At 40.1% G+C, this 144,179-nt stretch overlaps 1 protein-coding gene and 2 pseudogenes across 1 annotated transcript; 1 reads left to right on the forward strand and 2 right to left on the reverse strand.

Moving 5' to 3' along the window:
- The first annotated feature begins 32,042 nt into the window (after nt 1-32,042).
- LOC128572812 (zinc finger protein 493-like) lies at nt 32,043-90,132 on the forward strand. Its single transcript, XM_053572922.1, has 4 exons — nt 32,043-32,192; nt 53,393-53,519; nt 54,023-54,118; nt 73,870-90,132. Exons 1-4 carry the CDS (start codon nt 32,103-32,105, stop codon nt 76,254-76,256), a joined length of 2,700 nt encoding a protein of 899 aa, XP_053428897.1. The 5' UTR covers nt 32,043-32,102; the 3' UTR covers nt 76,257-90,132.
- LOC128572826 (small integral membrane protein 14-like) lies at nt 48,220-48,665 on the reverse strand (annotated as a pseudogene).
- Nucleotides 90,133-91,708: 1,576 nt separating the features above from the next.
- LOC128572819 (FMR1-interacting protein NUFIP2-like) lies at nt 91,709-94,375 on the reverse strand (annotated as a pseudogene).
- Between the last annotated feature and the right edge of the window lie 49,804 nt (nt 94,376-144,179).

Genomic DNA, 144,179 nt, shown 5'->3' on the forward strand with positions numbered 1-144,179 from the left:
ACCCTTGGTGAATGTGGCCAGCGCCCTAACCACCATGCTACAGGCATTGAGCCAAGGCTGGTGTTTTAAAGCACAAAGTTGGTGACTTTTTCTCTTTACTTTAGTGTCAAGAGAATAACTGATGACCTTGAGTAGTGATGACAGTTTAATAATCTTGATCTCAACACCCATAACTAAGCAGATGCAGCTTCAGGCAGGCAGAAGAAACTACAGAGCTAGTTTTTTTTATTTTAACCCTATAGTGGCAGATTGACATGGAATATTACAACAAATATACAAGTAATCTGTAGAAGCTTTAAGTAAAGTTTGGGGCAGTTCCTGTGGCTCAGGAGGTAGGGCGCTGGCCTCATATACCGAGGGTGGCAGGATCAAACCTGTCCTCTCTGCAACAAAATAATAGTCAAGCATTGTTTTGGGTGCCTGTAGTCCCAGCTACTCAGGAGGGTGAGGCAAGATAATCGCCTAAGCCCAGGAGCTGGAGTATCCTGTGAGCTGTGATGCCACAGCACTATCCAAGGGTGATAGAGATTCTTTCTCAAAAAAAAAAAAAAACAGTCTGATAACAAGAAGAAGACTTTGTTAATTACAGATTCCCTTTTCAGTAAGGCCAACTTGTTCACATGCAAAATGTTTATAAATTCACCTTTGCAAATATTATGCCTTACATGGACTACATTACACATACCGAAGCCCTACGTTTGTCCCAAATTCTTCTTAAACCATGACTTACTTTAGGACAAATATCGTTATATTAGGTTTTGTCCTACACAAAAGCATTCTCTCTCCTCTTAATGTTCCTCACCACTTGTGTTTTTCCATGTTCATTTTTTCTTCACTTCTCTCTCCTACATACTAGTTCCTTCTTGCCTTAATTTTTCTCTTTTGGCAGAAAATGTTATCCCACTTAATTCTTTCATTTCTAAAGGACTAAAACAGGAGGCCTATGGATTCAAAGAATTTAGGTCTCTAACCTAAAGTTAAGACTTCATCCAAACAATGGGGTAGGGCAGTTGGAAAGCACTAACAGGGATAAACAAACATCAGCCAGTGATGGACTTTAGAGCACACAGGGGGTTTTATTTTACGTTCTGTTCTTATGACAGACATAGGAGAGGGACACAGAGGCCCCAGAGAGAGCAGTAGTGGCTCTAATGTTATGAACATCACTTCATTTACTGTGACAGATGCAGACAGTTCCCCAACAATCAGCCACCCCAGAATCAGAAAGCAGACCTGTACTGAAGCTAGAGCATATCCATCAGACTGAAAGAGCTCCAGATGGTAAATGCTGGTTCAGGGATTTCACAGGGTCTGGAAGAAGAGTGTGATCCCCTGTCTCCAGGAGAGGGCAATGTCACTACCAGAGCATCTCTCTAGTAGTGAGGGCATGGTCCCAGCAGAGTCCCCTTCCTGAGCCATTTCATGCTCCAGGAACCCACATAGTGAGGGAGGGCTTAGGCCTGGTGTCTTCTCACCTGAGCCTCTAGAGAAACTCTGTCCCAGACAACCTTTTCCCCTGCTGCTGGCAACCATTTCAAAACGTCCTTGTGCTCTTGGAGCCTGCTCCTGGCCTGGCTTTCTCTCACTGACTCTTCCTCCCCATTCTGGTTAACAAGACCTTAAAAATATGGTTGAACATTCTGGTTGTGGAGCATGAGGCACCTTTTTTTTCTTTTCTGTAGAGACAGAGTTTTACTTTATTGCCCTATTGCCCTCGGTAGATGCCGTGGCGTCACACAGCTCACAGAAACCTCCAACGCCTGGGCTTAGGTGATTCTCTTGCCTCAGCCTCCCGAGTAGCTGGGACTACAGGCGCCTGCCACAACGCCCGGCTATTTTTTTGTTGTAATTTGCCGAGGCTGGGTTTGAACCCACCACCCTCGGTATATGGGGCCGGCGCCCTGCTCACTAAGCCACAGGTGCCGCCCAGGAGGCACCTTTTTATGCTTTTGAATATCAGGCCTAACAGATGGGATGAAGTGCATTGTGGAGATGAAGACAAAAAGAGATGAAGCAGGGGTAGGTAAGGAGCTATATTACCTGGAAAGCAAAGACAGTGTGAGACCTGTAGGTGTAATAAGTCATATGAGCAGGCAGAGTGAATTAACAATGTTTATTGTTTTATTAACTTATCTTGTCGAAGATGTCTATTTTCCTCTCAAATTTTGGCACCAAAATGTCACATAGGGGGACTGGATGTCAGGTATATGTACTCTGTTTTTTTTTGTTCTAGAGTCCAAAGAATGGTTACTGGTACCAAGACAGTGGAATAAATGAGCAGAATAAGGAGATATGTGTATGCAAAAGATCAAAGTTTATTAGAGAACAGTACACTCCACAGAACAAACACATCTTTCAAGTGGAGAAAACTGTGGGTTTAGTAAGATGCTTTGCCTTTACATAGATTTTTCAATTCTATGTTAAGTGATATGGGAGTAAATATTCATGATTTTTCCTAGAAGTAGGGAAAACTTCCAGAAAGGAGTGTCTTCCCATTTTCTATCCCTGTAAGGCAATTTCCAGAAGTTATCATTGTATTTGTGTAGTGTGATAGAACTGGTGCTAATTGTACTATGTTAATGAAAATAGATCACTTGAGCTTACAGTCACATTACTTGAACCCATGATCCAAACATCCCTTTTTGGGGCCTTGGCTGTATGTCCACATTGTGGCCTCTATACCTCTGAGACTCATTTTTGTAGAGCAAACATCAGTTCACTTTTTGGAAACCTTCATAAAATGCCAGCTTGTCTTTCGTGGAAGCCACCTCTGCTATTTTGTTCCTCTTATGATGGAAAAAGGATCTTCTAGTATCATCTGACTCTGTCTCTCCTCAGCCCTACCTAACAGGACAAACAGAACTTTAAGGCTTTGAGACATGATTGACATTTGCAGGGTATTTCATTCATATGAATTGTGATTAGAAAAGCATGAGAAACATTTAAAGACATTGTCACATTCTTCACATATATACACTTTCTTTATGAATTTTGCTATGTACTAAAATGTGTGAGTAGTGGTTATAGAATTCAAAACTTTCTTCACATTTGTAGGGGATTTCTCTGTTATAAAGTTTTCATTTATACAATGGCTTAAGCACAAGTTAAACATCTGTCAAGTTCTTCACATTTGTAGAGTTTCTCTTCCACATGAATTCTATTGTGTTCTGAAAACTTGAGTACTGGCATTAGGATTTGCCACGTCTTCATGTTGTTACATTTTTTCTCTGGGATGACTTCTTTTATGTCTAATAAGGGCTGAAGACCGACAGAAACCTTTGCCACATTATACACATCTGTAAGATTTCTCTACAGTATGAATTTTGTTATGTGCAGTAATGTTTGAATTCCAGTTAAGGGAATTGACACACTGTTCACAGTTGTGGGATTTCTCACCAGTGTGAATTCTTTAATGCCTAGCAAGTTTCAACACCAGGGAAAAGTACTACAACATCTTCATATTCTGAGGATTTCTCTCCTGTATGATTTATTTTATGTGCAGTGAGGTTTGAATGTGAGTTAAAGGGTTTGCCACACTGTTCATATTTATAAGGTTTCTCTCCAGAATGAATTATTTTATGTACAGAAAGGTTCATATACTGATTAAAGGCTTTGCCACACTGTTATTTATATGGTTTCTCTCAAGAATGAATATTTCATGTACAAGAAAGACCTGAGTATTGGTTAAAGGCTTTACCACATTCTTGGCATTTGTAGGGTTTGTCTCAAGAAAGAATTACTTAATGTACTGAAAGGTTTGAGTTCTAGTTAAAAGGTTTGCCACATTGTTGACATTTGTATGGTTTCTCTCCAGAATGAATTCTTTGATTTTCAGAAAGGCACAAGTGCTTAGGAAAGGATATGGCACATTCTTAATGTTTCTAGGGTTTCCCTCCAGAAGGAATTTTTTGATGTCTAGTAAGGGTTGAATTAACAAGAAAGGCTTTGCCTCATTGCTGACATACCTAGGGCTTCTCTCCACAATGAACTCGTTTATGTACAGAAAGGCCTCCGTACTGGTTAAAGACTTTGCCACATCATTGACACTGGGTTTCTCTCCAGAATGATTTATTTTATGTTTAGTAAGGGCTAAATTATCTTTAATGGCTTTGCCACATTGGTGACATTTGTAGGGTTTCTCTCCAGAATGAATTATTTTATGTCCAGAAAGGTGTGAATATAGCTTGGTAAGTTTGTCACAGTCTTCATAGTTGTAGGGTTTTCCTCCACCATTAATACTCTTTTTATTACAATATTTTGATCTGTGGCTAAGACATTTGCCCTAATTTTCACACTTGTACAGTTTCTCTCGAGTATGACATCTTTTAGGTTTAGATAGGCTTGAACAAGATCTGAAGACTTTGCTACCTTCTTTACATTTATACTGTTTTTCTCCAATATGAATTATCTCATGTTCAGTAACATGTGAGCATGGTTTAGAGGCTTTCCCATACTTTATACATGAAATATTTTCCCTCTGGTATATATCATCTTATATATTTTTGGATTTGACAATTGTATGAAGGCTTTCAAACATTTACTACATTGGAAGATTTTGGAAAGGGTAGCTGTTAAACAGTGGTCAGGTCCACTATCTCATACTTTCTGGTGCTTACACTCAGACACCCTTGCCCAGTCTTTTGTTAAGTTTAAATTTTCAGGTACACAGCTTTGATATCTCCTCAGGATTATCTTCAGAAATAAAATATTTGTGTTCAGATCTTGCAAATGGTCTTGCTCAGAATGGTTAGTTATGGCTGAAAGAAATTAAAACAATAGCAATTTCAGGCACTGACTTTTTTTCAGAATTGAGTAAATACACATTACATATTTTATTTGCAAAATCATGCCAAGAACATTAGGAACATGGCATAATACATTACACAGGCACAAATTATCAGAAAGGTAAATTAATATTGCATATAGTAACATGCAGCACAGCAGGTGAACAGAAGTTGTAGAGACACCACAGAGCCTGGGGGCATTGGCTCACGTTTGTAATCCTAGAACTCTGGGGGACTGAGGTGAGTGGATCAATAGAGCACAGGTTTTCAAGATCAAACTAAGCAAGAGTGGACCCCATTTCTCCCATAAATAGTAGTCAGGCATGGTGGCACATGCCTGTAATCCCAGCAATTCATGAGGCTGAGGCAAGAAGAACTCTTGAGCCCAGAATATTGAGGATGCTTTGAGTGATGACAACACAGCACTCCACCCAGGGTGACAGAAAGTCAGTTCCAAATAAATGAATAGACAGATAAATAAATTTGTGTGTGTGCACATATATAATATAAAATATAAAAAAGAAAAAATAGTAAATATTAATAATAACATAGCCGGGCATTGTGGTGGGCATCTGTACTCCCAGCTACTCAGGAGACTGAGGCAAGAGAATCACCTAAGCCTAGGAGTTGTGAGGTTGCTGTGAGCTGTAACACCATGGCAGTTTACTGAGGGGGAAAAAGTAAGACTCTGTCTCTAAAAAAATAATAAAAAATATATATAATAATATATGATATATTATATATATTATATTATTATGTTATATATTATAATATATGGTGTTATTATATATATAATATATATATATATATATAACAGCAAAAGAGACAAAGAGAATAGAAAGAAGTTTGTCATATTTACCCACAACAGATTTTATACCCCATTGTAACAGAGCATGGTGAAAATGGAAGTAAACTACCAAATCCCAGCTTTATCTTCAAAAGAAAAAGAGTGACACCAGTGTTAATCCTTCCTGTTTGCAACGCCTTTCCAGAGAAAAGTTGTCATCTCCCATGATCAAGGGTGCTGAAAGGAATGGTGCTATAGTCTATAAGAGTAACTGGAGGTAGTGAAACCAAAGGTAACATATTTTTAGAGCAGCAGAGAGACTCCAAGAAAACAGACAGATTTAGGTCTAGCAAGTGATCATAAGATCTTAAAAGGAAGTGTGGAAAAATGCTTCAACTGAACAATAACCAAACACTTCCAAAGGCAGAACACTGTCAGAATGTAATGGTCCTTGCTGTCTTAGTACAACGTGTGTCAGAATCTTGCAGGATAAAACCATATCACAAAGTTTGTGGAAGGTGGCTTTTCTCATCCTGAAAAATCAGTGAAAGACTATAACATGTACAAAATTTTAAGGTGATATAACTCAAGGAAACAAAAGAAATAATCTGGAATCAACCATAAAATATAAAGATGTCAAAATTACCTTAACATTATCTGAATAATGCTAAATGGGCCATATGGGAATGATACAGACAACCAAGTAACATCACAAAAATGAAGATATCGAAGGAAATAAAAGCATAAATAAAAAAAAATTCTGAAGATGAAGAACACAGTGAAAGTGACCGAGCAGTCTCAAATGTAAGAAGAAAGATATAAAATATCACGAAGCTCACCATACTCTAGCTAGGAGAAACAGAGAGAGTCCCCTCTGTGTGAAGATCAAGGATTGAAACTCACTCACCAGAAGAGAATCTTGAAAGAACCAAGAGAAAATTGATGTGTCATCTCTAAGCATGCTCCTGTGAGATTACTAGTTGAGTAATCAACACAAACCTTCCATGTCAAAAAGAAGTTGGGTGATACGGTCAAAGTACTGAAAGAACAAACACTTCAAAGCGCATATACAATATTCGGCAAAACTGCTATTCTAAACAAAGAAAAAATAAATATTTATCATGATAAACAGATGCTCAAAGCTGCCACATAAGAAATGTCAAAGGAAGGCCCTTTCATTGACAATGAAATGATGCTAGACAACAATACTAAATGATGTAAAAACAAATAACTCTGGGAAAGATAACGAAGTACACCTCCGTGAAATTCTGTATTGTTATAATGATGGCGCATGAAAGACTTTAATCATACCTGAGAGTCCAAAGACAAAAAGAGAAAGGTAGCACTAAAGCTCTGCTAATGGGTCTACATGTACAATATAACAAGATGTAATTGCAGAGGTCAATAAAATATTTCAGTACAGATGTAAAAAGAAACATTTAAAAATAAAAACTAGTAACTGTTGTTACCAGTTTAAAACATATTTTGAAAATGTATAATTGCCATGGTAAGTACAATAAAAATACCTACACACACTCAAATAATAAAAAAAGCAAATCGTGTTACTACACAAATCAATGACACACAAATGAAGACAAGGGGAAAAACAGATGCAAGAATCAAAGAAAACTGTTAATAAGTTGTCAACAGTAAAACCTCTCTTTCAAAAATTATGTAAATATTCATGGACTAAAAGTCACGATCAAATGGCAGACACTAAATAAAGATAGGGATTCAAAACATAGAAAAAAATCAAGATCCATCTATATAGTATCTAAATGATACTCATCTTAAACGTAATGATAAAAATGGAATAAAAAATTGTAGGACAGAGACTCAGAACCTGTAGCTTAGCGCCTAGGAAGACGGTCACATACACCAGGGCTGGTGCGCTCAAACCTGGCCCGGGGCATGCCAAACGACAATGACAACTACAACAAAAAAATAGCCCAGAGCTGTGGCAGGCTTCTGTAGTACCAACTAACTGGGAGGCTGAGGCAAGAGAATCGCTTAAGCCCAGGAGTTTGAGGTTGCTGTGAGTTGTGATGCCACGGTACTCTACAAAGGGCAACATAGTGAGACTCTGTTTCAAAAGGAAAAAATAATTGCAGCACGCAAAAATATTTAATTGAAATATTCATTAAAGAAAATAAAACAAAAAGAAATATTCATCAAATGAGAGCAAGGGAGATTATAATAATAAGATATGTATATGTATTTGTATATGTACATATGTGTGTGTGTCTCGTATGTGTATATACACACACGTGTGTTGAGACAGAGTCTCACTCTGTTGCACAGGCTACAGTGCCATGGCATCAGCCTAGCTCACACCAACCTGAAACTCCAGGGTTCAAGCAATCCTCCTGAATCAGCCTTCTGAGAAGCAGGGACTAATGGTGTCTGTAATGATAGTCAGCTAACTTTATCCCCTTCTATTTTTAGTAGAGATGGGGTTTTGCTCTTACTTAGGCTGGTCTCCAACTCCTGAGCTGAAAACATCCTCTCATCTCAGCCTCCCAGATTGCTGTCAGTATAGACATATGCTTCTGTGCCCAGCCAGGGCACAATATATTTTGAGACAAAACATGTCTTATTTCATAAAATATACTTTAAGTCAAAATTTCCAGGAAAGGTAAAGAATACAAAATAATAATATAAGGGCTTATTTGTTAGAAGCATATAATTCCTTTTTAATATTTTGCATATATATATATAATACATAATGAAACAAAATGTAGGACAGATTTACTACCCTCAGGTACACAGTCAAATGAAGAGCTATTTGCACACATTTATTGCAGCATTATTCACATAGTTCGTTAGGTGAAAGAAATCCACATCTGCCTCAAAATATAAATGGAAAAATATAATTTAGTATATATAAATAATAGAGTATTACTCAGCTTCTAACAATCAGGAAATCTTCTAACATCTCTAATAAAAATAAATCTTCACATTATGATAAATGAAATAATACAGGTTCTCTCACAAAACAGATACATTTGAATAAAATTTTATATAAAATAATGAAAGTAAAGCCAGGCTCAGTGGCCTATGCTTCTAATCCTACCACTCTACGAGAGTGAATCTGGTGGATTGTGTGAGCTCAGGAGTTCACGATCAGCCTAAGCAAGAGTGAGACCCTGCCTCTCAAAATAGCCAGGTGTTCTAATGGGCGCCTAGTTCCAGGTACTTGGGAGGCTGAGGAAGAGGATTGCTTGAGCCCAAGAAACTGAGATGCTGTGAGGTATGATGCCACAGCAAAATCCGAAGGGTGACAAAGTGAAATGCTGTCTCAAAAATAAAATAAAATAGGCCAGGCCTATGGCTCACTGAGTTGGGTGCCAGCCACATACACCCAGAGTGACAGGTTATAAAAACCAGTATAGAGTGCCCTTATTTAAAAACAAAAGAAAGAAACCCAGGATTCTCAGAAATCATTCCCAATTAATCTGAGCTTCCCTAATCATATCATACAGTGTGTTTTCCTCCTTGAACTTTGGACCTCCGACCACTGTTACCTGCTGCATTCACTCCAACCTACCTGGGGGCTTGACTACTGTCTAGTGTGTCTTCACCTTCCAGGGTTCTTTGCTTTGTCCAGACAGGTGATGAGGTTGGGATTAGACAGAGTAAGACCTGTTTTATCAGAAAAAAGGAACATGACTCTTGCTGAAATTCTTCAGTGGTCATCTATTACCTTGCTGAAGTAGAGAAAAGAACACTTTAGAACATCCTGAAAGAATAATCGCCAAATACACATTCCTTACAGAAATTTTAGAATCTTTAAAAAGTATTTAAAGTTGGAAGATTTTTAAATCCACCACCCAGTAGTACTGAAATAAAATTTGGTGCTAGAAATCAGACTTAAAGGTGTGGGTAACAATCTATGCCACTAAATTTCTGAAATTACCATTAATCTAATCAAGAATATAAATTGGCCAGAAAATGGGTGAGATTAATGTCACTATAACTCATCTTCAATATTTTCTTTTCTACACCATTGCATACCTGAATTTTTTTAAAAAAGAAGAAACTGGGCTCAGTGCCTGTTGCTCAAGAGGCTAAGGCGCCAGCCACATACACCTGACCTGGTGGTTTTGAATCCAGCCCAGGACCACCAAACAAAAATTATGGCTGCAACCAAAAAATATCCAGGCAATCTGGCGGTAGCCTGTAGTCCCAGCTCTTGGGAGGTGGAGGCAGGAGACTTATTTGACCCCAGGAGTAGGAGGTTGCTATGAGCTGTGATGCCAAGGCACTCTACCCAGGGCGACAGCTTGAGGTTCTGTCTCAAAAAAAAAAGAAAGAAAGAAAGAAAGAAACTGGGGTGGTGCCTATGGCTCAAAGAGTAGGACGCAAGCCCCATATACCAGGGGTGGCAGGTTCAAGCCTGGCCACGGCTTGGTAAATGGTCTGTAAAGCTAGTGAATGATGCCCCATGATCATATCAATGTACACAGCTATGATTTAAAAAAAAAAAAAAAGCCCGGCCACGGCCAAAAGTGCAAAAAAAACAAACTACATGAAACTGATACTCATGCAGCCAAAGAAGAAACTGAATAAAACCCTTATACTAAGAGAGAATATGAATTGTGTAGTGTAGACCAGGAACCATGTATTTCAGTTATTCTCACGTAGGAAGACCAGGTGTCTGTAGTTCTCCAACATGACGTCCCGATACAAAGTCTGCTGAGCAGTGTCCAGGCAGGCCCACTCATCCATAGAGAACTCTATAGACACGTCCTTGAATGTCAACAATTTCTGAAAAACAAACATATTTACCAAGAAGCCAGGGGGGAAACTGAATTTCACTTTTAGTTACATGAGTGAAGGGAACTTATTCTGACTTATCTGAAAGACTGGAATCACCTAATAAGGTAAGTATAGAAGAGACATATTCCCTCATGTGTTGTCTAACACGGAGGATTGGGGACGGCATAACACCTACCAAACCAGTGGACACACTACACTTTTTTGGTTGACACAATAGAAATGAAAAGCCACTAAAACTCCATGTATACTTTTGTGCATTATTTACCTCATTCAGTATAAGTTGTGTATGTTTTGTATATGAAAATGTCATGATTAGGTTTGGCACCTGTAGCTCAGAGGCTAGGGCACTGGCCACATACACAGGGGCTGGAGGGTTTAAACCTGGCCCAGGTATGCCAAACAATAATGACAACTACAAGAAAAATAGCCGGGACTTGACTGTAGCACAATGGTTACGTTGCCAGGTACATACACTGAGGCTGGTAGGTTTGAACCAGGCACAGGCCAGCTAAACAACCATGATAAATGCAACAAAATACAGCCAGGCATTGTGGTGGGTACCTGTAGTCTCACCTACTTGGAAGGCTGAGGCAAGAGAATCACTTGAGCCCAAGAGTTTCAGGTTGCTGTGAGCTGTGATGCCACAGCACCCTACTGGGGTACCATAGTGAGACTGTCTCAAAAAAAAAAAAAAAAGTCATGGTGAGTTAAATGATACCCCTAAAGTTTAAACGTGTGCAATAAAGAACTGGAGATCTTGAAGAAATGTAGAAATTTATTCAGAAGATGCGGGGTGAAGATTCAATTTCTAAATTTTCAGCAAGCTCAACAGGAATACCAATGATTCTGTCCCAGGGTAATATTTTGGCAAACATGCAATGAACTGTAGACACTGAATTTATTCTACTTGATTTCTGAATAAACAAGATGACACACATTCACAAGTGCCGACAATATCACTGCTGTGATAGGGCAGAAAAAGTAAATCATAATCTGATAAAATACTAGTTTAAAAAACAAAAAACTAGTTTTTGGCAAAGTTCCAGGTACAGATACCTGGCATATTTTCTAGTCTCCAATCATGTCTTTAAATATGTCCTTTTTAGCATTCTGGAAAGCCAGGCTTTTCTAATAATTCTGTGTCCAGAACATTGAGTTACTTCAGGCAGTTAATGCCGTCTTCTGTACAAGTGCATGTGCTTCATCTTATTCTATGTAGAACTGATGGAGCTTCCAGGTGGAAGCTAAACTGCACATTTTCCCCTTCTTTGCTAATATCCAATGACCCAACCTCATCCACAATGGGACTCTTGGGCATTCACATTTTCCCATTTTCAGCAGACAGAAAGGGAACATGTTCACCATTTCAGGATATAAATTTAAGGTAGAATTTTTTAGAGCATATGAGAAGCTTGGATGAGGAGAATAGAAAGAAGTTCCTGACATATATGTAGAGAAGAATTTTTGGAATCCCTTGACTATTATAAGAAATTAACTTGTATATGAAACGAACTCATTAGGCAGGAACATCACAAGAGACGTAAAAGTTTCCAAACTCTAAGAACAAGATACTATAGGAGAAAAAGTGGGCACAGCACTAGACCTTGGACACATTTACCCGAGGAGCAATCATTTCTTTCTCTTTCTCCTCCGTGCCTTGACGTCCTTCTCAGGGGAGATTATCTGGACATATTACTCCTGCATCTTGATAATATGCCTTTAAAGGCATCATCCTACCCCCTCCACTACTACCACCTACCATAGCCAAAGGCAGAGGGACTCTGAAGAAAGAATTTCACCCGTTTCTGTTCTTTATCACAGGAGTCAGGGAGAAGGAGCTTCCACATAAAGACCAAAGTATACGTTTCTTATTTCTTGGCCTCCAGTGCCCTCCCCTGCCAGCAATTTCTGCTATGGGAATGAAAATATGGGCCCTGTGACCTCTTTCTGGAATAAAATAAATAAACTCCACTCTCTTAAATGTATCTGGAAACCCTCATGCTTGATACTTGTGTAACCTTAGCAGCACATCCGGAAACTTAATGAAAACCATAGGATGACACAACCCAGACTCATAGAATCTGTGGGAAGGCAGAGTCATAGATGAGATGCTTCTTCTGGCCATGAAATCCTGACTGGAAGCCTGGGCTGAGGACCACTTAGTTAAGCATCACCTCTCAAGGTTTAATATGCATAAAAGTTATTTCCCATTATGCCCATCTGATTCTGCAACAGCAGCACCTACTCTATTTTCAAGCAAATAATCACTTTAACTTTATATACACAATTCCTATTTATGTCCTTGCTTACAAATTTCAGGAAGAAGGCAGGGCCCATGGCTCACACCTATAGCCCGACCTGCCTGAGCAAGAGTGAGACCCTGTCTTTAAAAATAAGCAGGTGTTTTGGTGGGCACCTCTATTATCAGATACTCATGAGGCTGAGGCAAGAAGCTGGCTTGAGCACAGGAGTTTGCTGTGAGCTGTGATGCCACACCATGCTACCGAGGGTAACAAAGTGAGACTCTGTCTAAAAAAATGAAAAAGTTCACCAATCATTTTGAGCCACTAACAAAATGAAGATTGTAGAATCCCTATAGAAATTTTATTTATTTATTTATTTATTTATTTATTTATTTATTTATTTATTGAGACAGTCTCACAATGTCACCCTTGGAAGAGTGCCGTGGCATCACAGGTCACAGTAACCTCTAATTCTTGGGCTTAAGCAATGCTCTTGCCTCAGCATCTCAAGTAGCTGGGACTAAAGGAGACTGCCACAATGCCCGGCTATTTTTTGTTGCAGTTGTGATTGTTGCTTAGCTGGCCCCGGCTGGATTCAAACCCACCAGGCTCAGTGAATGTGGCTGGTGCCATGATTACTGTGCTATAGGTGTCAAGCCCCCCACAGGAATTAAGAAAGGAAAATAGTGAACAGTTAACCTCTATTTCAGGTTTGGTCTAACTCAACCAGCAATACTGCCAGATGGCAAGAAACCATTTCTATGAGACATCTAGACCTACACATAGAAAGCTCCCACACACCGTTTCCCAAGCTCCTTTCTCCTTTCACCACCTTCTGCTCAGCTGAGGAACATCAGGTGGTCTTTCCAACATTATTCAGCCATCTGCCCATGTTGATGTTGAATAAACTGCTTTTCTTCCACCAACTCTTACATTGTGACTTTGACTTTTCAGGAAGAAATAGTCAATCTTGTGTTTAGTTAAAATTTTGCAGGTTTTGAGTGAGTCTATGAAGTGCCTTGTTTAACAATTCCTCCAGTGGCTGCTGTTACTCCTTTTAGACTGTAGCAGCACTCAGTCCCCTCTGCTCAACACTTTCTAACAACACAAATATCTCTGGTGCAAAGAAGACCACCAATCACAATCTTGATGCATGGCATAGTTTGCTGGCACTTTAAATTCTCCAAAGGTGAGAGAAGGCAGCCATGTCTAAGGACCTGGACTCAGAATTTGGACCTGCTGATTTGGGTCTGGCACATCCAGGGGTGCAGCCAGTGCCCTGTGTACATGTATGAGAATTACAGAAACAGAAAACCAGGAATGAGGACAGTCTCAGGTATACTCAATGCACATCTGTCACCCAGGCTGAGCTTCTGGCCTCACAGTCTCTTTGATAGTTTTAGGTTTAAAGTTATCAGGATAATTGAAAGACAGAGACAGAATGGCTGATTGCTGCCAAGTAAAAGTAGTTTCTAAAACTCTACAGGTTATCCCCAAAGTCACCATACACAGGAAAAATGGAAAACTGTAGCTAAATATACCTTTACTAAATGCTCGTTACAGACTTTTACAAAGAGATGGCAATGCATAGAGAATAGTTTGTAAATGTTTTATAAGATTTTGTTGTAGGTGGCACCTGTAGATCAGTTGGCAAGGGCTCCAGTCACAATACACCTAGGGTGGCAGTTTGAACTCAGCCCGGGATCTGCTGAGCAATGATGACAACTACAACCAAAAAATAACCGGGTATTGTGGTGGGCATCTGTAGTCCCAGATACTTTGAAAGCTGAGGCAAGAGAATCACTTTAGCCCAAGTGTTGAAGGTTGCTATGAGCTGTGATGTCGGGGCACTCTACCCAGGGTGACAGCTTGAGGCTCTGTCTCAATAATAATAATAATTATAATAAAAATTTTGTTATAAATAAAAGTACACAGAACTACAATTTCCCTTTTTCCCTGTGTATGGTGACTGTAGGGGCACCATGTACTATAACTCCTCATGAAGGGAGATTGGAAATTGGCAGAGACCATTGCAGCTTCATTATTTGGGACAGAATGCACTTTGTTGTGCCATTATGCTTTATGACTGGAAGGATGAGATGGAAAGCATTCTCTGGAGTCACACTCAGTGGGCATCATCTATCTATCTATCTATCTATTTATATATGTGTGTATATATATATACATTTTTTTTTTTGAGAGACAGTCTCACTTTGTCACCCTCAGTAGAGTGTTGTGGCCTCATAGCTCACAGCAACTTCAAACTCTTGGGCTCAAAGCAATTTTCTTGCCTCTGCCTCCCAAGTAGCTGGGACTACAGGTGCCTGCCACAACACCCAGCTATCTTTTATTTGTAGCTGTCATTGTTGTTTGGCAGGCCCAGGCTGGGTTCAAAGCCTGCAGCTCTGGTGTCTGTGGCTGGCATACCAGACACTGATCTACAGGCGCCGAGCCAAGGGTTGGAACTTTTTGACTGAACTTTTGAGACAGGGGTTCAGAGAGCAGTCTCGAGTGCTGAAGGTGTCAGGTTTTTAAGGCTTTGTCTGCATCCTGGTTGGCACACAAGATACCCATGTGCATCCAAGTAGGTTAGCAAGCATTGTACAGAGCAGAATTTTGCAGTTAGTCAGTCACACATCTTTGTTTCAGTACTTTCCCCAGCTGGTATTTCTTAAAGGTCAGTCCGGGGACAGTTGGTTCCTCCCGGTTCAACTGTCCTCCTGGAGATAAAAAGGGAAATACAAAACAAGTTGGAGTGCGGCCATTTAAATTCTTCTACGCTACAAGTGCCTTCAGCTGAAATAAAAGCCTTTTTCCTCTTAAACATAGTGTTTGGGTGCTCTTTCTCTCCATTGGGTCTCGTCTTCCTGCAACATTATCAATGGGGAATCTGAACGCAAAGACATTCTGTCAAGGAGTATGTCCCTAGGCAAGATAGAAGGAGCAAAGGCACAAAGATTTTGACCACAGAGTGTCCGGGGATTATTGTCTGCTTTGGTTTTATGAGACATGTTCAGAAAATTATACAAAACAAAAATTTAGAAAGCAATCACCCATTGTTATATAAAGAAACAACAAATAACAAAAATACTGCATCTTTTGAAAAGAGAAGTAAAGAAAAAGAAAACAACTGATAATGTAAGTTGGATGGAAAGTTGGCATTTGGAAAAAAGAGAAAGAAACCTTATGGGGGCAAGACATGATTGCAAGTGGAACTTTACCTAACAATTGCAATCAGTGTAACCTGGCTTATTGTACCCTCAATGAACCCCCAACAATAAAAAACATAAAAAAAGAGAAAGAAACCACAAATTTAGGATTTTACTGCAAGACCTTGTTGTGGCCAGGAGTTCCACAAAGACCACACTGCAAAGAAGCTGAATTCACAGCAGAGTGAAGAGCTGGCCTTCACTGAGAAGCATGAAGGCCACTGCCTTGAGCCCAACACAGGAGTTCAGAGAGCAGCCCTGAATGAGTAAGGGGTCGGGTTTTTAAGGCTTGGTCTGCATCCTGGTTAGCACACAATCTGCCCAGGTACATTCAGGTAGGTTAGCAAGCATTGTACGAAGCAGAATTTTGTGGTTAGTCATACTTCTTTGTTTCACTACTTTCCCCACCTGGTATTTCTTTTTCTTTCTTTCTTTTTTTTTTTTTTTTTTTGAGACAGAATCTCAAGCTTTCGTCCTAGGTAGAGTGCCGTGGTATGACAGCTCACAGCAACCTCCAACTCTTGGACTTAAGGGATTTTCTTGCCTCAGCTTCCCAAGTAGCTGCGACTATAGGTGTTTGCTACAATGTCTGGCTATTTTTTGGTTGTAGCTGTCATTGTTGTTTGGTGGGCCTGGGCTGTATTCAAACCTGCCAGCTAGCTCTGGTGTATGTGGCTGGTGCCCTAGCCACTTAAGCTACGGGCACTGAATCCCCACTGGTATTTCTTAAAGCTCAGTCTGGAGACAGTTGGTTCCTCTCGGTCCATTTCTCAGGAAGTTATTCAAGCAAGAAGTCACTGAGTACTTTCCCATCTATCTTGGGAGTTAACTAAACTTACTCCATTTTTTTGAGGGCTTGTGGTTCAGAAATTTTCCAGGAGTTAACTGGTATTTTTCCACCTTAGTCTAGGCCTAACAACCTAGAAAAAGTTAGGCTGAGGAAAGAAGAGTCATGCATTTAGATTCAGTGTGCCATACTTTTGGAAAATGTGGGGAAAATGAAAGTCTCCCTGTAGAGTGTTAAAAAATTCAGGAGGCAACTGGGCTAAAAGGTTTTAGAACTTTTAATTCCTAAGTTGGGAGACCAAAATCCAACTGAAATTTATTGTTATAAATTACAAATTGGAGCCTCGGTGCCTGTGGCTCAAGCAGCTAAGGAGCGAGTCACATACACCTGAGCTGGCGGGTTGGATCTATTCTGGGCCAGCCAAACAATGACGGTTGCAACCAAAAAATAGCTAGGTGTTTGGCAGGCACCTGTAGTCCCAGCTACTTGGAAAGTGGAGATAGGAGAATAACTTGAGCCCAGGAGTTGGAGGTTACTGTGAGCTGTGATGCCACGGCACCCTACCTAAGGGGACATAGTGAGACTGTGTCTCAACAACAAAAAAGCTATAATCATGAGGGCTACGTGGTCCGTAACTTACATCACTAACAATTTTAGCTAAAGGCATTTAGAATTACTATGGGGAGGGCAAACAAGGGGAACCAGTTTTGAAGGTAAAAGGGAGTAAATAGTTATTCTTTTTACATTTCATTATCATATGTGGATGGTATGAAGACCACCTTAACATAATCACAATGATTGTTGTCATAAGGGTAGTTAGTGACTTTCTACACCAGGGGTCCTCAAACTTTTAAAATAGGGGGCCAGTTCACTGTCTCTCAGACCATTGGAGGGGCAAACTATAGTTTTTAAAAAAAATGAGGAACAAATTCCTATGCACACTGCACGTATCTTATTTTGAAGTAAAAAACAAAACAGGAACAAATGCAATCACACTGTCCCATGTAGCCCATGGGACATAGTTTGAGGACCCCTATAATCTACACAATACTAATAATTCTAGCAGCTCTAACCAAAACTCATAATAAAATATCATGCAATGGGCAGGGAGGCAAGTGGAACTGGGTTTTTTTTTAAGGCAGTAAAATATAATAAAACAGAATGGAATCAGGCCTGCTTTCCCTGGCTATTTTTCTGTTTCGGTTGTCATTGTTGCTTAGCTGGCCTGGGCCAGATTCAAACCTGCCAGCCTCAGTGTATGTGGCTGGCACTTGGAACTACTGTGCTGTGGGTGCCAAACCGTGATTATAGTTTTTTATGATCAGCCCTTTTATAACCCTTACCTATAAGCATTTATCTTAGGACACTGTCGTTTGTATCTGTTTTGTAAGAAAGAAAAAAAAAATCACTAATCGCTCTCATGATCATAGTATTGTGTAAAATGACTAACCGTCTTATCCTTGTGATCCCCCCTACACCTTTAACTGCTGTTTTCACTTCTGTAATAACATTTACTTGCCCCCTGGAAAAGTTTTGCCCTATAAAAACCAAAGCCACAAGCAACTCAGGGCTACTCTTAGAAACTCCATGCTGGGACACTGAGGCAGTCGCTGGCCAGCTCTTCAATAAAAGGGACTCCTCTTTAAATTCGACTTGTCTGGTGGTGTGGTCTTTGAGAGGCTCATGGCAAAACACTACAAAGGGGAATTCACCACACAAACACAAACAATGTAAGATAATCATTTCTACCCTCATAGTAACCTGAAATTTACTGAAGTAACAAAAGTGGAGATGCAAAAATAAAACAACGATAAGTATTTTTATTGTTTAAATATACATTTTGAAGCCACTGTTCCACTCCATTAATGCAGAATAGAGTGCAGGAATGTCATAGATCACAGCAACCTCAAACTCCTGGGCTCAAGCAATCCTCATGCTTCAGCCTCCCAACTATAGGCCTCCTAGTACAGGCCTGCCCCAACACCACCACAATACCATGCTATCTTATCTATTCTCAGTAGAGACAGGATCTTGCTCTTACTCAGGCTGATCTCCAACTCCTGAGCACAAGCAATCCACCCACCTCAGCCTCCCAGAGAGCAGGGGCAGGGATGGTAGACATGAGCCTTGGCACTTGGCCTCTTTGAATATATATTATCATTTTCAATTCTCCACAAGTGTGTGTACATATATAGACATATATATGCATATAAATTCATAGTTTTTCGGTAAGGACTAAAATCTCTCAGCCTGTCTCCTTTATCTTGCCTCCATCTCCCTCACCTTGTTGCAGGAAGACAAGGCCCAATGGAGAGAAAGAACACCCAAACACCACGTTTATAAGAGGAAGGGCTTTATTCACCAGCTGGGATCTTACGGCATAGAAGAATTCCAAATGGCTGTGCTGTCTGATTGGCTTGGTCTTTCCCTTTTTATCGACAGTCAAAAAGTTCCACCCCACAGGTACCCTTCTCATTGGCCAGTTTGAATCAAGCGGGAGATGCTATTCCCGCCCCTACAGAACTACAGGATTTCACAGAACTTGGAAATTTTCAAGTTCTAGGATGCTAAGTTTACAAATTCCTAAGAGCTGAGTCACAGTGAAGAGGACCCTGCATGTGTATCCTTGTGGTCTCCTTGAGAAGACCTGTTCTTCTAGACCTCACTCTTTTTGGGTATCCTCTCTCATTCCCCCCTTTTGAGACTCCAATATATTTTAATTTGGGGTCTCAATATCAGCTTGTTTCTGCAGGTGCCAATATTATTAATTTTCAGCACTGAGGTTTTCGGGACTGTGACTCTTCTTGGGTTCTCTACTCAGGCCTTAATAGTACTATGGTGGTGGGCTAATATACATACGAGTTTTTACTTTTCCCTGTGACATTTCTCCCTTTTTCCCCAAAGTTCAAAGTCCAATTAAGACAAGTCCCTCCAGGAGTTTCCTCAGGCTTCAGCCGTGTGTTGACCAGCCAGCTCCCAGTGTGTGGCTGGAGCAGGACATGTTGATTGTTTTAAAAGTTACCTTTACTTTCAAGGGGTGGTGAAGCCCTTTTCAGCCAGCTGTGATGACTCCAGGTGAGGATTCTTTCTATCTTCACTGCTGCGTTTGGTCAGAATGATGATGTAAAGTCCTTTCTACCTTGGTTTCGGGGGACAAGGTTCTGATTCCAGACCTAGACTTGGTCCCCTTGATCTTCCAGAGAGAAAAGATGTATAGACACAAATGACGTAACAGAACACAGTTAATTACCCCAGTGGAGATTTTCCTTGTTACTCTTTCTAGGGTTTTTGTCTATTCAGTTCAGTCTGTCCCAGTTCTTTTAGGAGTTCCTGCTAAATTAAGGAGAATTGACAGAGGCCTCTTTGAATAACACCAGTGGCAAGGCCTACATCCAGTTAAGCTTTGCTTCCTGGCAGAGTTTACCAGTTTCTGCTCTTATGGTCCTGTTTATGCACTTTACCCTGTCTAAGCTTTGAGGCCTATAAATTATTCAAAGCTTTAGCTTATTATTTGCACTAGTTCTGTTATGAAGGCTAGTCCATTGTCAAATTTAAAACAGAGTGGCAACCTAAACCATGGACGCTTTCTCTTGGGAATATTTTTACTATTTTAGGAGTCCTTTTTTATCCCGGTGGGGAAGGCTTTTATCTATTTCAAGTCTGATAGACCATCACCAGCCAGTACTTGTTCCCTCTAAACCTGGACATTTTAGTAAAGTCTACCTGGAAGTCCTTGAAGGGCATTGGTCCATACGACTGGATTCCTGGGGGTACTGCTAGTTCTTGGCACGTGTTGAACTAGCTGCTGGTGACACACTGTAGACTGACAGTTTTGGCCAGGGCTCCCAGGTGGGAGATGTAGAAGTACTGGCCCAGCAACTTCATCAAATATTCCTGTCACCATGGTGGTTCCTAGAATCTGGTTCACTGCTACTTGTCCGTCTGGCATCTTTATTCATCCTCCCTCTGCTTCCTGGGTTCCTTCCACTGCCAACCATTCCTTCTCCTCCCAAGAGTAGATAGGGGTGAGATCTGGGACCCATGGGATGAGAGGAGCCACTTGTGACACCTGGTACAGCTGGGAGACAGCCCTCTTTGACTCAGTGTCAGCTCTGGTGTTCCCCTTAATAATGGTGGAAGCATCTCTTTGATATGCACGACAGTGCATAACTGCCACTTTTCAGGGTTTCCATACTGCCTCTAGTAAATGAAGTTATCTCCTGCTGATACTTAATGTCTTTTCCTCCAGAGTTTAAAAGTCCCTTTTCCTTGTAAAAGCCCCGTGCACTTGGAGAGTCAGAAAGGCATTTTTTCCTTGGCTTAATTCTAAGGCTTAGGTCAAGGCAATTAACTCAGCCTTCTGAGCAGATGTGCCTTGAGATAGGGGCTTAGCCTCCACTGTCTCTGTTAAGGTGACCACTGCATAACCGCCCGCTGCTCACCTTGCACCATCATGTAACTGCTTCCATCTACATACAAGTCCCAGTCTGCATTTGTCCAGGGCTGGTCACACAAGTCAGGTCTGCTAGAGTACACATTATCTATGACTTCCATACAGTCATGCTCAGTCTCTCTTCCGCTGACTGGAAGGAGCGTGGCTTGGTTCAGATTGTAGCATTAGAGAGCCAAAAATGTCCCTTAGTGTCTATTAAATTGACCACAGAGTGCAGTACTTTCACTCTGAGATCCTGCCTTAGAGTCAGCTTATTAGCTTCTTGCACAAGGAGAGCAGTAGCGGCTAGAGCCCATAAGAAGGGTGACCATCTTTTTGCCACTCCATACAACTGCTCAGAGGTAAGCTACAGGCTTACCTGGGTTAACACTTCCACAAACATTTTATCTCCCTCTGAGACATACAGAATAAAGGGCTTGGCCAAGTCTGGCAGTCCCAATGTAGGTGCAGCCATCAGCCTCATCTTTAGCTGGGAGAAGTCATGTTTCTGTTCTCCTCCCCACTCCAAGGGCTCTCCCTCCTCTCCTTTAGTTGCCTCATACAAAGGCTTAGTTAAGATGGCAAAGTTGGGGATTCAAAGATGACCAAAGCCGACTGGGCCTAAGAATTTCCAAACCTGATTTTGGCTCATGGGGCTGAGGAGGCAATTAATGACCTACCTCCATTTCATGCCTAGATACCTCTACGCCTGCTGGATAGTAAATCTTAGATAACGTACTTGCTGCTGGGAAATCTGGGCCTTTCATTTGGATACTTTATAGCCACATACTTCTAGATGTCATAAAAGACAGTCCATGCCTTGTTCGCAGCCCTCCTGGGTAGGGTGTCCTGAAAGGAGGTCATCAACATATTGGAACATCACACATTCTAATCCTCAGCCGGGAATTTCTGGAGGTAACAAGCCAGCACTTCTCCAAAAATCGTGGGTGTTTTGAACCCCTGGGGCAACCTGGTCCATGTGTAATGTTTCCATGTCTGGTCCCTCCCACTGGAAAGCAAACAGCCTCTGGCTTCCCAGAGCCAGCCTTATACTGAAAAAGGCTTCTGCTGGCAGCAGATTCAGCAGAGTAGGATGCAGTGTTATAGTTACACCATTTACTGGGAAATTCTAGATAACATTTAATACTGCACAAGTTTTCCAGTGTAGCCAACAAGTGACCTTTGTGGAGTCTTAAGGCTTCAGAGTAAATATAACTACTGCACATAATTCTATACTCTTTGGCCAGTATCTTAGTCCCATTTAACGGATCAATTTAGTAAAACAGTTATGTCTCATTTCATAAGTTGACAGTACAGACAAGGCTGGGATCTAAATACAGGTGCAACACAGCCTCTTTTTCCTCCTTTTGAACTATTTTTATCTCTCCAATTTCTCTCTTTACTAAAGTCAAATTATAGTTGTGGAAGGCTGACACCACAGCATCTATTTTGTAGGCCAACTGCTATTTCCGGTACTAACAGACTTAAGTTTCTATTTCCCTGCTAATGCTAGGCCTAAGTTTCTATTTCCCTGCAAACGCCAGGCCTCTTCTCGTAAATCACGAGAGCAAAACTTGGAAGCTTGTCGTTTGGAACTTATCTCCACCAAGGCCAGGTTGCTTGGATACCTGGTGACATAAACCTCTTCCTTCACCTACCCTTATATAACCTGGAAGAACTTTGCAATAAACGAGACTTGATCAGACTCCTGTCTTGTCCCCATTCTTCGTGCCCCTTGCCCCTTTTTCATTCTCACCCCCTCCTCCAGGTATCCCTGTCAACTGACGCACGGGCCGGGTCACGTGGAGCCCGACCAGGGACCTTGATACGAGGGAAAATGGTGAAGAAGCTACTGGAGGCAGCCGGCCGGCTCAGAGAAACATCGGGACCTGGCCACGTAGTAGCCTGCTGCACTGGAACGAGGATCTCGGTGAGTAGTAGTGATCATGGGGCAAGAAGTCAGTCAGCATGAATTATTTGTGGAACAGTTAAGAGATGCACTCAGAACGTGAGGAGTAAAGGTCAAAATTAAACAGCTATTTCAATTTTTTGACTTCTTAAAAGAAGTCTGTCCTTGGTTTCCTCAAGAAGGAACCATAGATGAGAAAAGATGGAAAAGATTAAGTGATGCTTTAAATGATTTTATCAGGTATTTGGACCTGAAAAAATACCAGTCACTGCTTTCTCGTACTGGAATCTCATTAATGATATTATTAGCTATCGCAGCGTTTGCCCTGCAGTTGCGGATGTCATAAAAAAGGGAGAAGAACAGTTACATCACCACAAAAGGGATATTAAATCCCAAGATCTGTCCCAGGATTTTAGGGCTGCTGGAGGCACTCCTCCTAACAGTCAGCTTAATGACCAAGAAGAGCTTATCTCTTTTTTTTTTTTTTTTTTTTGTAGAGACAGAGTCCCACTTCATGGCCCTCGGTAGAGTGCCATGGCCTCACACAGCTCACAGCAACCTCCAACTCCTGGGCTTAAGCGATTCTCCTGCCTCAGCCTCCCGAGTAGCTGGGACTACAGGCGCCCGCCACAACGCCCGGCTATTTTTTGGTTGCAGTTTGGCCGGGCCGGGTTTGAACCCGCCACCCTCTGTATATGGGGCCGGCACCCCACCGACTGAGCCACAGGGGCCGCCCCAAGAAGAGCTTATCTCACTAGAGAGTGATGAGGAATCAGGCATTCCCAGCCCTCTACAAATTACTGGACAAACAGACAAAAAAGGGCTAGGAAATTTATCTTAAGGGCTATTGACATTCCTGCACGCCATGCAGATAAGATCACTTGGAAAAGTGAGGAGCCTGTATGGGTTGATAAATGGCCCCTCTCAAAAGAAAAATTAGAAGCCGCTCAGCAGTTAGTGCAGGAACAACTAAAAGCTGGGCATATAGAGGAAAGCAACTCCCCAAGGAACACTCCAATCTTTGTCATAAAAAAGAAATCAGGGCGATGGAGACTATTACAAGATTTAAGAGCTGTAAACTGCAGTTTGGTCCTCATGGGGGTGTTGCAACCAGTAGCCATCCCTCTTGGTTACTATAAAATTATCATTGATCTTAAAGACTGTTTTTTCACTATACCACTCCATCCATTAGATCAAAAAAGATTTGCATTCAGTCTCCCCTCTATCAACTTCAAGGAACCTATGAAAAGATTCCAATGGAAAATTTTACCACAAGGCATGGACAACAGCCCCACCTTATGCCAAAAATTTGTTGCCGCAGCTTTTCAGGAAACTAGGCTTCGCTGGAACTCCATGTACATCATTCATTATATGGATGATGTTCTTATTGCTGGACAGAATGCTCAGCAGGTTTTACTGTGTTACAGTGATTTATCATCCTCCCTCACAAACCAGGGACTTCAAATAGCCCCAGAAAAAGTTCAGCTAAAAGATCCCTACCTTTATCTTGGTTTCCACCTAACTGGACCCAGAATTACTAATACTCAAGCTGCCCTCAGATTGGACAAATTAAAAACACTAAATGATTTTCAAAAGCTTTTAGGGGATATAAACTGGCTTAGACCTTACTTAAAACTAACCAAAGGGGATTTAAAACCTTTATTTGCTATTTTACAAGGCGATAGCAACCCCAATTCTCCTAGAATATTAACAGAAGAAGGCCATCAGGCTTTAGCATTAGTACAAAAAGCTATTCATTCACAATTTGTTGCAACCATAGATTACACTCAGCCCCTGAGTTACATAATTTGTAAAACTTCTCTTACACCCACAGCAGTATTTTGGCAAACTGCCCCCATAATGTGGATCCACTTACCTGCTTCTCCCACAAAAGTTATTTATCCCTATTATCAGGCTGTCGTGGATATCATCATTATGGGAAGGGAAAATAGTAAAAAATACTTTGATAAAGAACCAGATATCATTATACAGCCTTATTCTCAGGCACAAATTAATTGGTTATTTCAAACTACAGAACATTGGCCTATTGCTTGTGCTTCTTATTCAGGTAAACTTGACAATCATTATCCACCCAATAAATTATTACAATTTATTAGTACACATGACTTTGTATTTCCCACAAGAACCTCCAATTCCCCATTGCCCAATGCCTTATTAGTTTTCACAGATGGCTCCTCTTCTGGTCATGCAGCTTACACCTTTAATACAGAGATTGTCCAATTTCAGGTAAAATCAAATTCTGCACAAATTGTAGAACTTCAAGCAGTTATTGCAGTTTTCTCCGCATTTCCCAATCGAGCTTTGAATATTTATACTGATAGTGCTTATTTAGCTCATTCAGTTCCCTTATTAGAGACAGCAGCGCAAATCAAACATGTATCAGAAACTGCTACCTTTTTCTTGCAACTCCAAAATCTTATACACCAAGGACCCTCCCCTTTTTCATTGGACACCTTAGGGCTCATTCCAATTTACCTGGCCCCCAACTGATGGTAACCGCAGAGCAGACAAAGCCACTCATTTAGTCTGTACTGCCCAAACCACCACAGAGCCTGATCGGATCGCATTAGCCTCCACTGCTCACCAATTACATCATCTAAACGCTCACACCCTTAGACTCATGTTTCAAATTACCCGGGAACAAGCCCACCCCATTGTAAAGCAATGCCCTTCTTGTGTAATTCTACTCCCTACTCCCCATCTAGGAGTAAATCCTCGAGGTCTCATACCCAATGCCATCTGGCAAATGGATGTTACTCACCTACCTGAATTTGGAAAACTCAAGTATGTTCATGTAACCATAGATACCTTCAGTGGATTTATTTATGCCACTGGCCAGTCAGGGGAGGCCGGCAAACATGTCATTGCCCATGTACTAGTCACCATGGCTGTACTAGGCACCCCTAAACAAATTAAAACTGATAATGGTCCAGGATACACAGGACATGCATTTAACACTTTCTGTAAACACCTTAGTATCAAACATGTCTCTGGTATACCATTTAACCCACAAGGGCAGGGCATAGTAGAACGTGCCCACTTATCTCTTAAAAACACTTTAGAAAAAATAAAGAAGGGGGAATGGTACCCTTTAAAGGGGTCCCCAAGAAATCTCTTATCCCATTCATTACTCATTTTAATTTTTTTTACACTGGACCAAGATGGCCGGTCTGCAGCAGACCACTTATGGCACCCAGATATTAAACGGGATTTTGCCACTACCCTATGGAAAGATCATTAGATAATAAATGGCATGGCCCCGATCTGGTTTTAATTTGGGGTAGAGGTGCAGTATGCATATATTCACAGAAGATGGAAGCAGCACGATGGTTACCTGAACAACTGGTCAAACAAGTAGGTAACATCATCACCTCTAAATCCAGGGAGCAAGAGGCCCCCTGAGAAGGCTTTCTTTTCTTTTCTTTGCAGGTAACTATGAGCACATGGATATGGCTACTGCTGGGAATCTCTCTCCTGATACGAAAAAATGAAGGTGGTTTCAGTAATCCCCAGGAGGCTCGGGCACTGTTACAAAAATTAACTGGTACTCCTTGCGAGTGCCGTGGTGGCACCTGGAATGGTGAGACAACCCCTCTCCTAAATGTAGCTTGTGGTGATAAAACAGCATACTTAGTAATGAGACAAAATATTCATGGAGCACAGGCATGGGTCTGTAGCAAAAAGGCTAAAATTATCCCCACCTTTAATAACAAGCCTGGACCATGCCCTTGTATAGAATTCCATCCATCTGTACATAATACCTGTTATGAGCAGGTTCAACTATGTACTAGTACAGATAATAATACCTATTTTACAGCAATCTTGACCAGACATTTTTCAGGGACATGTGGAGGCGAGTGGGACACAGTCCCTCAGGTCCAGGGGACCTCAAATAAATATGCCCAATCTGGCTGTCCTGATACAGTAGGAAAAACAGTTAGCTGGAATAAGACTCCACCTGTGCACATCTCTGATGGAGGTGGACCCCAAGATCAGGTGAGACAGAATATAGTCCAAAAGCAACTGGAAAACATTGTAAGCCACATGTCTCCTAAATTTAACTACCATCCAATAGCTTTACCCAAAAATAAGAATGCGAATCTAGACCCCCAAACCCTGAAAATGCTAGACATCACACATAGGTTACTTAATCAATCCAACCCTTCTTTGGCTCAAAATTGCTGGTTATGTCTTCATTTAGGACTATCTATGCCTATTGCTATCAATGTTAATTCCATTGAATTATCATCTAATAACTGCATGCCCATCATGCCTTTACCAGTACAACCTGTCTTTTCTGAAGCACCCTGTATTGTCTCCCCTTATAGAGACGACAGTTATGCTATTGATATTGGCATACTCTCGTTGACCACTTGCACTGACATCATCAATATTACTTATTCCCCATGTGCTCCCAATGATATGGTATTTGTTTGTGGCAATAACTTGGCATATACCATTCTGCCCACTAATTTGACAGGATTATGTACTATCGCCCTTTTACTACCCTATATAGATATAGTGAATGGAAATGAATCTTTACCTATACCATCCTTTGATTATATATCTGGCCATTCTAGAAGGGCTGTCCAATTTCTCCCTCTCTTGGCCACTCTGGGAATCACTGCTGGCATGGCCACTGGTACCACCGGTATGGGCATTGCTGTACATAAATATACTGAACTATCTCAACTTATGGCAGAAGATATACAAGCCCTATCAGGCACAGTTAAAGATCTTCAAGATCAATTAGATTCCTTAGCTGAAGTAGTACTACAGAATAGAAGAGGTTTAGATCTTCTAACGGCTAACCAAGGAGGCATCTGCTTAGCATTACAGGAAAAATGCTGCTTTTATGCAAATAAATCAGGAATTGTTCGAGACAAAATAAAGAAATTACAAGATAATCTAGAGGAAAGAAAAAGAAAAATTATGGACAACCCGTTTTGGAGCGGGCTAGATGGCTTTCTACCTTATCTCCTTCTATTTTTAGGGCCCCTCCTTGGCTTACTAATATTACTATCGCTAGGACCTTTTCTTTTTAATAAAGTCATGGCCTTTATAAAACAACAAATTGATGCTATTAAAATGCAGCCCCTCCAGGTTCATTATCACAGACTTGCTATGGAAGATGAACGCATAACCATAACTACTTAGGGGACTGGCTAGTCAAGGACGGGTAACGAGGACCCTCATCTCAGACTTTGCTTATCCTACCAACCTAAGACAGGAGCCCGGTCAGATAGCTACTGTGTATCCCATGATGGGTAAGGAGGATCAGCTGAGATGGTAAGGCGGTCCCAACCTAAGACAGACACAGTCACCCCGCCCTCTCGGTGGAGAGCTGGCAAAACTTTAAAAGTAAAATGTACATTTAAAAATATTATAAAAAAGGGGGACCTGTGGAAGGCTGACACCACAGCATCTATTTTGTAGGCCAACTGCTATTTCCGGTACTAACAGACTTAAGTTTCTATTTCCCTGCAAATGATAGGCCTAAGTTTCTATTTCCCTGCAAATGCCAGACCTCTTCTCATAAATCACGTGAGCGAAACTTGGAAGCTTGTCGTTTGGAACTTATCTCCACCAAGGCCAGGTTGCTTGGATACCTGGTGACGTAAACCTCCTCCTTCACCTACCCTTATATACCCTGGAAGAACTTTGCAATAAACGAGACTTGATTAGACTCCTGTCTTGTCTCCATTCTTCGCGCCCGTTGCCCCTTTTTCATTCTCACCCCCTCCTCCAGGTATCCCTGTCGACTGACCCGCGGGCCGGGTCATATATTAGAACTAACTTATTTGCCAAAATAAACTGTACCTTCAGTATATGGGGTCTGATCATTTGCATAAAGTGCAGTAAGAATAATTAATTATTAGCCATCTAGGCTCTTCTTTCCTTTAAAATTGGCTTTGCTGGAAACTTTTATAAGGAATCTCAGGCTGGACTTTTTGAAAGGCGTTCAGAGCCCAGGTTTCATCTGTGCCATTAGATACCTGTATGCATTGGGTAAATCCTTCTTCTCTTCAGGTCCCCAAGCACATTTCGATTCCTGGACCTGTCAGCAAGTGACCTTCATTACTTACCACAAATCAGGAAATGTTACTGATGGGTATCTGGCCAGTTTTCCAAAGGGCTTTTTTATTGGCCTTATAAAGTCAACCTAAATTCCTTAACACAATCTGGACACCTCTGGAAATGCTATTCTAGCCAAATCCTTGGTAAAATTACCAGTGCCTTCATCATGTCCTATAGAACAAAACAGATTCTTATTGAAATTATGCAAATAACTGTATTATCAGAAATGAAGAATACTTACAAATGGCTTTCAAATTCTGGAGAAATCAAGGAGAGAGAAAAATACATGTTTCAAATTCTGCTCATAAGTACATACATTGCTTGAAAAACTACAAATAGCTCAAAAGACAGAAAATTGTTTTCTTGACTTCTGGAAAACAGAACACAGAAAGAATCAACAATATTTCGAACAAAAAAGCTATTACAATACTCATAGACATGTTAACTTTCCAGTGCAAGTTCTAAAAATCTGCTTTTTAGTCCAAAGGTATTTAATTTCCAAAGACATCAGGAATTTGAATTTGAGAGAACTCGTCAGCCTCACTTAATATTTCTTTTTCTTTTTTAGGATAAACTTTGGACTTAGGCAGTTACATAAAAAAATACTTTTTTTTGTAGATGAATTAAAATTATTACCGATAATATATGTTAGGACAGTCCAATGTTTTATATGTTAGGATAGACCAATTCTTTATAATATTGGAACATACATAAAAGCATAACCTACACAAAATTAATCACCATTTCATGACAATGTTTCCTATATATTTTGAATAAATCAAATAAGTTTAATTTGTTTTCCCATGACTTTCCAGTGGTCTTAACATTTCAAGAAGAAAAAATTTAGAGTTGTGTCTTTTTTTGTTGTTGTTGGCCTAGGCCAAGTTTGAACCTGCCAGTCTCAGTTCATATGGCCAGCGTTGTAACCTCCGCCCTATGGGTGCCAAGCCCCAGATTTAGAGTTTTTATTTTGGAAGGTTTGTCAAATATCAAAGGCCTAAAACATTTGTTTAAACAAAATTACAAGCCAAAAGATTTTAAAGGAGATACATAGTCAACTGGATCACATGTAAATTCTTTCACAAATTCTCTTTTATAAGCTTCATTTAACCTGCACACACCATCTACAAACATTCTAAACTTTCTTTAACTTTTCCCCTGCCTTTCACTTTCTTACACAATCATTCTGTTTCAGGACAAAATTTATCACACAAGATTCTTTCTTTACACAATGCCATTCTCCTTTGTCTACTTTCTCTTACTCTCAAAAACTTACTTCCCACAAAACAGGACCCCAGTTTACCATGAAGTCACCCATTCACTTGGCCAACCTGATAAGTAGAAGGTTTAAAAGGCAAGAATCTTATTTCTTTAACAAAGATTCAGTTTCTCTGACAATTTAAACAACCAAATTATTACATTTTATAAATGAGAGACATTTTATGAGATGTAACATTGATATAGGATTTTCCCACTCAGGGCTGGACAGGGAGCCCCCATTTTTCAGGCTCAGGTGAGCTCTGACATCAGACTCCCATTTCCAGGCACAAAACCTCTGAGCCCCAGCAAGGTCATGAACAAAGCCGAAACCTTTTGGATGGCTCCACCCTGACTAAGAAGCACACACCCTAATCCCCTCCACAGACAAAAACTGCAGCAAAGACCTAATAACCTTGTCCAAGATGAGGTGCTGCATTCATTCATTTGTAAAGGTATTTTTCCATCTACCAAGTTGGCCAAAATATCTCTCAGGGCCAATTATTTATCTCTAGACAAAGGACTTACACAGGAAACCTCCAATCTGGGCCTCCTCCCCTCTTCCAGAGGCTGTTTCACCTTGGAGATCTGTTGCTTATACGGATACAGCCTTGTCCAGCACGAGATTTACATTGTCTTCCCCAGATTTTCAAGGGCCATCCAGAGCTCACTGGACTGTCTAAACCGCAACACTTTTCAAGGCACTACCCCTCTGTCAATAGCTCTGGCACTCTCCACTCTCTCGGCATGTCCCTCAATCTAACAAAATGCCATTTTATCACTGATCTATGGCCCGTGGGCTTAATTCTCAAATTCTTGAGACCAAACACTCACTGAAGAAATTCCAGTAGCAAAACTACAACAACATTCTTTGTAATGTCTTTTTATTTTCTCCCAAGTCCCACATGGCCATGTGGCTGCCACCAAAGATAAAAAGCAGAAAACACAGAACTTCCAGTTTCTCTCAGAATAGCCAGGGGGCAAAGTTGGAGCAGGGAAGAAGGGCACACTCACACATCCCTTTCACCCCATGAACGGTGGGGCGGGGGAGCGCGAAACCACACCTATTGTTACCCATCTCAGTCATTCTCAAAGCACTCACATGCACACAATTCCAACTCACCTCTTAACCCTCTGGGTATGTGGCTGATGCCCTACCCACTGAGCTAGGGGGCTGCCTGCTGTGCATGTTTTTATCTCGACATCATGATGTATGCTGAAAACACCTTCACAGCAGAGTCTAACTTCTAACTTAAACAGGAGGTGTCCAAGCCTAGCACAGACTAAACACTCAGTAAAGAGATTTTTCAGGGCGGCGCCTGTGGCTCAAAGGAGTAGTGCCCCGACCCCATATGCAGAGTTGGAGGGTTCAAACCCAGCCCTGGCCAAAGCAAACAAACAAGCAAACGAACAGAAAAAAAAAAAAAAAACCCAGAGAGAGAGATTTAATTCCTTTAGTCAAAATTTGGGAAACAGGGTACTCAACGGCAAGGAGTGGCCCTGGAATATCGAGAGTAATAAAGTCATGGGCCCTGCAGTTGATAAAACGAAACGGGGGGGGGGGGGGGGAAAAGAGTGCCGTGGTGAAGAAACTGTTAACATTCTGGCCGCATTCAATCTCCTGTTAGATGGCAGTGCTGTCACTCAAGAACAGAGAGGTGGGGCCTGAGACCCTATCCAGTCAGGGATGATTGGACTGTCCAATCAAATGCACAGCCAGAAAGGAAGAGGCGGCTCCAGGATCCGCAGAGTTTGTCTCTTCCCCGAGATCAACTGATATCCCCTCTTCACCTATTGCAATTCCCGGACGATCCAGATGACTGGGCAACAACCTCTGTCACCCTGTGAGCTGCAGATACTCAGATCTGTAGGGACAACACCGGGCCCTCCCAGAAGCTGGGAAATGGTGAGTACTGGAGACTGGGCGTCCTGAGAGGGGGAGGGGCGTAGTTGATGCCAGGAATGGCTGCGGTGGGACCGGGCAATTTCACTTCAATTTTACCATCTTCAGAGTGAAGTTTGCCACTGGCACCCCTTGGCCCTCAGTCCCTGTGAGTAAAAGGTGGAGAGGGGCAGGCAGCGGGGACTCTGTTGCTGCGGCCCCTTCCGGGAGCATTAATCAGACCACCGCCCAGAGCTCTATTTGAGCAGCTGTGCCTGGAGCGCCCGTGTGTGGGGCTTGTTCACCGGAGGGGCTGTAGTCCCTGGGTCCCCCCAGTCTCTCCATTTTCCTTTTAAACGTGAACTTAGGGCCAGGCGCGGTGGCTCACGGTGTTGGTGAACAGAAAGAGGCTCTGTTGCCTGTTGTAGTTAAACACGGAGACAGGAAGATGATTCTTGAAAAGACTTCATTATCGGAAAGGCCAGCAATTTCGGAGAACAGCGGGAGCAATTTTTTTCTTTTAGAGACAAGAGTCTCACTTTGTGCTCTTCGGTAGAGCGCCGTGGCGTCACAGCTCACAGCAACCTCTAACTCCTGGGCTTAGGCGATTCTCTTGCCTCAGCCTCCCGAGTAGCTGGGACTACAGGCACCCACCACAATGCCCGACTATTTTTTGTTGCAGTTTGGCCGGGCCGGTTCGAACCGCCACCATCGGTATATGGGGTAGGCGCCCTACTCACTGAGCCACAGGCGCCTCCCCCAGAGTAATTTTTTAAATGTTGTTTTGTCTATGTAACAAATTTTAATAATTTATATAGTGGATAATTTTAAAAGTATACTAAAAATAGGCGGCGCCTGTGGCTCAGTGAATAGGGCGCCGGCCCCATTGCCGAGGGTGACGGGTTCAAACCCAGCCCCGGCCAAACTGCAACAAACAAATAGCAGGGCGTTGTGGCGGGCGCCTGTAGTCCCAGCTGCTCGGGAGACTGAGGCAAGAGAATCGCGTAAGCCCAAGAGTTGGAGGTTGCTGTGTGAGACTCTGTCTCCACAAAAAAAAAAAAAGTATACTAAAAATATATTTTACTTATCTGATTAACAGCATGTAGGCAAGTTAATTACATATAACAATTAAACCTGTGGTGCCTGTGGCTTAAAGGAGTAGGGCACGGGCCCCATATGCCAGAGGTGGCGGGTTCAAGCCCAACCCTGGCCAAAAAATGCAGAAAAACAAAACAAACAAAAAAATCAATTAAAAAACCAATCACAGACTTGCTGCCTGTGGCTCAAGTGGCTAAGGCGCCAGCCACATACACCAGAGCTGGCAGGTTCGAATCCAGCCTGAGCCTGCCAAACAATAATGATGGCTGCAACCAAATAATAGCCCGGCATTGTGGCAAATGCCTGTAGTCTCAGCTACTTGGGAGGCTGAGGCAGGAGAATCCTTGAGTCCAGGATTTGGAGGTTGCTGTGAGCTGTGATGGCACAGCACTCTACCCAGGGTGATAGCTTGAGGCTCTGTCTCAAAAAAAAAAAAAAAAATCACTGAAAATCATCAAAACAACATCATTAAACCTGCTATTAAGTTGTTCTCTAGTGAGTCATTACTTCCTTGTTTTTTATTTTTTTTTCAAGATTATTATTTTTATTCTCTATTTCTGGTTTAGCTTGTTTTTACTGACTTACTGTTCCTATGTTTTCAACTGCATTCTCAGTTCAGGAATAGCTAAGAAAGGTTGTGGGTGTGTCTGCGTCTACCACATTCTCTACTTTTATTTATTTTATTTTCATATCTATTAAATTGATTTCAAATGGAAATATTTGTATGGTTAAATTGACATGAGGGCTGTACTGATTTTGTTTTCTGAAATTTGTGAAAATGGGGTACATTATGAATGGCATATTTGGTATATATATTTGACAATAACTTAAGGTTTGGATTTAGGTAATTATGACAATTTGTTAGGAAGTGTTGGATATTCTGATAAATCTTGTTCGTTGTTTTATTTGGACTATATCTTTTATACATTTAACTTGTTTTTAATGGGTTGGTAACTGTTGATAAATTGAAGCAGTATACATTTTTTAACTTTTTACATCTGTGATTGTGTTTTAATAATTAATGGCTGCTTGATTTTTTTTTTTTAGGATAGCTTCTCGAACTTGCTTTAATTGAATGCTCAGTGCGTTTACTGCTTGAGAAGTTGTATTAAGGGTCTTGACGATGGCATGGACAATGGACTAATTTTCAGATTGAGTCCAATAGTTAGTGTTGATATGACACAAATGGCTAAAGTGGTGTATTTATCAGGGTTAAAAACGTGTAGTTGGCTATGATAGTTTTCAGGGAGTGTAATATCTTAAATTACTTTAGACCGGTTGGACTTACATTTTTGTACCCAGGGTAGAAAAGGGTTTAATCTTAGTGAAGAAGTTTTCCCTGTGTTGTAGCAGGGATGTATGAAAAGTCTTGGGTGCCTCATAATAACTATCTTCCAGGTACCTTGGTGTGTCTATTGGCATAAGGTACAAAGGCAGTTAAGTTACATTTAAGTAAGGAATTATTAAGGATGGTATATCAGAATGGGTACCTTTTTTTTTTTTTTTTTTTTTTTTTGTAGAGACAAGAGTTTCACTTTATTGCCCTCAGTAGAGTGCCGTGGTGTCACACAGCTCACAGCAACCTCCAACTCCTGGGCTTAGGCGATTCTCCTGCCTCAGCCTCCGGAGTAGCTGGGACTACAGGCGCCCGCCACAACGCCCGGCTATTTTTTTGTTGCAGTTTGGCCGGGGTGGGGTTTGAATCCACCACCCTCGGTATATGGGGCCGGCGCCCTACTCACTGAGCCACAGGCGCCACCCCAGCATGGGTACCTTTTAAACTTAATATATTTATGACTCTTAGTTACACTTTTCAGTTATATGGCAAATAATATCCTTTTTTCTTGACAGTAGTGATTGTTTTATAAGTATAAATATCAGAGTGGGGGATAATCTTGTGGATATATGGGAAATGTATGACATTTCTCATAAGTTCTAGCGGGTGCACATCTCCATTAGACATGAAGGAAATGCCTGTTTTACATGATGACTTCTAGTAAGACAGAAGTTAGACATATATATATATATTGAGACAGAGTTTAACTATGTCAACCTTGGTAGGGTGCTGTGGCCTCACAGCTCACAGCAAACTCAAACTCTTGGGCTTAAGCAATTCTCTTGCCTCAGTCTCTCACGTAGCTGGGACTACAGGCACCCGCCACAAAGCCCGGGTCTTTTCTTGTTGTAGTTGTGATTGTTGTTTAGGTGGCCCCTGCAGGCTTGAACCCTCCAGCCTCCGTGAATGTTGCTGGTGCCATAACCACTGTTCTACAGGCACTGAGCCAGAAATCAGACATATTTATGACATTTTGGACTAAATCAATCTCTACATTTTTATTTCATCAAAATTGGATGAGGTCGTGGGTGAGAACACAACCGTGCGTAGTCTCAAGAGGAAGATGAGTGGGGATTGTATTTCTTCATTCCATCTTGTTACTGCCTTCAGGAGAGGCCATCTACTGTTTGTGGGCCAAAGCTGCTTCTAGGGTGAGGTACAGCTTGAATGGAGTGTGGTGGGCCCAGGCTTCTAGTCTGCGAGTTTCACTGCCGTGGTGTCCCCAGCAGAACATCTTCTGGACTAGTCTACTTTTCTTTCAGCTGTTTTTCTCAGGCCTGTCTTTCCAGGGTTTGAGCTGGACTTGGTTACTAGGATAAAAGGGACATAAATTTTCTGTAGGGATTGACTGGGGTCTGGGAAGAGAACTTGTGAATAAGGGATACCACTTGCTGCATTTGTTGTACATACTTTTTTAATTTATGATTATATTCGGCTTACCTGGGCATTTGAATTGAGACTGCCTGGAAGGGTTTCTTATAAATAACTTTGTAAAGGTTTGATATGAGCCTGCTTTTTAGGTGCAATGTTTATTCACAGTAATTAGTGGGGCAATAATAATCCATTAATGTAAATGGATCTCTTGGCGTAGTTGGGCAATATATTTTTTAGTGTGTGGTTTATTTTCTTTTTATATTTTCCAGATGATTAAAGTCTACAGCCTACATGCAATTTCTAGTGAATTTTGAAAAGTTTGCTTACCTGGGGTGTAACTTCTGCCATAAAAGACAGACCATTATTACTTTGAAGGCTTCTGGGGAGCTCATAATAGGGGATAATGCTTTTCAGAAGGACATTTATTACTTCCGTAGTTTTCTTTGTTTGCACGGGAAAAGCTTTTGCTTATCTTTTTTCTTTTCTTTTCTCTTTTTTTTTTTGGGGGGGCGGGGGTACAGAGCCTCAAGCTGTTGCCCTGGGTATTGTGCTGTGGCATCACAGCTCACAGCAACCTTCAACTCCTGGACTTAAGCGATTCTCTTGCCTCAGCCTCCCAAGTAGCTGGGATTACAGACGTCTGCCATAATGCCTGGCTATTTGTTTGGTTGTAGTTGTCATTTTTTTTGGCAGGCCTAGGCTGTATTTGAACCCACCAGCTCAGTTGTATGTGGCTGGCACCTTAGCTGCTTGACCTATAGGCACCGAGCCTGCTTATCTTTTTTTTTTCTTTTTAGAGACAGAGTCTCAGTTTTTCGCCCTCGGTGGAGTGTGGTGGCAGCATGACTCACAGCAACCTCCAACTCTAGGGCTTATCTTGCCTCAGCCTCCCAAGTAGCTGGGACTACAGGCGTCCACCACAATGCTCAGCTATTTTCTTGTTGTAACTGTCATTGTCGTTTAGCTGGCCCAGGCTGGGCTTGAACCTTCCAGCCTCAGTGCATGTGTCTGGTGCCATAACCACAGTGCTATGGGTGCTAAGCCTTTTTTTTCTATTTTTTAATAGGCTACCTTGTCTAGGCTCTAGGTGAAAAGCAAGAAACTTCACTTTCTGCATACACATTTGATCTTTTTCATACCCAATAACCCCATTTACCTAATGGTTCAGTGTTATGTTGTTTAGGCATTGCGGAAAGTCCAGACCAGTGATAACAATTCATTTCAAAGCATTTTCAAGGGCATTTTAAGTTCACACATAGCTAAAAAAGATGGGGTGTCTGTCTCTACCACAATGCCTGTAATCCTAGCACTCTGGGAGGCCGAGGTGTGTGGATTGCTTGGGCTCAGAAGTTGGAGACCAGCCTGAGTAAGAGGAAAACCATCTCTAGTTAAGAATAGAAAAATTAGTGGGAGGTCATGGAGGACACCTGTAATCCAAACTGTTTGGGAGGCTAAGAGAGGACAATTGCTTGAACCCAGGAGTTTGAAATTGCTGGGAGCTATGGCACCCATGGCACTCTAACCAGGCAACAGAGTGACACTCTGTCTCCCCCCCCAAATAAAAAGAAAATTTGCTACTAATTTTTTCTGTTTTTAGGAGAGAGAGTGTCCTGTCTTTGCAAGTTTGAGAACCTCTCCCTGTCTCTGCATACTGGCTAACGGTGACAGTCAGCCAGACCATGTTCCTTCAATAACAGTCTCTCTCACTAATGCAGAGGCCAAGGGAAAACCTTCCACTTAATTCTTTGAAGGTTTCCTGGATACCAACTCACACATGGCAAATTAATAAGAGAAAAGGCATACAAAATTTTTAATGTACTATATATGAGGGGAAATCATAGGGCGATTATCCCAACCTCCCACTAGGGCTGGTCTCCAACTTGTGAGCTCAATCAGTGTGCTCCCCTTGACCTCCCAGAGTGCTGGGAGTACAGGCATGAGCAGCTGCACCTGGCTGATGATTGAAATTTCTAATAAAAATGAAAAATAATGATGCAGAAGTCATTTATTTTTCTTCTCTTTCAAACAATACCCATTGATTTTAGAATCACCATTCCAAGTCCATTAAATTCCAGTTCATGAAGATGAACCCAAGCCTGAATATTAAGTCTCTTAAAACCTCGTCTTGCTCCCCTCACCACAGGAATAAAGGTGGACTCTCTAAAATGTCTGTGTAACAAACAAACAGCAATTCATGGATTCTCAGCCATAAGTTGTAGTTTGGAGATTCCAAGGTAGGTTGAGTTGGGGGGTGATTGAAAGGAAAGCTCTCACAAGGTACATAAAAAAGCAAACTTGGCCAGGCATGGTGGCTCAGGCCTATAATCCCAGCATTCTGGAAGGCTGAGTTGGGTGGATCATTTTAGCTCAGGAGTTGGAGACCAGCCTGAACCAGAGGGAGACTCAGTCTCTAAAAAAAAAAAAAAAAAAAAAAAATAGTTGTTCATAGTGGCAATGGCAGGCGCCTGTAGTCCCATTTACTTGGGAGGCTGAAGCAAGAGGATCCCATGAGCTCAAGAGTTTGAGGTTGCTGTGAACTGTGACACCATGACACTTTATTGAGGGTGACAAAAGTGAAACTCTTTCTCAAAAAAAGGTGACACAAAACCAAATTCAAGAACTGGTTGGTTACAATTATGCATTTACCTTCTTTGGACTATCTAGGTGAAAATCTCCTGGTTTAGTAATCAGAAGAGAATTGGCAGTTTGTGATTGGTTAAGCCTCAACTTTGTTTCCTGCTAAGTTAATGTTGGGGAGCAGAAAATAATTCTTCCAGAAATGGTAGTTTAAGCATTGTGAGTGCTTTTGAAAATGGAAAGATTTTTGGAAATAAGCCTGAATATTAATTAACTCCCTTATAACCTAGTCTTTCTCCCCTCCCCACAAGAGGAGGGATTGAGAGGTTAAGGACCTGAAGATGAAAGATTATGCTTTGGTGTGAGATGAAAGGACAATGGAGGCCCAGTGTATGTGGTCAACATGGCTTTTATTCCACCTGGATGCAGGTGGGGTGAAGTCAGGAAAGGAATTCCACACGTGGTTTATGGTGATGGGCATTTAAAGGATCAGGAGGGCAGCAATTGGCAGCATTCCTATTTCCTGGGAGGGACAAAGGATCAGGAGGGCAGCAATTGGCAGCATTCCTATTTCCTGGGAGGGACTTGGGTCAGTCCCACCTGGCTGGGGCAGGTGTATTTGGGCGGGTACATCTGATTCTATCAGGGATGGACTGTCTAAAATGTCCTTATTTACAAAGAAAGTGTCTTCCCAAAATAAAAACAGTTGCCTTCTATTGTTTTCCTATTACTTCCTTATCTGCTGCAGTTCGAAAATCCACCCGCTCTTGGAGAATGGCTTTTTCCTCAGCATAATTTCTGCCTCTCAGCTTCATTCAGATTTGTCTTTCAAGAAAATGGTCTGTATTCCCATGTCTTTCTTCTGTTATGAAAAAGTATTTAAGCATCTGTACTCCAGTGGGAGGTTGGGGTAATCTCTCTACGATTCCCCACATATGTAGTACATTAATAAGTTTGTATGCTTTTCTATTATTAATTTTCCATGTGTGAGTCCGTATCCTGGAAACCTTCAAAGAATTAAGTGGAGGGTTTTCCCTTGGCCTCTGCATTAGTGAGAGAGACTGTTATAGGAGGAAGAGGGTCCGGCTGCCTGTCACTGTTAGCCAGTATGCAGAGACAGGGAGAGGTTCTCAAACTTTGTCAGAAGTCCAGTGATTCTGGAGAACAGTGAGAATAGCCTCTCCAAGACTGTTCTCGTCTAAGATTTCCAAAATTAGAGATTTATGCATAATGGTTCACAGCAGAGGGCACATTAACTAACTTTCAATAATAAACAGCACACAACTAGTGAACAATCTCTAACATTTCCAATTCAAAGTTAAATCTTTAAATCCTCCCAAAGCAAAGACCACAATAACCCTTATTTAAAATAAGAAACTGCACAACTCAGTGACAATCACTGACATTTTTAATTCAAAAGTTAATTTCCCAAAGATTCAAGATGGGCATCTTCAGGGTGGGAGCTACATTTACAAAAGAATAAGCATGGGAGACAGGTGGGAAGGTCTTGTAGGACCTAAACCACCAGACCAGCTGTGTCATGTAGGCCCTGGCCTGGCTGACTCCATCGTCTTCTCACTACAGGTGATTTCAAGTGGTGTGGAAAAGCTCAGTTGCTCAGTTCATCCTACACACAGTGTGAGTAAAGACTTTCTTTAGGTCCAGATTAGGCTATAAATGTGTGGGTTTATTTTATATTAGAGAGTGGCTGGAAGCCATGAGAGAGAGCAGGGAGTGAGTAAAGGGAATATAGTGAGAGAGGAGAGCCAGGAAGGGTGAGGTCTAGGAGAACAAGTCTTTTCAAGAAGAGGGCAAGGATATACCTGCAGGGTCCTCTCCCTGGTGACTCAGCTCTTAGGAATTTGTAGAGTTACCTTCCTGGAACTTAGAAATTTGCACTTCTGTGAAATCCTATAGTTCTTTGGGGGCTGGAATAGCATCTCCCATTTGATTCAAACTGGCCAATGAAAAAGGTACCTATGAGTTGCAACTTTTTGACTGTAGATAAAAAGGGAAAGACCAAGCCAGTTGGGGAGCACGGCCATTTGGAATTCTTCTATGCCTTAAGCTCCAGGCCCGTGAATGAAGCCCTTCCTCTTATAAACATGGTGTTTGGGTGCTCTTTCTGTCCATTGGGCCTCGTCTTCCTGCAACAATAGCAGTGTGTTTTGTTGCAGTTTGCTTTTTGTTTTTTTGTTGCAGTTTGGGCAGGGCCAGACTCAAACCCGGCACCCTTGGTACATGGGGCTGGCGCCCTACTCACTGAGCCACATGTACCGCCCTGATTTGTTGGGTTGTTTAATGGTTCTTGAAAAGAGAAAATCTACTGAGGTGAGGGAGCTGGAGGCAAGAGAAAGGAGGCAGGCTGAGAGATTTTACTGAAATACTATGAATTTATATGCATATATATGTCTATATATATGTACACACACTTGTGGAGAATTGAAAATGATAACATATATTCAGAGGGGCCGAGTGCCAAGGCTCATGTCTGTGATCCCTGCACTGTGGGAGGCTGAGGTGGATGGATTGCTTGAGCTCAGGAGTTGGAGATCAGCCTGAGTAAGAGCAAGATCCTGTCTCTACTGAGAATAGATAAGTTAGCATGGTATTGTGGTGGTGGTGGGCCTGTAGTCCCAGCCATTGGGAGGCTGAGGCATGAGGATTGCTTGAGCCCAGGATTTAGAGGTTGCTGTGAGCTATGACATTCCTGCACTCTGGGTTAATGGAGCGAGACACTGGCTGCAAAATATATATTTAAACCCTAAAAATATTTATCATCCTTTTATTTTTGCAACTCTACTTTTTTTTTTATAAATTTCAGATTAATATGAGTGTAGAAATGATTAGCTAATATTGTTTGTGTTTGTGAGGTGAATCTCCCTTAGGTTCCCTTAGGAGAGCACACCAATCTCCCTCTCACCTCCCCTCTAATTTTTTTTTTTTTTTTTTTTTGTAGAGACAGAGTCCTACCTCATGGCCCTCGGTAGAGTGCCATGGCCTCACACAGCTCACAGCAACCTCCAACTCCTGGGCTTAAGGTGCTTCTCTTGCCTTAGCCTCTCGAGCAGCTGGGACTACAGGCACCCGCCACAACGCCTGGCTATTTTTTGGTTGCAGTTTGCCCGGGGCTGGGTTTGAACCTGCCACCCTTGGTATTTGGGGCCGGCGCCCTATGGGGCCGGAGCCCTACCGACTGAGCCACAGGCGCCGCCCTTTTTTTTCTTTTTTTTTTTTTTTGAGACAGAGTCTCACTTGGTCACCCTGGGTAGATTGCCGTGGCATCTTAGGTCACAGCCACCTCAAATTCTTGGGTTCAAGCGATCCTCTTGCCTCAGCCTCCCAAGTAGCTGAGATTACAGGCGCCGGCCACAAAGCCCAGCAATTTAGAATTTTTTTTTTCACGACAGTGTCTTGCTCCTGCTCCTGCTCAGGCTGGTTTTGAACTCCTAAGTTCAGGCAGCCCACCCGTTTCGGCATCCCAAGTGCTGGGATTATAGGTGTGAGTCACCACTCCTGCCCATCCCCTCTAATTTTTGTATTATTTCACTGTAAAGACCAACCATTCTTGCAATTAGTAATTTATAACATAAATTTGAGTTGGATTTTGGTTTTCTAACTTAGGAACTAAAAGCTCTAGAACCCTTTTAGCCTAATTCCGTCTTGTATATTTTAATAGTCAATAGGGAGACTAGCATTTCCCCCACATTTTCCAAAAGTGTGGCACACTGAGTCTAAATGCACCACTTTTGTTTCCTCGGCCTAACTGTTCTACATTGTTAGGCCTAGACTAAGGTGGAAAAATTCCATTTAATTCCTGACAAATGTCTGGGCCACAGTCCCTCGACAAAATGGAGTAAGTCTGGTTCACTTCCAAGATAGATGGAAAAGTACTCACTGACTTCTTGGTTGACTAAACTACCTGAAAAATGGACTGTGAGGTACCAAATGTCCTTGGACTTATCTTTAAGAAATACCAGGTGGATGGTCTTGCTCATGACTCAGTGGGTAGGGTGCCAGCCACATGCACCCAGGCTGGCAGTTTTGAACCCTGCCTGGGCCAGCTAAACTACAATGACAACTGCAACAACAAAACCAAAAAAAAAAGCTGGTCATTGTCGTGGGCACCTGTAAGTCCTAGCTACTTGGGAGGCTGAGGCAAGAAACTCGCTTGAGCCCAGCAGTTCGAGATTGCTGTGAGCTATGAAGGCACTTCACTCTATCAAGGATGAAAAAGTGAGACTCTATCTCAACCAAAAATAAAAACCCTGCAACACAGTTCAGACTTGATATGCATTGAAAGCTAGGGTGCAGTTTCTCCTGGGAGGGTGACCATTGAGCAATTCTGTGAGCAGTCTGAGGGTGAGGGTGGGAGGATGTCTCAAGGGATAGATAGGGTGACCATACTTGACTGAGGCATATCTGGATTTCAGTTACCAGTGAACCTTGAAAAGCTTTGTTTCTTTATTTCAGCTTTAATTTTTCATTAAGTGTAAAATGCAATATATCAGGCTCGGCACCTGTAGCTCAAGCAGCAAAGGCACCAGCCACATACACCAGAGCTGGCAAGTTCGAATCCAGCCTGAGTCTGTCAAAAAACAATGACAGCTACAACCAAAAAATAGCTGGGTGTTGTGGCAGGCACCTGTAGTCCCAGCTACTTGGGAGGCTGAGGCAAGAGAATCACTTAGGCCCAAGAGTTTGAGGTTGCTGTGAGCTGTGATGCCACATCACTATACCGAGGGTGACAGCTTGAGCCTCTGTCTCAAAAAGAAAAAAAAAAAAAGAAGAAAGAAAACAAAAATGCAATATATGAATAGAACTTAAAAAATCAGAAAATTTTCTTGAAAATGCAAGACAGAACTGGAGTTCAGGAAAGGGAATTAAATATGTAGTGATATTATTCCATTTCATTAAAGAAATTGTTTTTATCTTTTTTTCTTTGAGTGGGTATACTGAGGGAGCTAAGTAAATTTCACCCCAAAATATGATTCCTTGGTATAAAGACAAGACTCGCCTGAGCGACAGTGAGACCCCGACTCGTGAAAAAAATGGAAAAACCCAGCCGGGCGCGGTGGCTCACGCCTGTAATCCCAGCGGCATCTGGAGGCTGAGGCAGCTGGGTGCCCGCAGCCCGAGTCTGAGGTTGCGGTGAGCTACCACACCCACTGCACTCTGCTCAGGGGCATAGGGTGGGACCCTGTCTCAACAACAAAAAAAAAAGAATATTTTCAGGGGTGGTGCCTGTGACTCAATGGAGTAGGGTGCTGGCCCCATATGCTAGAGGTGGTGGGTTCAAACCCAGCCCCAGGCAAAAACTGCAAAAAAAAAAAATATATATATATATATATATAAAATGTATTTATATATATATTTTTTTTCAGTCAAAAGGCCATTTTTGATGAGAAAGCACTTGCTTTTTCTCTCTAAAACCTGAGTAACCTGATTTAGAATCAGAAAACGGGCTATTGGAATCCTTCTCACATAGACCTGGCCCTAAGGTCATTTGAAGTTCAAGATGTGTCTCTCAGTCTGTTTCCACCCATCAACACACATTGCCCCTAGCAACCAAATGCTGCACCTATACTTCACCCCACTCTTCCCCTCCCTTCTAAAAGGCATCTTTAACAGCCACCAAGTATCACTGAGACTTTGGGAAGTCATTCTTGTGGTTCCCCCCATGGGTATGGTATTTCGAAATAAACCATTCTCTTATTACTCTATCGTAACTATTAGTTGATCTTTTTCAGTGAAGCAACCTAAGGGAAAAGGTTCAGTAGTAAGGTTTTGAGATATGTCACTGTCTGAGGATGATTTCAAATGGAAGCCCAGGGCTTAGTTTTGTAATGATATCAAGAAGAAGAAAAAAAAAAAGTGTGGATTGCATCATGGCTGCATATAAATTTCCACGTGAAAGTGTGGTAGATCAATTGGTGAATTGTGAATATTCCCAAATATCAGTTCCTCTCTTACACAGACTGGACAATCTGTGACAGTAGGTAACTTTGTTCTGTTTTGTATCATCTGGAAGTTGGAATTTAATGCTAAAGTCTATGGAAGGGGACTTGTAAACCTGCAGAGATGGTCTCAGATGATTGTTTACTAAACGATTTGTTTTCATGGAATTAAAAATTAAATGACATCAGTATTGTCTCACAAATAGGTAATTTTGCTTTTTTTTTATGTTTTGGCTGGGGCCAGGTTTGAACCCACCATCCCTGGTATATGGGGCTGGAGCCCTGTTCCTTGAACCACAGGCACCACCCAGTAATTTTGCTTTTCATGTTGACATAAGATATGAAAAGTGCCTTACAATTTTCTTCTATCATATAAACATCTACACTGAGTTTGCAGAATTTTGGTGGATTTCTCAAACACTTAATATTTTCTCATCTACAAGTGAACAAACTTCACTGGGAACCAAAGGTCTGAATCTAGCGACTAACTAAGACAAGGTCGTTCTTGTTGCTCCAAAAGATGATCATTGAGGGCCCAGGGATTCTTCTCTGAAAGTTTTCAGGCTGTTCACTCTGGGTATGGAAGAGCCCTTTGTAGGGACAGATGGGTAGAGCCCTGAAAGCTGGGGACCCACAAGCTGATGTGGTTGATGGAAGTGGAGGGTGATGATACGTGCTTTCTGAGGTGTAGGTGGTATTGTTCTAGTGGTGTTTCTAGACATTGTGCAATAGAATAAAATTGAAATTCGGTCTCATTGTCCAATAAAATGAATTCTTTATTATTGTAGGAAGTATTGCTTGGGGAAAGCATGAAGTATAAATGATCTGCAACCATCACACACAAGGGCTTTCTTTGACAGAGAGGAGCACACAAGTGTAGAAAGAAGGTGTGAGATGAGGGCAGAATGGAGGGTGGGGAAACAATCTGCCAGGTCAGGAGATGTTTCATCCTTCAGTAAGACACTTCTTAGGAGGAGCATTAAAAGGGGCTAGATATTGAAGTCAGACTTCGAATTGGTCAAAGGTCAACTTCTGGGGGAAGAATAACTTCAGCAAAATTTGAAGAAGTATTTTGTTCTGACTGGTGAAGAAAAGAACTGTTCAGGTAATTGATTATGAGCAAGAAATGGGAATTTGCGGAGATTGTGCCTGGCCTTGTCATAGGTAAAATAGAGAGTATCACCTAAGTCACCATGGGAAGTTTTGTTTTTTGCAATGAACTGCTCTTGAGAACACAGAGCTTGGAAAATTTTTGTAATCAGAGCTCCTTCCCAGGTTGAATTACTCACCCCAATCTCTCTCACCATTATCTTCAGGTGCCATACATGTTTTCTTTCTGTTTTTGTCTTTTGTCTTCTTTTATTATTTTTTCTTTATGAGACAGAGTCTCACTCTGTCACCCTGGGTTTTACTATTTTAAGTTGCACACAAACTTTATGGACACCCTGTATAACCAGTGGTGCTGTCAGGTCTTATTGAGGACTAATTATGGTGATTTAATTCATCTTTGCAATCTCTTAGGTTGTTTGAGATGAGCATCACCTTCTGGTTTAATATGACAGTTCTTTTTCTGTCTACAATTATAGTGGGTTCTTCTGGAGTTTGAAATGACTCTGATTTTAATTATATGGTATTTTTGCACACCATCCAGAATTACCAGATATGACAAACATAGATGATGCCGAGGCAGGCGCGGTGACTCACGCCTGTAATCCTACACTTTGGGGGGCTGAGCCAGGTGGATTGCCTGAGCTCACGGGTTCAAGACTAGCCTCAGCCAGAGCGAGGCCCCATCTCTAAAAATAGTTGGGCATTGTGGTGGGTGCCCATAGTCCCAGCTACTTGGGAGGCTGAGGGAAGAGAATTGCTTTGAGCCCAAGTGTTTGAGGTTACTATGAGCTATGAGGACGCAACACCACACTGAGGGCAACAAAGTGAGACTCTGTCTCCTCAAAAAAAAAAAAAAAAAAAAAAGAAAAGAAAAGAAAAAGATGATACCCACTGAGTGGGTATACTCCAGAGGTCATTGTCCATCTCAACCTTCTAGTCACAATGCATGATTGTAGAGCAAAGTGCATTTTGTCCCAAGTAACGAAGCTATAATGGTTTCTGCCAATTTCCAATCTCCCTTCTTGAGCAATTATAGTACATGGTGTCCCTAAAATTGGCCCTACAGTCACCATAAGGGGAAATCATAGCTCTATGTACTTTTCTTTTCTTTTTTAAGCAGTACAGTGATACAAGGAAGTTTATTTAATTCATACAAGTAATTTAACAGATCTATACAGTAAAAAGCTAGCCTGACCTAAGAGAAAAAAGAAAAGATCCTTACATTGCTAGCAAATACCTTCTACTTCCCCAAAATCATCTGCAATCACTTGCTAGGAAAAAAATTCCATAACCATGCAGGTCACACATATTTTAAAATGCTATTTATATTGACTTTTTTCCAAAATGAGCAAAACAGTGCAACCTTTTACTATTTTGTACATTTGAAAATTTCACTTATATTAAAGTTCCTTCCGACCCCAATCCATCCCATTACCAAACAGAAATGAGATAAGGGGTGAGAAATAGATCCTTGATTGCTTCTCATTTTCCTTATTTTTCCTTGGAATAAACCAAGAATTTATTAAAGATTTTTATAAGTCATAAGCATAACAAAAGCCTCAATTTTTTTCTTCAAATAAAAAAATGAAGTAAATAGGCATTCAAATGTCCGTAACCTAACAGGCTCGGATACACCTTTAAGACAGAGAAGTGTTAGAACAGAAAAGAAGCTTCCCAAGAAGCACTCATTTTGAAAATAAACTATAGGTTAAATAATTACTATATAGATTACAGTGGGCAAAGGCAGAATTAATTTTTCCTTCTCTCATAAACCTTGTAAGGCTAGTGTACAGTGGCTTACAAATGTCAGATAATGGACTATAAATCATCCACCATATTGATCCATCATGTTTATTCAATTTTTCATTACATTAGACATTTTTAATAGGAGTAGAAAAATTAACAACCATTTCATTTTTTTCTCTCCTCATATTCTAGCCACCTGCACCAGTTGTAATAGATGATACAGATTTCTGCTGAAATTTGTAAAATATTCTAAGAGCTGCCACAGTCCCAAGCACTAGAGAAAACTGCCATCCACAAATAAAACTACCAAAGTAAATGTAAATACAGTGTGGTTCTAATTTTTTTTCTTATAGTCTCAGACAATCCTAAGTAACTTTACAAATACCTTATTTTAAAAAGCAATTTATAAACCTACCAAAACTATTCAAAATATTTAAATGCAGAGCTCTCAAATGTCCTTCAATCAGGCCAGAAATCATTAAAAGAAAAAAAAATATTCTAAGAGCTGCCACAGTTCCAAGTACTAGAGAAAACTGCCATCCACAAATAAAACTACCAAAGTAAATGTAAATACAGTGCGGTTCTGATTTTTTTTTCATACAATCTCAGACAACCCTAAGTAACTTTTAAAATGCCTTATTTTAAAAAGCAATTTAAAAACCACCAAAACTATTTAAAATATTTAAATGCAGAGCTCTCAAGTGCAATGTTTAAGTTTAAGACAACCAAAAAAGCCCCATGTAACTTTTTTTAATATAATCATTTACTCAAAAATACTGTAAATAGGAATGGTTATAACACAGGAAGCAAAAATAAGCTTGCAAGTGAAATTTCTAGAAGCTCATGAAAACAATACCATCCCATATTGCAGATGCAAAAGGAAAAACAGTTCTAATGGGGGTAAGAGTACTCTGGTCATCTTCATTTGTTTGGTCTTGCAAGGTGTTAACTATTTTCACTTCCAATATCATAAAGTTAATCCACAGGAGGATCTGGTGGGTCTTGCCCATTGTTAGCACTGGTTGGCTTTCCAGATAGGTTGGATCCTCTTAGATTAGGAGGTCTCAGTAAGAATCAGATCACTGCAATAACCATCCAGGCCATCAAGATCATAGTAACACTGATGCCATTATCACCAGAGGGTCCTGGCAATTCCTGAAGACATTCCGTGTCTGTGCAATAGACTGGGACTGCCGCAACAGATCGATCAGCCTTCTCATTGCATGTTCATGAGAGCAAACACATTCACAGGGATCATATCCACCTTCTGCCATGATTACCCGGCTTGATTTTACCTGACTGTTTAAATCCGCTCAGACAACAACCGATGGGGCGGGAGGGTAGGGGCCGCGACCAAGTCTGGGCAGAAAGACCTCCTGGAGCTCCGGAGCACTGAGGCTGCTCCGCAGTTACCGCCACCGCTTAGGGCCGTCAGCTTCCTTCCCCCTCCCCTGTCTTGACTCAATTCTATGTACTTTTATTTTCAATGACATTTTTTCTTTTTAGAGACAGAGTATCACTTTGTCGCCCTGGGTAACGTGCCATGGCATCACAGCTCACAGCAACCTCCAGCTCTTTGGCTTAGGTGATTTTCTTGCCTCAGCTTCCCAAGTAGCTGGGAATACAGGCGCCGGCCACAACCCCCGGCTATTTTTTGTTGTAGTTTGGCTGGGGCCGGGTTTGAACCCCCACCCTTGGTATATGGGGCCGGTGCCCTACTCACTGAGCCACAGGCAACGCACTATTTACAACAAAATTTTATAAAACATTTACTAACTATTCTATGCATTGCCATCTCTTTGTAAAAGTTTGTAATGAGCATTTAGTAAAGGTATATTTAGCTACAATTTTCAATTTTTTGTATGTATGGTGACTTTGGGGATAACCTGTAGAGTTTTACAAACTACTTTTACAGGGCAGCAATCAGCCATTACTGTCTCTGTCTTTCAATTATCATGATATCTTTAGACCTAAAACTGTCCCAGAGACTCTGAGGCCAGAAGCTCAACCTGGGTGACAGATGTGCATCAAGTATACCTGAGACTATCCTCATTCCTATTTTTGTGTTTCCGTAACTCTCATGCATGTACACAGGGCACTGGCTGCACCCCTGGATATGCCAGTCCCAAATCTGCGGGTCTAAATTCTGAGTCCCCAAATCGGCGGGTCCAAATTCTGAGTCCAGGTCCTTAGAGAAGGCTGCCTTCTCTCACCTTTGGAGAATTTAAAGTGCCAGCAAACTATGCCATGCATCAAGATTGTGATCGGTGGTCTTCTTTGCACCAGAGATATTTGTGTTGTAACAAAGTTTGGGCAGAGGGGACTCTGTGCTGTGTTTGCTTTCTCCACCTGAGTGCTGCTACAGTCTAAAAGGAGGAGCAGCAGCAACAGGGGGAATTGTTAAACAAGCCACTTCATAGACTCACTCAAAACCTGCAAAATTTTAACTGAACCCGAGATTGACTATTCCTTCATGGAAAGTCATAGTCACAATGCAAGAACTGGTGGAAGAAAAAGCAGTTTATTCAACAGCAACATGAGGAGATGGCTGACTAATGTTGGAAAGACCACCTGATGGTCCTCAGCTGGCCAGAGATGGTGAAAGGGATAAGGAGCTTAGGAAACTGTGTGTAAGAGCTTTTTAGGTGTAGGTCTAGATGTCTCATTGAAACGGTTTTGGCAGTCTAGCTGATATGAGCTAGAACAAAACTGAAATGGGGATTAACTGCTCCCTATTTTCCATCCTTACCTTAATTCCTATGGAGGGCTCGACACCAGTAGCACAGTGGTTATGGCGCCAGTTACATGCACTGAGGCTGGCAGTTTCAACCCAGTCCGGGCCAGCAAAACAACAATGACAACTGCAACAAAAAATAGCATTCTTGTGGGTGCTTGTAGTCTCGGCTACTTGGGATGCTGAGGCAAGAGAATCACTGTAGTCCCAGAGTTGGAGGTTGCTGTGATCTGTGATGCCATAGCACTCTACCGAGGGCGATATTGTGAAACTCTGTCTGAAAAAAAAAAAAAAAAAAAAATCCTATGGGGATTCTGCAATCATCGTTCTATAGTTAATGGCTCAAAACAATTGGTGAAATTTTTGTTTCTTTTTTTGAGACAGAGTCTCACTTTGTCACCCTCTGTAGCATGGTGTGGCATAACAGCTCACAGCAACTTCAAATTCCTGCGCTCAGGCCACCTTCTTGCCTCAGTCTCATGAGTAGCTGATAATACAGGTGCCCACCAAAACACCTGCTTAGTTTTAGAGACAGGGTCTCAGTCTTGCTCAGGCAGGTCTGGAACCCCTGAGCTCAGGGATCCACGTGCCTTAGCCTCCGACGTGCTGGGACTATAAGTGTAAGCCATGGGCCCAGCCTTCTTCCCACAGTTCTTAAGCAAGGACATAAACAGGCATTGTTCATAGAAAGTGATTATTTGCTTGGAAGTAGAGTCGGTGCTGCTGTTGCAGAATCAGGTACTTAGAGTGGGCATAATGGAAAATAGCTAGTATGCATGTTAAACCTTGAGAGGTGATGCTTAACTAAGTAGTCCTCAGCCCAGGCCTCCAGTTAACATTTCATGGCCAGTATGAAGAAGCACCTCATCTGTGACTCTGCCTTCCCAAAGATTCTATGAGTCTGGGTTGTGTCATCCTGTGCTTTTCATTAAGTGTCTACATGTGATGCTAACGTTAGGCAAGTATCAACATGAGGGTTTCCAGGTACATTTGAGAGAGTGGAGTTTATTTATTTTTTTCCAGAAAGGTCACAGGGCCCATATTTTCATTTCCATAGCAGAAATTGCTGGCAAGGTAGGGGACTAGAGGGTAGGAAATAAGAAACGTATACTTTGGTCTTTATGTGGAATCTCCTTCTCCCTGACTCCTTTCATAAAGAATAGGAAAGGGTGAAATATTTTCTGTACTTCAAGGTCCCTCTACCTGTGGCTAGGGTAGTTGGTAGTAGTGAAGGGGTTAGGGTGATGCCTTTAAATGCATATTATCAAGCTGCAGGATTAATATGTCCAGATAATCTCCCCTGAGAAGGAAATCAAGGCAAGGAGGAGAAAGAGAAAGGAATGATTGCTCCTCAGGTAAATGTGTCCAAGGTCCAGGGCTATGCCCACTTTTTCTCCTGCAGTATCTTGTTTTTAAAATTTGGAAACCTTTACATCTCTTGTGATGTTCCCGCCTAATGAGTTTGTTTCACATACAAGTTTACTTCTTATACTAGTCAAGGGGGTCCAAAAAATCCTGCTCCTGTACATGTATGGCAGAGTCTTCTTTCTATTCTCTTCATCCAGGTTTCTCATATGCCCTAAAAATTTCTCACCTTAAGTTAGTATCCTGAAATAGTGAAAATGTTTCCTTTCTCTCTGTTGAAAGTAGAAAAATGTGGATGCCCAAGAGTCCCATTGGGGATGAGGCTGGGTCATTGGATATTAGCAAACAAGGGGAATATGTGCAGTTTAGCTTCCACCTGGAAGGTCCATCAGTTCTACATAGAATAAGATGAAGCACATGCACTTGTACAGAAGACAGCATTAACTGCCTAAAGTAACTCAATGTTCTGGACACCGGAATAATTAGAAAAGCCTGGCTTTCTAGAATGCTAAAAAGGACATATTGAAAGACATGATTAGAGACTAGAAAATGTGCCAGGTATCTGTACCTTGAACTTTGCTAAAAACTAGGTTTTTATTTTTTATATGGTTTTTATCAGATTATGATTGACTTTTTCTGCCCTATCACAGCAGTAATATTGCTTGCACTTGTGAATCGGTGTCATCTTTGTTTATTGGTTCAGAAATCGACTGGGATAAATCCAGTGCTACAGTTCACTGCATGTTTGACAAAATACTGTCATGGGACAGAAGCATTGGCATTCCTGTTGAGCTTGTTGGAAATTTAGTAATTGAGGCTTGGCACCTGTAGCTCAAGCAGCTAAAGCGCCAATCACATACAAAGGGCTTGGCAGGATGAAATCCATCCCGAGCCTGCTAAACAACAATGACAGCTCCAACCAAAAAATAGTTGGGCCTTGTGGCAGGTGCCTGTAATACCTGCTACTTGGCAGGCTGAGTCAAGAGAATCAAATCGCTTAGGCCCAAGAGTTTGAGCCCAAGAGTGTGAGCTGTGACGCTACGGCACTAAAGGGTGACAGCTTGAGACTCTGACTCAAAAAAAAAAAAAAAAAAAAGTTTTAGAAATTAATTTTTCACCCCATATCTTCTGAATAAATTTCTACATTTTTTTTTCAAGATCTCCAGTTCTTTACTGTACACATTAAAACTTTAGAGGTACCATTTAACTCACCATGAGTTTTTTTTTTTTTTTTTTTTTTGGAGACAGAGTCTCACTGTGTGGCTCTCAATAGAGTATAGTGTCATCACAGCTCACAGCAACCTCAAACTCTTAGGCTCAAGTGATTTTCTTCTCTCAGCCTCCCAAGTAGCTGGGACTACAGGTACTCACCACAATGCCTGGCTATTTTTTGTTGTACATGTCATTGTTGTTTCGCTGGCCCTGGTTAGAACCAGCCAGCCTCGGTATATATGACTGGCACCGTAACCAGGGTGCTATGGGCACCGAGTCCCGGCTTTTTTTATGTTGTAGTTGTTACTGTTGTTTGGCAGGTCCGGGCCAGGTTCTAACCCTCTAGCCCTGGTGTATGTGGCCAGTGTCCTAGCCGCTGAGCTACAGGTGCTGAGCCTGACCGTGACATGGTCATATTAAAACTGTACATGACTTACACTACATGATGTAAATAAGGCACAAAAGTATACATGCCAGTATTAGTGGCCTTTCGTTTCTATTGTGTCAACTAAAACAAGTGTAGTGTGTCCACTCATTTGATGGGTGTTATGCCGTCCCCTTTCATCCGTGTTAGACAACACATGAGGAATATGTCTCTTCTATACTTAGGTGATCCAATCCTTCATTTAAGTCAGAATAAGTTCTCTTCACTCATGTAACTAAAAGTGAAATTCAATCCCCCCCTGGCTTCTTGGTAAACATGTTTGTTTTTCAGGAACTGTTGACATTCAAGGACGTGTCTATAGAGTTCTCTATGGATGAGTGGGCCTGCCTGGACCCTGCTCAGCAGACTTTGTATTGGGACGTCATGTTGGAGAACTACGGACACCTGGTCTTCCTAGGTGAGGATAACTGAAATACACAGTTCCTGGTCTACGCTACACAATTCATATTCTCTCTTTGTAAAAGGCTTTTATTCAGTTTCTTCTTTGACTGCATGAGTATCAGTTTCTTATTTCTAAGGACAATTTAGGGATATCATGGCATAGAAAAGAAAATACCAGAGATGGTTTACTTTTGGCGTTAATCTTAGCCTTTTTTGGCTGATTTATATCCTTCACTAGATTAATGGTAATTTCAGAAATTTAGTGGCATAGATTGTTACCCACACCTTTAAGTCTGATTTTTAGCACGAAATTTTATTTCAGTACTACTGAGTGGTGGAGTTAAGAATCGTCCAACTTTAAATACTTTTTAAAGATTCTAACGTTTCTGTAAGGAACATCTATTTGGGGATTATTCTTTCAGGATGTTCTAAAGTGTTCTTTCTCTACGTTAGCAAGGTAATAGATGACCACTTGAAGAATTCCAACAAGAGTCAGTTTCCTTTTTTCTAATACAACAGGTCTTACTCTGTCTAAGCCCGAGGTCATTACCTGTCTGGAGCAAAGGAAAGAGCCCTGGAAGGTGAAGACACACCAGACAGTAGTCAAGCCCCCAGGTAGGTTGGAGTGAATGCAACAGGTAACATTGGTCGTTGGTTCAAAGGTCAAGGAGGAAACCACACTATAGAATATGATTAGGGAATCTCAGATTAAATTTGGAAAGATTTCTGAGAATCCTGGGTTTCTTTCTCTTTCTCGTTCTTACATAACAGCACTTCTATACTGTTGTTTTTTTTTTTAGTTTTATTTCCTTATTGAAACAGCGTCTCACTTGCTTGCTCTTGGGTTCAAGCAATCCTCTTGCTTCAACATCCCAAGTAGCTGGGACTACAGGCTGCCTCCACTTCCCTTGGCCAGTTTTGCAATCTTCAGTACAGTTGGTACCTCCCTCTTACTTAGTCTGGTCTTGAACTCCTGAGTTCAATCAGTCTACCTGCCTTGGCCTCCCTGGGTGTTAGGTTAGAAGCCCCACATCCGGTAGTTACATTTCTTAAATATACTATGTCATTAGGGAGTTTAGAGAATTCCTGAGAATATATTAATGTCTCTGTTGTTACAAAATAACTCTTTTTCTTTTTTTTTTTTTTTTTTTTTTTTATTTTTGGCCGGGGCTGGGCTTGAACCCGCCACCTCCGGCATATGGGACCGGCGCCCTACCCGTTGAGCCACAGGCGCCGCCCAACTCTTTTTCTTATAATTACCTCCGGATTAGGATATGCTTATTCATGCAGACACATATACACACATACATGCAGCAGAACCTCTGTAAGTTGACCACTGAAGGGATTGTAACAAACTTGTCAACATACAGAGGTGATTAGCATAAGGAACTAGGCCTGCTGTACAAATGCATATATGTTGTGCATGTCTGGTCTATGAATATCAGGTCAACTTGAGGTGGTCAATGTAGGGAGATGGCCAACTATGGAGTTTCTAGTATGTATATGTATATAAATATACACACATTGTTACATAAACACATACACACACACACAGTACATAAATCTGCAGGCCTATCTCCATGGTCATGAGTGTGCATCTTCCTCTAGGTCTCTGGATGGGTAGGACCACTCCCAGATCATGGGTAGGAGAAGTTTGAGATGACCATATAGTCACTTCAGAATTCTCAGTGAGACCAAGTTGAGTAGGCCATTCTCCAGACAGTAACCACGACCAGGGTTTTTTTAGTTTGCAAGTAAATGATGCTCTGCCTTCTCTAAATAACCCCCACGAGAACAGTAGGAGAATTTCACAGCCTTCTCCCTGGATCCTAAAGCCATCGTAAAATAACTTTTTGTGGGATGGTGTCTCACTGTATTGCCTAGGCTTGTCAAACTGTTGGACTGATGTGATCCTCTCACCTCAGCTTCTAAGTAGGTGAGATGACAGGTGTGAGTCACTGTGCTCAGGTGTCATTAAAACATTTTTCTCTGTAGATGGCTCCCCCAAATTTGTTACCATGGGGGGCAGACATGAACATGGGACTTCTATTCTACCATCTTGCTGATTTTACTGTCTCTATATATGTTTTCATATTCCATTTTATTCTGTATCCCCTTTTCTGTAATTTTAGATTTAAATATTCAGAACTATGTGTTAGAATTTCAACTTATGTAACAAATAATTTAGATAATGAGTAGGCATTCCATATGTATTAAGATGCTCACTTGAAAGTTCTAGTTTTTGTAGGGCAAAAAGAAAATCAACCGGTTTGTCATCACTTTCCTCCACTTAAATTATATTTTAATATTTCCCAAGTGCTTATTTTATATAGTATGAATTATCATATTTTACAAAGTTCATATTTTTTATTTAGAAATTTAAAGCTTTTGATTGCCTTCAGAGGGTGAATTAAATTTTTTCAGGTTTTGTGAAAATAGCAATGTATTGATAACATAATAAAACTATCTTTATTGTTTTGAAATGTGTATATATTAACATTTTCTAAGAAGTACCTCATATTGGTAAATTTTCCATCAAAGTTCATTGCCATATACTGCATTAAATATTCAATATACCTGTTCTCATTCAATAAAATGTTAACTAATATTAAAAAAAAAGTTTGTGCTTTGGATCAGTCCACAGTCACAGTGGAGCATTGTAGTTATCTAGAAAAGAGAATTTTTTTTTTTTTTTTTTTTTTTTGAGACAGTCTCACTATGTTACCCTCATCAGACTCCCGTGGTATCATAGCTCACAGCAACCTCAAAATCTCGGGCTTAAGTGATTCTCTTGCCTCACCCTCCCAAGTAGCTGGGACTACGGGTGCCCACTACAATGCTTGGCTATTTTTTTGTTGTAGTTGTCATTGTTGTTTAGCAGGCTTGGGTGGGGTTCAAATCCGCCACCCCCAGTGTAGGTGGCTGGCACCCTACCCACTGTGCTACAGGTGCCCAACCTATAAAAGAGAATTTTTCTTTGAGATGGAACCTCAGTCTGTTGGCTGGGCTAGAATGGTGTAGCATCGTTCCAGCTTCAAACAACTTCCAAACCTGGGTTGAAGCAATCCTTCTGTCTCAGCCTCCCAAATTGTTGGATGTACAGATGCCCACCACAACTACTGGATATACTTTTCTTCTTTTAGTGTAGAATGGGGTCTTAGTGTTGCTCAGGTTGGTATCAAACTTCTGAGCTCAAGCAGTCCTCCCACCTTGGCCTCCAAAAGGGTAGGATTACAAGTGTGAGCCACCTCAGGTAACCCAGAAATTTTTAAAAATGGTATAGCAATGTTGTACACAGAATTGAATATCTAATCTTATTCTTGTTTTATAATTCCATGTTAGTGTATTTCTTATCGTTGTAGGCTTTTAAACCTCAACTTATTTTGTGTTTGGTTTCACCTGTTTCGAATAATTTTGGATGAAACCTCAACTCTTACATATATTTTAATATGTGATTCACTTTAAAATGAATCAACTGTATGTCTTCTACTAATGATTGTTGTATGTTTTTTCTATGACTATTATCCCAAGTTTATTTATGGCTTATGTTGAATATTTCTTTTCCTGTGTGATTGTCAGTGGTTGTTGTGTCCCATCTAGGTTAATAGTCATGGGAATAGTCTTAATCTTGGCCTGTGTTTATTGATGAATCTGTATTTTGTTTTGAAGAGGAAAAAACTTGTGTAATTTTCAGGTAATATTTGAGAAATGTTGTAACTATTTTTGTTATCCCATTAAAATTTTAATTTTGGGCAAAACAAAGCTTACCACTTTCAATGTCTGTAAGTGTGTTTCTGTAGTATTAAGTGTATTTACACTTAATATCTCTTGTTACGCACAAGATTTTTTTAATCTTTACATCTTGGAAAAGTAAAACTCAGTACCTTTTCCAGAACCTCTGCTCATTTTACCCTCTCTCCAGTCCTTGACAGACTTTGTTCTGCTTTCTGTTTCTGTGAGTTTCACTACTTAAGATCCATCATACTTACTGTAACCGTGTGCTGTCACATTGTTGTGCCTCATTTTAGTTAACACAATAGTCTTAAGGTTTGTCCTTGTCCTTAGATGTGAGCTGGCTGGGGCCCACCTGACCTGTATCGCTCTCACCACAGCCTACAAAAGTGCTAAGATTGCGGCGTGAGCCACTGCCTCGGCCACGTCTTGGCTTTTATGAATAATGCTGTGATGGAAGTGAGTGAGAACATGTATCTTCCCTGTTCTGCAGTAGATATTTTGGATATATACCCAGACACGAGATCGCAGGTTCAAATAATAACTTTTAATTTTAATCTTCTAAGAAACCTTCTTACATTTTAATAGTGTCTGGAACATTTTTCCTCACCAACATTTCAAAAAGTGTCCACTTTCTTTTTATTGAGACAGAGTCTGACATAGTCGCCCTGTGCTCAAGTGATTCTCAGTTTCCCTAGTAGCTGGGACTACAGGCTCCCGCCACCACGCCCCGCTGTTTTTTAGTAGTGGGGTCTCGCTGTAGCTCAGGCTGGTCTCCAACTCAGGAGATCTGGCATCCGCCCACGTCAGCTTCCCAATGTGCTGGGATTACAGGCGTGAGCTACCGGGCCCGGCCCCCAAAGCGTCCACTCTTTGTATAACCTTGATAAACTTTTTTTAGTGTTCATTGTGAGTATAATGTAACACTTCATTGTGATTTTGCTTTGCATTTCTCCAATAATTAGTAATTTAAGCATCTTTTCAAATGTTTGTGGGCCATTTATTTATATTTCTTCTTTGAAAAATATCAGTGAGCTCCTGCCATCCACCTGGTTCTGTCTCCCAGAAAGTTAGGATTACAGACATGAACCACTGCTCCCCATCTCTTTTTAACTTTTTGAAGTAGGTCACCTTATGTCAGAGAATTTTCTTTGTAGTTTTTACCTATACAGGGTGTCCCCAAATTTGCCAGACATGCGTGCATAGGGGAAATGGGAAATTGTAGCTAAATGTACCATTACTTACAAAATATTCATACCATAATTTTCCATCATGTTTTTCTATGTGTTAAAATAAAAATATTAAAAATATAAAATATACCCACAGTTTCCTATGTATAAGTTACTTGGGACACTTTGTACATTGTAATGTTGTATGGTAGTATGAATACAGTAGCACTCAACTCCGTATACTTTAAGACATTAAGAACAAACGATAAATGTAAATCAACCGTGTGCGTACGGGCAATTTCATTTTCTTTCTGTTTGTTTACCTATATGTTACTTACTTTTTGTTTACATATAGTACATTTTCTCTTGGTTGCTTGCCAATGTTTATTTTAACCTGTAGGGGAATACTTATTAAAGCTCTCTTAATTTTAACACATTTATTGGTGACTATATAGTGTTTGTATGAATCATTCGTGGAATATGAAGATGATTTTTGAAAGGCTATATAACTACCTTTATTTTTGGTATTGTTTTTTTTTTTCTGTAAAAAACACATAACATTTGGGAGAGCTAGCTGGGTTTATTCCTCTCAAAATATAAATAACTAAAAATCACGTAAAATAGACAATTTAATATTTTTAATTACATAGTTGTGTTAAGCATATTGACATTGCTGTGCAAAAATATATCTCTAGGGCCTGTCGTGGTGGCTCACACCTGTAATCCCAGTATTTTGGAAGGCCCTGCTGGGCAGATTGCCCGGGCTCACGGGTTCCAGACCAGTCTGAGCTAAAGCAAGGCCCTGTGTCTAAAAATAGGCTTATGCCTATAATCCTAGCACTGTGGGAGGCCAAGGTGGCTGGGTTTTCTGAGCTTGCAAGTTTGAGATCAGCCTGAGCAACAGCGAGACCCGATCTCCAAAAATAGCCGGGCGTCGTAGTGGGCACCTAATAGTCCCAGCCACCCGGGAGGCTGAGGCAAGAGAATCATTTGGGCACAGGGTGACAGAGTGAGACTCTCTCCAAAAAAAAAACAATACATCTCTAGAACGTTTTTATTTTGCACAATTGAAATTCAATATAGGCAAAACTACTATTCATTTTCCCCACTGTCTGGTCCTTTATAAACACTACTCCATTTTTCTTCTGTTTCTACAAATGTAACTAATTTCATTATTTCATTTTATTTTATTTTTGAGACAGCATGTCACTTTGTAACCCTTGGTACGGTGCCGTGGCATCATAGCTCACAGCAACCTCAGTTTCTTGGGGTCAAGCAATCCTCTTTCTCAGCCTCCCAAGTATAGCTGAGACTAGGCACCCATTACAACACCTGGCTATTCTTAGTGACAGGGTCTCACTCTTGCTTAGGCTGGTCTTGAACTCCTGAGCTCCCACAGTCCACCAGATTCAGCCTCTTAGAGTGGTAGGATTAGAAGCAGGAGCCACTGTGCCTGGCCTTACTTTCATTATTTTATATAATTTTATTCAAATGTATCTGTTTTTTTTGGAGAACCTGTGTTATTTCATTTATGATAATGTTAGGATTTATCTTTATTAGAGATTTTAGAAGATTTCCTGATTGTTAGAAGCTGAGTAATACTTTCTTATTTACATATCTTAAATTATATTTCCCCATTTATATTTTGAGGCAGATGTGGATTTCTTTCACCTAATGAATTATGCGAATGATGCTGCAATAAATATGTGTGCAAATAGCTCTTCATTTGACTGTGTACATGAGGGCTGTAAATCTGTCCTACATTTTGTTTCATGTATTTTATATATATGCAAAATAATAAAAAGGAATTATATGCTTCTAACAAATAAGCCCTTATATTATTATTTTGTGTTCTTTACCTTTTCTGGAAATTTTGACTTAAGGTATATTTTATGAAATAAGACAGTTTTTTTTTTTTTCAGTTTTTGCCAGGGCCAGGTTTGAACCTGCCACCTCTGGTATATGGGGCTGGCACCCTACTCCTTGAGCCACAGGCACCGCCCCATAAGACAGGTTTTGCCTCAAAACATTTTGTGCCCTGGCTGGGCATAGGGGCATATATTTATACTGCTAGTAATCTGGGAGGCTGAGATGAGAGGATGTCTTGAGCTCAGCAGTTGGAAAGCAGCCTGAGTAAGAGCAACACCCCCTCTCCTAAAAATAGAAGATAAAATTACCTGACTATCATTATAGACACCATTAGTCCCTGCTTCTCAGAAGGCTGATTCAGGAGGATTGCTTGAACCCAGGAGTTTCAGGTTGCTGTGAGCTAGGCTGATGCCATGGCACTGTATCCTGGGCAATAGTGTGAGACTCTGTCTCAACACGTGTGTGTATGTCACGTGTATCTTATTATTATAATCTCCTTTGCTCTCATTTGATGAATTTCAATTAAATATCTTTCTCTCTGGCAATTTTTTTGTTTTGTTTTGCCTTTTTTAGACAATGTGGCATCATACCTCACAGCAACCTCAAACTCTTGGGCTTAAGCGATTCTTTTGCCTCAGCCTCCGAAGTAGCTGAGACTAGAGGTGACCGCCACACTCCTGGCTATCCTTTTGGTTGTAGTTGTCATTATTGTTTGGCAGGCCCCTGGCCAGGTTCGAACCCGCCAGTCCCAGTTTGTTTGGCTGGTGTCCTCGTCTCTAAGCTACAGGCTCTGAGACTCTGTCCTGTAGTGTTTTATTCCATTTTTATCATTACCTGTAAGATAAGTATCATTTAAATAGTATATAGATGGATCTTGATTTTTTCTTTTATTTTTTAAATCCATATCTTTATTTAGTGTCTGTCATTTGATTGTTACATTTAGTCCATGAATATTTACATAATTTTTGAAAGAGAGAACATACTGTTGACAACTATTACCCGTTTCCTTAGATTCTTGCATCCATTTTTCCGTTTCTATCTTCATTTCTGTCTCATTGATTTGTGTAGTAACATGCTTTGCTTTTTTATTATTTGCGTAATTATAGGTATTTTTATTGTAGCTACCATAGCAATTACACATTTTCAAAGTATATTTTAAACTGATAACAACAGCTATTATTAGTTTTTATTTTTAACATCTGTTCTCAATTATCTTATTGAAGTTAGCAATTACATCTTGTTATATTGTACGTGTACACCCATCATTATACATGTAGACCCAAAGTTTAGTGCTAACTTTCTGTTTTTGTCCTTGAACTCTCACGTATGATTTAAAGAGTTTCGTGCACCATCTTTACAATAATGTAGCATTTCATGTAGGTGTACTTAGTTATCTTTCCCAGAGTTATTTATTTTTACATTATTTATTTATTTACTTATTTATTTTTGAGTCAGAGTCTTACTATGTCATCCTAGGTAGAGTGCTGTGGCATCACAGCTCACAGCAACCTCCAACTCCTGGGCTTAGGCAATTCTCTTGCCTCAGCCTCCGGAGCAGCTGGGACTACAGGTGCCTGCCACAACGCCCAGTTGCAGTTTTTGTTGCAGTTTGGCCAGGGCCAGGTTCAAACCCGCCACCCTTGGTATTTGGGGCCTGTGCCCAGCAACTGAGCCATAGGCACCGCCGTTTTTAATTTTTTAATGTTTGTTTTTTTACATCTGTTCTCAATTATTTTATTGACATCAGCAATTACATCTTCTTATATTGTACATGGAGACCCATTAGAGGGTTAGTGCTAACTTTCTGTTTTTGTCTTTGAACTCTCAAGTATGATGAAGAGTGTTTTGTGTACTATACTTATAACAATACAGAATTTCATGGAAGTGTACTTAATTATCTTTCCCGGAGTTATTTATTGTTGCATTATTTATTTGTTTTTGATACAGAGTCTTACTATGTCACACTGGGTAGAGTGCCATGGTGTAACTGTTCACGGCAACCTCCAACTCTTGGGCTTAAGTGATTCTCTTCCCTGAGCCTCCCACGTGGCTGGAACTATGGGCACACACCACAACTCCTGGCTATTGTTTTTCTTTTTTTTTTTTTGGTAGTTGTTGTTGCAGTTGTCCGTGTTTTTTGGCCAGCCCAGGCTGGGTTTGAACCCACCAGCCCCATTGTATGTGGCCAGCACATTACCCTCTGAGCTACAGGTGCTGAGTCATATTTTTACATAATTTAGTGTTGTCTAGCATCATTTCATTGTCAATGAAAGGGCCTTCCTTTGACATTTCATATGTGGCAGGTTTTTAGCACCTGTTTATCGTGATAAATATTTGTTTTTTCTTCATTTAGAATGGCAGTTTTGCCAAATATTGTATATGTGCTTTGGAGTTTTTGTTCTTTCACCACTTTGACTATATCACCGAACTTTTTTTTATTTGGAAGTTTGTGTTGATTAATCCACTAGTAATCTGGCAGGAGCATGCTTAGAGATGACATGTCTATTTTCTCTTGTTGCTTTCAAAATTCTCTTCTTGTGTGTGACTTTGAATCCTTGATCTTTATCCGTCTTGTTATGGGACTCTTTGTGTTTGTCCTTGCTAGAGTATGGTGAGCGTCGTGATATTTTATATCTTTTTTCTTACATTTGAGACTGCTCAGTCATTTTCATTGTGTTCTTCAACTTCAGAATTTATTTATGCTTCTGTTTTCTTTGAAATCTTCATTTTTGTGATGTTACTTAGTTGTCTGTATCATTCCCATTTGACCCATTTAGCATTATTCAGATAATGTTAAGGTAATTTTGACATCTTTATATTTTATGCTTATTCCAGATTATTTCTTTTGTTTCTTTGAGTTATATCACCCTAGATTTTGTACATGTTAGGGTTTTTCACTGATTTTGAGGATGAGGAAAGCCACTTTTCACAAACTTTGTGATATGGTTTCATCCTCTAAGATTCTGACACACATTGTACTAACACAGCAAGGACCATTGCATTCTGACAGTGTTCTGCCTGTGTAAGTGTGTGGTTATTTTTTTAGTTAAAGCATTTTTCTACATTTCCTCTTAAGACCTTGTCATCACTTGCTATACCTGAATCTGTCTGTCGTCTTGGAGTCTCTCTGCTGCTGTAACAATATTTTACCTTTGGTTTCAGTACCTCCAGTCTGTATTATAGACTACAGCACCATTCCTTTCAGCACGCTTGATTGTGGGAGACAGCAACTTTTCTCTGGAAAGGCCCCGAAAACAAGAAGAATAAACACTGGTGTCACTCTTTTTCTTTTAAGGACAAAGCTGGGATTTGGGAGTTTACTTCCATTTTCACAATGGTCTATTACAATGGGATAAAGTCTGTGGTGGGTAAATATGACAAACTTCTTTCTGTTCTATTTGTCTCTTCTTGTTATTATTAACATTTACTAAGTTTTTCTTTTTTATATTTCATATCATATATATATGCACACACAAATTTATTTATCTATTTATTTATTTGTAACTGAGTTTCTATCACTCTGGGAGAAGTGCTGTGTTGTCATAGCTCATAGCATCCTCGATATTCTGAACTAAAGACATCTTGCTTCAGCCTCATGAATTGCTGGGACTACACTCATCCTTGACTACTATTTGTGGTAGAAATGGGGTCCACCCTTGCTCAGGTTGACCTCAAACACCTGTGCTACGGGATCCATTCACCTGAGTCTTCAGAGTTGTAAGATTACAAAAGTGAGCCAGTGCACCCAGGATCTATGTTGTCTCTACAGCTTCCACTCATTTGCTATCCTGCAAATTCCTACCTGGTTCTTAGAATTCCTCAAAATGCAGTGTATACGTGCAATATTTATTTACCTTCAAGATAATTAGTGCCTGTGTTCTGTATTATGCCATCTTCCTAATGTTCTTGGCATGATTTTGAGATGAAATGTGTAATGTGTATTTACTCAATTCTGACAAAAAGTCAGTGGCTAAAATTGCTTTTTTTTTTTTAAATTGTTGGGGACTCATTGAGGGTACAATAAGCCAGGTTACACTGATTGCATTTGTTAGGTAAAGTCCCTCTTGCAATCGTGTCTTGCCCCCAGAAGGTGTGGTACACACCAAGGCCCCACCCACCTCCCTCCTTCCCTCTTTCTGCTTTTCCTCCCCCCCCATAACCTTTATTGTCATTAATTGTCCTAATATCAAAATTGAGTACATAGGATTCATGCTTCTCCATTCTTGTGATGCTTTACTAAGAATAATTGCTTCCACTTCCATCCAGGTTAATATAAAGAATGTAAAGTCTCCATTTTTTTAAAATAGCTGAATAATATTCCATGGTATGCATATACCACAGCTTGTTAATCCATTCCTGGGTTGGTGGGCATTTAGGTTGTTTCCACATTTTGGCGATTGTAATTTGAGCTGCAATAAACAGTCTGGTACAAGTGTCCTTATGATAAAAGGATTTTTTTCCTTCTGTGTAGATGCCCAGTATTGGGATTGCAGGATCAAAAGGGAGGTCTAGCTTGAGTACTTTGAGGTTTCTCCATGCCTCCTTCCGGAAAGGTTGTACTAGTTTGCAGTCCCACTAGCAGTGTAAAAGTGTTCCCTTCGCTCCACATCCACTCCAGCATCTGCAGTTTTGAGATTTTGTGATGTGGGCCATTCTCACTGGGGTTAGATGGTATTTCAGGGTGGTTTTGATTTGCATTTCTCTAATATATAGGGATGCTGAACATTTTTTCTTAAGTTTCTTAGCCATTCTTCTGCCTTCTCTCAGGAAGGTTCTATTCATGTCTCTTGCCCATTGATATATGAGATTGTTGGCTTTTTTCATGTGGATTAGTTTGAGTTCTCTCTATAGATCCTAGTTATCAAGCTTTTGTCTGATTCAAATTATGCAAATATCCTTTCCCATTGTGTAGGTTGTCTATTTGCTTTGGTTGTTGTCTCCTTAGCTGTACAGAAGCTTTTCGGTATAACGAAGTCCCATTTGTTTATTTTTGTTGTTGTTGCAGTTGCCATGGCAGTCTTCTTCATGATGCCTTTCTCCAGGCCAATATCTTACAGTGTTTTTCCTATGCTTTCTTTGAGGATTTTTATTGTTTCATGCCTTAAATTTAAATCCTGTATCCATCTTGAATCAATTTTTGTGAGTGGGGAAAGGTGTGGGTCCAGTTGCAGTCTTTTACATGTGGATATCCAGTTCTCCCAACACCATTTATTGAATAGGGAATCTTTCCCCAAAGGTATATTCTTGTTTGGTTTATCAAAGATTAGGTGTTTGTAAGATGTTAGTTTAATTACTGGTTTTCTATTCAATTCTATTCATAGAGGTCTATGCCTCTATTTTTGTGCCAGTACCATGCTGTCTTCACCACTATGACTTTGTAGTACAGCTTAAAATCTGGTGTGGTGATGACCCCAGCTTTATTTTTATTTCTAAAACCTGCCTTCGCTATACCGGTTTTTTTCTGGGTCCATACAAAATGCAGAATCATTTTTTCCAAATCTTGAAAGTACGGTATTTGTATTTTAATGGGAATGGAATTGAATAGGTAGATTGCTGCTTTGCGAAGTATAGTTATTTTAACAATGTTGAATCTTCCCATCCATGATATGTTCTTCCATTTGTTAATATCCTCTGCTATTTCCATTCTGAGGATTTTATAATTTTCTTTTCCTAGGCAGTGCTGATGTTTATGAAGTCATAAAAAAGTAATCACACCCAGGTGCAGTGGCTCATACCTGTAATCCCTAGCACACTGGAAGACCCAAGCAAACAAATCACTTGTACTCAGGAGTCTGAGACCAGCCTGAACAAGAGCAAGACCCTGTCTATGATTGAAAATGACACAAATAACTATATAGAAAACTAAAGAGAAATAACAGCAAAAGCATTGGATATAACAAGAGCTTATACATAATAAATATAATAAAAAAATTTTAATTTTATACAAAACTTTTCAAGTATACTTTTAAAAACACTGAATTATGCACTTTAAGAGAGTGGATTTTATGGCACATAAATTGTAATCTGATTATTAAGTAAAAATAATAATAATGATTACACTTCCAGTTACTATGAGGGGAAAAGGTAGAAATGAGGACATTCATTGATAATATGAATGTAAATTAAAAGTTTTTCTAGTGGGTAATTAAATTTTGTTTATCAAAAGTCCAGTTATTATATTTCTAAAATTTATTTGGAATCAATCAGAGATGTGGTATCAGATTTATATAGAATACTATTCATCACAGTTTTGTTTAAGAGACTTCTCTAAAGAAATTTAAACAATGAAAACTGAATGTGAGTAAACTCCTGTTTCAGAGTGGTTAACCACAATGGAAATGCCCACAATGTTCTATAAAAAGGGCAAGATACAAAAAAAAAAATTATAGGTTAAAATGAATTTAGAGCTGCAATGAATGATAAAAGAGAAGAGGATAGTTTTGCAAAACTGTATTGGGTAATATAAAGAAAGCAGATGGAAAAGTATAGCTGGGACTAAGAATGAATTCTTCCATTTGTTGGTAGGGACTAGGTTCTGACTGGTATAACAGGGAATCAGAGAAATTCTGAATTATTCCATGTTTGTATAAGCCCTGCATGTCAGGAAAGAGCAGGGAATTGCTACTCCATGTCTCACTTTTCCTCAAATAATCAAACCTTCTTCTCCATAGTACCTTTGCAAAAGCTGCTTTCTCTCATTGAAAGTTCCATCTCTTATCGACTTGGCTGGAACCTGATGTTCACTTCATGTTCATGTCCCCATTTAAAAGTCACTAGCTCAATAGGATTTTCTCTGATGACCTGGGCATCTTGTTGGAAAGACAGACTCTCACACTCCAACCAAGAACTATGGAATTCGAATCTGCATTTTGACAACATCTCCAGATTTTGTATGCATGCTGCAGTTTGAAAAGCAACGTCAGAGAAGTCTGTTTAAAGAGACTCCATACCAATTTCCTGCATCACATTCCCCATGACTCTCATGCATATCTAACGCTATTTACCTGCCTTCTTTCTTTTTTTCTTTTTTTTTTTTTTTCTTTTATTGTTGGGGATTCATTGAGGGTACAATAAGCCAGTTACACTGATTGCAATTGTTAGGCAAAGTCCCTCTTGCAATCATGTCTTGCCCCCATAAAGTGTGACACACACTAAGGCCCCACCCCCTCCCTCCATCCCTCTTTCTGCTTCCCCCCCATAACCTTAATTGTCATTAATTGTCCTCATATCAAGATTGAGTACATAGGATTCATGCTTCTCCATTCTTGTGATGCTTTACTAAGAATAATGTCTTCCACTTCCATCCAGGTTAATACGCAGGATGTAAAGTCTCCATTTTTTTTAATGGCTGAATAGTATTCCATGGTATACATATACCACAGCTTGTTAATCCATTCCTGGGTCGGTGGGCATTTAGGCTGTTTCCACATTTTGGCGATTGTAAATTGAGCTGCAATAAACAGTCTAGTACAAGTGTCCTTATGATAAAAGGATTTTTTTCCTTCTGGGTAGATGCCCAGTAATGGGATTGCAGGATCAAATGGGAGGTCTAGGTTGAGTGCTTTGAGGTTTCTCCATACTTCCTTCCAGAAAGGTTGTACTAGTTTGCAGTCCCACCAGCAGTGTAAAAGTGTTCTCTTCTCTCCACGTCCACGCCAGCATCTGCAGTTTTGAGATTTTGTGATGTGGGCCATTCTCACTGGGGTTAGATGATATCTCAGGGATGTTTTGATTTGCATTTCTCTAATATATAGAGATGATGAACATTTTTTCATGTGTTTGTTAGCCATTCGTCTGTCGTCTTTAGAGAAAGTTCTGTTCATGTCTCTTGCCCATTGATAATAAGGGATTGTTGGCTTTTTTCATGTGGATTAATTTGAGTTCTCTATAGATTCTGGTTATCAAGCTTTTGTCTGATTGAAAATATGCAAATATCCTTTCCCATTGTGTGGGTTGTCTCTTTGCTTTGGTTATTGTCTCCTTAGCTGTACAGAAGCTTTTCAGTTTAATGAAGTCCCATTTGTTTATTTTTGTTGTTTTTGCAATTGCCATGGCAGTCTTCTTCATGAAGTCTTAACCCAGGCCAATATCTTCCAGTGTTTTTCCTATGCTTTCTTTGAGGATTTTTATTGTTTCATGCCTTAAATTTAAGTCTTTTATCCATCTTGAATCAATTTTTGTGAGTGGGGAAAGGTGTGGGTCCAGTTTCAGTCTTTTACATGTAGACATCCAATTCTCCCAACACCATTTATTGAATAGGGAGTCTTTCCCCCAAGGTAAGTTCTTGTTTGGTTTATCGAAGATTAGGTGGCTGTAAGATGTTAGTTTCATTTGTTGGTGTTCAATTCGATTCCAAGTGTCTATGTCTCTGTTTTTGTGCCAGTACCATGCTGTCTTGACCACTATGGCTTTGTAGTACAGACTAAAATCTGTACTACAGATGGTATGCTTATGCTTATGCCCCCGGCTTTATTTTTGTTACTAAGAACTGCCTTAGCTATACGGGGTTTTTTCTGGTTCCATACAAAACGCAGAATCATTTTTTCCAAATCTTGAAAGTACGATGTAGGTACTTAGATAGGAATGGCATTGAATAGGTAGATTGCTTTGGGAAGTATAGATATTTTAACAATGTTGATTCTTCCCATCCATGAGCATTGTATGTTCTTCCATTTGTTAATATCCTCTGCTATTTCCTTTCTGAGGAGTTCATAGTTTTCTTTGTAGAGGTCCTTCACCTCCTTCGTTAGGTATATTCCTAGGTATTTCATTTTCTTTGAAACTATGGTGAAGGGAGTTGTGTCCTTAATTAGCTTCTCATCTTGACTGTTATTGGTGTATACAAAGGCTACTGACTTGTGGACATTGATTTCATATCCTGAGACATTACTGTATATTTGGATGGCTTCTAGGAGTCTTGTGGTTGAGTCTTTGGGATTCTCTAGGTAGAAGATCATGTCCTCAGCAAAGAGGGAGAATTTGACCTCCTCTGCTCCCACTTGGATTCCTTTTATTTCCTTGTCTTGCCTAATTGTATTGGCTAGACCTTCCAGCACTATGGTGAATAGTAAAGGTGACAGAGGACAACCTTGTCTGGTTCCAGATCTAAGAGGAAAAGCTTTCAGTTTGACTCCATTCAGTAAAATATTGGCTGTGGATTTGTCATAGATAGTGTCAATCAGTTTCAGAAATGTGCCACCTATGCCTATACTCTTCAGTGTTCTAATTAGAAAAGGATGCTGGATTTAATCAAATGCTTTTTCTGCATCTATTGAGAGCATCATATGATCTTTGTTTTTGCATCTGTTAATATGGTGGATAATGTTTATGGACTTGCGTATGTTAAATCAGCCTTGCATCCCTGGAACGAAACCTATTTGATCATGATGTATGACTTTTTTTGATGATAAGCTGTAATCTATTGGCCAGGATTTTGTTGAGAATTTTTGCATCTATATTCATGACTGAAATTGGTCTGAAATTCTCCTTTTTGGTTGGGTCTTTTCCTGGTTTTGGTATCAAAGTGATGTTTGCTTCATAGAACGTGTTGGGGAATATTCCTTCCTCCTCAATTTTTTGGATTAATTTTTGCAGTACAGGAATAAGCCCTTCCTTGAAGGTTTGATAGAATTCTGATGTGAGGCCATCTATACCAGGTCATTTTTTTGGTTGGAAGCTTTTTTTATTGTTTCTTTAATCTCAGTGCTTGAAATTGGTTTGTTCAGGAGATCTGTTTCTTCCTGGCTAAGTCTAGGGAGATGGTGTGATTCCAAATATTGATCCATTTCCTTCACATTGTCAAATTTCTGGGCATAGAGTTTATGTTAGTATTCAGAGATGATCTCTTGAATCTCTTTGGGATCAGTCGTTATTTCCCCTTTATCATTTCTGATTGAGGTTACTAGAGATTTTACTTTTCTATTTCTAGTCTGGCCAATGGTTTATTTTATTTATTTTTTCAAAAAACCAACTCCTTGTTTCATTAATTTTCTTTCTGAATGATTTTTTTGTTTTTAATTTCATTGATCTCTGATTTGATTTTGGAGATTTGATTTCTTCTCTTGGGTTTGGGATTAGATTGTTCTTCTTTTTCCAATTCTATTAGGTGGCTGGTGAGTTTGTTGATGCGCTTTCTTTCTGTTTTTCGAATGTAGCCTTCGAAAGCGATAAATTTTGCTCACAAACTGCTTTTGCAGTATTACACAGGTTTTAGTAGCTTGTGTCTTCATTGTTGTTATGCTCAAGGAAGTTAATGATTTCCTGTTTTATTTCTTCCTGCACCCATCTGTTATTCAACAGAAGGTTGTTTAATTTCCATGCCTTTGTGTGGGGTTGAACGTTTTTGTTACAGTTGAGTTTTACCTTTAGTGCCTTATGGTCTGAGAAAATACAAGGTAAAATTTCAATTCTTTTTATTCTGTTCGTATATGCTTTGTGTCCCAGAATATGGTCAATTTTTGAGAATATTCCATGGGGTGATGAGCTGAATTTATATTCTTTATCTTTGGGATTGAGTGTTCTATATGTGTCTATCAAGCACAGTTGTTCTAGGGTCTCATTTAAATCTCTTATATCTTTGGTTAATTTCTGTTTGGAGGATCTGTCCAGCTCTGTAGGAGGAGTTTTAAAGTCTCCTTTTATTATGTTATTATCGAATATAATATTGCTCAGACTTAGTAAGGTCTGTTTGAAGAATCCGGGAGCATTCTTTAAATTGGGTGCATAAATATTTAGAATTGAAACGTCTTCTTGTTTTATTTTTTTCTTGACCAATATAAAGTGACCATCTTTGTCTTTTTTGATCTTAGTTGCTTTAAATCCACATGTATCTGAAAATAAGATTGCAACTCCTCTTTTCTTCTGAATTCCATTTGCCTGAAAAATTGTCTTCCAACCCTTGACTCGGAGCTTTAATTTGTCTTTTGAAGCCAGGTGTGTTTCTTGCAGACAGCAAATGGATGGCTTGTGTTTTTTAATCCAGTCAACCAATCTATGTCTCTTCAGTGGGGAATTCAAGCCATTAAAATTTTTTGAGATAATTGATAAGTGTGGTAGTATTCTATTCGTCTTATTTGGTGAGAGTCCATTGCTTAGTTTTGTCTTTTGCATCCGTGTGGAGGTTTGGTTCTGTCCTTTACTTTCTGAGTTCTTACTTTGCTGCTGATCCATTGTGGTGGTCAGTGTGCAGAACAGGTTGAAGTATTTCCTGTAGAGCTGGTCTTGTTGTGGCGAATTTCCTCAATGTTTGTATATCCGTAAATGATTTGATTTCTCCATCAATTTTGAAGCTTAGCTTAGCAGGGTACAGAATTCTGGGCTGGAAATTGTTCTGTTTAAGTAGATTAAAGGTAGATGACCATTGTCTTCTTGCTTGGAAAGTTTCATTAGAGAAGTCTGCGGTCACTCTGATGGATTTGCCCCTGTCGGTCCACTGGCGCTTACTCCTGGCAGCTTGCATAATCTTTTCTTTTGTCTTGACTTTGGACAGGTTCATCACAATGTGTCTTGGAGAGGCTCGGGTAGAGTTGAGAATCTGGGATCCAATATTCCTCTGAAAGGAGTGTGTCATAATCTTTGGTGAAATTTGAGAAATTTTCATTTATAATATGTCTAGTATGGCTTCCATTCCTCTGGGGCATTCTTCTTCCCCTTCTGGGATTCCTATAACTCATGTGTTAGAACACTTCGTGAAGTCCCATGATTCTGTCTTTGAACGTTCTGCTTTCTCTCTCTTCATTTCTACCTCTTTAACTATCTGAGTTATCTCAAGAACTTTGTCCTCTACCTCTGAAATTCTTTTTTCTGCATGGTCTAACCTGTTGCTGATACTTTCTATTGCATCTTTAAATTCCCTAATTGACTGCTTTAGTTCCGTCAGCTCTGCTATATCCTTTCTATATTCTTCATATCATTCCTCTCTGATTTGATTCTGTTTTTGGATTTTCTTTTGGTTATTTTTCACTTTATTAGCAGTTTCCTTCATTGTTTCTATCATATCCTTCATTGTTTTCATCATGTATATTCTGAATTCCCTTTCTGTCATTCGTAACATTTCTTTATAGGTGGGATCCTCTGCAGTAGCTACCTCTTGGTCACTTGGAGGGGTTGCTGTGGACTGCTTCTTCATGTTGCCAGGCATTTTCTGCTGATTCTTCCTCATCAGTGATTTCTTTTATCTGTTTCCTTCTCGTAATTTTCCTTTCACTTCCTTTTGCTCTTTAAGTTCCCGTGCCTGTGGACTAAGGTTTTGATGAGTCCTTTTGGTACAGGACCAGGACGATGAGAAGTTTAAACAACAAAAAGGGATAAAAGAAAGAAAAGAAAATAGAGAAAGGAGGGGAGTTGGTAAAATTGAATATTGACAAAAGAAGAGAGGGACAGAAAGAGGGAGGCAGAGCAATACCCGTATATTGTGGGGACTTTGACACAACCTTAAAAATCCCCAATCTCCGGGGGTTCATGGTTGGGTGGTTCCCTTGAGGTCAGCAGCTCTTTGCTAAACTTTTCAGACACAGTACCCCACCTCCACCAAGTAGAGAGGAAAGATGAAAATGCTATAAATCAAACCAAAACAAGCTGACAGAGTACTTTGCGGGATAAAATTGGGGGAACCCGAATAATAGGGTTAAAAACAGTAGCAAAAATGAAGTTCTAATTATTGAAAAGGCAGCAATGGGAAATTGTATTTAAAGTAGAAAAGTAGAGAAAGAAAAGAAAGGAAAAAAATCTGTAGTTAAAAGGTTTAAATTAAACAAACAAAACAACAATAAAAAGAAAGAAAAAACAAACAAAAACCACAACCAAAAACAAAGCGGTATATGTATCTTGGTGAATATTGTCTGGGCAACAAGTGGTCTTCTGGGGTATCAGATGTTAGTCACAATGCTCATATGACTGAATACCTCCACTGATTTCTCAAACCCCACAGAGTGGACACCCTAAATCTCTCTTTAGCCCTCTTAAAAGGCACTTCAAACTTTAAATTTGGCTAAGCAGAAGCTTTCCCAGGAAAGTGCTTGTCTCTGGGATCACTGCTGAAGTGGATATCCACTTACCCAGTTTTCCAAAACCTATCTCACTCTGCCTCTGAGGGTTAAGGCTGTAAGTCGGCTCAGTCCCCACCTTTTGGCTGCCCAGTCACTAGGTTACTAGCTCCCACCCAATCCTTGCTCTGGGACCCTTAGGGCAGAGTTTGTTGGGGCAGTTCTCTCACAATGTCTCCCTCCAGTCCATAGCTGAACACTTAGCTCTGTCTGGCTCAGCAGCTCAGTCTGCGGCCCTAGACAACGCCCAAACTTCTCTGCACTCTTGCCCAAGCTCTCCCAAAGGCAGTTGAACTGAGTGCCAAGTCCAAAAATACCAAAACAGTTCACAGGTAAAGCCTTTCCACTTTTTTTGTCCTCCTCTTGGGGTCCAGAACTGTCTCGCTGACTTCCTGTATCCTCAGAGGGATGATTATAGAAAGATCCCACCATCCAGAGATGACGGGAGTATCATCTCTCCAGACTTACAGTGCCCAGTTGCAGGGAAGCTGTTACTTGGCCAACATCTTGCTCTAACTCAGTCTAAAATTGCTTTTGTTTAAATGTCTTTCAGCTATATCTAACCATCCTGACCAAGACCATTTGCAAGATTTAGACACAAGTACTTTATTTCCAGAGATAATTCTGAGAAGATATCGAAGTTGTGTCCCTGACAAATTAAACTTAACAAAAGACTTGGCAAGTGTGTCTGAGTGTAAGCAGCAGAAAGTATTGGACAGTGGACTTGACCAATGTTTAACGGCTACCCATACCAAAATCTTCCAGTGTAGTAAATGTTTGAAAGTCTTCACAAAATTGTCAAATGTAAGTAGACATAAAATGATACATACAAGAGGGAAAACATTTCACTTTATAAAGTATGGGAAAGCCTCTAATCCATGCTCACATGTTACTAAACATAAGATAATCCATATTGGAGAAAAACAGTACAAATGTAGCAAAGTCTTCAAATCTGACTCAAGCCTATCTAAGCATAGGAGACATCATAATGGAGAGAAACTCTACAAGTGTGAAAATGATGGCAAATGTCTTAATCTCAGATCGAAATATTGTAACGATGAGAGTATTGATAGTGGAAGACAACCCTACAACTATGAAGACTGTGACAAACTTACCAAGGAGTACTCACACCTTTCTGGAGATAAAAGAATTTGTTCTGGAGAGAAACCCTACAAGTGTCAACAATGTGACAAAGGATTTAACTGGTACTCCCACCTTTTTGAGCATCAAAGAATTCATTCTGGAGAGAAACCCTACAAATGTCAACAATGTGGCAAAGCCTTTACTTGTAAGTCATCCCTTACTAAACATAAAAGAATTCATTCTGGAGAAAAACCCTACAAGTGTCAACAATGTGGCAAAGCCTTTACTAACAATTCATCCCTTACAAATCATAAAAGAATTCATTCTGGAGAGAAACCCTACAAATGTCAACAATGTGGCAAAGCCTTTCACCATTACTCAAGCCTTTCTGTACATCAAATAATTCATTCTGGAGAGAAACCCTACAAATGTCAACAGTGTGACAAAGCCTTTGCTTTGAAATCATACCTTACTAATCATGAAAGAATTCATTCTGGAGAGAAACCGTACAAATGTCAACAATGTGGCAAAGCCTTTGCTTTTAGTTCATCCCTTACTCTTCATGAAAGAAATCACTCTGCAGAGAAACCCTACAAATGTCAAGAATGTGGCAAAGACTTTAACCAGTATGCACACTTTTCTGTACATCAAAGAATTCATTCTGGAGAGAAGCCCTACAAATGTCAACAATGTGGTAAAGCCTTTAATGTTAGTTCAACCCTCACTAAACATCAAAGAATTCATTCTGGAGAGAAATCCTACAAATGTCAACAATGTGGCAAAGCCTTTAGGTGGTACTCAAACCTGTATGTACATCAAAGAATTCATTCTGGAGAGAAACCCTACAAATGTCAACAATGTGGCAAAGCCTTTACTTGTAAGTCATCCCTTACTAAACATGAAAGAATTCATTCTGGAGAGAAACCCTACAAATGTCAACAATGTGGCAAAGCCTTTAGTAATAATTCAGCCCTTAGTAAACATAAAAGAATTCATTCTGGAGAGAAACTCTACAAATGTCAACAATGTGGCCAAACCTTTAGGCAGTACTCACACCTTTCTAAACATCAAGAAATTCATTCTGGAGAGAAACCCTACAAATGTCAACAATGTGGCAAAGCCTTTACTTTTATTTCATCCCTTACTCAACATGAAAGAAATCACTCTGGAGAGAAACCCTACAAATGTCAGCAATGTGACAAAGCATTTCGCCATTACTCAGGCCTTTCTGTACATCAAAGAATTCATTCTGGAGAGAAACCCTACAAATGTCAGCAATGTGGCAAAGCCTTTAGTTGGTGCTCAAACCTGTCTGTACATCAAAGAATTCATTCTGGAGAGAAACCCTACAAATGTCAACAATGTGGCAAAGCCTTTACTTTTAGTTCATCCCTTACAAAACATAAAAGAATTCATTCTGGAGAGAAACCCTACAAATGTACACAATGTGGCAAAGCCTTTACTTTTAGTTCATCTCTTACTCATCATGAAAGAAATCACTGTGGAGAGAAACCCTACAAATGTCAACAGTGTGGCAAAGCCTTTACTTTTATTTCATCCCTTACTCATCATGAAAGAAATCACTCTGGAGAGAAACCCTACAAATGTCAAGAATGTGGCAAAGACTTTGACTGGTACTCACACCTTTCTGTACATCAAAGAATTCATTCTGGAGAGAAGCCCTACAAATGTCAACAATGTGGCAAAGCCTTTAATGTTAGTTCAACCCTCACTAAACATCAAAGAATTCATTCTGGAGATAAACCCTACAAGTGTCAACAATGTGGCAAATTGTTTAGGTACACCTCAAACCTGTATGTACATCAAAGAATTCATTTTGGAGAGAAACCCTACTAATGTTAATAATGTGGCAAAGCCTTTAATCGGTATATAAAACTTTTTGTGCATAAAAGAATTCATTCTGGAGAGAAACCTTATGAACAGTGTGGGCAACCCATTATCTCGTGTTCAAACCTCACTGTACATAAAATAAACCATACTGAAGAGGAACCCTCAAAATATGAAGAATATTGTAGTACCATTAACTGGTGTTGATAACTTGCTAAGCATGAAAGAATTCACCCTGGTGAGAAATCCCACAACTGTGAACAGTGCGGCACTTCCTGTAACCAGAACGCAAACCTTCCTATACATAACAAAATTCATATTGGAGAAAATCTTACAGATGTGAATAATGTGGCAAAGATTTTTACTGGTCTTCATTCAGCACTTAGTAAACATAAGAGGAATTATCCCAGAGAAATAATGTAACAATATGAAGATGTGGCAAAGCTTAATGCCAGTAGTCACAGTGTTCTGTACACAATAGAATTCATGTTGAAGAGAAACACTACAAATGTGAAGAACTTGACAAATGTTTAACTTGTGCCCAAACCATTGTATAAATGAAAAATGTATAACAGAGAAATCTCTGACAAATTTGAAGAAAGTTTTGAATCGTATAAGCAAGATTCTCTACACTTCACACATTTCAGTACATAACAGAATTCAGAGAAATGGTATAGATGTGAAGAATATTACAATGTCTTTAAATATTTCTCATGCTTTTCTAATCATAATTCATATGAAAGAAATACTCTACAAATGTCTGTCTTGTCTCAGAGCCTTAAAGTTGTGTTTGTCCTAGTAGGTAGGGCTATGAAGAGACAGAGTCAGATGATACTAGGAGATCCTTTGTCCATCAGAAGAATAAAATGAGCAGAGGGGGATTCCACCAAAGACAAGTTGGCATTTCAAGAAAGCTTCTGAAAAGCGAATTGATGTTTGCTCTACAAAAATGAGTCTCAGAGGTAGATATACAGCCAAGGCTACAAAAAGGAATGTTTGGAGCATGGATTCAAGTAATGTGACTGTAAGCTCAAGTGATCTATTTTCAGTAACAGTGCAATTTACACCAGTTCTACCCTGTTTCCCTGAAAATAAGACAGTGTCTTATATTAATTTTTGCTCCCAAAGATGCTCTAGGTCTATTTTCAGGGGATGTCTTATTTTTGCATTAAGAAGAATACGGTACAAATTTATTGTTAAAATAAAGGAAGTTTATTACCTGTATACAGTATGGTAGTACGGTAGTTGTCAATACAAACCAGACAAACTGTGAATCGTACCTTCAGTCATCATGAGGGCAGCCACGAGCATCAGGCAGTGTCACCAGAGACAGACCAGCACTCACCGTCGCCATGCCCCATCCGCTCTGATCCTCCTGTTCTTCTACACACATCTGCAAAAGTCTCCTCCTCCTGCCCTGTGCTCACCAATCACTCCAACCTCCGCTCTGCCTCCACACAGCAGTGACGTCAGGACTCTGCCTAACGTCGCTGGTTGCTAGATGCCAGTTGGGCGGCCCTAGCAACCAGTTTACGGTAAATTAATTTTCATTCTGAGACAGAGCCTTGGGGGGGCCTTATTTTCGGGGGGATGCCTTATATTTCACCCAGAAGGAAACCTGTAACTAGGTCTTATTTTCGGAGGATGTTTTATTTTCGGGGAAACATGGTATCACACTAAAGAAATACAATGATAATTTCTGGAAATTGCCTTATAGGGATAGAAAATGGGAAGATACTCCTTTCTGGAAGTTTTCCCTCTTTCCAGGAAAAATTATGAATATTTACCCCCACAGCACTTAACATAGAATTGGAAAATCTATGTAAAGACAAAGCATCTTACTAAAAACCCAGCATCTTCACCACTTGAAGGATGTTCTCTGGAGTATACTGTTCTCAAATAAGCTTTGATCTTTTGCATACATGTATCTACTTATTCTGCTCATTTGTTCCCCTGTCTTGATACCAGTAACCATTCTTTGGCACCTGGAACAAAAAAACAGGAAACATACCTGAAATCTGGTTTCCATATGTGACATTTTGGTGCTAAAATCTGGGAGGAAACTACACATCTTTGGCAAGATACGTTAATAAAACAATAAACATTGTTAATTTATGCTGCCTGCTCATATTACTTAATACAAATACAGTTCTCACGCTGTCTTTGCTTTCCTTATCTACCTCTGCTTCATCTACTTTTTTCTTCATCTCTGCAATGCACTTTATCCCGGGGACTCTGGCCACGCTGAACTATTTGTAGTTGTGGGACAAACTGGGCACTCCATGCCTTTCTTGCTCTTCCCTTTCTAAGTTGTGACCTCCTCAAGTCAAAGAAACTGTTTCCACTTGAGTTTTCACCTGCTGCATTGCTGGGTCATCTTTTATATACCTATGGCCTTGCTCTGCTCCTGGCTTTAAGAAAGCTCTAGTTAGCCACCCCTCAAGTGGAGCCCAATGGTCTGTGTTAAACCTCTTCACAGACTCCTTGAAAAAGATCCCGGAAGAGACTCCAGACTCCTCTCAGGCTGAATCAATGGGAAGCTCTTTCACTGTGGTCACTGGTAATAATCAGGGCAGATAGAGATGTCATCTGAGCAAGAGCACTTAGTGAGACCAAGGCTGAAAAGAGGTATCCAAACACATGTAAGCCTGGAACCTAGGAATTGATGGTACAAGGTCAGTGCATGCTTCCTAAGGGATGAACCTGGCCCTGGAATGTCACCTTGTAATTCTAGGTGGGAAAATGCAGAGAACTCTGGCCACCTGAGGATGCACACAGCTTTGTTCATAGGTGACAATTAGTCTATGATAATGATGCCTTTCTGGACAGCAACTATTTGGCCCAATGTCTGTAGAAATGCCTAGTCCAAAGAGTAGTAAACACTCTCTTCTCTACCTACAGAAAGCTGTACACCAAGACTTTCTAATAAATCCCGTGGCTACATGTTTAGAGCTTAATACTCCATTCTCTCCTATTACTGAACACCTGGTTGTCTAGCAGGAGTAACAGGACAGCTAGAATACAAATTCTTTCTTAAACCTCTTACATGCTGGATTGGGAAAAGAGATAACTCATTGGTTTCTTTAGATGCCTGATTTCCTCGTTCTCTTCTGGATAGAGACATGTCTAAATTATATACTGAGATTACCTTTCTCCACAAAACAATTACCTTACAAAGAAGGTACTGCAAGAACATGCCTGGTAGGTGTTACTCCAGCTTGAGTTACTCCACGTCCAGGATGAGGATAAATGACCAGCAGAAATCAACATCCAGGTAAACTTCTCTATCTGGGAAGAAGGTCCCTCTAGGAAGGCCCTCAGGACCACGCTGAGGTCCACTTCAAACCAGAAGCTCAACCACCAGAACAGATTGTGTACATCTTAAACATGAAGCATTAGTAGACATCGCCCTTTTGATCAACAAATTTATGAGATTGAGCCAACAAGGCCCTGTTAGTACCTAACTCTTACCTTTTTTGGATTATTGTACGTTTAATGGACAATTACTTTGTGTAGTATTCTGTGTGTCTCTGCCATTATCCCAGGGATACGTGTTCCATTCTGAGTCCATTTTCCACTTGATTGCAAACTTGTAAAAATAGGAACTTGGGCGAGGAGAGAAGTTAATACTTGTAAGGTGGTAAATTTCCTAAAGTGAGCTGGAGCAGTGGTGGGTTCCGACTAGTTTTCACCAATTACGTTTCTTACCTTGTAAAGATAATCATTTCACATTTAGTGGCAGTGATTTTCTTGTGTTCATTTTTTTCTCTTGGCTTACAAGGAATTTGTGCTGTGAAATAATAAATGCTACAAATACACATGAAAATCAATTTATTAACCAAATACAAAACACTTTTTAACCTTTTTCTAATTATAAAGAAATTTATTTGAGATCTTAGAATTAAGTTTGTGAACTTACCTCCATGTACTTGCAGTGGCTGCACTGTACAAACAAGTCAGCAAAGTTTTCTAACTTTGGTTAATCAGTTTCTCACAGTGGTGTTTTCATTGGCATGTGTTTTTGTTTTGCTGGGTGCTGTTTTTTGTGTGTGATTTTGTGTGTTGTAAGAATATCATGGCTTAAATTAGAGTAATGAACAAACTTTCAGAAATTTCTTGTTTAACTTCACAAGAGCAGAAGTGAAATCAGGGACAAGTTGGTCCAAGATTATAGTCAAAAGGCCATAAAGAAAATGGCAGTTTATAAATGGATTGAACATTTTTCTGAGAGGAGAGAAAGCATCACTGATGAAGATAGGTTAGGACAGCCAATAATGAGCAAAACTAATGAAAACATTGCAAAAATTCCCGTAAGAGGCTGTCAAAATCTTCGACTGACTATGAGAAGTGTAGCAGAACATGGAAATATCAATAGGGAAAGAGGACACTTTTGACTAAAAATCCTGGCCACCACCTCACGGGTCTAGCATCATGACAAAGCACTGGTTTATGTGACAATGTATGTAAGGGAGTATTTAGCCAGTGGACAAATTATTGGAATACCCTTATTACCCCTATGACATTTTTGTTGCCTGAAGACAAAGGAAGTATTAAAAAAAAAAAATACAAACATTTTACTGACATTCAGAATGTCAAGGTTAATACAGCAATACTTTCGATGGATATTCAAAGAAAAGAAAAGAGTTCCAAAATTTCCTTGAAGGGTACATTAGTCACTGGCATCAGTACGTAGCTTCCCAAGGGGTGTACTTTGAGTGTGACTGTAGTGATATTTAGGAATGAGTATCAAGAAAAAGTGAAGTTCTATAGAAAATATCTCCTTTTCTCCAGTGTCACTTGATTTATAGAAGAAACTATTAACAGTGTTTATTCTTCTGGAGTGCACACATTTCCGATGAATTTACAAATACTTTTTTTTTTTTATAAACAGAGTCTCACTTAGTTGCTCTTGGTAGAGTGCTGTGGCGTTTCAACTCACAGCAACTTCCAGTTCTTGGGCTTAGGCGATTCTCTTGCCTCAGCCTCCTGAGTAGCTGGGACTACAGGTGCCCGTCAGAACGCCCAGCTATTTTTTTTGTTGTTGCAGTTTGGCCGGGCCGGATTTAAACCCGCCACCCTCGGTATATGGGCCGACACCCTACTCACTGAGATACAGGCACCACCCAATACACATATTTTTTAAAAAGAATAGATCATATTGCTGTCCATGGTTCTTTTACTTACTGTTTTCCAAGCTGCAGTTAACTGATATCTATATCAGTTTCAGATTAGTACTGAGGCCTACTTCATAAAACGTCACTCTTGGTCTATATTGTAGCTGAATAATTCTTACTCTTAAACTTCTTGTCCAAAGACAACAGTAACATGTAAATTAAAAATTTAAGTGAACATGTAGGCATCGTTCTGCTTTCAAACTTATTTCCGGTTTATCATTATTGAATTTTTCTCACTGAGATGATAAAATGCTATCTTACAACTACAATGAGAGCTGTGGGTTTGGCAAGCTCAAGGTGGGGATGAAGAAGTAGTAAAGAGAACTCAGACCTATAACCCACACATGCAGTTAAATTGAATTTTATTGGATAAAATTCACAATTATCTAAAATTGAAAATGCTGAAAACCATTAATGTTTATCTTATGGTCTGTAATATGAAAAGAAAGCCAAGTACTATTATTTTTCCTACATAAAAATTCAGTACATTTATATAATGAAATATTGTGTAATCCCAGTGTAAAATGTCAAGAAAAATATGTAAATGAAATAAAACTAATGTGGCCACTCATGGTGGCTTGTCCATATAATCTTAGCACTCTGAAAGTCTGAGGCTGGTGGATTGCTTGAGCTCAAGAGTTCAAGACCAGCTAGATCAAGAGCAAGACCCTGTCTCTACTAAAAACAGAAAAATTACCCAAGGGTGGTGGTGCTCCCCTGTCATCACAGATACTCAGGAGGCTGAGGCAAGAGGATTGATTGCTCTAGCTCAACTGTCTGAGATTGCTAAGAGCTATGATACCATAGCATTCTAGCCAGGGTGACAGAGTGAGACTCTATCACCAAAAAATATATATGACAAATGTCTCACAAATAGCAATACTTATATTACATTTAAAATCCTACAGTAAAATTAGATCAAAATAAATACAAGAAATGTGAAAATTAGGCAAAAATATTAAGTGGGTAGAGAATATTTTTTTCTTTTTGTTAGTGATCAATATTAAAATTATAGAGGGAATACATATTACCAATAAGCATTTAATATGCTTTGAGATTTTACACAAAGAAAATGTAAATGACAGTAACATTATTTCACCATGAATTCTTAAGACAGAAAAAAACTGTAAACATTTCTCCCAAGAAAGTGCTATCAAAGGTTTGTGGATAATGGTTCTCCATGTACTGAGACTAGAAAAGTGAAAATCTTCATTATTTTCTGAATTAAAGAATGAGGTTAACAACATGCATTTACTTTGTTGCTTCATATAATATACAGAAACTCATTAATAATGAAACCCTCATATGTTTTTAATTAGAAAGAATGACCGTGTCATAAACCAGCCAAAAGACATAAACTGTGTTACATAAATACAAAATTTGTCACTCATCATAGCCCTCAAGGCAAAGTCCACGTGGGTGTCCATGGCATAGGTTTGCACTGCTGTGCTCACAGGCCCCTGCAACCAGGTGAGCTCAGAGAGCTGCTCCCAGATTAGGAGAAAATGTATCTGCTGTGACCATACCCAGGATATGTCTTGATAAATTGCCTCAGACATAGCATTGAGGGAGGTCACCAGGCTTTTTGTCAGCATAGCTGGTGATCTTTTGGGAACTGCATTCTAGGCCATTTGGAACTGAAATGTGGGCCACATGCTGAACCCATTGTGCACCTGTAGGGGACCCCTGCCACAGACTTCACAGGCCTTCTCCATGTCACCTCTGTGTATAATGTCAGAGACCTTTGGTTTCTTTTCCACAGTCAAGCTCCTCTTATAGACGATACTCTGTGTAAGAATCATGAGAGTGCGAGACTCTTCAGAACAGTTTCCAAAGTTGCTTATTCTGGAACCTTCCCATGCATCTTCAGGTGAACCTCACTTGTCTGTCTTCCTCCTTTCTGACCCCCTCATTCTCCAGAAGGCTTATCTCCCCAATGCTCTCGGAGTGCAGGATACTAAAATCCTCTGACTCCTGAGGAACATACTTTTTGCCAAAGCCCTGTGTCAGCTATTTGTCTGTTTTTGAAGCCAAAGAAGCAAAATTCTACCTGCTGCTTTATCTTGGAAGCTGCCTACGGAAATGATTTTCTTTTTCCTGGAATTCCCCCATCTGAGCTGAAATCAGATACTCTGGATAAAATGAGTATTTGAGTGAGCACCTGAGAAGTCCTAGTCCATCCTGGATAATCAGGAGCTACAGTTTTCAACAAAAGGTGAGTCTTCCTTTTCCAGAGTCCAGAGTCTGAGAGATCCTGGCTGTCAAAGAAGTCCCGGTTCCCTTGCCAGGGTTTACTGTGTTAATCCCTCCCTGTCACCTCTTGCATGTAGAATGAAATTTTATGGGGTCTAGCAGTGCTGGTTTTGACTTTGGGCTGATATTTTTTAATTTTGTTTTTCATGTGCATTGTGCTCTAACCCTGGTGCAAAAAAAGCAAGATTAGAAGATTCCCCTGTCATGAAGTCCCAAGCCCCATAGTTTGTCTTGGGGGCATATTTGTGGGTTATTCTCTCAACTGAATCTGTTCAGCTGTATCAAAATAAAGAGGAAGAATACTCATGCAGGGGATCACTGCTGCATTCCTCAAAGCCCCCTGATGACTATAAGCCATTTCCCATTTGCAATCAAAAAATGAAACACTACAAAAGACACACACCCCAGTATCCCTGACTCCCACCCTCCTTCCAGGCTCCATATGAAGAGTCCAAGCCCTTATCTTGCCTTTGGATGTGGTTCTTACTGGAATAATTATAGTTGTCATGGACCAGCCACAGCATGCATTGGGTTTATTTCCTAGTGGCCTGGTGGGGTGAGGAGACCAGAGAATTATAGTATTCTATAATTCTATAATATATAGTAGGAGTTATAGAATATTAATATAGAGAAATAATAGGCACAGACAAAGATAGTTTTAAGAGCTACGAGTCTCGGGAGGTGGCACACACTTCGTGAGGTTCCGGTATGGGGAGGTTGTTTGTGGGGCCTTGTTACAGTGTTGTAAAGCAGGGCATGAAAGACATGAGACACAGGGGGAAAAAAATCTGTAGACTCAGTCCCATGAGATTGCTAGCTCAGTTCTCCCACAGTATTTAAGAACTTGCCCAGATTTCAAGATGCAGAATTATGCAGTCTATCTATGGACACATGCATATACATTGCATGCACAAAAAAATATTTACTGTTAAAAGTTGTCTAGACAAGACAGGCACAGTGGCTCATGCTGTAATCCTAGCACTCTGGGGGGTCGTGTGGTGGATTGCTTGAGTTCACAGTTTCGAGACCAGTCTTAGCAAGGGCAAGACCTCATGTCTACTAAAAATAGAAAATCTAAGGGAAGAGGATTGTTTGAGCCTAAAAGTTGGAGGTTGTCGTGAGTTAAGATGACATCATGGGAGTCTACCCAGGTGACAGTTTGACCCTCTATCTAAAGAAGAAAAAGTTGTCTACATAGATGTTATAATTTTTCAAATGCTTGGAATGACAAATATTAAATTATATTGGATATGCACATATGTAGGAAAATAAAGATGGAGCAAAAATATAAAATGTCCTTATCCATCTAGAAACTGGCAGAGATGATTAGATCATATGATATTGCTTTGACTTGATTAGAACAAATGCAAACCACAGTGATTGCTGATTCTAGAGGCAGCAAAAAATCCAGCTGCAGAGGCTGGACTTCCCCTAGTTATCCTGAGAGTTCCACTGTGTTCTGTAGAATTTATCCACCATACATAATCTCAGCAGATAAATCCATCTAGTTTATTATCAGCATTCTTACACCTTTTGATAATTATTCTTGTATTTTCATTTAAAATTTATTTTGGATAAAAGTATTCAGCAGGAGTTTCCAGTCATGAAATGAGCCACTTGCCTGTGTCTTGCCAAATAATAAAATCATCATCACAATAAAAATGCCAAATTTAAAACACAACCTGTCCTACCATGAATCTGCTGAAGCTGCCAGTGATTGATACAGATTCACTGACCTTCCTTTAAACTCAGAAGAAATGTGGAGGAATGGTAAGGTGAAGATCAGAAGGTGCCCACTCAAGTGTTTGGAGAACCCTGTCCCACAGATGGGCTCAAATAATGGGAAGAAACAGAAAAGCAACCAAAGAATTCATGGCAGCTTCTGACTCCAGCGCCTTATAGCAAAACTGAAAGAAGGAATAAAGGTAAAGGTGACAGATCTCAAGGGTTGAAGCCATGATTGGACATTAAAATTTCAGCATCTCCCATTTTCTCCATGTCCACAGCCTTCTCCAAGCATAGATGGAGGAACTAAATTTAAGTACACAGAGGGTGCAGTAGACGTCAGAGTTCCTCACTCAGGTGCTCATACTACTTCAGGAGGATTACTTTGGGCAGGTGTGTGGGGGGTTATCTTGAAACTATAAATGGCAGGTAGAATAATGAAGCCTAAGTTAAAGTATCTGGATTGTACATCAGAAGCTGAAGAGCTACATGCAGTTGGAAGGTGGCTACTGCAGGAGGGTATGAGAAGCCTTGAAAAAGTTTGCAAGATCTTCAATGCCTTCTTCATTCCAAGATATAATCCATTAGTGTCTCCTTGTTTCCCATCCCCCAAGTGAAACAGCAAGTTGAAACAGGTCTAGATATTTAACATAGATTCTTCTTCAGGCAGAAAGAGCTGAAGAAAAGAGAAAGATTCTACTGCAAAAGATGTCGAGTGGACCTCAAGTGTGGCATCAGCAGACAGAAGGAAAGTGGACTCTTGATCTTTAAGGGTTGCCTGATTTGTTTTTATTTCTCAGACTTTGGATGGGGGATTATCCTAAAAACACAGGATGACCAAAAAGATTTCTCACATATACATGCATGTGTTTTATTCTTCTGCTGCTTCTTCCTTTTGCTCATCCTCTTTCTCTTCTTCCCCTTCTCCTTCCCCTTCTCTTTCTTCTCCTTCTTTGCTGTTGTTCACATAGCCACCAAAAGTATGCCAGTGTGGGCATTCACTTCAAGTGTTCTTATCACATGCCTTTTAAAAAGTAGAATCCTACATACAAGAGCAAGCAGCTTTTAAGTCTTGACATATATTTCGCAATTGTTCTTCAAGAGTCCATTGGCCATTTATTCTCTGTGCAAGCATGTGCAAACTAGTGGCCATAAAAAGTGACAAAATTACGCAGCATTTACTCATAAACACAGGTTAGATATATATGTTGAAAATTGAATTTATCATTATATAATTTCAGTCTTTTTCTACTGGCTATTTTGAACTAAAATATATTTTGTGTAATATAATTATAGCTACTTTACTCACTTTTAGTTACTTTTTCCAGGACATAGATTTTTTTGTCTTTTTACTTTTAGCCTATTGAAGTCCTTAAAGCTATAAGCAGTCTTCTGTAGATCTATTATTGTGGAAACTCACTCATTGTAAATTGACCCACTCATATTATCTTTTTAGATTGAGGAGTTTAACTCATTTATATTTCATGTAATTAAGTTACTATTACTTTATTTCTTCTACATATGTTATCTCTCATTGCTTCTCTTGTTGCCTCCCTTTCTGTTTTATGGATTTTCATAGTTACTTCCTTTGATTACTTTCTTAGTTTCTTTCACACAAATTGGATAGATATTTTCTCTCTGAACACCTTGAAAAATGGAAATTATAAAAACATCTTAAAGATATAAGAATAGAATTTACTCTCATAACCAGCAATCTTCAATTGAATTCAAAACCCATAATGCTTTACATTTCCCATTTTTTTATTAGCATGATAAATTATATCATTTTATATTGTGCATGTATTCATAGAGACACTTCAGAAGTTCAAAGGAACGTGCTTGAATGTATATATTTTATAAAAGTTGAATTAGATAATTAGTATGTACATGTATTATAATGATTGGTTTTGTATGTTTTCAGTTATTGCAAGAAATAGTAGCATTTCCATTCACTATTATGAACCTTTAACTGAACGAGAATATAATTTATTTCTAATTGTTCATTTTATGTATCAGTTTCACAGAATCTATTACAATACCCATGTCTTTCTGTATTTAGGAATGAAGACTTTTCTTTAATTCTGACAGCTGAATTACAGCCTTTCTCTTTGGCATAAGGAGAGCACCAATACGTCAATAACATTAAAACAAAGTTTTTCTAATGTCATTTAAGTCCTTAATATTTTCTTATCAAGGCTTTTCATTGGATTTTCATGTATTTTTGTAAAGTGTTATTGCCCTAACTGTATAATAAAGATTCAGAATTTGTGCTTCTCATGGATGTACAGTTATCCTTGAAAATAGCAGTTACAGGCTGGGTGTGGTGGCTCATGACTGTAATCCTAGCACTCTGGAAATGGAGGTGTATGCATAGCATGTGCTCAGGAATTCCAGACCAGCATAAGCAAGAGTGAGACGTTGCTGGGTAAATCTGGATGTCATAACACAAGCCTGTAGTCCCAGCTACTTGGGATGCTCTGGGAAAAGGATCTCCTGAGCTCAGCATTTTGAGGTTATTATGAAAAGAAGAAAAATACTTATCTAGATTACATTAGTGATGTACTATCTTTTCCTAGAATTTTATGGGTGAAATCTTTTTAAATTTTATTTTGTAATTTTAAATAATTCTTTTTACATTTTAAAAGTAGGTTAAATTTGTTTTTACTTTTTTATCTATGCAGGGTGTCCTAAAATTGGCCATACATACAAACATAGTGAAAGTGGAAAATTCTAACCTAAATGTATCATTATATACAAAACATTCATTACATATTTTTACAAAATATTTCTCTGTGTATTGATATAAAAATATTAAAAATGTACAATATGACTTTCCATTCTGTGTGTAACTTTGGGACACTTTGTAATTTTGCAGGATAATATTCAATATTTGTTTTTGTTTTTGTTTTGCTTTTTGAGACACAGTCTCACTGTGTAAGCAACCTCAAACTCTTGGGCTCAAGCAATTCTCTTGTCTCAGCCTCCCAAGTAGCTGGGACTACAGGCACCTGCCAGAACACCTGGCTATTTTTAGAGATGAGGTCTTGCTCTGGCTCAGCCCACTCTCAAACCTATGAGCACAGGCAATCTACCCACATCGGCCTTCCAGAGTGCTAGGATTACAGGCCTTGTATTTGAATTATGAACAGTATATTTTCTCTTGGGTGCTAGCCAATGGTTATTTTTTGTCCTGTAGGTGAATATTAATGAAAACTGTCAGGCTGGCTGTGGTGCCTCATGCCTGTAATTCCAGCACTCTGGGAGGCTGAGGTGGGTGGATAGCTCAAGCTCAGGGGTTGAAGACCAGCCTGAGCATGAGTGAGAGACCCCATCTCTTAAAAAAATATAGCCAGCATTGTGGCAGGTGCCTGTAGTCCCAGCTACTCATGAGGCTGAAGCAAGAGAATCTCTTGAGCCCAAGAGTTTGAGGTTGCTATGAACTATGATGCCACAGCAGTATACCCAGGGAGACTGAGACTGTCTCAAAAAAAATGAAGAAAAAAGAAAAAGTGTCTTAATCTTAAGACATACTTATTAGTGAATATATATTATGTTTGTGGGAAACATTTGTGTGATGAAGATAATGTTTAAACAGACATATAACTCTAGTTAACTCTACCTTTAATCATTCTTTACTTTTCAGGAGAAACACTTTTTTTTTTTTGAGACAGAGTCTCAAGCTTTTTGCCTGGGTAGAGTGCTGTGGCGTCACAGCCCACAGCAACCTCCAACTCTTGGGCTCAAGCGATTCTTTTGCCTCTGCCTTCCAAGTAGCTGGGTCTACAGGCACCTGCCACAATGCCCGGGTATTTTCTTATTGCAGTTGTGATTCGTTTTTTTGAAATGTTACATTGTTTTATTTAGAAGTGAGACTCTCAAAAACCTTTGGACAAACAGAGAAGGGATATATTCTCTTTTTGGCTTCTCTGAACATGGAAGCCTGAGGGATATGGAAGGAAATTAAGATAGCAGTAATTTTCTTAGGTACTTATTTAAGTGTTGCTTCTAAGTTAAAAAGCCCAATTCAGATGGGGGATTTTTTTTTTTTCTGTAGAGACAAGAGTCTCACTTTACTGCCTTCAGTAGAGTGCCATGATGTCACAGGACTCACAACAACCTCTAGCTCTTGGGCTTCCGCGATTCTCTTGCCTCAGACTCCCGAGCAGCTGGGATTACAGGCACCTGCTACAACACCCGGCTATTTTTTGGTTGCAGTTCAGCCGGGGCTGTGTTTGAATCCGCCACCCTCGGTATATGGGGCTGGCGCCCTACTCATTGAGCCACAGGCGCTACCCCAGATGGGGGATTTTTATTTTTCCTTTTAAAATATATATGCATTCAACCTCTGTTATGTCACAAACCCAGAAAGTTTCTTGTGAGTTGTGAGATAGAAAAAATTCCAGGCAGGCACAATGGACATTAAAAAAAACAGGAGGGGGAGAGGATATGGCCCTAAGGCAACAAGTGGTTACACAAGGCAATTGAACACACAGCAGAACTTTAAAACCTGTAAAACAAACTGGAGCCTTTTTTCCCCTTTAATCAACCTTGTATCTTTTTTTTAACTTTTTGAAAATTTTTATTTAAAAAACACAAAAACACAGACTTTTTTTCATTTCAGTATGTGGTATGTTGTATTTTCCAGTTTGTTCAATGCTTTAAAGCTCAAGGATACCTCTGCTTTCAATTGTACATGGGCCTGAAGCATCCTAGCTTTTGGCAAGCAGGCAGGAGACTCAGCCAAAATCAAAATAGGAACAAGGAAGACTAAATGCAGGGCACATCTGTAAACATATTATACATTTGAAAATTACAATATCAGTAAAAGTGATACAGTTTACACGTGAAATGAAACTATCTGGAACTGGCCTACCACAAGTTTCTGAACCTGGACTGATAACAATAAGATATTTATATATATATATAATGTATAAAAATGTTTTGTTTGCATCAAGTGGAATCGGCAATCCATGCTTATACTTTTAAAATCTAAGCAGGGCAGAAATCCAGACTAAAAGATATTTTTTTCTACTTATGTTGAGTCCAACAGCTTCGTTCATGAACTACTTGTTAAAAGTATCAAATAACAAAACAAGAAAACCCATCCATACTACCAGTCATTCAAAACTGGACATTCCTTAAGCAAAGTAGAGCAAAAGTAGTTACTTTCTCCCCACATACCCCAGGGGATTCAGCCTACTTTTATTAGAAGACTACAACTCTTTATATAAATGCCCTGCTATTTTAACCTGTATTTGACGTACATGGATATACTAATTTCTCTGTGTGTGTGTATGTGTGTAATGTGATGCTATGTCAGGCCAGACAACTTCTTTTTATGCCACAAACATACCAATCTTAATTGGACCCTTAATTTCTGCACACACACAAATAAATTTATTTTAGCATGCTATACACAAGCTACAGTGCAACAGGGATGGTAATGTGATGATGAGACAGGGCTAATGCTCTTCTCTACCCAAAAGAAAATTTCCAGAATTTCACATTATTTTTCTTAAAAACCCATTTTGCTCTAGTACTAAAATATAATTATTAAGATATAACTAGAAGCTTAGCTCAGCAATATAGGTTACATGAAAACACACCTTCTACAGGCAGGGTTTATTACCTCCTCACTGGCTAAAAACATGATGTTTTAGTTTTAATGAACATTTTTCTTCCTCTCTTGGATTTTGCTGAGAAATTAAAAGAAAGAATTTATAGACAAGTACAGAAATTTCTCCTAGATATTTGATGAAAAACAAGGGAAACAGCACATTTAGTGTTAGTGACAGAGAACAAGTCTGGAGCACCTACAGTTGGAAAGCAGATTGTATTTTTTGCTCCCAGTTATACAATTACATTAAAATACGGGCACAGGAAAATTTTACTATATTGAATATCCAAGCCAATTGCTTGTTCTGCAACTTTTTAAAAATGACACTCATGGATTCTTCAGTTGTTAAAGTCCAATAGGTAACCAAAGCCAGGTTTAACTATGTACCACCAACTATTCCAGAATTATAACTTCAAGGCCCTCCCTGATCCCCACCCCACAAAAAATAAAAGGAAAGAAAATATTTCCCTAACAACCCACAGAGGCTGCTTAACTCCTGGCAAGACATGCAAATCATATTCGCTAAAAAAATACACCCCTGCAAACTTCAAGGCATTTATCCAACATTCTCGCAGGGCCGAAAGTAAAACCAAAAGATCAGAGGAGGAATGGGGGGGAAATCATTCTGGGTTCCCCATGAAGAGTGTATCACTTTAGTCACAGAACAAAATACAGAGATCTTTTATGTGGATTTGCCTTTCCAGTGGGTCATTTGTTGCCCAAGTTGATGACAGCAGGAACTTTAGAACCACACTTGTAAGTCTGTATTCATTAATCACTTGCATTCACACTTAAAAATAAAAATAAAAGAAGAAAAAAAAAAAACTATTCGGTACCGGAGATTAAATAACCATGTGTAGTCTCTTGAAATAAATTTGATTCCTTAAGAAGTCTAATTACTTTCAGTTGCCTTTTTTAAAATAACTATATATATGTATATATATATTTGTATATATTATCCTGTGATTCTACTTATGGTTCCTCTGCTGCGTTGAAGATCTAAGAGCATAAAAACCTGTGTCCCCCGTGAACGGAGGCTCTCATGCTGCAGAAAGGTTGCAAATAGGCAGTCTGGTCCTTCATTGATCTGCACTATCCATCGCTTCATTGTAAGTGATTATCCTTTTGGGATCTTGCGTCTGCAAATTCCAAACAGATTCCATTTCTTTAGTGTGATATACAATAGCAGCCCTCAGGGCTGCACTTGTGGCTCAGTTGGTAGGGTGCCGGCCCCATATACCGAGGGTGGCGGGTTCAAACCCGGCCCCGGACAAACTGCAACCAAAAAATAGCCGGGTGTTGTGGCGGGCGCCTGTAGTCCCAGCTACTCGGGAGGCTGAGGCAAGAGAATCGCTTAAGCCCAGGAGTTGGAGGTTGCTGTGAGCTGTGTGAGGCCACAGCACTCTACAGAGGGCCATAAAGTGAAACTCTGTCTCTACAAAAAAAAAAAAAAAAAACAATAGCAGCCCTCAGGTCAAAAGAACCCGCTATCATTTCTTTCTAGGCCTCTCTGGTATCCCTGTTCTTTAGAGGAGCCTAACAAAGTGTTCGTAGGAGAGGCCAGAGGATTTTGATTTTCTATCTCGTAGTCCTTTGAGAGAAACACTAATGCACCTTGACTACTGGTGTCTGCCTTTTGCAGGTCACCTATATGACTGGGTTCCAAAGATAAGGCTCCACTCTCACTAGTAGTCCCAGATTTCAGAATGCTACCCAGAACTTGAGGACTAGTCTGTTTCTCCAGCTCAAGCCTTGAGAAACACAGGATGCTCAGTTTCTGAAGGGATTATTTCAGCACCCTGTGAAACCAAAGTGGCAGGATATTCTCCTTGAAATGTTACCTCCATTACTTTACGATCTGATTACTTCCCAGTAACAATCTCAGGGCCAGCATTGGGCTCATTTATAAATGATAAACCCCACTGATTCTGGAAGATATCCCCCAGCTTTTGCTGATCTGTCTGAGAGGGCAGATCCACTTGTGCTGTGCTCAACAGCACAGTTTGCGTATTTGAAGGGTAGATCAAAAGGCTAGACTTAATTTGTTCAACAGCTGCTGAAGTTAGACTCATGTCCTGGAGAACTGAATCAGTCCCAGAAGAAATGGATGTGAGAGTATTAGCAGCATTAGTTAGCAGTGGCTGGCCCCCTGAAGGATATACACTTGCATCAGTCCCTGCTAAAACAGGCCCATTAGAAAAGCTGGCAGAAGTAACAGATTTCAGTGCTGACATAGGAACCTGGGGTAACCAGGTTAACTAAGAGGATGAAGATAAAGATGGTGACACGGAAGAGTTCTGTATGGTTTTGTTGAGGTTTTCCTTAACTTTGCTTGCATAACTTATTTTAGGAACTATTTTAGCACTGCTATTGTCCACTGGAAAAACTGGGGGTGGTTTAAATAGTGTCCATGAGTCCTCTTTGGAGGCAACAGCTGAAGCATGCTTTCCTTTGGATCGATCATCAAACTTTTTGCTGCTCGCACCAGGTTTAACATCTGAGCTTTGCCGAAGCACATCACCCACAGCAGGTTTTCCACGACTTGCACCTCCAGGCCCAGTGTCATACTTCCAAATGGGCTTTGAACCATCTACTCGATTTCCCTTTTGTTCACTATAGTCAGGCTTGAAATTTTCAAGTCCTTGTTTTAAGGTTGGGACACTGGACTCTTGTTGCATTATTTTGTCCTGCACTAAATTAAGGTTTTCACAACCCTTAGCACTATTTCACCTAGCTTTTCTTTTTTTAGGAGTGGTATATCCGCTTTCAGATCCACTACCATCATTATCTGCTCCTTTACCCATATAAACCTTAGTAATATAGCCAGAATCATTCGTTACAACACCATTTGGAATTGCTATAGTATCGGTCTTATCTACGGACTGGTTCTCTCCAGATTTATTTTCATAAGACTTCCCATTCTTTTTGTCCATACTGTTTTTCTGAATGAAATTCTTGGTTTTCATTCCTGCTTTCCCAAAGGTGCTGGCCTTTACAGTCCGTTTCAGGCTAGTATCTACAACTTGCTGGTTGCCATTGAGGACCCTGGAAATAGGGCTGTTAGCTTCATCAGAACCCAGATTCTTTAAACCATTTAGTTCACCATAACCTGTTTTCTTCTTCAGCATTTCCTGGTGCTGCTGGAGGGTGTGTTTCTGCTCATGTTTCAGTGGCTTTGGCTGGGCCTTGGGGCTGCCCTCGGCTCCATGCTGCAGGTATTGGTGAGGCTGCTAGTGATGATGGTGGTGGTGGTGGTTGTGGTTATGATTGTAGAAATAATAATGGTGGTGATGGTGCTGCTGCTGCTGCTGCTGGGGGTGATGGTGCTGAGTCTGTGGCTGCCCAGGCTTCTCCTCCATTGAAAGCGGCTGGGACTTCCTGGCTGAGGCTGCGTGTTGCTGCACCATCAGGATCTCTGTAGTTGTGATTCTTGTTTAGCTGTGGCCCCAGCAGGCTCGAACCCGCCAGCCTTGGTGCATGTGGTGCCTTAGCTGCTTGAGCCACAAGCAAGCCTACTTTTCTTATTCTTGTTTTGCAATTCCATGTTAGTGTGTTTCTTACCGTTGTAGGCTTTTAAACCTCAATTTATTTTGTGTTTGGTTTCACCTGTGTAATATTATTTTGTATGAAACCTCAACTCTTACATATATTTTAATATATGGTTCAATTTAAATGAATCAGCTATATGTCTTCACTAATGATTGCTGTATGTCTTTTCTATGAATATTACGCTAAGTTTGTGTATGGTTTATCTTGAATATTTCTTTTCCTGGATGATTGTCAGTGGTTGTTGTGTCCCATCTAGGCTAATAGTCATGGGAATAGTCTTATTGTTGGCCTGCGTTTATTGAAGAATCTATATTTTCTTTTGGAGAGGAAAAAACTTGTGTAATTTTCAGGTAATATTTGAGAAACTTTGTAGCTATTTTTGTTATCCCATTAAAATTTTAATTTTGGACAAAACAAAGCTTACCACCTTCAATCTCTCTAAGTGTGTTTCTGTAGTATTAAGTGTGCATTTGTGATATACTTGTTATGCACAAGACGTCTATAATCTTTACATCTTGGAAAAATAAAACTCAGTACCTTTTCCAGAACCTCTGCTCATTTTACCCTTTCTCCAGTCCTTGGCAGACTTTGTTCTGCTTTCTGTTTCTGTGAGTTTCACTACTTAACCATGTGTAATCATGTACTGTCACATTGTTCTGGCTTATTTCAATTAACACGATAGGGTTTTTTTAGTTTGTTTTTCTGAAACAGTCTTACTTGCTCACCCTCTGTAGAGTGCCATGATTTCTTAGCTCTCAGCAACCTCAAACTCTTGGGTTCAAGTGATTCTCTGTCCTCAGCCTTCCAAGTAGCTGAGATTATAGGCGTCTACTACAACATGGCTCTTTAAAGACGTGGTCTTGCTCTGGCTCAGAGCTGGTCTCGAACCGGTGAGCTCAGGCAATCCACCCACCTCAGCCTCCCAAGTGCTGGGATTACAGGCATGAGCCACTGTGCCCAGCAACACGATAGTCTTAAGGTTTGTCCTTATCCTTGGATGTGGCAAGATGTGTTCCAGTGCTGGATAATACTGCGTAGTCTTTACCTCTTGGGTTTTTTTTCTTTTTTGAGACAGACTCTCACTCTGTCCCCCTGGATAGAGTCCCCTGGGAAGAATGTGGTGACATCATACCTTACCGGAAATTCAAACTCCAGGACTCAAGTAATCCTCCTGTCTCAGCCTCCCAAGTGGCTGGGACTACAGACCCATAACACTCCGCTACTTTTTCTACTTTTAGTAGGTACAGAGTCTTGCTCTTGCCTAGGCTGATCTTGAACTCCTGTGCTCCAGCTATCCTCCCACCACAGTCTACCAAAGTGCTATGATTGCAGTCGTGAGCCACAGCGCCTGGCCACATGTAGGCTTTTATGAATGTGAGTGAGAACATGTATCTTTCCCGTTCTACAGTTCGTATTTTGAATATATATCCAGTGGATCAAATAATAACTTTTAATTTTAGTCTTCTGAGAAACCTTCGTACATTTTAATAGTGTCTGCAACATTTTTCCACACCAACATTTCAAAAAGTATCCATTTTCTTTTTTTTTTTTTGAGACAGAGTCTCCCATTATTGCCCTGCGCTCAAGGGATTCACAGCCTCCCAAGTAGCTGGGACTACAGGATCCTACCACAATGCTCTTGCATTTTTTCTTTTTTTGAGACACAGTCTCACTATGTTGCCCTCCGTAGAGTGCAATGGTGTCACAGCTGACAGCAACCTCAAACTCTTGGGCTTTAGTGATTCTCTTGCCTAGCCTCCCAAGTAGCTGGGACTACAAGCGCCTGCCACAACACCCGGCTATTTTCTTGTTGTAGTTGTCATTGCTGTTTACCTGGCCCCACAGGCGGGGATCGAACCCACAAGCCTCAGTGTATGTGGCTGGCACTGTAATCAGTGTGCTACAGGTGCTGAGTCTCACCCGGCAATTTTTTAGAGGCAGGATCTCACTCTAGCTCAGGCTGGTCTCCAAATCTTGAGATCCAGCATCCGTCCAAGTCAGCTTCCCAATGTGCTGGGATTATAGGCATGAATCACCACCTCCAGCCCCCAAAGCGTCCACTTTTCCTATATCCTTGACTTTTTTTAGTGTTCTTTGTGAGTATGACGTAACACTTCATTGTGATTTTCCTTTGCATGTCTCCAACAGTTAGTACTTTAAGGATCTTTTCAAATGCTTTTTGGACATTTATTTATATTTCTTCTTTGAAAAATGTCAGTGAGCTCTTGCCATCCACCTGGCTTTGCCCCCCAGAGAGTTAGGATTACAGATATGAGCCACTGCTCCCCATCTCTTTTTAATTTTTTCAAATAGGTCAGCTCACATCAGTTAATTTTGTTTGTAGTTTTCCTTTTTTTTTTTTTTGATACAGAGACTCAAGCTGTTGCTCTGGGTAGAATGCTGTGGCATCACAGCTCACAGCAACCTCCAACTCCTGGATTTAAGGGATTCTTTTCCCTCTTTCTTTTTCCCGCCCATAACCTTAATTGTCATTAATTGTCCTCATATCAAAATTGAGTACACAGGATTCATGCTTCTCCATTCTTGTGATGCTTTACAAAGAATAATATCTTCCACTTCCATCCAGGTTAATATGAAGGATGTAAAGTCTCCATTTTTTTTAATGGCTGAATAGTATTCCATGGTATACATATACCACAGCTTGTTAATCCATTCCTGGGTTGGTGGGCATTTAGGCTGTTTCCACATTTTGGCGATTGTAAATTGAGTTGCAATAAACAGTCTAGTACAAATGTCCTTATGATAAAAGGATTTTTTTCCTTCTGGGTAGATGCCCATTAATGGGATTGCAGGATCAAATGGGAGGTCTAGCTTCAGTGCTTTGAGGTTTCTCCATACTTCCTTCCAGAAAGGTTGTACTAGTTTGCAGTCCCACCAGCAGTGTAAAAGTGTTCCCTTCTCTCCACATCCACGCCAGCATCTGCAGTTTTGAGATTTTGTGATGTGGGCCATTCTCACTGGGGTTAGATGATATCTCAGGGTTGTTTTGATTTGCATTTCTCTAATATATAGAGATGATGAACATTTTTTCATGTGTTTGTTAGTCATTTGTCTGTCATCTTTAGAGAAAGTTCTATTCATGTCTCTTGCCCATTGATATATGGGATTGTTGGCTTTTTTCCTGTGGATTAATTTGAGTTCTCTATAGATCCTAGTTATAAAGCTTTTGTCTGATTGAAAATATGCAAATATCCTTTCCCATTTTGTAGGTTGTCTCTTTGCTTTGGTTTGTCTCCTTAGCTGTACAGAAGCTTTTTAGTTTAATGAAGTCCCGTTTGTTTATTTTTGTTGTTGTTGCAATTGCCATGGCAGTCTTCTTCATGAAGTCTTTCCCCAGGCCAATATCTTCCAGTGTTTTTCCTATGCTTTCTTGGAGGATTTTTATTGTTTCATGCCTTAAATTTAAGTCCTTTATCCATCTTGAATCAATTTTTGTGAGTGAGGAAAGGTGTGGGTCCAGTTTCATGTAGACATGTAGACATCCAGTTCTCCCAACACCATTTATTGAATAGGAAGTCTTTCCTTCAAGCTATGTTCTTGTTTGGATTATCGAAGATTAGGTGGTTGTAAGATGTTAGTTTCATTTCTTGGTTTTCAATTCGATTCCAAGTGTCTATGTCTCTGTTTTTGTGCCAGTACCATGCTGTCTTGAGCACTATGGCTTTGTAGTACAGACTAAAATCTGGTATGCTGATGCCCCCAGCTTAATTTTTGTTACAAAGAATTGCCTTAGCTATACGGGTTTTTTTCCGGTTCCATACAAAACGCAGAATCATTTTTTCCAAATCTTGAAAGTATGATGTTGGTATTTTGATAGGAATGGCATTGAATAGGTAGATTGCTTTGGGAAGTATAGACATTTTAACAATGTTGATTCTGCCCATCCATGAGCATGGTATGTTCTTACATTTGTTAATATCCTCTGCTATTTCCTTTCTGAGGATTTCATAGTTTTCTTTATACAGGTCCTTCACCTCCTTCATTAGGTATACTCCTAGGTATTTCATTTTCTTTGAAACTATGGTGAAGGGAGTTGTGTCCTTAATTAGCTTCTCATCTTGACTGTTATTGGTGTATACAAAGGCTACTGACTTGTGGACATTGATTTTATATCCTGAAACATTGCTGTATTTTTTGATGACTTCTAGGAGTCTTGTGGTTGAGTCTTTGGGGTTCTCTAAGTATAAGATCGTGTCGTCAGCAAAGAGGGAGAGTTTGACCTCCTCTGCTCCCATTTGGATTCCCTTTATTTCCTTGTCTTGCCTAATTGTAATGGCTAGAACTTCCAGCACTATGTTGAATAGTAAAGGTGACAGAGGACAACCTTGTCTGGTTCCAGTTCTAAGAGGAAAAGCTTTCAGTTTTACTACATTCAGTAAAATATTGGCTGTGGGTTTGTCATAGATAGCTTCAATCAGTTTTAGAAATGTGCCACCTATGCCTATACTCTTCAGTGTTCTCATTAGAAAAGGATGCTGGATTTTATCAAATGCTTTTTCTGCATCTATTGAGAGGATCTTTATTTTTGCCTCTGTTAATATGGTGGATAACGTTTATGGACTTGCGTATGTTAAACCAGCCTTGCATCCCTGGCATGAAGCCTACTTGATCATGATGAATGACTTTTTTGATGATAAGCTGTATTCTATTGGCTAGGATTTTGTTGAGAATTTTTGCATCTATATTCATGAGTGAGATTAGTCTGAAATTCTCCTTTTTATTTGGGTCTTTTCCTGGTTTTGGTATCAGGGTTATGTTTGCTTCATAGAATGTGTTGGGGAAGATTCCTTCTTCCTCAATTTTTTGGAATAATTTCTGCAGTACAGGAATAAGCTCTTCCTTGAAGGTTTGATAGAATTCTGGTGTGAAGCCATCTGGACCAGGGCATTTTTTGGTTGGAAGATTTTTTATTGTTTCTTTGATCTCAGTGCTTGAAATTGGTCTGTTCAGGAGCTCTATTTCTTCCTGGCTGAGTCTAGGGAGAGGGTGTGATTCCAAATATTGATCCATTTCCTTCACATTGTCAAATTTCTGGGCATATAGTTTCTGGTAGTATTCAGAGATGATCTCTTGTATCTCTGTGGGATCAGTTGTTGTTTCCCCTTTATCATTTCTGATTGAGTTTACTAGAGATTTGACTTTTGTATTCCTTGTTAGTCTGGCCAATGGTTTATTATTTCATTTATTTTTTCAAAAAACCAACTCCTTGTTTCATTAATTTTCTGAATGATTCTTTTGTTTTCAATTTCATTGATCTCTGATTTGATTTTGGATATTTCTTTTCTTCTACTGAGTTTAGGCTTAGATTGTTCTTCTTTTCCAATTCCATAAGATCTCTTGTGAGATTGTTGATGCGCTCTCTATCTGTTTTTCGAATGTAGGCATCTAAAGCGTTGAATTTTTCTCTCAAAACTGCTTTTGCAGTATCCCACAGGTTTTAGTAGTTTGTGTCTTCACTGTTGTTATGCTCAAGGAAGTTAATGATTTCCTGTTTTATTTCTTCCTGCACCCATCTGTTATTCAACAGAAGATTGTTTAATTTCCATGTCTTCGGGTGGCGTCAAGCATTTTTGTTAGAGTTGAGTTCCACCTTTACTGCCTTATGATCTGAGAAGATACAAGGTAAAATTTCAATTCTTTTGATTCTGTTGATATTTGTTTTGTGTCCCAGGATATGATCAACTTTGGAGAATGTTCCATGGGGTGATGAGAAGAATTTATATTCTTTATCTTTGGGATGGAGTGTTCTATGTGCATCTATCAAGCACAGTTGTTCTAGGGTCTCATTTAAATCTCTTATATCTTTGGTTAATTTCTGTTTACAGGATCTGTCCAGATCTGTAAGAGGAGGGTCTCAGTCCCCTGTTATGATGGTATTATCAGATATCATATTGCTCAGACTGAGTAAGGTCTGTTTCAAGAATTTTGGAGCATTTAAATTGGGTGCATAAATATTTACAATTGAAATGTCTTCTTGTTGTATTTTTCCCTTGACCAATATAATGTGCCATCTTTGTCTTTTTTGACTTTAGTTGCTTTAAATCCACATGTATCTGAAAATAAGATTGCAACTCCTCTTTTCTTCTGAATTCCATTTGCCTGAAAAATTGTCTTCCAACCCTTGACTCGGAGCTTTAATTTGTCTTTTGAAGACAGGTGTGTTTCTTGCAGACAGCAAATGGATGGCTTGTGTTTTTTAATCCAGTCAACCAATCTATGTCTCTTCAGTGGGGAATTCAAACCATTAACATTTATGGAGATAATTGATAAGTGTTGTAGTATTCTATTCGTCTTATTTTGTGAGAGTCCATTGCTTAGTTTTATCTTTTGCATCAGTGTGGAGGTTAGGTTCTGTCCTTTAATTTCTGAGTTCTTACTTTGCTGCTGATCCATTGTGGTGGTCAGTGTGCAGAACAGCTTGAAGTATTTTCTGTAGAGCTGGTCTTGTTGTGGCGAATTTCCTCAATGTTTGTATATCCGTAAATGATTTGATTTCTCCATCAATTTTGAAGCTTAGCTTAGCAGGGTACAGAATTCTGGGCTGGAAATTGTTCTGTTTAAGTAGATTAAAGGCAGATGACCATTGTCTTCTTGCTTGGAAAGTTTCATTAGAGAAGTCTGCGGTCAATCTGATGGCTTTGCCCCTGTAGGTCAACTGGCGCTTACTCCTGGCAGCTTGCAGAATCTTTTCTTTTGTCTTGACTTTGGACAGGTTCATCACAATGTGTCTTGGAGAAGCTCGGTTAGAGTTGAGGCGACCTGGGGTCCGATAGCCCTCTGAAAGCAGTGTGTCAAAATCTTTTGTGATATTTGGGAAATTTTCTTTTATAATATTCTCTAGTATGGCTTCCATTCCTCTGGGGCATTCTTCTTCCCCTTCTGGAATTCCTATAACTTGTAAGTTGGAACGCTTCATGAAGTCCCATAATTCTGACAGTGAACGTTCTGCTTTCTTTCTCTTCTTTTCTGCCTCTTTTACTATCTGAGTTATCTCAAGAGCTTTGTCTTCTACCTCTGAAATTCTTTCTTCTGCATGGTCTAACCTGTTGCTGATACTTTCCATTGCATCTTTAAGTTCCCTAATTGACTGTTTCAGTTCCTTCAGCTCTGCTATATCCTTTTTATATTCTTCATATCGCTCATCTCTTATTTGATTCTGTTTTTGATTTCCTTTTGGTTATTTTCCACTTTATTAGCAGTTTCCTTCATTGTTTCCATCATTTCTTTCATTGTTTTCAACATGTGTATTCTAAGTTCCCTTTCTGTCATTCCTAACATTTCTTTATAGGTGGAATCATGTGCAGTAGCTACCTTATGGTCCCTTGGCTGGGTTGTTCTGGACTGGTTCTTCATGTTGCCTGGAGTTTTCTGCTGATTCTTCCTCATGAGTGATTTCTTTTATCTGTTTCTTTGCCCTAATTTTCCTTTCACTTCCTCTTGCTCTTTAAGTTCTCGTGCCTGTGGACTAAGGGTTACTGGACCAGAAGGGTGAGAAGGTTGAAGAGCAAAAAAGGGATGAAAGAAAGGAGGACCGGTGATAAGAAAAACAGAGAAAATAGAGAAAGGAGAGGGGGTGGGTAAAAAGAAAATTGACAGAAAGAAGAGAGGCACAGTAAGGGGGAGACAGAGCAATATTGGTGTACAGTAGGGTACTTTGACACAACCTTAAAAAAACCCCACCTTCTGGGGGTGCCCAGTTGGGTGGTTCCCTTGAGGTCAGCAGCTCTTTGCTAACCTGATCAGACACAGTACCCCACCTCCACCAAGTAGACAGGAAAGACAAAAATGCTATAAATCAAACAAGCAAACCGAAAACTTTACGGGATAAAATTGGGTGGAAAACCAAATGATAGCGGTAGAAACACTAGCAAAAATGAAGTACTAATTATTGAAAAAGGCAGCAATGGGAAATTATAATTAAACTAGAAAAATTGAGAAAGAAAAAGGATCTGTATGGAAAAGGTTGAACTTAAAAAACAAAACAACATCAAGAACATCAAAATAAACGAAAAAAAACAACCAAACCAAAAAAAAAAAAAAAAAAAAAAGCAAAACACAACCAAAAACGAAGCAGTATGTATATGTTATTGAATATTGTCTGGGCAACATGTGGTCTTCTGGGGTATGAGATGTTAATCACAGTTCTGATATGACTGGAGGGTGCTGATTTCTCAAACCCCAGCAAGTAGACACCCTAAATCTCTCTTCAGCCCACTTAAAAGGCACTTTGAACTTGTTCACTTGCTGAGCAGAAGCTTTCCCAGGAAAGTGCTTGTTGCTGGAATCACTGCTGAAGTGGCTATCCACTTACCCAGTGTGCCAAAACTGGTCTCCCTCTGCCCCTGAGGGTTAGGGCTGCAAGGCGGCTCAGACCCCGCCCTTAGGCTACTCGGTGGCTGGGTTACCAGCTCCCACCCAATTCTAGCTCTGTGACCCTGAGGGCGGAGCTTGCCGGGGCAGATCACTCACAATGGCTCCCTGTGACCCACAGCCAAACACTATTAGCTCCGTCTGGCTCAGCGGCTCAGATTGGGGCCCTAGACAATGACCAAAGTTCTCCACACTCCCTCTCAGACTCTCCCCAAGGCAGTTCAACTGAGTGCCAAGCCCAAAGACACCAAAACAGTTCACAGGTAAGGCCTTTCTTGTTTGCAGTCTCGCTGCTACTGAACTTACAGTTGCGGGCGGGTTTAGACAGATTGAACACACGCAACCACTTGCCAGTTTTCCACTGTTTTAGTCCTCCTTTTGGGGTCCAGAAGTCTCTCGCTGACTCCCTGTATCCTCACAGGGGTGATGATAGGCAGATCCCACCAGCCAGAGATGCCTGGAGTCCTATCTCCCCAGACTCACGGTGCCCAGATGCAAGGAAGCTGTTACTCGGCTGCCATCTTGCTCCGCCCAGACCTTTTGTCTCTTTTTGTTATTATTAATATTTACTAGATTTTCCCCTATTTTTATTATATATATGCACACACAAAAATTTACTTATGTGTCTATTTACTTATTTATTCATTTATTTTTTTGGAACTGAGTTTCTGTCACTCTGGGTGGAGTGCTGTGTTGTCATAGCTCATAGCATCCTCAATACTCTGGGCTACCGAGATCTTCTAGCCTCAGCCTTATGAATTGCTGGGACTACAGGCATGCCTCATTACTATTTATGGTAGAAATGGGGTCTGCCCTTGCTCAGGTTCATCTCAAACACCTGTGCTTAGTGATCCATTCACATGAGTCTCCCAGAGTTCTAGGATACAAACATGAGCCAATGTACTCAGGCTCTATGTTGTCTCTATGACTTCTGCTCATTGCTATGCTACCCATTTCTACCTGGTTCTTAGAATTCCCAAAAATGCACTATATACATGCAATATTTATTAACCTTTAAGATAATTAGTGCCTATGTACTGTTTTATGCCAACTCCTAATGTTCTTGGCATAATTTTGCAGATAAAATGTGTAATGTATATTTACTCAATTCTGATAAAAAAAAAAAGTCAGTGGATAAAGTTACTCTTGTTTAAATTTTTTTTAACTATATCTAACCATCCTGACCAAGACCATTTGCAAGATTTGGACACAAATACTTTATTCCCAGAGATAATCCTGAGAAGATATCGAAGCTGTGCCCCTGACAATTTAAATTTAACAAAAGACTGGGCAAATGTGTCTGTAAGCAGCAGAAAGTATGTGACAGTGGACTTGACCACTGTTAAATGTCTACGCATACCAAAATCTTCCAATGTACTAAATGTTTGAAAGTCTTCACACAATTGTCAAATCTAAGTAGACATAAGATGATATATACCATAGGGAAAACGTTTCACTGTATAAAGTATGGGAAAGCCTGTAACCCATACTCACATGTTACTAAACATGAGATAATTCATACTGGAGAAAAACATGACAAATGTGGCACAGTCTTCAAATCTTACTTAAGCCTGCCTAAGAATAAGAGATGTCATAATGGAGAGAAACTCTACAAGTGTGAAAATGATGGCAAATGTCTTAGCCACAAACCAAAATATTATAACCTTGAGAGTATTGATAGTAGAGGAAAATCCTACAACTATGAAGACTGTGACAAACTTACCAAGCAATACATACACCTTTCTGGACATAAAAGAATTCGATCTGGATCGAATGCAGATGTCAAGAATGTGGAAAAGGCTTTAACAATTCTTTAACCCTTTCTGAACATCAAATAATTCATTCTGGAGAGAAACCCTACAAATGTCAACAGTGTGGCAAAGCCTTTAAAGATAATTCAGCCCTTACTAAACATAAAATTAATTCTGAAGAGAAACTCTACAAATGTCCACAGTGTGGCCAAGCCTTCTACCAGTCCTCACAGCCTTCTGAACATCAAAGAATTCATTCTGGATAGAAACCGTACAAATATGGGCAATGTAGCAAAGCCTTCCACTGCTCCTCGTACCTTTCTCAACATCAAAGAATTCCTTCTGGAGAAAAAACATACAGATGTAAACAATGTGACAAAAACTTTAATGATAATTCAGCCCTTACTAAACGTAAAAGAATTCATTCTGAAGGAAACCCTACAAATGTGAACAATGTGGCAAAGCCTTTCACCAAACCTCAGGCTTTTCTGTACTTAAAAGAATTCATTCTGGATGAAAACTGTACAAATGTTCACGATGTGGCAAAGCCTTCTACCAGTCCTCACAGCTTTCTGAACATCAAAGAATTCATTCTGGAGATAAACTTTACAAATGTCAACAATGTGGTAAAGCCTTTAATGAAAATTCAGCCCTTACTAAACTTCAGAGAATTCATTTTGGAGAGAAACTCTAGAAATGTTGAGAATGTGGCACTGCCTTTCACCATTACTCATGCATTTCTGAACATCAAAGATTTCATTCCAAACAGGAACCTTACAAATGTCAACAATGTGACAAACCCTTTATCTCATGTTCAAACCTCTCTGTACATAAAATAAATTATACAGGAGAGAAACCCTTGAAATATGAAGAATGTTGTAGTACCTTTAACTGGTGTTGATAATTTGCTAAGCATAAAAAAATTCACATTAGTGACAAATTCCACAACTTTGAACAGTGTGGTAATTCGTGTAACCAGAACTCAAATGTTACTACACATAACAAAATTCACATTGGAGAGAAATTCTACAGATTTGAATAATGTGGCAAAGGTTTTTCCTGGTTTTCAGCCCTTAGTAAACATAAGAGAAATCATCCTAGAGAAACGTAACAATATGAAGATGCAGCAAAGCCTAATGCCAATAGTAACAGTTTGCTGTACACAATAGAATTCATGTTGAAGAGAAACTCTACAAGTATGAAGAACTTGACAAATGCTTAACTTGTGCCCAAGCATTGTATAAATGAAAATTTTATAACAGAGAAGTCCCAGTAAAATGTGAAGAAAGTTTTGAATCCTATTACCAGGATTCAGTACAATTCATACATTTCAGTACATAACAGAATTCATAGAAAATTATATATATGTAAAGAATGTGATAATGTCTTTAAAGATTTCTCATGCTTTTCTTTCTTTCTTTTTTTTTTTGTAGAGACAGAGTCTCACTTGTCGCCCTCAGTAGAGTGCTGTGTCATCACAGCTCACAGCATCCTCCAACTCCTAAGCTTACGTGATTCTCTTGCCTCAGCCTCCAGAGTAGATGGTACTACAGCCACTCGCCACAACACCCAGTTATTTTTTGTTGCAGTTTGGCTGGGGCTGGGTTTGAACCCCCAACCCTTGGTATATGGGGCCGGCACCCTACCCACTGCGCTACAGGTGCCGCCCTTCTCATGCTTTTCTAATCACGATTCATATGAACAAAATACTGTACAAGTGTCAATTATGTCTCAATGCCTTAAGGTTGTGTTTGTCCTGTTAGGTAGGGCTGAGGAGAGGCAGGGCAGATGATACTAGGAGATCCTTTGTCTGTCATAAGAAGAACAAAATAACCAGAGGGGGCTTCCACGAAAGACAAGCTGGCATTTTGAGAAGGCTTCCGAAAAGTGAACTGATGTTTGCTTTACAAAAATGAGTCTTGGGGTGGCTAAGTGGGTAGGACACTGGCCCTATATACTGAGGGTGGTGGGTTCAAACGCAGTCCCGGCCAAACTGCAACAAAAAAATAGCCGGGCGTTGTGGCGGGTGCCTGTAGTCCCAGCTACTCGGGAGGCTGAGGCAAGAGAATCACCTAAGCCCTGAAGCTGTAGGTTGCTGTGAGCTGTGTGATGCCACGGCTCTCTACCGAGGATGATAAAGTGAGACTCTGTCTCTACAAAAAAAAAAATGAGTCTCAGGCTCGGTGCCTGTAGCTCAATCCCTAGGGCACCAGCCACATACACCTGAGCTGGCGGGTTTGATCTAGCTGTCCCACCAAACAACAATGACCACCAAACAACAATGATGGCTACAACTAAAAAAATAAAAAATAGCCAGGCATTTGTCACGAGACCCTGTAGTTCCAGGCACCCACCACAACTACTTGAGAGGCTGAGGCAAGAGAATCGCTTAAGCCCAAGAGTTTGAGGTTGCTGTGAGCTGGGATGCCATGGCACTCTACCCAGGGTGACAGCTTGAAACTCTGTCTCAGGAAAACAAAAATGAGTCTCAGAGGTTGAGAAGCCACAATGTGGCAATACGCCAAAGGCCACAAAAAGGGATGTTTGGATCATGGGTTCAAGTGATGTGACTGTAAGCTCAAGTGATCTATTTTCATTAACTTAGTACAATTTGCACCAGTTCTATCACACTACACAAATACAATCATAACTTCTGGAAATTGCCTGACAGGGTTAGAAAATGGGAAGATTCTCCTTTCCGGAAGTTTCCCCCTTTTCCAGGAAAAATCATGAATATTACCCCCCGCATACCACTTAACATAAAATTGGAAAATCTGTATAAAAGGAAAGCATCTTACTAAACCCACAGTCTTCTACACTTGAAAGATGTGTTCATCTCTGGAGTGTACTGTTCTCTAATAAACTTGAATCTTCTGCATACATTTATCTACTTACTCTGCTCATCTATTCCACTGTCTTGGTACCAATAACCATACTTTGGCACCTGGAACAAAAAACAGGGAAAATATACCTGACATCTGGTCCCCTTATGTGAAATTTTGGTGTTAAAATCTGGGAGGAAAATAGACATCTTCTATTAAGATAAGTTAAAGAACAATAAACATTCTTAATTCACACTGCCTGCTCATATGACTTATTACACCTACAAGTCTCACACTGTCTTTGCTTTCCGGGTAATGTAGCTCCTTACCTCCCCCATCTTCATCTCCACAATGCACTTCATCCCCCCGTTAAGCCTGATATTCAAAAGCTTAAAAAGGTGCCTCAGGCTCCACAACCAGAGTGTTAAACCAGATTTTTAAGGTCTTGATAACCAGAGTGGGGAGGAAGAGTCAGAGAAAGTCAGGCCAGGAGCAGGTCCCAAGAGCAGAAGGAAGTTTGAAATGGTTGCACCAGTAGAGAAGATGGTTGTCAGGGACAGAGTTCCAGTATAGGCTCAGGCAAGAAGACAGCGGGCCTGAGGACTTCCCTCACTGACGATGCATTCCTGGGGCACGATATGGCTCAGGAAGTGGACTTTGCTGGGACCATGCCCTCTTGTTGCACTTGTCACTGACTCACCCTGAGAGGAGTCTGAAGTCTCCTGGAGATGTGATCACAACTCACCTTCCAGACCCTGTGAAATCCCTGAACCAGCATTTACCATCTGGAGCTCTTTTAGTTATGATGGACATGTTCCAGTTTCAGTACAAGGTCTACTTTCTGATGCTGGGGTGGCTGATTGTTGGGGAGCTGTCTCTCTGTCACAGTAAACAAACTGATGTTAATAACCTTAGAGCCACTCCTCTGCTCTCAGGGCCTCTGTTTCCCTGTCCTATATCTGTCTTAAGAACAAAGGTAAGATGGCGCCTGTACCTGAAGCTGCTGAGGAGCCAGCCACATACACCAGAGCTGTTAGGTTCGAATTTGGCCTGGGCCAGCCAAACAATGACAACTACAAGCCCCCCCCAAAAAAATAGCTGGGTATTGTGGCAGGCCCCTGTAGTCCCAGCTACTCAGGAGTCTGAGGCAAGAGAATCGCTTAAGCCCAGGAATTGGAGGTTGCTGTGAGCTGTGATGTCACAGCACTCTACCCAGGGCTATAGCTTGAGGCTCTGTCTCAAAAAAAAAAAAAAAAAGGAACAGAAAGTAAAATACAACCTCCCTGTGTGCTCCAAAATATCCATCACTGGATGATGATGTTTCTGGTTATCCCTTTTAATGCTTTCTAACTGCCCTACTCCATTGTTTGGATAAAGTCTTACCTTTAGGTTAGAGACCTAAATTCTTTTTCTTTTTCTTTTCTTTTTTTTTTTTTTTTTTTTTTGCAGTTTTGGCCAGGCTTGAACCTGCCACCCGCAGTATATGGGGCCGGCACCCTACTCCTTGAGCCACAGGTGTCAACCAAGACCTAAATTCTTTAAATCCACAGGCCTCCTTTTTAAGGCCTTTAGAAGAAATGAGGTGGCTGAAATAAATTTTTTTTTTTTTTGGTAGAGACAGAGTTTCACTTTATTGCCCTTGGTAGAGTGCCATGGCCTCACACAGCTCACAGCAACCTCCAACTCTTGGGCTTAAGGTGATTCTCCTGCCTCAGCCTCCCGAGTAGCTGGGACTACAGGCGCCCGCCATAACGCCCGGCTATTTTTTTATTGCTGTTTGGCCGGGGCTGGGTTTGAACCCGCCACCCTCGGTATATGGGGCCAGCCCCCTGCTCACTGAGCCACAGGCACCACCCAAGAAATAATTTTTTTTTAAAAGAGAAAAATTAAAGCAAGAAGAAACCAGTATGTAGGAGAGAGATGTGAAGAAAAAATGAATATGAAGAAATTCAGGTGATGAGGAACATTCAGAGGAGAGAGAATAATTTTGTGCAGGACAAAACCTAATATAACAATATTTGTCCTAAAGTCATAGTTTAAGAAGAAAAATTTGGTTACAAACAGAGCTTCAGTAGGTCAAAAGAAGTCCATGTCAGGCATAATATTTGCAAAGGTTAATTTATAAACATTTTGCATGTGAACAAGTCGGCCGGGCTGAAAAGGGGATCTCTAATTAAAACAACAAAGTCTTCTTTTTGTTATCAGACTTTGTTTTAAGCCTCTACAGATTACTTGTATGTTTTTTGAAACCGATAAATTACATCAAGTATTCCATGTCAATCTGCCACTATAGAGTTAAAAAAAGAAACAGCTCTGTATTTTCTTCAGCCTGCCTGGAGCTGCATCTGTTTAGTTATGGGTGTTGTGATCAAGATTATTCAACTGTCATCACCACTCAAGGTTATCACTTATTCTCTTGACACTGAAGAAAATACGGACCCAACTTTGTCTTTTAAAACACCAGCATCCGCTCAGCACCCGTAGTGCAATGGTTAGGGTGCTGGCCACATACCCCAAAGGTGGCGTGTTTGAACTCAGCCCAGGGCAGCTAAAACAACAATGACAACTGCAACAAAAAAATAGCTGGAAGTTGTGGCAGGAGCCTGTAGTCCCAGCTACTTAGGAGGCTGAGGCAAGAGAATCGCTTAAGCCCAAGACTTTGAGGTTTCTATGAGCTGTGATTCCAGGACACACTACTGAGGGCGATATAGAGAGACTCTGCCTCAAAAAACAAAAACAAAAACAAAAAATAAAAAAAACAAACAAACACTGGCCTCTTTTTCTCAGCTGCCTGATATTTTTCCTCCTTCCTCTGGGTCTTTAATTCACTATTCACACCTCTTGGCTTTTTATTGCTGAGATAAGGTAACAGAATATGTATGCGTAACTCTTTCCATGCTTGGTCAACAACAAAAGTTTTTCTTTCACGAGTGTGGATTCTGGCCACATTGGACTATTTCTGGTTGTGGAACAAACTGGGTACTCCATGCCCTTCTTGCTCTGCATTTTCTGAGTTGTGACTTTCTCAGTCAAAGAAGGTGTTTACATTTGAGTTTTCACCTGCTGCATTGGAGGGGGGAATCTTTTACATAACTATGACCTTGCTCTGCTCTTGGCTTTTTTTTTTTTTTTTTGCAGTTTTGACCGGGACTGGGCTTGAACCTGCCACCCCCGGTATATGGAGCTGGTGCCCTACTCCTAGAGCCACAGGTGCCACCCTCTGCTCTTGGCTTTAAGAAAGCTCTATTTAGCCACCCCTCAAGTGGAGGTTAATGGTCTGTGTTAGCCACCCCTCAAGTGGAGGTGGATGGTCTGTGTTGAAACCTCTTCACAGAGAGGAAAAAGATCCAGGAAGACACCCCAGACCCCTCTCAGGCTGAATCAATGGGAAGCTCTTTCACTCTGTTCATTGGTAATAATCAGGGCATACAGGGAGGTCATCTGAGCAAGAGAACTTGGTGAGACAACGGCTAAAAAGAGGTATCCAAACACATGTAAGCATGGAACCTAGGAATTGATGGTATAAGGTGAGTACATGCTTGTTAAGGGATGACACCTGGCACTGGTATCTCACCTTGTAATGCAGAGCCCAGAGAACTCTGGACACCTGAGATGTGCACAACTTTGTCTGCAGGTAATACTTAGTCTATGACAATGATGCTTTTCTGAACAGCAACAATTTGGCCCAAAGTCTGTAGAAATGCCCATCCCAATGGGTAGTTGACTCTCTACCTACAGAAAGCTGTAGACCAAGACTTTCTAATAAATGCTGTGGCCATATATTTAGTGCTTAATACTCCACTGTCTCCTATTACTGAACAACTGGTTCTCTAGCAAGGGAGGACAGCTGAAATACAAATTCTTTCTTAAACCTCTTATATATGTTTAATTGGGAAAAAGAGACACTCATTGGTTTTTTTGGATGCCTGATTTTGGGCGGCACCTGTGGCTCAAAGGAGTAGGGTGCTGACCCCATATACTAGAAGTGGTGGGTTCAAACCCACCCTGACTGAAAAATGCAAAAAATATAAATGCCTAATTTCCTCATTCTCTTACTGGGGAGAGACATGTCTAAATTATATACTGAGATTACCTTTCTCCAAAAAACAATAGCCTTCCAATGAAGGTACTGCAAGAACATGCCTGGTAGGTGTTACTCCAGCATAAGTTACTCCATGTCCAGGATCAGGACAAATGGCCAGGAGAAATCATTATCCAGGTAAACTTCTCTATCTGGGAAGAAGTTACCACTAGGAAGGCCCTCAGGACCACTCTGAGGTCCACTTCAAACCAGAAGCTCAAGCACCAGAACAAATTATGTACATCTTACACATTAAACGTTAATAGACATTGCCCTTTTGATCAACAAATTTATGAGATTGGGCCAACAAGGCCCTGCCAATCTGCAAATAACACTTCTTTTCATTGAAAAACCTTGAACAGACGAATACTTGTCCAACATCTAAGGGTTATAAATGGAGTAGTATTGGACATTCATCTGATGGTACCTAATCCTTATGTTCTTTGGATTATTGTAAGTTTAATGGACAATTACTTTGTGTTGTAGTCTGTGTCTCTCTGCCTGTATCCCAGGGATATATGTTCCATTCTGAGTCCATTTTCCACTTGATTGCAAATTTGCACAAATAGGAGCTTGGGGGAGGAGAGAAGTAATACTTGGCAGGCGCTATGTTTATGAAGTGGGCTGGAGAATTGGTGGGTTCTGACTAGTTATCACCAATTATGTTTCTTATCCTGTAAAGATTATCATCTCATGTTTAGAAATGGTGATTTTGTTGTGTTCATTTCTTTCCCTTGGCTAACAAGGAATTTGTGCTGTGAAATAATAAGTGCTACAAATACAGATGAAAGTCAGTTTGTTACCAAAACCAAATGGTAACACTTTTTAATCTTTTTCTGATTATAAAGAAATTTATTTGAGATCTTAGAATTAAGTTTGTGAACTTGCCACCGTGCACTTAGCTGCACTGTACAAACAACTTAGTAAGGTTTTCTAACCTTGGTTTATCAGTTCCTCACAGTGCTGTTCTAATTGACATTTGTTGGTGTTTTACTGAGTGATGCTTATTTTTTGTGTGTGTGATTTTGTGTGTTGTTGTGAGAATATCACAGCTTAAATTAGAGTAATGAACAAACATTCAGAAATTTCCTATTAAAGTTGGCAAGAGCAGAAGTGAAATCAGGGACAAGTTGGTCCAAGATTATGGTCATAAGGCCATAAAGAAAATGGCAGTTTACAAATGGATTGAACATTTTTCTGAGAGGAGTGAAAGCATCACTGATGAAGATTGGTCAGGGCAGCCAGTAATGAGCAGAACTAATGAAAACTTTGCAAACATTCATTTAAGGGGCTTTCAAAATCTTTTTTTATTTTTTTATTTTTTTGTAGAGACAGTCTCACTTTATGGCCCTCTGTAGAGTGCCGTGGCATCCCACAGCTCACAGCAACCTCCAACTCCTGGGCTTAAGCGATTCTCTTGCCTCAGCCTCCCGAGTAGCTGGGACTACAGGAGCCCGCCACAACGCCTGGCTATTTTTTGGTTGCAGTTCGGCTGGGGCCGGGTTTGAACCCGCCACCCTTGTTATATGGGGCCAGCGCCTTACCGACTGAGCCACAGGCGCCGTGGGCTTTCAAAATCTTTACTTGAGTGTGAGAAGCATAGCAGACCATGGCAAGATCAATAGGAAAAGAGTTAGGACAACTTTAACCAAAAATCCTGGCTACCACCTTGAGAGTCTAGCATCATGACAATGCACAAGTTTACATGACAATGTATATGAGGGAGTAGTTAGCCAGTGGACAAATAACTGTATAGGAACACCTTTTTTTCTCAACTGATATGGCACCCTCTGACATTTTTAGTTCCCTGAAGAACAGAAAATATTGAAAAAACAAAAAAGACATTTCACTGATATTCAGAATATCAAGGTTAATACAACAACAGCTTTGATGGACATTCAAAGAAAAGAAAAGAGTTCCAGGGCAGTGCCTGTGGCTCAAAGGAGTAGAACGACAGCCCCATATACCGGAGGTGGTGGGTTCAAACCCAGCCCTGGCCAAAAAAAAAAACAAAAAAAAAAAAACTGCAAAAAAAAAAAAAAGAAAAAGGAAAAGAGTTCCAAAATTGCTTTGAAGAGTACATTAGGCACTTGCATCAGTACATTGCTTTTCCAGGGGAGTACTTTGAATGTGACCTGTAGTGTAGGATAATATTTAGAAATAAACATATCCTACATCAAGCACACAAAGTAAATTCAGTGTGAGTTTAAAATGACTTGCTTTTCTTCCAGAGGCTTAAGAGATCTGGACCCCCCTGGGTTACTCACAGAGTTAGGCATTTTTGGAGTTGTAAAATTCCTTAGGCCTTTTCTCTGAAGCTGTACACTCTGTGAAGCCTGAGATCAAAGGGCATGCTGCCATTCCTCAGAGATATAGACCAGAGGGTTGACTTATGTTAACAACATATTGTCAGAGGTCTATAGATACTCTGCCCTGAAGGAAGGACACAGTCATTACTTTATACTGAGTAAACTGAGTGAATGCTTGAAGATGTTCTTCTATTAACTCTGTTCCCCTGTGGCTACTTTCGTCTTTGTGACCTGCTTGGAAATTAGTCACAGTTTAGAAGAAGAGATTTACTACACAGGTGATTGCATTGATATGATAAATATTTCCTTTAAAGTTAAATTTCAGCTAATAGATAATAGATTAAGTGTGTATGTGACTGGAAGATTATAAAACCAAAATTTGGAATAAAGATTTTCACTACATGCCATTTCATCTCATCTAACTGCGTGTAGTCTGTTTCTTGACTTAATAATTACAGGAGCAAGTTTACACCCATGGCAAAGCTACTGTTTGTTCATGTCTCCGGTCATGCAACATGTAGTGATATTCAGGAATGAGGTATGTAGCACACTCCTGGTATGAAGACAAAGTGAAGTTCTACAGGTCTTCATGAGTAGAAAATCTCCCCTTTTCTCCAGTGTCACTTGATTCATAGAAGAAACTATTAACAGTTAGTGTTTATTCTTCTGGAGTACACACATTTTCTATGAATTTATACATACACACAAGAATAGATTATATCATTCCCCCCTTTTTTTTATTTACTCTTTTCCAAGCTATAGTTAATTGATGTCTATTTATATCAGTTTCAGATCAGTACTGAGGCCTATTTCATAAAATGTCAGGCCTGATCTATATCGTAGCTGAATAATTCTTACTTTTAAACTTCTTGTCCAAACACAATGGTAACACATAAATTGAAAATTTTAGTGAAAATGGTGGCACCTGTGGCTCAGTGGGTAGGGTGCTGGCCCCATATACTGAGGGTGGTGGGTTCAAACCTGGCCCTGGCCAAACTGCAACAAAAAATAGCCAGGTGTTGTGGTGGGTGCCTGTGATCCCAGCTATTCGGGAGGCTGAGGCAAGAGAATCACCTAAGCCCATGAGTTGGAGGTTTCTGTGAGCTGTGTGATGCCACAACACTCTACCAAGGGCAATAAAGTGAGACTATCTCTACATAATAATAATAATAAAAAAAAAAACTTAGTGGGCAAGTAGACACTGTTCTGTTTTTAAACTTATTTCCAGTTCATCATTGTTGAATTTTTCTCATTTACTAAAATGATAAAATGCTATCTTACATCTACAATGAGAGCTGTGGGTTTGGGAAGCTCAAGATAGGGATGAAGGGCAATACCTCTAGCTCAGTGGGTAGGGTGCCAGCCACATGCACCAAGTGTGGAACATCAAAATCCAGCTCAGGCCAGCTAAAGCAGCAATGACAACTGCAACAGAAAAATAGCCAGGCATTGCAGTGGGCGCCTGTAGTCCCAGCTCCTTGGGAGGCTGAGGCAAGACAATCACCTAACCCTAGGAGTTGGAGGTTGCTGTGAGCTGTGATGCCATGGCATACTACCAAGGATGACAGCTTGAGACACTTTCTAAAAAAAAAGAAAAGATGGGTATAAAGAAATAGTAAAGAGAACTTAGACCTATAAACCTGACATATGTAGTTAAATTGAATTTTATTGAATAACATTCACAATTATTTAAAATTTAAAATGCTCAAAACCATTAATGTTTATCCCATTGCCTGTAATATGAAAATATTTGTCAAAGTACAAAAGAAAGCCAAGTACTATTATATTTCTTACATAAAAATTCAGCACATTTAAACAATGAAATATTGCATGATCCCAGTGTAAAATTTCAACAAAAATATATAAATGAAGAGAGAGCAAGATGGCAGCTGAGTAACAGCTTCCTTGCATCTGGGCACCGTGAGTCTGGGGAGATAAGACTCCAGGCATCTCTGGCTGGTGGGATCTGCCTATAATCATCCCTTTGAGAATACAGGGAGTCAGCAACAGACTTCTGGACCCCAAGAGGAGAACAAAAACAGTGGAAAACTGGCAAGTGGTCACATGTGTTCAATCAGTCTAATCCCGATTTCAGCTTTAAGTACAGTAGCAGCGAGAGTACAAACCGGAAAGGTCTTACCTGTAAACTGTTTTGGTGTTTTTGGACTTGGCACTCAGTTGAACTGCCTTGGGGAGAGATTGAGAAGGAGTGTGGAAAATTTGGGCATTGTCTAGGGCTCCAGACTGAGCCGCTGAGCCAGAAGGAACTAATAGTGTTGGCTGTAGGCCACAGGGAGCCATTGGGAGAGAACTGCCCCCAGCAAGGTCTGCCCTCAGGGTTGCAGAGCAAGGATAGGGCGGGAGCTAGTAACCTAGTGACTTAACAGCCTAAAGGTGGGGACTGAACCGCCTTATAGCCCTAACCCTCAGGGGCAGAGTTTTGGCACACTGGGTAAGTGGACAGTCACTTCAGCAGTCATTCTAGTGACAAGCACTTTCCTGGGAAAGCTTCTGCTTAGCAAGTTTAGACGTTTAAAGTGCCTTTTAAGAGGGCTGAAGGGAGATTTAGGGTGTCTACCTAGTGGGGTTAGAGAAATCAGTGGAGGCCTCCAGTTGTATCAGCATTGTGATTAACATCTCATACCCCAGAAGACCACCTATTGCCCAGACAATATTCAACAAGATATATATACTGCTTTGTTTTTGGTTGTTTTTTTGTTTGTTTATTTATTTTGATGTTGTTATTATTTTGTTTTTTAATTTCAACCTTTTCCGTACAGATTTTTTCTTTATCAATTTTTTAAGTTTAAATACAATCTCCCATTCGTGTCTTTTTCAATAACTAGAATTTATTTTTGCTAGTGTTTCTACCCCAATTATTTGGTTTTTCACCCAATTTTATCCCATAAAGTTTCTGTTTGCTTGTTTTGGTTTGATTTTTAGCATTTTGCCTTTCTTCTCTACTTGGTGGAGATGGGGTACTGTGTCTGATCAGGTTAGCAAAGAGATGCTGACCTCAAGGGAACCACCCAACTGTGCACCCCCAGATGTTGGGTTTTTTTTTTTTCAGGTTGTGTCAAAATACCCTACTGTACACATATATTGCTCTGTCTCCCTCTTTCTGTCCCTCTCTTCTTTTTGTCAATATTAATTTTTACCACCCCCTCTCCTTTCTCTATTTTCTTTTCATTCTTTCCTTCTTTCTTTCATCCCTTCTTGCTCTTCAACCTTCTCATCCTCCTGGTCCTGTACCAAAACCTTAGTCCACAAGCATGGGAATGTAAAGAGCAAGAGAAAGAGAAAGGAAAATTAGGGCAAGGAAACAGATAAAAGAAATCACTCCTAAGGAAGAATCAGCAGAAAACTCCAGGCAACATGAAGAACCAGTCCAGAACAATCCTCCAAGGGACCACGAGGTAGCTACTGCAGAGGATTCCACCTACAAAGAAATGTTAGGAATGACAGAAAGGGAATTTAGAATACACATGATGAAAACAATGATGGAAATGATGAAAACAAGGAGGAAACTGCTAATGAAGGGGAAAATAACCAAAAGAAAATCCAAAAGCAGAATCAAATAAGAGATGAATGATATGAAGAATATAGAAAGGATATAGCAGAGCTGCAGAAACTGAAGCAGTCAATTAGGGAACTTAAAGATGCAATGGGAAGTATCAGCAACAGGTTAGACCATGCAGAAGAAAGAATTTCAGAGGTAGAACACAAAGTTCATGAGATAACTCAGGTAGTAAAGAGGCAGAAAAGAAGAGAGAGAAAGCAGAATGTTCACTGTCAGAATTATGGGACTTTATGAAACATTCCACATACGATTTATTGGAATCCCAGAAGGGGAAAAAGAATGCCCCAGAGGAATGGAAGCCATACTAGAGAATATTATAAATGAAAAATTCCCAAATATCACAAAAGGTTCTGACATACTGCTTTCAGAGGGATATCGGAACCCAGTTAGCCTCAGTTCTAACCGAGCTTCTCCAAGACACATTGTGATGAACCTGTCCAAAGTCGAGACAAAAGAAAAAATTCTGCAAGCTGCCAAGAGTAAGAGCCAGTTGACCTACAGGGGCAAATCCATTGGAGTGACTGCAAAATTCTCTAATGAAACTTTCCAAGCAAGAAGACAATGGTCATCTACCTTTAATCTACTTAAACAGAACAATTTCCAGCTGAGAATTCTGTACCCTGCTAAACTAAGCTTTAAAATTGATGGAGAAATAAAATCATTTACAGATATACAAACATTGAGGAAATTCAACACAACAAGAACAGCTCTACAGGAAATACTTCAACCTGTTCTACACACTGACCACCACAATGGATCAGCAGCAAAGTAAGAACTCAGAAAGTAAAGGACAGAACCTAACCTCCACACTGATGCACAAGTTAAAACTAAGCAATGGACTCTCACAAAATAAGATGAATAGAATGCTACAACACCTATCAATTATCTCAATAAATGTTAATGACTTGTATTCCCAACTGAAGAGACATAGATTGGCTGACTGGATTAAAAAACACAAGCCATCCATTTGCTGTCTGCAAGAAACACACCTGGCTTCAAAAGACAAATTAAAGCTCCGAGTCAAGGGTTGGAAGACAATTTTTCAGGCAAATGGAATTCAGAAGAAAAGAGGGGTTGCAATCTTATTTTCAGATACATGTGGATTTAAAGCAACTAAAGTCATAAAAGAAAAAGATGGTCACTTTATATTGGTCAAGGGAAAATACAAAATGAAAATGTTTCAATTCTAAATATTTATGCACCCAATTTTAATGCTCCCAGATTCTTGAAACAGACCTTACTCAGTTTGAGCAATATGACATCTGATAATACCATAATAACAGGGGACTTTAACACTCCTCTTACAGAGCTGGACAGATCCTCTAAACAGAAATTAAACAAAGATATAAGAGATTTAAATGAGACCCTAGAACAACTGTGCTCTATAGACGCATATACAACAGTCCATATCAAAGATAAAGAATATACATTCTTCTCATCACCCCATGGAACAGTCTCCAAAATTGATCATATCCTGGGACACAAAACAAATATCAACAGAATCAAAAGAATTGAAATTTTACCTTGTATCTTCTCAGACCATAAGACACTGAAGGTGGAACTTAACTCTAAAATAAATGTTTGACCCCACACAAAGGCATGGAAATTAAACAATCTTCTGTTTAATAACAGATGGGTGCAGGAAGAAATAAAAAGGAAATCATTAACTTCCTTGAGCATCACAACAATGAAGACACAGCTACCAAAAAATGTGGAATATTGCAAAAGCAGTTTAAGAGCAAAATTTATCGTTTTAGATGGCTACATTCGAAAAACAGAAAGAGAGCACATCAACAAACTCACCAGTCACCTTTTGGAATTGGAAAAAGAAGAACAATCTAAGCCTACACCCAGTAGAAAAAAAGAAATCTCCAAAATCAAATCAGACATGAAATTAAAAACAAAAAAAATCATTTAGAAAATTAATGAAACAAGGAGTTGTTTTTTCAAAAAAATAAATAAAATAGATACACCATTGGCCAGACTAACGAGAAATAGAAAAGTAAAATATCTAATAACCTCAATCAGAAATGATAAAGGGGAAATAACAACTGATCCCACAGAGATACAAGAGATCATCTCTGAATACTACCAGAAACTCTATGCCCAGAAATTTGACAATGTGAAGGAAATGGTTCAATATTTGGAATCACACCCTCTCCATAGACTTAGGCAGGAAGAAATAGAGCTCCTTAATGACCTATTTCAAGCAATGAGATTAAAGAAACAATAAAAAATCTTCCAACCAAAAAATGCCTGGTCCAGATGGCTTCACACCAGAATTCTATCAAACCTTCAAGGAAGAGCTTATTCCTGTACTGCAGAAATTTATTCCAAAAAATTGAGGAAGAAGGAATCTTCCCCAACACATTCTATGAAGCAAACATCACCCTGATACCAAAACCAGAAAAAGAACCAAAAAGGAGAATTTCAGACCAATCTCACTTTTGAATATAGATGCAAAAATTCTCAACAAAATCCTAGCCAATAGATTACAGCTTAGCATCAAAAAAGTCATACATGACAATCAAGCAGGTTTCATCCCAGGGATGCCAGGCTGGTTTAACATGTGCAAGTCCATAAACGTTATCCACCATATTAAAAGAGGCAAAAAAAAAGATCACATGATCCTCTCAATAGATGTAGAAAAAGCATTTGATAAAATCCAGCATCCTTTTCTAATTAGAACACTGAAGAGTACAGACATAGGTGGCACATTTCTGAAAATGATTGACACTATCTATGACAAACCCACAGCTAATATTTTACTGAATGGAGTAAAACTGAAAGCTTTTCCTCTTAAAAGCTGAACCAGACAAGGTTGTCCTCTGTCACCTTTACTATTCAACATAGTGCTGGAAGTTCTAGCCAATACAATTAGGCAAGACAAGGAAATAAAGGGAATCCAAATGGGAGCAGAGGAGGTCAAACTCTCCTTTTTTGCTTACAACATGATCTTATACTTAGAGAATCCCAAAGAATCAACCACAAGAAACCTAAAATTCCTCAAAAAATCCAGTAATGTTTCAGGATATAAAATCAATGTCCACAAGTCAGTAGGTTTTGTATGTACCAATAACAGTGAAGATGAGAAGCTAATTAAGGACACAACGCCCTTCACCATAGTTTCAAAGAAAATAAAATACCTAGGAATATACCTAATGAAGGAGGTGAAGGACCTCTATAGAGAAAATTATGAATACCTCAGAAAGGAAATAGCAGAGGATATTAACAAATGGAAGAACACACCATGCTCATGGATGGGAAGAATCAACATTGTTAAAATGTCTATACTTCCCAAAGCGATCTACCTATTCAATACCATCCCATCAAAATACCAGCATCATACTTTCAAGATTTGGAAAAAATGATTCTGCATTTTGTATGGAACCAGAAAAAAAACCATATAGCTAAGGCAGGTTTTAGTAATAAAAATGAAGCTGGGGGCATCAGCATACCAGATTTTAGTCTGTACAACAAAGCCATAGTGGTCAAGACAGCATTGTACTGGAACAAAAATAGAGACATAGACATTTGGAACCAAATAGAAAACCAGGAAATGAAACTAACATCTTACAACCACCTAATCTTCTATAAATCAAACAAGAATATAACTTTGGGAAAAGACTCCCTATTCAATAAATGGTGTTGGGAGAACTGGATATCCACATGTAAAAGACTGAAAATGGACCGACAACTTTCCCCACTCACAATAACTAATTCAAGATGGATAAAGGACTTACATTTAAGGCATGGAGCAATAAAAATCCTCTAAGAAAGCATAGGAAAAACACTGGAAGATATTGGTCTGGGGAAAGACTTCATGAAGAAGACTGCCATGGCAATTGCAACAACAACAAAAATAAACAAATGGGACTTCATTAAACTGAAAAGTTTCTGTACAGCTAAGGAGACAATAACCAAAGCAAAGAGACAACCTACACAATGGGAAAGGATATTTGCATATTTTCAATCAGACAAAAGCTTGATAACTAGGATCTACAGAGAACTCAAATTAATCCACATCAAAAAAGCCAACAATCCCATATATCAATGGGCAAGAGACACGAATAGAACCTTCTCTAAAGAAGACAGACGAATGGCTAACAAACATATGAAAAAATGTTCATCATCCCTATATATTAGAGAAATGCAAATCAAAACCACCCTGAGATACAATCTAACCCCAGTGAGAATGGCTCACATCACAAAATCTCAAAACTGCAGATGCTGGCGTGGATGTGGAGAGAAGGGAACACTTTTACACTGCTGGCGGGACTGCAAACTAGTACAACCTTTCTGAAAGGAAGTATGGAGAAACCTCAAAGCACTCAAGCTAGACCTCCCATTTGATCCTGCAATCCCATTACTGGGCATCTACCCAGAAGGAAAAAAATCCTTTTATCATTAGGACAGTTTTACTAGACTGTTTATTGCAGCTCAATTTACAATCGCCAAAATGTGGAAACAGCCTAAATGCCCACCAACCCAGGAATGGATTAACAAGCTGTGGTATATGTATACCATACCATGGAATACTATTCAGCCATTAAAAAAAATGAAGACTTTACATCCTTTGTATTAACCTGGATGGAAGTGGAAAACATTATTTTTAGTAAAGCATCACAAGAATGGAGAAGCATGAATCCTATGTACTCAGTTTTGATATGAGGATGATTAATGACTATTAAGGTTCTGGGGGGGAAGGAAAAGCAGAAAGAGGGAATGAGAGAGGGTGGTGGGGCCTTGGTTTGTGCCACACCTTCTGGGGGCAAGACATGATTGCAAGAGGGACTTTACCTAACAAATGCAATCAGTGTAACCTGGCTTATTGTACCCTCAATGAATCCCCAATAACAACAAAAAAAAAGTAGATGGGGGTTGTGGCAGGTGCCCATAATCCCAACCACTTGGAAACTGAAGCAAGAGACTCTTTTATGCGCAAGACCTGGAGGTTACTATGAGCTGTGTTGCCATGGCAGTCTACCGAGGGCAACATGTTCAGACTCTATCTCAAAAAATAAAAAAAATCTCCCAACAAACACATGTCCTAATCCAGATAGCTTCACAGCAGAATTCTACCAAACCTTCAAAGATGAGCTTACATCCAGACTGCAGAAATTATTCCAAAAAAACTGAGAAGGAAGTAATCTTCCCTAATACATTCTATGAAGCAACTTTTACCCTTATACCAAAAGGAGGGAAATACACAAATACAAAGGAGAACTTCAGACCAATTTCACTAATGAATATAAAGGTAAAAATTTCTTTTTTGAAACAGAGCCTAAAGCTATTGCTTTGAGTGGAGTGCCATTAAGTCACAGCTCACAGCAACCTCAAACTCCTGGGCTTAAACGATTCTCTTGCCTCAGCCTCTCGAATAGCTGGACTACCGGTTCCTGCCACAAAGCCTGGGTATGTTTTCCATGTATTGTCATTATTTGGCAGGCCCAGGTGGGATTCAAAACCACCAGTTCTGGTGTATGCGGCTGGTGCCTTAGCTTCTTGAGCTACAGGCGCCACCAGGGTAAAAATTTTTAATAAAGTACTAGGCAATAGGAAGCTCGTGTACCTCAGTGGGTGGGGTGTGGGCCATATACACCAAGGCTGGCAGGTTTTAACTCAGCCTGAGCCAGCTAAAAAACAACAATAACAACTGCAACAACAACAAAAATAGCCATGCCTTGTGGTGGGCACCTTTCACCTCAGCTACTTGGTAGGCTGAGGCAAGAAAATCACTTAAGTCCAAGAGTTAGAGATTGCTGTGAGCTGTGATACCACAGCACTCTACTCAGGGTGACAGCTTGAGACTGTCTTACAAAAAAAAAATCCTAGCCAATAGATACCAGCTACACATTAAAAAATAAATAAATAAAACATCACGATCAAGTAGGTTTCATCTCAGGGATGCAAGGCTGGTTTAACATGTGCAAGTCCATAAATGTAATTCACCATATCAACAGAAGCAAAATCAAAGACTATTTGATTCTCTCAATAGATAAAGAAAAAGCATTTGATAAAATTTAGTATCCTTTTGTAATGAGCACACTGAAGAATAGAGGCATAGGTGACACATTACTTAAACTGATTGAAGCTATCTATGACAAACTCACAGCTAATATTATACTGAATGGAGTAAAACTGAAAGTTTTTCCACTTAGAACTGGAACCAGACAAGGTTGTCCTTATCACTTTTATTATTCAATGTAGTGCTGGAAGTTCTAGCCATTACAATCAGGCAAGAGAAGACAGTAAAAGGCATCCAAATGGAGGCAGAAGAGGTCAAACTTTCACTCTTTGCTGATGATGTCATCTTATACCTAGAGAACCCCAAGTACTCAGCCACAGGACTTTTGGAAGGATCAAAAACTATAATAAGTTCTGAGGATATAAAATCAATATCAACAAATCAGAAGCCTTTATATATGCCAAGAACAGCCAAGATGAGAAGCTAATCAAGGACACAATTCCCTTCACAGTAGCTTTAAAAAAAAAAAAATGGAATAATGAGGAATATAACTAACCAAAGAGGTGGAGGACCTCTGCAAAGAAAATTACAAAACTATAAGAAAGGACATGGCAGCAGATATTAACAAATATGAAAACATACCATGCCCTTGGCTGAGATGATTCAAGATTGTCAAAATGTCTGTATTTCCCAAAGCAATCCATAGATTCAATGCAATACCCATGAAAATACCATCATCATAGTTTCAAGATATGGAAAAGATAATTCTTTGTTTTATATGAAACCAGAAAAAAGCAATTCTTAGTAATAAAAATAAAGTCAGGGTTATCACCCTACTAGACTTTAGGCTATACTACAAGTCCATAGTAATCAAATCAGAACAGATCAGAATCAAACATAACAGAAAACCATAAGATGAAACTAACATATTAGAGTCACCTGATATTTGATAAACCAAACAAGAACATACACTGGGGAAAAGAAGCCCTATTCAACAAATAGTTTCGGAGAACTGGATAACCACATGTAAGAGACTGAAATTGGACCCGCACCTGTCACCACTCACAAAAAAATTATTCAAGATGAAGACTTCCATGGCAATTGCAACAACAAAAATAAACAAATGGGACTTAGTTAAACTGAAAAGGTTCTGTACAGCTAAGGAAATAACAAACAGAGCAAATAGACAACCTGCAGAATGTGAAAAGGTATCTGCATATTATGAATTGGACAAAAGCTTGATAACTACAATCCACAGAGAACTCAAATTAGTTAACAAAAAAGACCTCCCCAAATCCCATATATCACTGGGCAAGACATATGAATCAAACCTTCTGTAAAGAAGACAGACAAATGGCTAACAATCATATGAAAAAATGCTCATCATCCCTAATCATAAGAGAAATGATAATCAAAACCACCCTGATATCATCAAACTCCAGTGAGAATGCCCCACATCACAGCGTCTGAAAGCTGCAAATGCTGGAGTGGATGTGGAAGGAAGGGAACACTTTTATACTGCTGGTGGCTCTGCAAACTAATACAACCTTTTCAGAAGGGTGTCTTGAGATTGCTCAAAGAACTTAAATTGGACCTCCCATTTGATCCTGCAATGCCATACTAGGCATCTACCCAGAAGAATAAAAATCACTTTCATTCGGACATTTGCACTAGACTATTTATTACAGCTCAATTTACAATCTCCAAAATGTGGAAACAGCCTAAATGCCCACCAACCCAGGAATGGATTAACAAGCTGTGGTATATGTATACCATGGAATACTATTCAGCCGTTAAAAAGATGGAGACTTTACATCTTTTGTATTAACCTAAATGGAGATGAAACACATTCTTATTAGTAACGCACCAGAAGAATGGAAAGGCAAGAATCCAAGGTACTCAATTCTAATTTGAATGCAATAGATGAGTTAATAAAAGAGGTGAGGTAGGGGAATGAGGAAGAAGGGAGAGGGGAAGAGGGAGGGAGATGGGAGTTATGGTGTAGGGCACTCCTCTTGGTGATGTGACACAATTATAAAAGGGATATTATCTAAGAAGTGTAATCAGTGTACCTAATTGTACCCTCAAAAAAAAAAAAAAGGAAAAAAAGTTTATTGGCTATGTATCATTAGTTTAGCCTAAGTTATGTATTTTTTTTTACTATAGGTCTTTGCAAGAAATAGTTCTAGTTACATTTTGCTCCTGATTGCAAATTACAGAAGCTTGAGATCACTACTGAGGCCTATTTCATGGATTCTCCATTGTAATTCAACAATTCTTAGTTTTTAAACTTCATGTCCCAACTCAACTGTAAAATGTAAATTAAAAATGTAATTGCACCTGTAGGCACTTGTGTCTGAGGACGTGTTCTGGTTTTAAACTGATTTCTACATATCACCATTAAATTGTCCCTATTTTCTGGAATGGTGAAGTGTCATCCCCCAACTCCAACAAGGACTGTGGATTTGTGAAGCTCATGGTGGGGATGAAGAAGAAGTGAAGAGACATCAGACACGTAAATCACAAAAGAAGTTACAACAAATTTTGTTGGATAAAATGCACAATTACCTAAAATACTCAAAAACATTAATGTCAACCTCATGCTCTGTAATACGGAAATTATTTGGAAAAGTACAAAAGAAAGACAACTACTGTTATTTTTCTAAATAAAAATTTACTCCATTTACATAGTAAAGTATTGCATGATCCCAGTGTAAAATGCCAACAAACATATGTGAACAATATACAACAGTATGTAACAAAAATAGCAATGACAATGTTCAATTTAATATTCTATAATAAAATAAGATAAGTTGAAATGAATTAAGTGGCAAGAGTTTAATGTTAGATAAATAATATCCCCCAGATAGAGGATAATTTCTATATTTTAATTTATTTATTTTTATTGTTAAATCATAGCTGTGTACATTAGTGCAATCAAGGTATACAATGTGCTGTTTTCATATACAATCTGAAGTATTGTTATCAAACTGTTCAGCATAGCCTTCATGGCATTTTCTTAGTTACTGTATGTAGGCATTTGTATTCTGCATTTAGTAAGATTCGCCTGTACCCATTCTAAGATGCACCATAGATGTGGCCCCACCGATTACCCTCCCTCCACCAAAACTTCCCCCTTCCTTCCTCTTCCTTGGCCCGTTCCTCATACTCTTGTGCTATTGTTGGGCTATAGCATTCATGTGAAAGCTATAATTTAGCTGCATAGTAGAGCTGAGTACATTGGATACTTTTTCTTCCATTCCTGAGATACTTTGCTAAGAAGAATATCTTCCAGCTCCATCCATGCAAACATGAAAGAGGTAAAGTCTCCATCTTTCTTTAAGGCTGCATAATATTTCATGATATATATGTACCACAATTTGCTAGTCCATTCATGGGTCGATGGGCACTTGGGCTTCTTCCATGACTTAGCAATTTTGAATTGGGCTGCAATAAACATTCTGGTACAGATGTCTTTGTTATATTGTGACTTTTGGTCTTCTGGGTATAAACCTAGTAAAGGACTTATAGGATCCAATGGCAGGTCGATTTTTGGGTCTCTAAGTATTCTCCAAACATCCTTCCAGAAGGAACGTATTAGTGTGCATTCCCACTAGCAGTGTAGAAGTGTGGCCTTTCCTCCACATCCAAGCCAACATCTCTGGTTTGGGGATTTTGTTATGTGGGCTACCCTTACTGGGGTTAGGTGATATCTCAAAGTAGTTTTGATTTGCATTTCTCTGATGATTAAGGATGATGAGCTTTTTTTCATGTGCTTGTAGATCGTGTGTCTGTCTTCTTTAGAGAAGTTTCTCTTGAAGTCCCTTGTCCACCCGGAGATGGGGTCATGTGTTCTTTTCTTGCTAATACGTTTGAGTTTTCTGTGGATTCTGGTTATTAGACCTTTATCGGAGGTATAACCTGCAAATATTTTCTCCCATTCTGAGGGCTGTCTGCTTGCTTACTTACTATGTTCTTGGCTGTGCAGAAGCTTTTTAGTTTGATCAGGTCCCAATAGTGTATTTTTGATACTGCTTCAGTTGCCTGGAGAGTCCTCCTCATAAAATATGTACCCAGGCCGATTCCTTCGAGAGTTTTCCTGACCTTTGTTCAAGTATTTTTATAGTTTCATGTCTTAAGTTTAAATCTTTAATCCAGTGAGAGTCTATCTTAGTTAATGGTGAAAAGTGTCGGTCCAGTTTCAATCTTCTACAGGTTGCCAGCCAGTTTACCCAGCACCATTTGTTAAATAGGGAATCTTTTCCCCCACTGAATGTTTTTAATTGGTTTGTCAAAGATCAAATAACAGTAAGTAGCTGGATTCATCATTTGGTTCTCTATTCTGTTCCAGACATCTACTTCTCTGCTTTTGTACCAGTACCATGCTGTTTTGATCACTATCGATTTATAGTACAGTCTGAGGTCTGGTAGCGTGATTCCTCCTGCTTTGTTTTTATTGCTGAGTAATGTTTTGGCTATTCGAGTTTTTTTCTGATTCCATATAAGACGAAGTATTATTTTTTTAAGATCTTTAAAGTATGACAATGGAGCTTTAGTAGGAATTGCGTTAAAATTATATATTGCTTTGGGTAGTATGAACATTTTAACCATGTTGATTCTTCCCAGCCATGAGCATGGTATGTTTTTGCATTTGTTAACATCTTCAGCTATTTCTTTTCTTAGAGTTTCATAGTTCTCTTTGTAGAGATCTTTCACATCCTTTCTTAGGTATACTCCCAAATATTTCATCTTCTTTGGCACTGCTGTGAAAGTAATAGAGTCCTTGACTGTTTGTTCGGCTTGGTTATTGTTGGTATATATAAACAGATTTATGGGTGTTGATTTTGTAGCCTGAGATATTGTTGTATTCCTTGATCAGTTCTAAAATTTTTGTAGTAGAATCCCTAGTGTTTTCCAGATATACGATCATATCATCTGCGAAGAGTGAAAGTTTGATCTCTTCTGACCCTATGTGGATACCCTTGATTGCCTTTTCTTGCCGCACCCTCGGCATCAAGCCGCAGCGAGGTGGCGCTGTCCGCGTTGTAAGACGCATGGGTAGGTGGTCTGTGCTCCCCGGAGCGAAGCCCCCAGCACCCCTAGTATGCACAGCAGCGCATAAGTTGCCTAGCATGCTGTTTGTTGAACGTAATTACTTAAGGTGCGGCATAAGCCTGAGGAATGCCTGTGAATGAAACCTGTCTGTTCAGTTGAATGCCTGATTGTCTTGAGAAACTAAGAATAAACATAATGACTTACTGATCCATAATTAAACATAGCAAAGAATGCCTGTGAAGACTCAATGTCTCCAGGGGGAACGATGTAAGAGCACGTTCCTATCATAAATGTCAGTGAATTGAGACAGTGCATTGAGACAATGCAGGAACAGCAAACAAGATGTTCCATCTAGATATGTGCTTACACCACCTACACCCACCCACGACTTAAAACTTTCCACATACCTTTACATTTCCTAACACTATAATCACTTACATGATTATCACACATATAAGTATAGTAATCATAATAAAAATGAGTAATTTGTAAATTACTACTAATTCTAATAGTAATAAGACAAAACTAATGAAGAAGCCTTACAGTTTAAAACTTGAAAACATTCAGATAAGGGGAAGTGAAAGACACGACTGATAACCAATAACCTTTATTCCCCCTTGCGGGCAGAACCCCTTGCGGGCAAAACCCCTTGCGGGCAGGACATTGTGCAAGTGGGATGGTTGAATACTCACATCTACAAGGTTAGATAATAACTTGTAAGGCTCAGCAAGTTGTAAAAATACCTTTTGTAATTTGTAATGCTTTGTCAAAAATGTATAAATACCAACTCAAAAATTCAGTAAAGTACAGCTGCTTTCTTCCTCAATTGTGGTGTGGCAGTCTGTCATTTATCCTGCGTCGACCTCTCAACCAACCTGTACCGTTCGCCCTGAGCACCCTCGGACTGAGGCCCATCGACCGGCGGTCCGCGGCATTTTCTTCCCTAATTGAAATGGCTAAAACTTCCATTACAATGTTAAGGAGCAATGGAGACAGTGGGCAACCTTGCCTGGTTCCTGATCTAAGTGAAATTGATTTTAATTTAACTCCATTCAATACGATATTGGCTGTGGGTTTGCTGTAGATGGCTTCCATTAGTTTAAGGAATGTCCCTTCTATACCAATTTTCTTAAGTGCTCTGATCATGAAGGGATGCTGGATATTACCAAAAGCTTTTTGTGCATCAATTGAAAGAATCATATGGTCCTTATTTTTTAGTTTGTTTATGTGTTGAATTACATTTATAGATTTACGTATATTGAACCAGCCTTGAGAGCCTGGGATAAATCCGACTTGGACATGGTGTATAATTTCTTTGATGTGTTGTTGGATTCTGTTTTTTAGGATCTTATTGAGTATTTTAGCATCTATATTCATTAGTGATATTGGTCTATAATTTTCTTTTCTTTTTGGATCTTTCCCTGGTTTGGGGATCAAGGTGATGTTTGCTTCGTAGAATGTGTTGGGTAATATTCCTTCTTTTTCTATATTTTGGAAGAGGTTTAGTAGTATAGGTACTAGTTCTTCTTTAAAGGTTTGGTAGAATTCTGACGTAAAGCCATCTGGTCCTGGGCTTTTCATTTTAGGGAGATTTTGCATAATTGATGCTATTTCAGAACTTGATATAGGCCTGTTCAACATTTCCACTTTGTTCTGGCTAAGCCTTGGTAGGTGGCGTACTTCCAGGTATTGGTTGATTTCTTTCAGATTTCCATATTTCTGAGAGTAGAGTTTTTTGTAGTATTCGTTAAGGATTTTTTGAATTTCCGAGGGGTCTGTTGTTTTTTCATTGTTTCCATTTCTGATTGATGAAATTAGAGATTTTACTCTTTTTTTCCTGGTTAGGTTGGCCAAAGGTTTATCTATTTTATTGATCTTGTCAAAAAGCCAACTTTTAGATTTATTGATCTGTTGTATAATTCTTTTGTTTTCAATTTCACTTAGTTCTGCTCTGATTTTTGTTATTTCTTTTCTTCTGCTGGGTTTGGGGTTGGAGTGTTCTTCCTTCTCCAGTTGCTTGAGATGTCCCATTAAGTTATTAACTTCCTCTCTTTCAGTTGTCTTGAGAAAGGCTTGCAGTGCTATAAATTTCTCTCTTAGGACTGCCTTTGCAGAATCCCAGAGGTTCTGGTAATTCGTGTCTTGATTGTTGTTTTGTTTCTAAAAATTTGGTGATTTTCTTCTTAATCTCATCTATAACCCATGTGTCCTTCAGCATAAGGTTGTTTAGCTTCCATGTTTTTGTATTGGTATGCAGGTTCCTGTTGTTATTGAGTTCAACTTTTATTCCATGACAGTCTGAGAAGATGCAAGGAATAATTTCTATTTTTTAAAATTTGCTGAGGTTAGATTTGTGGCCTAGGATGTGGTCAATTTTGGAGTATGTTCCATGGGCTGATGAGAAGAATGTGTATTCAGTTTTGTTGAGATGAAATGTTCTGTAGATGTCTGTTACGTCCAGATGTTGAATGGTTGAGTTTAAATCTAAAATTTCTTTGCTTAGCTTCTTGTTGGAGTATCTATCCCGCACTGCTAAAGGGGTGTTAAAATCTCCAACTACTATGGAACTGGAGCAAATCGAGTTGCTCATCTCTGTTAGAGTTTCTCTTATAAATTGAGGTGAATTGTGGTTGGGTGCATAAATATTAATAATTGAGATCTCCTCATGTTGTGTATTACCTTTAACAAATATGAAGTGTCCATCTTTATCCTTAATTGTTTTGGTTTGTTTAAAGCCTATTGCATCTGCAAACAGGATTGCAACACCTGATTTTTTCTGCTTTCCATTTGCCTGGAATATAGATGACCATCCCTTCCCCTTGAGTCTATATATGTCTTTTAATGTAAGATTTGTTATTCTTGTATGCAGCAGATATCTGGCTTGAGTTTTTGTATCCAGTCAGCCAACCTGTGCCTCTTTAGAAAACAATTTAAACCATTCACATTAATTCAGAGTATTGATAAGCCTTTCGAGAGTGCAGTGGACATTTTTAATCCTTTTGCGACTGTGGAAGTTGGAGTTTGATCAAAATTTTCTGGGTGGGTTTACTTTTATGGTGGAGGATAACACTGGTATTTATGGAAGATAGGTCTGAGAATATCCTGGAGAACTGGTTTAGTTATGGCAAATTTCTTCAACATGTGAATATCATTGAAGTCTTTAATTTCTCCTACATAAATGAAACTCAGTTTAGCTGGGTATAGGATCCTGGGTTGAAAGTTATTTTGTTTTAGGAGATTAAAAGTTGATGACCATCCTCTTCTAGCTTGAAAGGTTTCAGCAGAGAGATCAGCAGTTATTCTAATATTCTTCCCCTTGTAGGTAATGGTTTCCTTTCATCTGGCTGCTTTCAGAATTATCTCCTTCATATTAACTTTAGTGAAATTGATTATGATGTGCCTGGGGGATGTCTTATTTGAGTTCAGTCATGCTGGAGTTCTGAAACTGTCTGCTATCTGAATTTCAGAATCTCTTGGCTTGTCTGGAAAGTTCTCCTTCATAATCTCATTTAGAAGAGACTCTGTGCCTTGTGAAGCCACTTCTTTGCTTTTGGGGATCCCTATAAGACGAATATTAGTTTTCTTCGAATTATCCCTGAGCTCTCTGAGAGAGTGATCTGTTTTGCCCTCCATTTCTCTTCCTCTTTGAGAGTTTGGGAGCATTTGAAAATTTTGTCTTTAATGTCAGAAATCCTTTCTTCTGCTTGCTCCATTGTGTTACTGAGGGATTCTACTGTGTTTCTCAGATCTTTGAGGGCTGCAACTTCTTTTCTCAATGTGTCAAAATCTTTGGTCATTTGGTCTTTGAATTTTTTGAATTCTTGAGTTATATTTTGGGTTACTGCTTGGAGTTCTAATTCTATCTTGTTTGCTATCCAGATTCTGAATTCGATTTCTGACATCTCGGCTATTTGTTTGTGTATGGGATCTTGTGCTGTGTCTGCCACATTGATCCTTGGGGGAGTTGATCTACTCTGATTATTCATATTGCCAGAGTTTTTCTGTTGATTTTGCCTCATGATTGTTTTTCACCATTGCCTCTGGCCGTCCTCAGAGTTGGGGAGGTGTCTCTCTGAGAATAGACCCCAGCGGGATCACTCAATTGTTTCTGGATCTTTGTACGGAGTGACCCTATGTAGTTCCTCTGAAGCTGCTCCAGCTAGGTAGTTCTGGTTGTGGAAGCAGCTCCAGTGTGTGACAACCCAGATCCAGTAACATGGCGGGAGGTGGTCAGCATGGTTCTGAAAGTGCCTGATGCCCAGTGACTTTGGCACAGAGAGCCCAAGGCTCCAACAGTCTCTGGCCAGGAGAAGGGCTATGCGCAGTGGCAGGGAGGGCTCCAGAGGGCACATGGCTACCAGAGTCCCTGGCCAGATGAGTGGGATAGTGTGGAGGCTGGGAGGACACAGGAGGTATGACTCAGGGTTGTGCTGCTCCTGCAGTTCCTGGTCAGGGCATGCAGAGTCCAGGTGGGTGCAGGTCTCGGGCCGGGGGTCGCAGCACAGTTCTTATGGAGGTCCGGGCAGCACCAAGCCCAGAAGTTTGAGGTTTCTATGAGCTGTGACATCATGGCACTCTACCCAGAGCAATAGCCCGAGGCTCCAGTGTGCCAAAACCACCTCACTCTGCCCTAAGGATTAAGGCTGTAAAGCAGCTCAGTCATTGCCTTTAGGCTGCTCAGTCACTAGGTTACTAGGTCTCGCCCGATCCTTGCTCTGGGACCCTGAGGGTGGAGCTTGCCGGGGCAGTTCTCTCACAATGGCTTTCTGTGCCCAGCTCGGTGGCTCCGTCTGGGGCCCCAGACAATGCCCAAAGTTCTTTGCACTCCTGCTTACACTCTCCCCAAGGCAGTTCAAATGAGTGCCAAGTCTAAGAACACCAAAACAGTTCATAGGTAAGGCTTTTCCAGTTTGCAGTCTCACTGCTGCTTGTACTTATGGTTGCCGGCAGGATTAGGTCGATCGAACACATGCAACTGCTTGCCAGTTTTCCACTTTTTTTGTACTCCTTTTGGGATCCAGAAGTCGCTTGCTGACTCCCTGTATCCTCAAAGGGATGATTATAGGCATATCCCACCAGCCAGAGATGCCTGGAGTCTTATCTCCCCAGACTCACCATGCCTTGTTGCAGGGAAGCTGTTACTCGGCCGCCATCTTTAATCCACCCTGATAATTTCTTTTCCTTATGTTAGAACAATATGAAAAGTGTACAGAGAATACATATTATCAATAACCATTTAATATGCCTTGTTGATATTTTATACAAAAGAAATATAAAGTACACAACAGTGACAATGTGATTTCACCATGATTTCTTCAGATGGAGAAAATATGAACATTTTTTTCTAGAAAGTGCTTTATTGTTTGTGGGTAAAGGTCCTCCATGCACTGAAACTGGAAGAGTGAAGATCTCCACCTTTTTCTGAATTAAAGAACAAGGACAACAATATATACTCACTTTGCTGCTTTGTATATTATACAGAAACATGAATAACTAAATCCTCATGGGTTTTTATTTATAAACAATTGCAGGGTGTTATAAAACATCCAAAAGACATCAACTGTGCTACATGAATATAAAATTTGTCAGTAGTCCTCAGGGTAATTGAGAGTTCAACCTTCTAATTATATTGTTCAACTTCCTGTACTAGGACCTCCCCTGGACCTGTTTTTCATTAAGTGTGCATCCAAAATTGGTAATCGAACCAATTCGTGGTAGTCTGGTAAATTATGAGAAGCATCACATCTTTGTCCTTGAACCCAGAGTTGCATCTTCTACTTAAGAGGGTCAGGAGCCCCCAGCTCAAGTCTCATCTGGCCCACTGATAGACTGTGACCACCTGTTCAGGGATGGGGTGTGCCCATGTCCTTCCTAGGGGTGGCTGTGTTTTTCTCCACCCAGGCTTGTATTCCTAGAATCAGACAGTGTAGAGAAGCGGCCCTCAGCAGGGAAGACAAAGGCCAGCTAGGTGGCCATGCCATAGGTCTTCACTGCCTGTTCACAGGCCCCTTCAGCCAGGTAAGCTGAAAGAGCTGCTCTCAGATTAGTAGAAAATGTATCTGCTGTGTTGGCACCCTGGCTATATCTTCACAAATGGCCTCAGGCATAGAATTGAAAAAAGTCATCAGTCTTTTTTAACCTCACTGCGGGTTATCTTCAGGGAACTGCAATGTGGACCACTTGCTGTGCCCAGTGTGGTCTCTTAGTGCACCCTTGCCACAGGAAACAGAGGCCTCCTCATTGGCACTGCTCTGTACAATGTCAAGGAACTTTGCTTTCTTTTCCAAAGTCAAGCTGTGCTCATCTTGTAGCTGGTACTCTGTGCAGGAATCATGTGAGTAAGAGACTCAATAGAAGAGTTCCCACAGAGGATCATTCTGGAACCTTTCCATGCACCCTCAGGTAAACCTCACTTGTCTCTCCTCCTTCTTCCTAACCTCCTCATTGTCCATAAGTCTGAACCCCTCCTAAATTCTCTCTGAATGCAGGATACTAAAATCCTCTCAGCCATTGAGAAACCACTTTCTGCCAATGCCCTGTGTAAGTTATATTTTTGTCTGTTGGGGGGGGGGCAAAGAAGCAAAATTCTACCCGGTGCTCTATCATGGAAGCTGCCTTTGGAAATAATCTTTTTCCTGGAATTCCACCATCTGATCTGGGCCTTGAGTCTGTGGTTGAAACAAGTATTTGTATAAGCACCTCTAAGCCAACACCTTAGAAGCCCTACTCTATCATAGATAATCAGGAGGTGAAGTTGTAAACAAGAGATGATTCTTCTTTTTATGGAGTCCAGAATGTGAGAGGTTCTGCTGTAAAAGAGCCTACAGTTTCCTCACCAGGGGATCCTGTAAATCCTTCTCAAGTCACTTCTTAACTGGAAGAATCTAACCTTCCCTGGTCTAGCAGGCTTTGAGTATATATTTTTTAATTCTCAGAACACAGAGCCCATAGTCTGTATCTGGTGCATATTTGTGGGTTATTCTCTCAACTGAAACTGTTCACCTGTATCAAAGTAAAGAGGAAGAATAGTCATTTATGGGATCACTTCTGCATTCCTCAAAGATCCTGGATGGCTATACACCATTTCCCCTTTCCAATCTCAGAATGAAACACTACCAAAGACACACTCTCAGTATCCCTGACTCTCACCCTCCTTCTAAACGCCAAGCCCTTTCCTTGCCTTTAGATGTAGTTCTTTTTTTTTTTTGGAGAGAGAGTCTGACTTTGTTGCCCTTGGTAGATTGCCGTGGCGTCACAGCTCACAGCAACCTCCAACTCCTGGTCTTAAGAGATTCTCTTGCCTCAGCCTCCCTAGCAATTGGGACTACAGGTGCCCACCACAATGCCCAGCTACTTTTTTGTTGCAGTTTGGCTGGGGATGCATTGGAACCCACTACCCTCAGTATATAGGGCCAGTGCCCTACCCACTGAGCTACAGGCGCTGCCCTGGATATGGTTCTTACGGGAATAATAAGAGTGTCTTACTGATCCTTCATATGATTGATTCCCTTTATGTGGGTCATTTTCTGTAAAGTAGGTCAGTTGAAAAGGGGGCTGGTCTGTGGGGCTTTGCATAGAAAGACACTAGGGATCAGTGCCTTCAGCTCCCAATCCCACGTTGAAGCTCAAGTGATACGTCCCCTCTCTTACACATCAGTTTTGGAGTGGGTTTGGCTTTGTTGGATTTTTTAGAAGCAGGTGTGGTGAAGACATTTTTTCTTTCTACTAGTCATCATAATCTCAATAAAAGAGTCTTTCATGTGGTGATTGCACTGGGTACCTAGAAATAGACACAGGGAGATATTTTATAGGTTCTTGTTACAGTGTCATCAACCAGGATATCAAAGCCATGGGACATGGAAATAAATGCAGTGGACTCATTACCATCAGATTCCTGACTCAATTCTCCCATAGAAGTATTTAAGATCTTGCCTATATTTTAAGATGCAGAAGTAAGCAGACTATCTACTGACACATGTATTTTCATTATAGATGAAAAAATAGTGTTAAAAATTCTATGCATAAATGTTATAATTTTCAAATGCTTGCAAAGGACCAATATTAAATTATATTGGATATGCACATATGTAGGAAAATAAAGATAGAGCAAAAAAGTAAAAAGAAAATAAAATGTCCTAACCCATCTAGAAACTGACAGACATGATCAGATCAAATGATATTGCTTTGAATCAATTGGAACCAATGTTATCCATAGTGACTGCTGATTCTAGAGGCAGTAGAAAGTCCAGCTGGAGAGAGAACTCTTCTACCTCACTTCAGTCATCCCAGGAATTCCACTGTATTCTGTAGAATTTATTAAGGATCCACAATCTCAGCAGATAAATTCAGCTTATTCATTATCACCATCCGTAGAGTGCAGTGGTACCTTTCCACTGTTTTTAACTGAAAACACACCTTTTCCTTGTGTTTTCACTTAAAATGGGTTGTGGATAAGACTATTGCATCATGAATTTCCTGCAGCAACCTTGCCAGTTTTCCACTGTTTTTGTTGTCCTCGTGGGGTCCAGAAGTCCATTGCTGACTCCCTGTATCCTCAAAGGGATGATTATAGGCAGATCCCACAAGCCAGAGATGCCTGGAGTCTTATGTTCCCAGACTCAATGTGCCCAGTTGCAGGGAAGCTGTTACTCGGCCGCCATCTTGCTCCACTTCTGAACTATACATTTTGTAGGAAGTTATAGGAATTATCTACTTTGTCAGTGACCAAATTGGGAGCAACTCTGTAAAGACCAAATATGGTTGTTTGGAGTAGTCTGCCACTTACCAAATAACATGTGTATTTCTTCTTTTCTTTCTTTCTTTTTTTTTTCTTGAAACAGAGTCCCAACTTCGGGGTTCAAGTGATTCTCTTGCCTCAGCGTCTCAAGTAGCTGGGACTACCGGTACCTGCCACAATGCCTGGCTGTTTTTTGGTTGTAGTTGTCATTGTTTGTTGGCAGGCCTGGGCTTGATTTGAACCTGCCAGCCCCAGTGTATGTGGCTGGTACTCTAGCCGCTGAACTACAGGCTTCAAGTCAACATATCTATTTCTAAGGTTTGATGTTTTCAACCACTGCCTTCTCACGCAGTAGAATTTTTTAATCTGAGGGATGATTTTCATGGAAACCATAGTAGGGATTTTCTTTTTTTTTGTAAAGACAGAGTATCACTTTACTGCCCTTGGTAGAGTGCCGTGGGGTCACACGGCTCACAGCAAACTCCAGCTTTTGGGCTTATGTGATTCTCTTTCCTCAGCCTCCTGAGCAGCTGGGACTACAGGCGCCCACCACAAAGCCCGGCTATTTTTTTGTTGTTGCAGTTTGGCCGGGGCTGGGTTTGAACCCACCACCCTCGGCATATGGGGCCGGCGCCCTACTCACTGAGCCACAGGCGCCGCCCCATAGTAGGGATTTTCTAACAAATTATTAGAAAATTGTTTGATAATTCTTTTGTGATTGTTAACAAAGCAGTACTGCAGATAGCATATGGAACAGGTGTTTCAATTGATTCTTTTACTTAAAATCAATTTTTTGTAATTTTAGTCATCAAACTGTATTTACTCTTGGCTTGGCACCTGTAGCTCAAGTGGCTAGGGCACCAGCCACATACATCAGACCTCACAGGTTAGAATTGAGCCTGGGCCTGCCAAACAACGACAACTACAACCAAAAAATAGCCAGGCATTGTGGAAGGCACCTGTAGTCCCAGCTACTTGGGAGGCTGAGGTAAGAGAATCACTTGAGCCCAAGAGTTTGAGGTTGCTGTGAGCTATGATGCCAGGGCACTCTGCCAAGGGCGACATAGTAAGACTCTGTCTCAAGAAAAGAAAAAAAATTGTATGTATTCTAGATAACAGCAACCTAATAGCTCCCATGAGCTCCACAGATTTACACTTTGTTAGGAGGCCTGCTCAGGGAGCTGGGGCTTCCGGTTTTGGAGGAACTGAGAGATATGCACACGCAGATGAAGGACATCTTGGGATGTATGGGACACAGTTACAACTGAGGACTGGTGGTGTGTAGACTGAGCCCTTGTGTCCTCTTGGCTGACTTAAAAAGAATATCTGAGAAACCAGCCAGGGAGATGGAGCTGAGGGAACCCAGGGGATCAGATTCCAGTAGTGCATGAGAATGCTGTCCTTGGCTGCTTTTCTTGTCCCTGCCTCCCATTCCTGACTCTGGTGCCTTTTCTCTGTGTCCCTGCTTACCCCTGCCCTCCTGACTGTCTCCCACAGGAGTTGAATGCACCTGACCTATGTGCGGTCAGGATGTGAGGGTCACCAGTGGGACCACCTTTCAGAAGACACCATATGAGGGTGGTGCCTGTGGCTCAGTAAGTAGGACACCGGCTTCATATACCAAGGGTGGTGGGTTCAAATCTGGGCAAATTGCAACAACAAAAAAATGGCCTGGGGTTGTGGTGGGTGCCTGTAGTCCCAGCTACTCGGGAGGCTGAGGCAAGAGAATCGCCTAATCCCAATAGCTGGAGGTTACTGTGAGCTGTGATGCCACGGCACTCTACTGAGGGTGAGAAAGTGAGACTCTGTCTCTGAAAGAAAAATAAAGAAGAAGAAGAAGAAAGAACCATCTGGCAGTGGGCAGTGGTGAGTGTTTGAGACCTGGGTAGCCGCCCCTGCCACAGCCTGCTGGGCAGACTCTTTCTGTGTAGATCACGAATTCTAAACAATTCCTGGAATCAAAAAGCAGCTGTTGAAATTAAGAAGCAATTATGTTTCATGGAACCACCACTCAGTGGACGTATCTTACTTATAATAGCTCTCCAATGTGTCTCACTCACTCCTGTGTTTCTATTGTAACTTCTTCCTTTGCTGATAAAGAACGTGTTCCTGAAAGAGTCCTTCCTTACATCTGAGGCTACGTGTCTCTCTAGAGTTACCCTCTTTGATAGACGCCCTGTACCACCTTGTAGTTGTTCAGCTATTCTGCCAGATTGTAAATTCATTGGTGGTGGAGTGTGTCATTTTTTGTCTTCATTACCTAGGATAGCACTTGTCACTAAAATGTTCCATAAACATTTCTAATGAAAGAGCAATCGTTGAACGTTGAATCACCACTTGAATCACTGTGATGCCAAGAATACAGTACACTGTTATGCCATAATACAAGGAAAACATTAGTATGAGTGAAAATTTAGAAATATGCCCCAGTCCCCATCTTTATTAGTTATAATATAAAATGAAATGAAGTCTGTGATAGAACAACTCTTACAGATTCTACAAATATGTGGATATGTAAAAATGAGAGCCTTTAAGTTGTCCATAGTCATTACAGACAAATTTACAAAAATATATTTAAAGAAAGTTAAATTATTAGGAGGAAGTAATCATTTGGATTGTTTTTTGCATATTTTGTTTACAGACAGAGTCTCACTATGTTGCCCTCAGTAAAGTACCATGACATCACAGCTCACAGCAATCTGAAACTTAAGCGATTCTCTTGCCTCAGCCACCCAAGTAGCTAGGACTACAGGTGCGCACCACAACACTTGGCTATATTTTTGCATTTTAAAACTACTAGGTTTGGCTTGGTGCCTGAGGGGCTGGCAAGTTCAAACACGGCCAATGCCTGCCAAGCAACCATGACAACTACAACAAAAAAATAACCAGGTGTGTGGCAGGTGCCTATTATCCCAGCTACATAGGAGGCTGAGGCAAGAGAATTGCTTAAGCCCAAGAGTTTGAGGTTGCTGTGAGCTGTGATACCTCAGCACTCTACTGAGGGCAACATAGTGGGATTCTGTCTCAAAAAACAAAACAAAACAAACAAACAAAAAAAACTACATTAAGGTTTGGATGCTTTTTTCCAAAATAAAAGTATTTTCTCTATTTTTTTCATCCTGTTCAACATGTCTCTGTTATCAAATTATAATACACAATGTAAGCTAGAATATTTTAACTATGGATAAATCATAGTTTCTTTCTGCCATATTAACTGTTGTCTGCATTGTTGTTCTTTCTGGTTAGAAAGGATGCAAAGCATCAATTCTGGAATTGTTACTTTCTTCATTCCAAAATATTCATTATATACACATACTTACTTATGTTATAGAAAATAGTAGCCTCTTCTTAGAGAACGAGAAATGGCTTGCTTTTTTTTTACTATCTTGTTTACACCTGGGCTCCTATGTAATATTAAAGTAATTGTTTTGGAACTTTTTTCTTCTTTTTTTTCTTTCTTACTTTCTTTCTTTTCTCTTCGTTTTTTTTTTTTTTTTGAGACAGAGCCTCAAACTGTTGTCCTGGGTAGAGTGCCTTGGCATCACAGCTCATAGCAACCTCCAACTCCAGGGCTTAAGTGATTCTCTTGCCTCAGCCTCCAAAGTAGCTGGGACTACAGGCGCCTGCTGCAATACCCCGCTATTTTTTGGTTGTAGTCGTCATAGTTGTTTGGTAGACCCAGTCTGGATTAGAACCTGCCAGCTCTGGAGTATGTGGCTGGCGCCTCAGCAATTTGAGCTATAGGCACCAAGCCATTGTTAGGGAACTTGATTATGATGAAATTGATATTAAGCCTACCAAAGAATAGAAGTCTAGTTCCCAAGACTACTTTACAACTGTTCAATATGTTTGGCAGCATAACTCTTTGTGAGAGCCAGAAGAGGATAGGTTGAACTTCTTAATTGTGTATTATTTGGTGACACTTCTTCCTAAATGTTAGAATCAGGCTGCTCACGGTGGCTCATGACTATAATCCTAGGACTCTGAGAGGTTGACATGGGTGAATAGCTTGAGCTCAGGACCAGCAAAAGTGAGAGCCCCATCTCTACTAAATAGAAAAACTGAGGCAAGATGACCCCTTGAACCCAAGAGTTGGAGGTTTGTGTGAGCTATGATGCCTCAGAACTCTACCCAGGGTGACAGCTTAAGACTCTGTCTCAAAAATGACTAAATAAGGGTGGCGCCTGTGGCTCAGTGAGTAGGGTGCCAGCCCCACATACCGAGGGTGGCAAGTTCAAATCCAGCACCGGCAAAACTGCAACAAAAAAAATAGCCGGGTGTTTTGGCTGGTGGCTGTAGGCCCAGCTACTCGGAAGGCTGAGGCAAAAAAATCACCTAAGCCCACGAGTTGGAGGTTGCTGTGAGGGCAGTAAGTGAAATTCTGTCTCTACTAAATAAATAAATAAATAAATAAACAAATAATAAAAGTTAGAATCAATACAGAATATTTAGTTGTTGAATAATTAATTTGGTTTTATTAATAATTGACATTATATACAGGGAAGATACACCCACAAATGTTTTTCCTGCATTTGTATTATGGTATAATTAACACATGATCAACTGTATATGTTTCAAATGTATAACTTGGGTTGAGTGTGGTGGCTCATGCCTGTAATCCTAGCATTCGCTGTCGCAGCCCGCCTGTCGATGGGCCTCAGTGTGAGGGTGCTCAGGGCGAACGGTACAGGTTGATTGAAAGGTCGACGCAGGATGAATTGACAGACTGCCACACAAAGCAGCTGCACTTTATTGATTTTTAAGTCTGGTATTTATACATTTTCTTTCAAGGGTTAAAACAATGTAATCATTATTTTGCTTATGCTTGTAAATTATCTTTGTGTCTCCAATTATCTTTGTGTCTCCATATGTGGTTTATCATGCACTATATGTTTTCAAGGTTTTTCTTTTCGGAGGGAGGTGGTTTATTTTTTCAAGGTTTTTGTTCTAGGGAAGTGGTTTCATTAGTAACACCTGGTTGCTTCCCCTTATCTAGGAATGTCAAGATTTGTGACTTCTCTTAGTTCTGTAATTGGTCTTAGTTTCTTATGATCTCTTTTAAAAACAGCTGAACATATTCTTTTATGTATAATGCTTGACTACTTCTATATATTTTTACTCTAATTAGTAACTATATTTTGATTCATAGTTAATTGCTTGTTAAACATTAAACTACTCTATTGATTTGTGTTACATATGAAAATTAGTGAAGTAAGATGTTTTTCTAAGTAGAGTTTTTCTGCAGGAGGTGTCATGTTGAAACATCTTGTTTGCCGTGCCTGCATTGTCTCAAGTCACTGACATTTATGGTAGGGACGTGCTGTCGTGCAGGCTCTCTTGGAGCCACTGAGTCCAGCACAGCTATACTTGCTGTGTTTAATTGTGGATCAGTAAGTCATTATGTTTATTCTTAGTTTCTCAAAACAATCAGGCATTCAGCTCAACAAACAGGTTTCAGGGTAAAGGTTTCTTAGGCTTTTATGCCGCACCTCGTGAGTCATTACGTTCACTAAAAGGCATGCTAGGCAACTTATGCGCTGCTGTCACAGCCAGGGGGGCTGGGGGTATCGCTCCGGGGAGCACAGACCACCTAACCACGTAGTTTACAACGCGGACAGCGCCACCTCACCACGGCTAGATGCCGGGGGTGCGGCAATTCTGGGAGGTCTCAGGTGGGTGGATTGCTTGAGATCAAGAATTCAAAACAAGCTTGAGAAATAGTGAGACCCACTGTCTACTAAAGAAAGAAAAAATAGAAAAAGAACTGTGAATTTTGGTGGGCACTTACAATCTCTGCTACTTGGGAGGCTGAGGCAGGAGGATTATTTAAGATCAAGAGTTTGACATTGCAGTGAGCTATGACACCATGGCACTCTACCCAGGGCAATAGAGTAAGACTCTGAAAAAACCATCCAAAATGTATAACAGGACAAATTAGAAATGATTTGATATATAGACACCTATGAGAAAACATTCCCCCAGTCCACAATTTATTACCTCTCCAGGTTTGCTTTTCTTTCTTTCTTTCTTTTTTTTCCTTATGAAGCAGAGCCTCATCTTACCCAGACTAGAGTGCCATGGTATCAGCCTAGCTCACAGCAACCTCAACTTCTGGACTCAAACAATCCTGCTACCTCAGCCTGCAAAGTATGTGAAACTAGAGGTGTGGTCCACAACCCAGAGGTAATTTTTCTATTTTTAGTAGAGCTTGAGTGTTACTGTCACTGAAGCTTGTGTTTTGAATAGAAGAACTCATGGAATCCTCTTGTTATAGCCACTCAGAGTACTAGGATTACAGGTATGAACCACCATGCCCATCCATATTTCCCTGACCTTTATCTGCACACACATGTCTATGTAACTTCCCCTTCTTACAACAGTTGGTCCTATTAGATTAGATTTCATCATCATGACACCACTTACCTTTAATTATGTCTTCTATATATTGAAGCTCCTAACTCACTTTTTCCTTCTTATACTAATTACAATCTGACAATCAAACCTTTTTAATATTCGTCATGCCTTAATGTTTATTCAGTCCAGACGAACAAGTTAACATTTACTGGCACAAAACAAATGACTTGATTAATCTTGGACTATTTATTTGAATTGTACAACCAACCTAATATTAACAAACGCACGAGGCGGGTTCCACGTTTTTCTCCACACAAATAGCCAATTACTGAGACAGGGAGAATTGCCAACACAAAAATGATTTATTTCAGAAGACATGCTAACTGCGAGGGGGAAGCACAGGCCACCACAATTCCACTTCTCTGATTAGCACTGTCAAGGGGTTTTCTTGGAGGTTAAAATGAATAATGCAGAAGGGGAGCAAACCTCATTTTATGTTTGAGGTGGAGTGCAGGGCAGGCAATCGCAGAGAGGAATCATGTTAGCACATAAATCCCATGAACAAA

The sequence above is a fragment of the Nycticebus coucang genome, chromosome 20 (assembly GCF_027406575.1).
Source record: "Nycticebus coucang isolate mNycCou1 chromosome 20, mNycCou1.pri, whole genome shotgun sequence".
Taxonomy (NCBI): domain Eukaryota; kingdom Metazoa; phylum Chordata; class Mammalia; order Primates; family Lorisidae; genus Nycticebus; species Nycticebus coucang.

What these genes read in the sequence shown, in the direction of transcription:
- LOC128572812 (XM_053572922.1), top strand. Translation starts at nt 32,103, where the DNA reads ATGACTGGGCAACAACCTCTGTCACCCTGTGAGCTGCAGATACTCAGA. An exon ending in CGGACACCTGGTCTTCCTAG is followed by an intron (nt 53,520 to 54,022) that starts GTGAGGATAACT and finishes CTAATACAACAG; the next exon opens with GTCTTACTCTGTCTAAGCCC. An exon ending in GACAGTAGTCAAGCCCCCAG is followed by an intron (nt 54,119 to 73,869) that starts GTAGGTTGGAGT and finishes AATGTCTTTCAG; the next exon opens with CTATATCTAACCATCCTGAC.